We start from the raw sequence: 141,708 nt of genomic DNA on the forward strand, positions 1-141,708 counted from the left end.
GCTAAACAACTAATCCCCCAGGGTATGTTTCTAATGACACTTCTAGGACAAACTTCCCAGGACCATCTTTGTTTCAAGACCCTGAGATTGTTCTGGGAACTTCTGAAACTTCCCTGGGGCCCCCTTTGCTTGGGAGAGAACACAGGCAAAGGAGTTAAGTGAGCAAAAGAAACTGTCAAAGTTTAAGCAAAGGTAAAGTGTAAAGGTAGTTATTTCTTGCACATGAGAATCTGATTTCTGTATCAATGAAAGATTTTAATTCCGAGAAAAATAGCATAAGTCTGGCTTGCTGGGAATATGGAAAGGAAGGGCTCAGATTAAGGGATGTGGCACGTTCATCACGAGAGAGGTCTCCACAGTCTCCTGCCCTCCTGGCCTGGCCTTGCACTGTGGTGTCCGGCCTCTGGGAAGAACTTCTATGGGACACTATTTCCACTTGGGCTGTCACTAGGTGACCAGGTATGGGACAGAGGAGCATCCAGTGACCCCCAACTCTCCTCCTTCCCTTCGACCTGTGGAAAAAGTGAAGATGACTGGGCACATACTCCAGTGTTGCCTGGTACAGCTCAACCTCGGTGGTCAGCCAGAAGCACCGGCTGTATGACAGAGGCCTGGCTAGAGACGTCACGAGCAGCTTTCTTCGTGTCCCTGGTCCCTGGCGTAGGTGATGTTAGCACTTGTGCCTGTGTCCCAGAAGGAGCTCAGTTCTGCCCATATCAATCGATGCTTCTCACCGGTTTCAGATAAAACTTCCACCTAATAAATTGTATGTTAGCACTGAAGCCTGGATAAGCTCCTTGGGGTCTGGGAACCATTAGATGAAATATTCCTCCTTCTCCCTGCCCTTGGCTGAGTTGCTCTCCATCTGGAGGACGGCGCCGGGCTCGCCTTCTGCAGGTTCGTAGGTGACGTAGCTGCCTTTGTTCTTGTACAGGTAAAAGAAGATCAAGATCACGACTGAGAGCAGGGTGAGGAAGACCACTGTGATAACAACTTGGAAAGGAGAGGGAAAATGCAGAGATGTTTCAGGATTGAGGACGTCTCAGTAACTCACAAGGTCCCCTGCATTAGACGATTCCCTCACTCCTGGTGAGGGTCCTCCTGCTGAAGTTAACTAGCGTCCACTTCCAAATCCATATTCTCCCACCAAGCCCGACTTCCTTGGTACATGACATCTGGAGTCTCTTTGTGCTTAGGGACACAAGGCTTTTGGTTTCTGACAAAACTGAATTCCCTCTCAACTAGTTCCTGATGATTATGATAGAAACAGGAAGGAGGGAAACAGGAAATCGCTTATCCCAACAGGAAGGGTTTTAAAATTCATAGCCTCGGGCTTCCCTGGTGGCGCAGTGGTTGAGAGTCCGCCTGCCGATGCAGGGGACGCGGGTTCGTGCCCTGGTTCGGGAGGATCCCACATGCCGCAGAGCGGCTGGGCCCGTGAGCCATGGCCGCTGAGCCTGCACGTCCGGAGCCTGTGCTCCGCAACGGGAGAGGCCACAACAGTGAGCGGCCCGTGTACCGCAAAAAAAAAATTCATAGCCTCCTGTAGGGGTTTCTGATCCCTCCCATCCTCTTTCTCACCCACTCAACAAGCTGCACACATCCTTATCCCTACCCCCATACTCAACTGTAGTGCCCATATGCACTGCAGCTGTTTGTCGCCACCTCCCAACCGGTCATTTACTGGCAGTACCTCTACACGAAGCCTCTGAGAGTCTTTTATAACCTTGTGTGTGTGTGTGTGTGTAATATAACTTGCATGCCCAAACGAGCCCATTAATGGATTTGGTCTCTAATCTGTGGTGCTTTCCCATGTAGGGAAAATCCTGGTCTATCACATTGTCTCTGGAGCAACAGAGCCCCTGAGCTCAGAAGGTCCCTTGATTTGGCTCAGAGCCTGTTACCTGCAATGAGTGCTGTGCTGGCTTCAGCTTCTGGGGACAGGGCCTCAGTGGCCTGTAGGATTGGGGTGGCCATCAGTTCTTCTGGAAAATTTAGCAAAGTGGAAAAGGAAATGGGGTGAATTCTTTTGTTCTAAAACACATGTTTGTCCTTCAATTTCACTACCCCACCTTCTTCCCTATTCAGACTTTTGTCATTTAACTCCTATAGGACATCTGTATAGAAAAACCGGGAGAATAGAGGAGAAAACAAACCACCACCAAAGACGATAAACATTTTGATGGATTTCTCTCTAACATAGTGGTTAAAGTATGGGCTCTAGAGCTGACTGACGAGGTTCCAATCTGAGCTCTTTTACTAGCTGTGTGATCTTCAGAAAATTACCTAACCCCTCTGTGCATCAGCATCCTCATCTGGAAAACAGAGATAATAGTACCTACTTTATAGGGTCGTTGCGACATGTATTAAGTAATTCAATAAGGGTAAGCTATTATTAGGAATACATTTTTGCATAAATGAGATCAAATGATAAATGTATATACATGTATATATCAATATATTTATATTATATGCCACATGCATTTCTTCACTGTTTTTACAAACTCTTTGTAAACATTATTTTTTAATAATGAAATAACGCTCCTTCCCTTATGAAACCCTTTTCTACGCTTCCAGAGTAAGCCCTGCAATTTGAAAGGTTCTGAAATAAGGCCTCTCCTACCCTAAAATATATCCCATATCTCGTTCTGCTATTGGTCTATCTGTCCTTCAGAGCCTGAAAGTCCCACTCCTAAAGTCACTACCCAGACTCCTAAGTGTTTCCAAAAGAAGTCAGGAAGCCTTCCATTCTCTCCTAGTTAGCATTTTAGTGTAGGGGTTTGAAAAGGTTAGTTACTGCAGGACAGAGGTATCCTGGGGAAAGCAGTCTGACTGACCCTAAAATCACCCACAGGAGGCATCTCAGTATTCATTCAATAAATAACAATAGCAGCACTCATTAACTCTCTACTCTCTTCCAGGTGTGTTCCAGGCACAGTGGGGGCAAGCAGAACAGACATGGTCTACCTTCCCCGAGCTCAGCCTCCACCACAGCAAGTTCACAGTTAAGAACTATGATACGTATGGCAAAGGCAACATCTGGGAGCTTAGGAGGGCATGTGGCAGAGGGGCCTGAGCTAGTCTTCCAGCACAAACAGCCTCCCCAGGAAGCAGGATTTGAGCTGGGGGCCGAAGCAGGGGTAGGAGTTTACAGAGTGAAAGGGGCGGGAGGTGGGGCACATTCTAGGCAGAGGGAAGAGCCTGGATCAAAGCTCCGAGATGAGAGGACCCAAAGGCCAGTGTGGCTGGAGCACAGGGCGTGAGCCTGATTCCTGTCTCTCGCCTGACACCTTCAGGATGCCATCCAGGACAAGGGAAATTCAGTCACTAGCGGTGGTCTGGTGAGCCTGGGAGCAGTGCCAAGAGGGGTCAGCGGTGTTGAAAGACCTTCTCACACAGGCCAGGGGAGGCCTGTTGAACCGTCCTGGTCTTGCCACAGGAAAAGCAGATGTGGGCTGCCTGGATCACCACCCCGCTCCCAGGGCCAGGCCAAACCCTTCTCCACTCTTTCTTTAGGAGCAGTGATACAGTCAGCTACTTTGTGGCTTCGGGCAAATGGTTACATCTCCCGATTCATCCATCCATTCTCATCTGTAACCAGTAGGAACTATATTAACCAACTCTGCAGGGCTATTGCAAAGGCTAAATGAGAAACGCACAGGTAAGCATCATTAAAAGGGAAAGCCGCTCTAGGTTTGAATCCTGCCCCAGCATAGTCCTAGGTAACCTTGAGGAAGTTACCAAACCTCTCCGAGCCTCAGTTTCTCTCCCATGCGTAAAACAGGAGTGTGGTAGGCAGCTTCTAAGATGAATCCCAATGGTTCCCACCTCCTGGTGTTTACATCCTTGTGTAAGCCCCTCTCCCCGTGTGTCGGCTGGACCCAGTGACTAGGTTCTAACAAACAGAATACAGCCAAAGGGATGGGCTGTCACTTCTGAGATTATACTGTGACTTCCATCAAAGACAAGGCCTGAAGTTTATCCACCTGATCACTGCTTCAGACTGCTGCCCCTCACCACGCATGCTTTCCTCCCCCAAATGTCCTGGGGCTGCACACCGTCTTCCCACCATTGATCTAGAGTTCTACACAGCTGCTCTCAGTTTTGTCTTTCTTAAACATTTGAGAACTTACGATACACAAAGCACCGAGAAGAATAATGTATGTACAGAAGCTTCAATAGAAAGATGAGTAAGATTCAATCGATCAACAAGAATTTAGTTTGCACCTACCACGTGCCAGGGGCACTGTCATAGATGCTGGGCAAGCAGCAGTGATGAGGCTCACCAAGGACCCAACCATGGAGCTGAATTTTAGTGAGGCTTCAGAGAACAGATATGTATGAGTCCTCGGAAAGGGAATCCAGGAGGGTAGATGATTCCTAGTTGGGAAATTCTGCAAATAATCCCAATTATAACAGCTGCCATTGGCTAAGTCCCTGCTTTGTGCTGGGCATTTCGTATACATAATTATTAATCCTTAGAATTCCAATCACTTCACAGCAGGTGTTCTTATTTGCCCATGTGGACCCTGAGGCCCGGGAAGAGTTAAGTGACATCCCTCGTATTACACATGAAGGAACAGTGGATGCAGCCAAGATCTGAATCCAGGACTAGCCCCTCCAAAGCCCAAGGTATTTATACTAAGCCTTCCTACCACTGTCCTTTTCTTTTTTTTCCAATAGGGAAAACGAGGAAAAGGTAACAAAAGATAACTATGAGGCAGCACAACGAGCTTTCCAAAAGTGCGAGGTTTTACAAGATACGGACAGTTGCGGAAGAAACACCAGAGGAGCACAATCGAATACAGACCGTTGCATTACAAAGAGCTCTCCTTTAATGTGAACTTGCTCACAGGCGACTGGGCAGCAGGGAATGATATCAGTCACGTTGGTTCATATGCAACCTCAAGCTTTCTACAACTCAAGAGTACATTTCATCAATAAGGACCTTAAGAAACATAAAATGCACTAGAAGTACCTTCCTTGGACGCAGTTATCAGTTGGTTTCCACTTATACTAAGCCATCTGGTGATGCAGTAAGTACAAATGAAGGAGGTACCAAAAAAAATTACTTCTATACAAAAACATTAGAAGAAGGCAGAGCCATGGAAGAAATTTACCTCTATATGAAATCTACCTCTATGAGAAAACACTAGAAGAAGGCAGATCCTACATCAGATTTTTATTTTTGATGAAAATAATCTCTGTTGAAAGTTAAGTCTCTCTGGAACCAACTTCTAAAAGGAGGAAGCACACTCCCAGGGCACAGGGGGTCTAGGACAGACAGGGATTCAAGGTTCAATGTTGGTGGAGATTTAACTGCCAGTATTTTAATTCAGACTGTTGTATTTTTAGGGTTCTCATTACAAAGTTTCATAAGTTTTGAGTGTTCTGTCCCAATTCTGTCTTTCCTGTAAGACCATTTCCAGTAATGTGATTTCAGAATGTGAATCTTTTCGAAAATGCACATAAAGGTTAAAGGCAGAAACTTAGAAGAATAGTGTCAGGAAGCTCTGTACAGCTCAAGGTGGCAAACACATTGGAAGGACAATTTAAAAAGTGTTATATTTGGAGCAAAAACAAGGAAACGGGCCAGGCTTGCTGCCTGGGCCCGAAGCTAAGAGGTAGGAGGTAACAGAGAAACTAGAACTCTCCCAGCCCGTTTTGCCTCTGTCTCCTATCAAAGAGAATGATTTCTGCACTGAAGGAGAGCAGGAGCCTTGGTGATGTGGGGAAGTGAGCTCAAGAGAAGGGACACAACCCAGAAAGCACCAAGCTAATCTAAAAGGGATCCAGGCAAGTGACAGCCAAGGGCACCGAAAGAACATGTCAATGGGATCGCTCTTGGTGATACAGGAGCTTCTGAGAAAGACAGAGGGGTCAGGAGCCTGAAGGGCCACAGAAAGAGGTGGATTCTGTAAACAACTGGTGAAATTGATACAGTTCCTCAGCAAAATTCTAGAACGAGTTATAAGGAACTGCTTTGGGGGTCCTGAACTTGAAACCACAAGCATTAAGAGTTAATGTGAGACCGCTAGGAGCAAGCTGGGTCAGACAAGTCACACGGCCTTTTTTTTTTTTTTTTTTCACACAGCCTTTTTAGACTGAGGTTCCAGTTTCACAGACAGAGAAATTAAAAGGCTAATTCAACAAGTATTTACAGAGTGCGTACTTTGTGCCAGGGTCCGTTCAAGGTCCTGGGCATAGATTAGTGAACACAACAAGCAAAAACTCATGCCTTCACAGTTCCTTAAACTACACAGAATTATCATAGGATCCAGGAATTTTACTTCTTAGCATCTATCCAAAAGAAATGAAAGCAGGAACTCAAAACAGATATTTGTACACCAATATTCACAGCAGCATTATTCACAATAACTAAAAAGTGAAACAACTCAAATGTCCATCAACAGATGAACAGATAGACAAAATATGGTATATATATATACACACACAATGGAATATTATTCAGTCTTAAAAAGGAAGGACGTTCTGACACGTGCTACTATGTGGATGAACTTTGAAGACATCGTGCTAACTGAAATAAGTCAGTCACAAAAGGACAAATATCGTAGGGTTCCACTTGTCTGAGGTACCTAGAATAGTCAAATTCATAGAGACAGACAGTGGTTATCAAGAGCTGGGAAGAGGGGAGAATGAGGAGTCATTGTTTAATGGCTACCAAGTTTCAGTTTGGGATGATGAGAAAGTTCTAGAGAGGGATGATGGTGATGGTTGCACAACAATGTGAATGTACACGATGCCACTGAACTGTATCCTTTAAAATGGTAAATTTTAGGATTGGGTCAAGATGGTGGAGTAGAAGGATGTGTGCTCACTCCCTCTTGTGAGAGCACCGGAATCACAATTAACTGCTGAACAATCATCGACAGGAAGACACTGGAACTCACCAAAAAAGATACCCCACATCCAAAGACAAAGGAGAAGTCGCAGTGAGATGGTAGGAGGGGCTCAATCACAATAAAATCAAATCCCATAACCGCTGGGTGGATGACTCACAAACTGGAGAACACATACCACAGAAGTCCACCCACTGGAGTGAAGGTTCTGAGCCCCACATCAGGCTTCCTAACCTGGGGGTCCGGCAACAGGAGGAGGAATTCCCAGAGAATAAGACTTTGAAGGCCAGCAGGATTTGATTGCAGGACTTTGACAAGACTGGGGAAAACAGAGACTCCATTCCTGCGGGGCACACACAAAGTAGTGTGCGCACCAGGACCCAGGGGGAAGGAGCAGTGACCCCATAGAAGACTGAACCAGACTTACCTGCTAGTGTTGGAGGGTCTCCTGCAGAGGTGGGGGGTGGCTGTGGCTCACTGAGGGGACAAGGACACTGGCAGCAGAAGTTCTGGGAAGTACTCCTTGGCAAGAGCCATCCCGGAGTCTGCCATTAACCCCACCAAAGAGCCTGCAGCCTCCAGTGGTGAGTCACCTCAGGCCAAACTACCAACAGGGAGGGAACCCAGCCCCACCCATCAGCAGACAAGCAGATTAAAGTTTTACTGAGCTCTGCCCATCAGAGCAATACCCAGCTCTACCAACCACCAGTACCTCCCATCAGGAAGCTTGCACAAGCCTCTTAGATACCCTCATCCACCAGAGGGCAGACAGCAGAAGCAAGAAGAACTACAGTCCTGCAGCCTGTGGAACAAAAACCACATTCACAGAAAGATAGACAAAATGAAAAGGCACAGGACTATGCACCAGATGAAGGAACAAGATAAAACCCCAGAAAAACAACTGAATGAAGTGGAGATAGGTAACCTTCCAGATAAAGAATTCAGAATCATGATAGTGAAGATGATCCATGATCCAGGACCTTGGAAAAAGAATGGAGGCAAAGATCTAGAAGATGCAAGAAATGTTTAACACAGACCTAGAAGAATTAAAGAACAAACAAACAAAGATGAAAAATACAATAACTGAAATGAAAAATACACTAGAGGAATCAATAGCAGAAAAACGGAGGGAGAAGAACGGATAAGTGATGTGGAAGACAGAATGGTGGAATTCACTGCCATGGAACAGATTGAAGAAAAAAGAATGAAAAGAAATGAAGACAGCCTAAGAGACCTCTGGGACAGTATTAAACGCACCAACATTCTTATTATAGGGGTCCCAGAAGGAGAAGATGGAGAGAAAGGACCCGAGAAAATATCTGAAGAGATTATAGTCGAAAACTTCCCTAACATGGGAAAGGAAATAGCCACCCAAGTCCGGGAGGCACAGAGAGTCCCAGGCAGGATAACCCCAAGGAGAAACATGCCAAGACACATTTTTTTTTTTTTTTTTTTTGCGGTACGCGGGCCTCTCAGTGTTGTGGCCTCTCCCGTTGTGGAGCACAGGCTCTGGACGCGCAGGCTCAGTGGCCATGGCTCATGGGCACAGCTGCTCCGTGGCATGTGGGACCTTCCCGGACCGGGGCATGAACCCGCGTCCCCTGCATCAGCAGGCGGACTCCCAACCACTGCGCCACCAGGGAAGCCCGCCAAGACACATATTAATCAAACTGACAAGAATTAAAGACAAAGAAAAATTATTAAAAGCAACAAGGGAAAAACGACAAATAACATACAAGGGAACTCCCTTAAGGTTAACAGCTGATTTCTCAGCAGAAACTCTACAAGCCAGAAGGGAGTGGCACAATATGTTTAAAGTGATGAAAGGGAAGAAGCTACAACCAAGATTATTCTAGGATCTCATTCTGATTCAAAAGAGAAATCAAAAGCTTTACAGACAAGCAAAAGCTAAGAGAATTCAGCACCACTAAAGCAGCTCTATAACAATGCTAAAGGAACTTCTCTAAGTGGGAAACACAAGAGAAGAAAAGGACTTACCGAAACAAAAGCATAACAATTAAGAAAATGGTAATAGGGGCTTCCCTGGTGGCGCAGTGGTTGAGAGTCTGCCTGCCGATGCAGGGGACACGGGTTTGTGCCCCAGTCCGGGAGGATCCCACATGCCGCGGAGCTGCTGGGCCCGTGAGCCATGGCTGCTGAGCCTGTGCATCCGGAGCCTGTGCTCTGCAGCGGGAGAGGCCACAGCAGTGACAGGCCGGCATACCGCAAAAAAAAAAAAAAAAAAGAAAAAAGAAAATGGTAATAGGAACATACATATCAATAATTACCTTAAACGTGAATGGATTAAATGCTCCAACCAAAAGACACAGGCTCACTGAATGGATACAAAAACAAGACCCATATATATGCTGTCTACAAGAGACCCACCTCAGACATAGGGACACATACAGACTGAAAGTGAGGGAATGGAAAAAGATATTCCATGCAAATGGAAATCAAAAGAAAGCTGGAGTAGCAATACTCATATCAGATAAAATGACTTTAAAATAAAGACTGTTACAAGAGACAAGGAAGGACACTACATAATGATCAAGGGATCAATCCAAGAAGAAGATACAACAATTATAAATATATATGCACTCAACATAGGAGCACCTCAATACATAAGGCAACTGCTAACAGCTATAAAAGAGGAAATCGACAGTAACACAATAATAGTGGGGGACTTTAACACCCCACTTATACCAATGGACAGATAATCCAGACAGAAAATTAACAAGGAAACATAAGCTTTGAATGACACAATAGACCAGAAAGATTTAATTGACATTTACAGGACATTCCATCCGAAAACAGCAGATTACACTTTCTTCTCAAGTGCACATGGAACATTCTCCAGAATAGATCACATCTTGGGTTGCAAATCAAGCCTCAGTAAATTTAAGAAAATTGAAATCATTATCAATCAGCTTTTCCGACCACAACGCTATGAGATAGAAATAAATTACAGGGAAAAAAACGTAAAAAACTCAAACAAATGGAGGCTAAACAATATGTTACTAAATAACCAAGAGATCACTGAAGAAATCAGAGGAAATAAAAAAATACCTAGAGACAAATGACAATGAAAACACGACGATCCAAAACCTATGGGATGCAGCAAAAGCAGTTCTAAGAGGGAAGTTTATAGCAATACAATGCTACCTCAAGAAACACAAAAGGGCTTCCCTGGTGGTGCAGTGGTTGAGAGTCTGCCTGCTGATGCAGGGGACACGGGTTTGTGCCCCGGTCCAGGAAGATCCCACATGCCACGGAGCGGCTGGGCCCATGAGCCATGGCCGCTGAGCCTGCGAGTCCGGAGCCTGTGCTCCACAACAGGAGAGGCCACAACAGTGAGAGGCCCGTGTACTGCTAAAAAAAAAAAAAACAAAACATGAAAAAACTCAAATAAACAGTCTAACTTTACACCTAAAGGAACTGGAGAAAGAAGAACAAACAAAACCCAAACTTAGTAGAAGGAAAATCATAAAGATCAGAGCAGAAATAAATGAAATAGAAACAAAGAAAACAATAGCATAGATCAATAAAACTAAAAGGTGGTTCTTTGAGAAGATTAACAAAATTGATAACCTTTAGCAAGACTCATCAAGAAAAAGAGGGAGAGACTCATATCAATAAAATTAGAAATGAAAAAGGAGAAGTTACAATGGACACTGCAGAAATACAAAGTATCCGAAGAGACTACTACAAGCAACTCTATGCCCATAAAATGGACAATCTGGAAGAAACAGACAAATCCTTAGAAAGGTATAACCTTCCAAGACTGAACCAGGAAGAAATAGAAAATATGAACAGACCAATCACGAGTAATGAAATTGAAACTGTGATTAAAAATCTTCCAACAAACAAAAGTCCAGGACCAGATGGCTTCACAGGTGAATTCTATCAAACATTTAGAGAAGAGCTAACACCCTTCCTTCTTAAACTCTTCCAAAAAATTGCAGTGGAAGGAACACTCCCAAACTCATTCTATGAGGCCACCATCACCCTGATACCAAAACCAGAAAAAGATACTACAAAAAAAGAAAATTACAGACCAATATCACTGATGAATATAGATGCAAAAATCCTCAACAAAATACTAGTAAACAGAATCCAGCAACACATTAAAAGGATCATATACTATGACCAAGTGGGATTTATCCCAGGGATCCAAGGATTCTTCAATATAAGCAATCCAATCAGTGTGATACACCATATTAACAAATTGAAGAATAAAAACCATATGATCATCTCAATAGATGCAGAAAAAGCTTCTGACAAAATTCACCACCCATTTATGATAAAAACTCTCCAGAAAGTGGGCACAGAGGGAACCTACCTCAACATAATAAAGGCCATATATGACAAACCCACAGCAAACATCATTCTCAATGGTGAAAAGCTGAAAGCATTTCCTCTAAGTTCAGGAACAAGACAAGGATGTCCACTCTCACCACTATTATTCAACATAGGTTCGGAAGTTCTAGCCATGGCAATCAGAGAAGAAAAAGAAATAAAAGGAATACAAATTGGAAAAGAAGTAAAGCTGTCACTGTTTGCAGATGACATGATGCTATACATAGACAATCCTAAAGATGCTACCAGAAAACTACTAGAGCTAATCAATAAATTTAGTACAGTTGCAGGATACAAAATTACTGCACAGAAATCTCTGGCATTCCTATACATCAACAACAAAAAATCAGAAAGAGAAATTAATGAAACACTCACATTTACCATCACAACAAAAAGAATAAAATACCTAGGACTAAACCTGCCTAAGGAGTTGAAAAACTTGTACTCCGAAAACTATAAGACACTGATGAAAGAAATCAAAGATGACACAAACAGATGGAGAAATACACCATGTTCTTGGATTGGAAGAATCAATATTGTGAAAATGACTACACTACGCAAAGCAATATACAGATTCAGTGCAATCCCTATCAAATTACCAATGGCATGTTTTACAGAACTAGAACAAAAAATCTTAAAATTTGTGTGGCGACACAAAAGACCCCGAATAGCCAAAGCAATCTTAGGGAAAAAAAACAGAGCTGGAGGAATCAGACTCCCTGACTTCACACTCTACTACAAAGCTACAGTCATCAAGACAATATGGCACTGGCACAAAAACAGAAATATAGTTGTTTGGAACAGGATAGAAAGCCCAGAGATAGACCCACACACCTATGGTCAACTAATCTATGACAAAGGAGGCAAGGATATACAATGGAGAAAAGAGAGTCTCTTCAATAAGTGGTACTGGGAAAACTGGACAGCTACTTGTAAAAGAATGAAATTAGAACTCTCCCTAACACCATACACAAAAATCGACTCAAAATGGATTAAAGACTTAAATGTAAGACTGGACACCATAAAACTCTTAGAGGAAAATATAGGAAGAACACTCTTTGACATAAATCACAGCAAGATCTTTTTTGACCCACCTCCCGGAGTAATGGAAATAAAAGCAAAAATAAACAAATGGGACCTGATGAAATTTAAAAGCTTTTGCACAGCAAAGGAAACTATAAACAAGACGAAAAGACAATCCTCAGAATGGGAGAAAATATTTGCAAACTAATCAGTGGACAAAGGATTAATCTCCAAAATATATAAAAGCTCATGCAGCTCAGTATTAAAAAAACAAACAACCCAATCAAAAAATGAGCAGAAGACCTAAATAGACATTTCTCCAAAGAAGACATACAGATGACCAAGAAGCACATGAAAAGCTGCTCAACATCACTAATTATTAGAGAAATGCAAATCAAAACTACAATGAGGTATCACCTCACACCAGTTAGAATGGGCATCATCAGAAAATCTACAAACAACAAATGCTGAAGAGGGTGTGGAGAAAAGGGAACCCTCTTGCACTGTTGGTGGGAATGTAAATTGATACGGCCACTATGGAGAACAGTATGGAGGTTCCTTAAAAAACTAAAAATAGAATTACCATATGACCCAGCAATCCCACTACTGGGCATATACCCAGAGAAAACCGTAAATCAAAAAGAAACATGCAGGGGGTCTTCCCTGGTGGCGCTGTGGTTGACAGTCCGCCTGCCGATGCAGGGGACACAGGTTCGTGCCCTGGTCTGGGAAGATCCCACATGCCGGGAGCAGCTAGGCCCGTGAGCCATGGCCGCTGAGCCTGCGCGTCCAGAGCCTGTGCTCCACAACGGGAGAGGCCACAACAGTGAGAGGCCCATGTACTGCAAAAAAAAAAAAAAAAGACACATGCACCACAACGTTCATTGCAGCGGTATTTACAATAGCCAGGTCATGGAAGCAACCTAAATGCCCATCGACAGACAAATGGATAAAGAAGATGTGGTACATATATACAATGGAATATTAGCCATAAAAAGGAACGAAATTGGGTCATATAGAGACGTGGATGGACTTAGAGACTGTCATACAGAGTGAAGTAAGCCAGAAAGAGAAAATCAAATATCATACATTAATGCATATATGTGCAATCTAGAAAAACGGTACAGATGAACAGGTTTGCAGGGCAGAAATTGAGACACAGATGTAGAGAACAAACGGATGGACACCAAGGTGGGAAAGCAGGGGGGCGGGGATGTGGTGGTGTGATGAATTGGGAGATTGGGATTGACATGTATACACTGATATGTATAAAATAGATAACTAATAAGAACCTGCTGTATAAAAAAATAAAAAATAAAATTCAAAAAAAAATAAAATGCAATAAAAAAAGGTAAAATTTTATTTTTTAAGGTGTTGGGGGTAGGATTTTATTAATTAATTAATTTATTTTTGCTGTGTTGGGTCTTCGTTTCTGTGCGAGGGCTTTCTCTAGTTGTGGCAAGCGGGGGCTACTCTTCATCGCGGTGCGTGGGCCTCTCACTATTGCGGCCTCTCTTTTTGCGGAGCACAGGCTCCAGACGCGCAGGCTCAGTAGTTGTGGCTCACGGGCCTAGTTGCTCCGCGGGATGTGGGATCCTCCCAGACCAGGGCTTGAACCCGTATCCCCTGCATTAGCAGGCAGATTCTCAACCACTGAGCCACCAGGGAAGCCCCAAAAAAGGTAAATTTTATGTTATGTATAATTTTACCACAACTTAAAGAAAAAACATTTTGTCATACAATTTACATTGTGAGGGGGGAAGATGGACAATGGACAGGTTAAAGAAGTAAAAGATATACTATATTAGATGTTGGTTAGTACCATACAGAAAATAAAATCAGGAAGGGGGATAAGGAGTTGGGATGTGGATAGGGGTGGTCAGGGAGTGTCCCTGACGAGGTGACTTGAGTAAAATAAACACCTATAGAAGGAGAGGGAGGCAGCCATGAGGAGACATGGGAGAGGAACATTCCAGGCAGAGGGAACAGTAAGTTCAAGGTAGGGCCATCAAATAATATTGGAAAGCACCTGGGGCCGTCACAGGCTCAGCATGTTAAAGGTACATCATGGAGGTCACTTGGAAGGAGCAAGGGGGAGCGGAGGAGCAGGTGAAGTCGAGGGGGCTGTATAAGAGGGGTGTTGAAGGTCATGGAAGGCCTTTGGCTTTTTCAGTGAGTGAGATGCAACCATTTTAGAGGTTTTTGAGCAGAGACTGATTTACATTTCAAAGGGGTATTTCTCAAACTCTGCAGTGCATAAGAACCTCCTAGGGAGCTTGTTAAAATGCAGACTATAGGGGCTTCCCTGGTGGCGCAGTGGTTAAGAATCTGCCTGCCAATGAAGGGGACACGGGTTCGAGCCCTGGCCCGGGAAGATCCCACATGCCGCAGAGCAACTAAGCCCGTGCGCCATGACTACTGAGCCTGCGCTCTAGAGCCCATGAGCTACAACTACTGAGCCTATGTGCCACAACTACTGAAGCCCGCACGCCTAGAGCCCATGCTCTGTAACAAGGGAAGCCACCGCAATGAGAAGCCTGCGCACCACAACAAAGAGTAGCCCCCACTCACTGCAACTAGAGAAAGCCCGCACGCAGCAACAAAGACCCAACGCAGCCAAAAATAAAAAAATATAATAAAAATAAAATAAAATAGTGAAAAAAAAATACATACTATGGTTCATTAAGTCTAGGGTGGGGCCTGAAATTCCAAAGACTGTCCTTTTGAAACACGGAGACCACTATGTTGTAAGGAAGACCAGTCTGGCTCACTGGAGGATAACAGGCCACATGGAGGAAAACTGAGGCATCCCCAGCTCAGCCGACAGCCAGTACCAACTGGTAGACATGTGATGGAGGTCATTTTGGACCTTCTAGCCCAGTGGACCTTCCAGCAGATTGCAGCTGCATGAGTGAGCAGGGGTGAAAACAGCAGAGGAGTGCCCAGCCAACTCCCAGAACGGTAAGAAATAATAAATTGCTGTTGTTTTAATTCACTAAGTGTTGACATGGTTTGTTACACAGCAATAGGTAATTGAAACAGAAACAGAGTTTTAAAGGATCTCTTTGCGTGTGGACAACGGGCTGTGGGAAGGTAGAGACAGGAGAAGCAGATTATACCCAGCACGTGGGCACAGCTGAATCCACCCATAGGGGGGAGTCTTTTTCTAGTTTGCACAAAGGCACTGGCTGGGTCTAGCAGCAGTCCCGTGAGAAAGCGGTGGGATTCTGGAGACTTCTCGGGTGGTCCAGTGGTTGAGAATCCACCTTCCAATGCAGGGGATGTGGGTTCGATCCCTGGTCGGGGAACTAAGACCCCACATGCTGCGGGGCAATTACTGAGCCTGCGTGCTGCAATAAAAGATCCCACACGTGTTGACGAAGATCCCACATGCTGCGACGAAGATCCCACGTGCCGCAACTGAGACCCGATGCAGCCAAATAAATGAATAATTTTTTTTTTTTTTTTTAGAATAAAGTGGTGGGATTCTGGATACATTCTGAAGTTAAGGCTGAGGATGTGGGGTGAAGTCACGGATAACACCAAGGTTTGGGGCCTGAGTAACTGGAGGGAGAGAAGGCCTGCTGTTACCTGAGATGCAAAGCCTGCAGGTGGAACAGGTTTAGAGGGGAAGATCCAGAGTTCAATTTTGGACATGACTGCAGACATCAAGACTGGAATTTGGGGGAATTCAGTGGTGGTCCAGTGGTTAGGACCACGCTGTCACTGCTGAGGGCGTGGGTTCAATCCCTGGTCAGGGAACTAGGATCCCATGAGCTGTGTGGTGTGGAAAAAAAAAAAAAAGACTGGAATTTGGGGAAGAGGTCTGGATTGGAGATTTTAAAAGTCAGCATCTTTACAACCATGAGACTGAATGAGATCACCAAGGGAGTAAGTACAGATAAAGAGGACCAAGGACTGAGCCCAGGGAGGAAACAGCAAAGGAAGCTGAGGAGTAGCAGCCAAAGAGACCAAGTACAAGGACCACCAGGTTTTCCCACAGAGGTCATGAGTGACCTTGACAAGAAAAGCTTGGTGAAGTGCTAAGTATAAACCCCTGGTTTAGAGTGGGTTCAAGAAAAAAAGAAAGCAACCTAAGTGTCAATTGACAGATGAATGTATAAAGAAGATGTGGTATACACACACACACACACACACACACACACACACACACACACACACAAACACACACAATGGAATATTACTCAGCCATAAAAAAGAATGAAATAATGCCACTTGCAGCAACATAGATGGACCTAGAGATTATCATACTAAGTGAAGTAAGCCAGACAAAGACAAATATGATATGATATCGCTTATATGTGGAATCTAAAAAAACAAATGAACTTATTTATAAAACAGAAATAGACAGACAGACATAGAAAACAAATTTATGGTTACCAAAGGGGAAAGGGGGGGAGGGGTAAATTAGGAGCTTGGGATTAACAAATACACACTACTATCTATAAAATAGATAACCAACAAGGACCTACCATATAGCACAGGACACTAAACTCAGTATTTTGTAATAACCTATAAGGGAAAAGAACCTGAAAAAGAATAGATATATATGTATATGTATAATTGAATCATTTTGCTGTACACCTGAAACTAACACAACAGGTAAATCAATTATACTTCAATAAAAAAAAGAAAGAAAGAAAAAAAGGGAAGGAAAGGCACTGAAGGCAGAATATAAACTTTTTTTTTTTCTGTAAAGTTGAACAGGGAAATAGGGCTATAGCTGGAGGTGGAAGAGAGTTCAAGCTTTTTGTTTATTTTTGCTTTTTTTAGATGGGAGAAATGACAGCCTGTTTATGTACGGACAGGAATGACTCAGATGAGAGGGAACAATTGACAGCTGGAGCCATGTCGTTGAAGGGATGGGACCCAGTGCACGGATGAAGGGATTGGCTGCAGACAGCAGAGATCGTTCATGACTAATGTGCACATGGGCAGTAGGTACATGGGGGCAGTGGGAGCCTTTGGCAGTTCTCTTCTGAGAACTTTAACTTGCTCCAGAAAATAGAAGGCCGTGTCATCAACTGAGAGTAAGCATGGGGAGGGGGTTAGATGAATTGAAGCTGCTGCCTGAATAGCCAACGTCTCATCCAAGAACCGTGATAGAGTGTTTCCAATATCCCTGTGGAGTAACACAGCCTGGCTTTATTAAGGACTAAGTTGGATAGGGATTTCCCCAGTGGTCCAGTGGTTAAGATTCCACCTTCCAATACAGGGGGTGCGGGTTCTATCCCTGGTCGGGGAACTAAGATCCTGCATGCTGTGCAGCGCAGCCAAAAATTTTAAAAAAAGAAAAAAAGGACTAAGTGGCGGGGAGTAACTGGCCATCAGGAAATGGAGTGATGCCAGTCTAAACAGAGCTGCTTCTTCCACTGGGATTTGACCTTCTTTTTTTTTTTTTTTTTTTTGCGGTACGCGGGCCTCTCACTGCTGTGGCCTCTCCCATTGCGGAGCACAGGCTCCGGACGCGCAGGCTCAGCAGCCACGGCTCACGGGTCCAGCCGCTCCGCGGCATGTGGGATCTTCCCGGACCGGGGCACGAACCCGCGTCCCCTGCATTGGCAGGCGGACTCTCAACCACTGTGCCACCAGGGAAGCCCCTGACTTTAATTCTTATTGAATTGATATTATGATGTCAGACCATGCCAGGGCCAAATTAAGGCCTTTGTGTAATTCAAAATAAAAATACGGACTTCCCTGGTGGCACAGTGGTTAAGACTCCGTCTGCCAATGCAGGGGACATGGGTTCGAGCCCTGGTCTGGGAAGATTCCCACATGCCGCGGAGCAACTAAGCCCGTGGGCCACAACTACTGAGCCTGTGCTCTAGAGCCCGTGAGCCACAACTACTGGGCCCACGTGCCACAACTACTGAAGCTTGTGCACCTAGAGCCCATGCTCCGCAGCGGGAGAAGCCACCGCAATGAGAAGCCTGTGCACCGCAGTGAAGAGTAGCCCCCGCCCGTCTCAACTAGAGAAAGCCCGCGCGCAGCAACGAAAACTCAACACAGCCATAAATAAATAATAAAAATAAATAAATTTTTTTTTTAAAAATAAATAAATAGGGCTTCCCTGGTGGCGCAGTGGTTGAGAGTCCGCCTGCCAATGCAGGGGACACGGGTTCGTGCCCCGGTCTGGGAAGATCCCACATGCCGCGGAGCGGCTGGGCCCCTGAGCCATGGCCACTGGGCCTGCGCGTCCGGAGCCTGTGCTCCGCAACAGGAGAGGCCACAACAGTGAGACGCCCGCGTACCGCAAAAAAATAAATAAAAATAAATAAATAAAATAAAATATTTTAAATAGATAAATAAAAATACTAAATCACAAGACAGATATAAGAAAGTCCAATAATACATTTTCCCTTTATGGTAACAACTCGGCTTTTTTGCTTGTTTTTATAATATAGTGATGGAATTCCCTGGCTGTCCAGTCGTTAGGACTCTGTGCTCTCACTGCCGAGGGCCCGGGTTCAATCCCTGGCCGGGGAATCAAGATCCCACAAGCCAGGCAGCACAGCCGAAAAAAAAAAAAAAAAAAAAGTGAATATTAAATCCTTTGTGAGAGCTTTTGTTTGGTGTTCTGCGTTATTGGTGCCTTCCACACAGGCTTAGTGTGGAAGGGTTTAGTGACCTTTGGGTAGACCCAGGGAAGCTTCAACAAATCTGTGAAGGACTCCAAGTTAGAGGGGCAACTAGTAAGCTGATAAAGAGATTTAAAATGACTGGAGAAACTGGCCAAACTGAACAAGATGAGAATTCAACATACACCTTGCTCTTAGGTCCGGGAAATCAACTACTCACAAATAATGGGGAAGCCACAGCTTAGCAGCACCTATAAAAGACTTACAGTGGGATCACTAGAAATTCACCGACACTGGAAGGATAGAACCCAAAAGAGCAGCAAGAGTGAGAGGAAGGTCGTAGAATTTTGGATGCTTTGTATTTTCTTTTCCTTTACCTTCCAAATTTCTTATGATGATAATGACTTTTATAATCATAAAATATTTATAACTTGCTGCTATTTTAGGCACCATGAACATAAATGTGGTCTCTACAATGGCATCAACAGTGCAGCCCTACTCTGCACTATTCCTAGACCGCTGAGTTGCATCTGGGTGCCAGTTTGGAGCTGAGCAGCCAACACACTGAATGGCTTGGAAACCATATCAGATCAGGAAAGCCTGTAAGAGAAAGCTGAGTGAAAACTTAGTTGGGGATGGAGGGTTAGGACTTGAATGCTGTCTTTGAATATACCAACGATGACCCGTACAAGAGGACTAATGGCAGAAACTAATGGGAGATGGATGTCTTCCCCAGAGAACGGAGAGCAAAACTGGGCAGATGCTTCATGGGGAACTGGAAAGAGAGTTCCAGCACAGAATGGGTAGTTGAACTGTCTGACCCTCAGGACCTTTCTCAGCCTTAATGTTAGAATTTTTATAAATTGAAAATGTTCTATCAGAATTCACTACAAAATCAAATTTTCAAACTGGTGAACTCTCAATGAAGTCTGTAGTTTAGTTAACAGTATCGTACCAATGTTGGGACTTCCCTGGTGGTCCAGTGGGTAAGAAGACTCTGCACTCCCAATGCAGAGGTCCCGGGTTTGATCCCTGGTCGGGGAACTAGATCCCACATGCATGCCGCAACTAAGAGTCCTCATGCTGAAACTAAACATGCCACAATGAAGATCTCGCATGCCGCAACTAAGACCCAGTACAGCCAAAATAAATAAATAAATATTTTAAAAATAAATAAAAATAAAAAGAATAATGCATTAAAAAAACCCAGTATCATACCAATGTTAATTTCCTGGTCTTCACAAATGTATTGTGGCCATCTCTATCGACGTCAAATGTACCAAATGACATTTGAGGAAACATGGCTGAAGGGTATACAAACTCTCTGTACTATTTTTGCAACTTTTCTATAAATCTAAAATTATTCCAAAATAAAATGTCTATTAAAAAATCAAAAATTTAAAAGAATCTAAAAAAGAGTGGATATGTGTATATGTATAACTGATTCGCTCTACTGTACAGCATAGACTAATACAACATTGTAAATCAACTATAGTCCAATAAAAACTTTTAATAAATCAGGGGGGCTTCCCTGGTGGCAGAGTGGTTGAGAGTCTGCCTGCCGATGCAGGGGACACGGGTTCGTGCCCCGGTTCGGGAAGATCCCACATGCTGCAGAGCGGCTAGGCCTGTGAGCCATGGCCGCTGAGCCTGCACGTCCAGAGCCTGTGCTCCACAACGGGAGAGGCCACAACAGTGAGAGGCCCTCGTACCGCCAAAAAAAAAAATCAGGGACTTCCCTGGTGGTCCAGTGTGTAAGACTCCGTGCTTCCATTGCAGGGGGCATGGGTTCGATCCCTGGTCGGGGAACTAAGATCCTGCATGCCACGCAGCAAGGCCAAAAAAAAAAAAAAAAAAAAAAATCAAGAATTTGAATTCTACTCCACCCAGAAGAGCTTTTCTCAGACTAAAAGTCACAGGGTGTCCGAGCTAAGGAGCTGGAGCCTTCGGGCTTTAAGTATCAGAACGATAATCTATATTTGTGACTTACAGTTTGCAAAACATACATTATTTTATCTCTACCCCAAGAATGTGATGTAAGTAGGGTTGGTATTATCATTATGTACAAGCCAGAAAATTGAGGTAGCTCAGCAAGCTTCGTCAACCAGCCCACCGTCACTCAGTGGTTGGCCCAGCCGGGCTTTAAATCTATCTCCTCACTTCAAGGTTCTTTGCAACTTCTGGAACCATCCCTGCTCTGCCTCCAGCTAAACATTTTGTTGATGTGTCCACTGGGTTTGGTTCTCAGAGTTTTATTGCAGGATGGGTGTTCACTAAAGCACTGTTTGCAAGAGTGACACATATCTGAATGTCTATCAGCAGAGGAATGATTAAATAAATGACAGGTCATTCATTCTGGAAATAGTACACAGTTGTTAAAAAGAATGTGGTAGATCTGCAATTACTGGGACAGAATATATGGTTAGACGAAAAAAGCAAATTGCTAGGGCAGTATGTGTTATATGATTACATGTTTGTAAAAAAAAGTGAAGTAGGGCTTCCCTGGTGGCGCAGTGGTTAAGAATCCACCTGCCAATGCCAGGGACACGGGTTCGAGCCCTGGTCCAGGAAGATCCCACATGCTGTGGAGTAACTAAGCCCGTGTGTCACAACTATTGAGCCTGCGCTCTAGAGCCCGTGAACCACAACTACTGAAGCCTGCATGCCTAGAGAAAGCCCACGCGCAGCAATGAAGACCCAACGCAGCCAAAAATAAATAAATAAATTTTTTAAAAAGTAAAATAAAATAGAACTATAAACATATATATATATATACACACACACATCGAAAAAGTCTAGAAGGTTATTCCCTGAGAGGCATGTAATGGCTTTGTAATGAAAGAACAACAACAGCGAAGTAAACTAAGTTCAGGAAACATGGCATACAAGAGGGGAAATGGTTTACAGCTTTCCCATTATCTCCTGTTCCTACCCCATTTCTCTCCTGTCTCCTCTTCCAAACAAAGGAGTAAGAATGTTACTTTGGGGACTTCCCTGGAAGTCCAGAGAGTAAGACTCCGTGTTCCCAATGCAGGGGGCCTGGGTTCGATCCCTGGTCAGGGAACTAGATCCCGCATGCATGCCTCAACTATGAGTCTGCATGCCGCAACTAATAAGTCTGCCCACCGCAACTAAAAGGTCCTGCATGCCTCAATGAAGATCCCGTGTGCCACAACCAAGACCCAGCGCAGCCTAAATAAATAAATAAATAAATAAGAAAGGCAATATACTAAGGAAAGAAGAAATATTAAAAAAAAAAAAAGAATGTTACTTTGCTCCTTCCCTTCTCAGGCTTAGAAAGACTGTAGCACGCATTTTCTTTAAGGAGGGAGGCCTGGGGCTGAGGACCACAAGATTTGAGATTTGAGGCTCCACCCAAACCCTAACCTACAGCAAATGAACTTCAAGATCTATCTGGCTCACTCACCTTTTTTTTTTTTGTTAACCTAGATACCTGTTGGTTTGTTTGTGGCCCTTGTTCCTGGGCTAAATCTCTTATCACTGAGGCATCAGATCCTTTGCCACCTGAGTCTGACAACCTATTTATTTGCTCTAGCCCTGCCCAGAAAAGGGCGGCTCCCCCAATTCTCCTTTCCATGGGAACCCGCCCTGGAATTCTGCTCCCTTTCTCCTTCCTTCTCTTTCATGTGCCCCTGCCATGGGGTAGAGTGGCTGAGAGCAGTATACCATGACGGAAAGAATACAGGACTTGGCACAATACCCTGCCTCTGCCATTAGTAGCTGCGTGACCCTGCGAGAATTTCCTAACCTCTGAAAATTTCTTAACTTCCCTGAACTTCAGTTTTTGCTTCTGTAAAATGAGAATGAAACGTGCTCACAGGGTTGTGATGAGGAATAAGCGAGATGAACAACACTGAGCGTCTAACCTAGAGTGAGGACAACCTAGGATGTAGCTAGTGTGACTACATGGCAAGGGATGGGCTTTACCCAGTGGGGTGGGCAGAGCGGACAATGCCTATTCCACCCCACTCTCCTTCCAAGAGGGCAACTTATGCACTAGGCACAGCAGGCAACGCGCCTAGGGTCCACCATACTTCCAGGGGCCCATGAAAATGTTTTTTAGTGATCTTAATTTCTTTTAAAATCAGAAGAAAAAAATTGAATGTTTATGTCAAAGAAATTATAATATTGTTATATCAATCAATTATAAATATAACCATTAATGATTTTATTGTATATTAATATTGTATTCTTCCTTATACCAACATAGTTGTAAAATACAATTTTTAACACATTACCTTTTTAAATGGAGGAATGGGCCCACAAAGGCAAAAGTGCCAAGGGCCCCTGAAAGTTCTAATGTGGCCCTCACTTTCAGCCCTCTTGAAGGATATCTCCTTTAGGAGATCTTTATAGATTGGGGCAAAGGGATGTGAGAGGGAGGTGGGGAAGAGACATGCAAGACCTTCAATGATCCCATTCTTCAAAGTACAAGTCCTCACCCTGTCTGTAATTTCTCCATTTCTGTCCCTGAACTTACATTTGCTTGGACCCAGTGGGTAGGGGACTATACGATATGTCCTAAAATACCACTCCACTCATGTCGTTTGTTGGGTTGAAAATGTAAATACATGACTCAACAACAACAAAACCAGACAATTGAAAAATGGGCAAGGACTTGAATAGACATTTCTCCAAAAGATATACAGTTGCCAATAAACACATGAAAAGATGTTCAACGTCACTCATCATTAGGGAAATGTAAATCTAAACCACAATGAGACACCATTCACACCCATTAGGATGGCCACTATTAAAAATCAGAAAATAGGGCTTCCCTGGTGGCGCAGTGGTTGGGAGTCCGCCTGCCGATGCAGGGGACACGGGTTCGTGCCCCGGTCCGGGAAGATCCCACATGCCGCGGAGCGGCTGGGCCCGTGCGCCATGGCCGCTCTGCCTGCGCGTCTGGAGCCTGTGCTATGCAACGGGAGAGGCCACAACAGTGAGAGGCCCACGTACCGCAAAAAAAAAAAAAAAAATCAGAAAATAACAAGTGTTGTCAAGGATGTGGAGAAATTGGAACCCTATGCATTGCTGGTAAGAATGTAAAATGGTATAGTTACCCTGGGAAACAGTATGGCAGTGCCTCAAAAACTTAAACAGAATTACCACACTTCTGGGTATATACCCAAAAGAATTGAAAGCAGGGACTCGAAGAGATATTTGTACACCAACGTTCAAGCAGCAGTATTCACAACAGCCAAAAGGTGGAAGCAACCCAAGTATCTATTGATGTATGAGTGGATGAACAAAATGATATACATTATATATATATAATATTATTCAGCCTTAAAAAGGAAGGAAATTCTGACACATGCTACAAAATGGATGAGCCTCGGAAATGCTATGCTAGTGAAATAAGCCAGACACAAAAGGACAAATTTTGTATGATTACACTTATACTAGGTACCTAGTCAAATTTATACAGATAGAAAGTATAATGGTGGTAGCCAGGGGCTGTGGGGAACGGGGAATGAGGAGTTATTATTTAATGGATACAGAGTTTCAGTTTGGGAAGATGAAAAAGTTCTGGAGATGGATGATGGTAACAGTTGCACAGCAATGTGAATATCACTCAAAATTTAATACCACTGAACTGTACACCAAAAAATAATCAAAATGGTAACATTTATATTATGTTTATCTTACCACAAAATTTAAAAAAGAACGTATACAGTTCTGCTTTTGTCCAAGTCCTAATTTCTCAGCTGCCCAAGCAAGCATCACTTCTCTTCCCTACAGGCAGGTTTATTCTGTAGGTCCTCTGCCCTGTCCCCCAGAATACCCTCCAAGGTAAGCACAGTCTCTGTAGTTTCAGAAGTGGCGGCGCTACCTTTATGTGGAATCCCTGCTGCACCCCTCTTTGCCTGTATAAACCTTACCCATCCTTCAAGAGTAAGGGCTCCATCCCTTCCCCACTCATGAAGCCTGTACTAACTAATCTAGACGGCTGCCCATTTCTCCCTTTTCTTATCTCCAGCAGACAACTAAGGATCTGAATTGCTACATCACCAGTCACAGAGGACACTGCCTTTGACTTCCCCTGGGGTTCTCACTCACCTGTTTCCACATCAGTAAAGCAGAGAATGTCTGTCCTAATGACAAATGAGACCGCACATGGAAACAAAGGTGTATAGACCAACCAAGGTTTTGTTCCTCCCTTACCCTAATTAACATGTAATGAAAACCACCAATGTGTATCTGATGGTTTGTCCAGCTCAGCTTGGTTATGAAATGAAAGGGAGGAATCCATACTCATTCTCTTTTTTTGGGGGGGAATCCATTCTTAACGTGAAGGGGAAAGAGGGGGATCCCTGACTAAGGAACAAGGGTAACAAACAAGGGATTTTTGATGCTGGAGTGAATCATCAGAGGAGTGGAATTAGAAAGCAGGCAGAGGGACTTTCCTGGCAGTCCAGGGGTGAAGACTCTGCACTTCCAAAGCAGGGGGCACCGTGGGTTCGATCCCTGGTGGGGGAACTAAGATCCCACGTGCCGCAGAATTCCTTTCTAGGAATAGGTGGGCTTTTCTAACAAGCACCCAGTAATAATAACCAATGTTACTGAGTGCTTGCTAGATATGAGATACTGTGCTAGGTGTTTTACAGGGATTATCTTATTTAATCCTCACAAATAAGGTACTATTTCCCCCGTTTTACAAATGAGACTGGAGCTTAGAGGGTAGGTCACAAGGTCACAAAGCTCTAAGTAGTAGTACCAGGAATTGGTCCAGGTCCATGAAACTTCAGATTCAAACTGCACTAAAGTGTGCATGCTGGTTCCCTTCTGCTTCCTCCCAGGACCTTTCCTGGTATGAGGCAGGTGGAGAGTAGTGGGAGTCTTCCCACCTGGGCAGAGGGCTCAGGGAATTCCAGGACTGGGCTGGGGGGGGGGGGGCAGTTTAAGTGGGAAAGGCCTTCACCTACCTCCTGGAGAAGGCGTGGTTGGGAGGCTAGTCATCTCGGCAGGTGGACGGGCACCTGCAGGGAGGTGCAGATCTGTAGGAAGAGGGACAAAGAGCGGGATGAGGTGGATGGGCCCATGCCTGGGGCAGAAGACGACTGGAAATCCCAGGAAAGCCTTTGGTGCCAGGTTTTCCTGAGTCCCTTCCCCAACTCTCCCCCCACCCCCACCCCCGCCCTATTGAACGTCTATCTGGGGATCCTTTCACTGGGCCACCACATTTACCTAGGAGGTTTCTCAAGGCCTGAGAAAGTTAGGTAAATGTACGCAAATTAGCAGCGGACCCAGTTTCACCCAGGCGCGGTAACAGGTCCCCAGTTCTCTCCCAGCCCGCAGTCTGTGGGGAGCCGTCCACTAGGTGTCAGGAGAGCGCAGGGAGGTCAGGCCCCCGGCCCAGGCTCGGGGCCGGCGCGGGGGCAGCGGCGGGGCCGGGCCGGGGAGCCAGGCGCCGGGCACCGGAGGGAGGGTCGTCAGGCGCCCTCAGGCCCGTCCGAGACGGCCGGTTGTCAGGGCTCAGCCCTCCGCCCGCAGTGCCCCCTCGGGCGTCCGCTGCAACGTCCGCGCGGTCCACCGAGCCCCGCTGGCCGGGCCCCCACGGCCGCCCACCACCGGCCCGGCCGAGACTCTGGCACCCTGGGGCCCTCGCCGCGTCCGCGGACGTCGGGGCTCGAGCCCGCGGCACCGCCCCCCGCGCCCCGACCCCGGTCCAGAGCCCTCCTGCGTTACCCGCGCCAGGCAGGGCTAGCTGCGCTCCGAGGGCGGCCCGTCCCGGTCACCGGTTCCGAGGCGCCGCGACGGGAGGCTCCAGCCGAGGCCCGAGCTCGGCCGCTCTCGGTTTCAGTTGTTGACGCGGCCGCGGCGGCTGCAGCGTGAGTGTGGGTGACCGGGCTCGCCTGGCCCTTCGGCCCTGCCCGGGTCCCCACCTCCGCGTGCTCACCTTACCAGTCGGACGGGCTTCAGGGGAAGGGCAGGCGCCGCGCGTCCGGCTCAACTCGACGGGGGCGGGAACCGCAGACACCGCGAGGACCCGCCGGGGACCCAGACCTGAGGAAGCAGCGCAAAGACGCTCAGAGTTAGCTGCCGAGGCCGGCCGGGGGCGGGGTGGGGGGGGGGGCGGCCGACTGGGTGGGACAGGAAAAGAGGAGAGAAACCGCCCAATGCAGGTTCCCTCTGCCCGCCGGGCCGCCTCAGCTCCCCCGGGAGGAAAGGCTGCTTTTCCTTCTCCGATTGTCACTTTACTCTCCATCCGGAGCCGCTTCCTCCCCCGCCTGCCTCGAGGCACCGGAGGGCACGGGATCAGAGTGAGCCCGGAGCTAATGGGATCTGTCCGCTTTCCCCGCCATCGACGTTATTTGAATTTTCAGCAAATGTGGAAAATTACATTTACTTGCGTTTGCATATCACTTACGTAAATAGGTCTGTATCCAGAAGCTTGGAACATAAGCTAACTTAGTGGGCACACCCCGGGCCAGGGAGCGGGGTGTGAGGTGGGGAGAGGAACGTTGCCCCATTCGGATCTTCCTTGCCCGAATTCATCTGAGGCAGTGTAGTGTAGAGGTTAAGAGCGTTGTGGACTTTGGACTCAAACAGTCCCAGCCCCGCCGCTTCTTAGCTGTGTGACTTTGGGCAAATTACTTAACATCTCTAAAAGCCGTTCCCTCATCCCTGAAATGGGGGACTGAAAAATCATGCCATTTCATAGCGTGGTTCTAGCACCTGGGAAGCACATCAGTTTAACTACTAATTAATGCCATACTTTAGTCACCTCCTGACTCGCTTCTTTCTGGCAGGAAACGTTCCCAAATTAATGAGGAACTCAATGAGTAAGGATGTAAAGTATAAACACAGGTTCTGGAACCTGCTCTGCTGTGTGATCTTAGTTTTGTTTCATTTATCTGGGGCAGTATCTACTGTGGGGATGGAATGAGTTAATATTGATACATTTAAAGCATTAGAAACTTACCTGGCACACAGTAAGTGCTCAGTAAATGTTATCTTGGCTTCCTGTTTAGGGTTAGAACTCTTGTGGTTATTCTGTCTTCCCTCCCAGTGATACAGACTTCCCTGCTTCTTATTCCTGGGAGGCAGTCTCTAGGTTTGGGAATCAATATTTATATAGATCGATAGAGACAGGAATTGTGCATGTTCATTTGGGAGACAAAGACAAAGAGTCTCAGAGAATGGGGGCACAGGGTGAGAAAAAAAGCAAAGAAAGAAAGCTAGAAAAGAAGGGAGGGAGGGAGGAAGGGAGGAAGGAAGGAAGGAAAGAAAGAAAAGAAAGAAAGCATAGTTGCTTTCATTCCTAAAGATGTTATGTGGTTGGAAAAAAAATAACAGAAAAAACAGAGTAAATTAACTAAATTCATTTACTTGAATATATTTTTAAAGGCATAGCAGTTATCAGTGAGGAAGAAGAAAGCCCACGTGTGGGAAAACTACCAATCCAACCAAGAAAGGCAAAGAAAGTAACACGTAGGCAAGGTGGATGTAAGTTAATAAAAAGGTAAGGCTGGCCAGTCCTCAGATAAAAGAATACCCAAGAGAAAAGGGAATTCAAATCCTAACGGTTAAGTTGCAAAGGTGGACCACTGCTTGCATTTATTGACAAGCTGCCCATGAATTCCAAGAAAAGTTGAGATTTTTCTTGTTATCTGGGTCAGTCTCCCGCGTGGCATATTCCTTTATGTCTGAAGATTGTTAAGAACCACAGACTCTCGTAGGCCATCCAGCCCAACTGAATACTGATTTGCTGTGTTACTTTTACAATTTAATTTGACGGCTAATAGTCTCTCCCAAGCATCTTTTTTGTTTAAAATGTAACCTTAAAAGTTTTGCTGGTACATGATTTTAACCCTGTAGGCACATGCTACTGATTTTTAAAGTGTGAACATGCAGAAAAACAGGATCCAATACGTACATGCTCAGCACCCAACTTAGCATAAAATAAGCAAAACTGTAAGCAGCATGTACTCGCTCTTTGGAGCGTCCCATATATCCTGGATGTGCGCTGTTCCTAGTACTCTCTGGATATCTTACCTAGTCGGTCAGTACTGTCCTTCACATTGCTGGAAGGCAGGGACTGGGTGATGTTCCTGCAATTAATTCTAGATTGAGATGCATACAGGGAGATGATGGATGAAGCCTCAAGTGGTGGTGAGCTACCAGTGTTCTCCAAAGACTAAATGCTAAACTTCAGAAACTGGAACAGCCATCCTTGTGTTAACAGACCTCCAGGGGCCTCAGGGCAGGGGATAAGAGATATTCATCTCTGCCCAATTTTATCATCTTTCAGCCCAGTCTTGCACTGCTGCCAGGATGGCAGTCTTCTAAGTCCTAGTCTAATAAGTTCTGTTAATGCACTACCATTGGACCAACCACAACTTTACTATTTTGTAAATTAAACAATCTGGTCCCTAGCTGGGACTATCTACCCTAGATAAGCAAAATTATTACTCATGCCCAGTTTACTGGCCCTTTTCCCTATCTTCCTGGAGCCTCCAGTAGGGCCATATGCAAATGAAGTGTCAGTCTCACAGTTTAGTCAAATTTTCCACTTCATTTGTGCCTCTTTTGTAGCAGTTACCTTGAGTGCTTATCTCCGCACCACCAGACCATAAGTCCCCAGAAGTACTCTCTGATACACTCTCCAAAGAGGATCAGTTTCCTAGGAGATGAGGGCCAGGGAAAGCCTGGTAAAGAAAAGGCCTGAACTGGGTTTTGCCTTGGGAGGGGTACTCTAAGCAGGTCCTGGAGGACCTTGGACAGCCAGGAGCCTGCATCCCTAGCATATCCCCGACCCTTCCATTAGCTCTGAGTATCACTGCCAGCAGTAACTGAGTGCCACGGGAGTGGGATGCCTTCTAGGAGAGGAATTAAAATACAGGCAGTAGGGCTTTTATAGGGGGATATGCAACCTCCTCTCCATTACAGCAGTAGAGATCCTTTGAAAGTTTTTAAATGGAAGAGTAATAGGATTAGATCTTAGAAAAATGACTCCTAAATACAAATATGCATTACCAGCTCCCTAAGGGACATGTCTACTGAAAAGTCATGCAAGTTCTCAAGCTCTTCGTGTCAATGTTTGTATGGGACATCCAGTAAACTGCCCATAAAGGGTACAATTTGATCAGTTTTGACACAGGTATACACATTAAACTATCACCATAATCAAAATTAGGAACATTTCTATCACCCCAAAAGCTTCCTTGTGCTTCTTCGTAATCCCCCCTCCCTACTCCCACCCCATATCACCACCACCACCACTGGTCTTCCTGTCACTGTAGACCCTAACATGCCTCCCCCCAAACTGGGCCAGTCAGATTCTTTCTCCAGGGAATCTGCATCTGGAAAGGACACAGTGGCAGGAGGCAGCTGAAGCTGAGTCTTCCAATGACAGCTGCCTGGAGGGGCAGTCCACATGTTCCTGCTACAGACATCCGAGGGTTCTTTCTGCAGCCTGGTTGTTTTCAGTTCTATGAGCTGCGTAGTATCCTTCGAACGTATCCTTTACTGCTTAACTGTGTCAGTTTGGTGGTTGCAACGAGAAAACTCACATATAATGCACTTCCTCCTACAGTCACCACTTCAGGAAATGGCACCAAATTCTAGTCTCTCTCGCCTAACCTAGAATAATTCCTTAAAACTTCAGTCTTCATCACGTCTCCTCTCACTCATTGCTAAATCCAGCCTGTCTGCTCCCTGCTCAGTATTCTGTCTCTATAACGTTCTTTTTCTCCTCATCATTATTTCTCTAGTACCTAGTACAGTGCTTGGCAGAGCGCTCAATACATTCTTGCTGAATGACTGAATCAACAGTGACATCATCCATCACCCCCAGAAACAAAAGCAAAGATGGATGAGTGAGTGCTTGCATATGTGTGCATGTTTATCAGGGTGGCAGGACTTCAAAGTTAGTTTTTAATCTTTTCACAGAAGCACACGATAGGACTTGAATCCAAGACTTCTGACTCGAACTTCCATACCATTTCCATTATACTTTGTATCTATACCATATATCCTTTCCCTTCACTTGGAGTTCTCTTTCTTCTTCCATCCTGCTCAGATCCTTATTTACACTGAGTACCAAACTGTAGGCACTAGATACAGCTCTAAAATATAAACCCTTTCCAAGAATATTTGCTTATTAACCAAAGGGCGGGGGCGGGGTCAGGCAATAAAGCATCTAGATTGAGGAGAGGAGCCTGTGGCCCCTGGCATCATCAAAGAGTTCTAGCCAGGAGGCAGGGTGAGCTGGGGGTCAGGGATGTGACTAAAGCTTTCTGAACCTGGGGTAGAGTCAGTAACCTTGCCTAAGTGAAGAATAGTTTGCTGGGCTGGAACAACTTCCTGTGTCAAACAAAAAATCCATACATCATCAGAATAATACTTTATTTAACAATCTGAAAATATGTTCTTTTGGTTTTAAGTCTTGCAAAATGAGTGGTAAATCAAAGATCTGTTCACGGGCTTCCCTGATGGCGCAGTGGTTGAGAGTCCGCCTGCCGATGCAGGGGCACGGGTTCGTGCCCCAGTCCGGGAAGATCCCATGTGCCGCGGAGCGGCTGGGCCAGTGAGCCATGGCCGCTGAGCCTGCGCGTCCGGAGCCTGTGCTCCGCAACGGGAGAGGCTACAACAGTGAGAGGCCCGCGTACCGCAAAAAAAAAAAAAAAAAAAGATCTGTTCACTATTCTCTGAGTATGTGTGGTTATATGCCTGTGGGTGGACAAATGTCTATGTCTACAGATGCTTTTGCTTTTTATAGTCATTTTAGCCCCACTTCATTAGTATATAAAGTCTTATTATTCTAACAATGCTAAAACCTGAGTTAAATATTCCAAGTCTAACAGTCTCTTCTCCCAAGACTGCCTCCCTGCCTCCCCTAAGTCTGCTCCTCAGCTTCCATTAATGCTAGGTCTTTAGAGACCGCCAACATTCATAGTTTGAGAAACCAGAAATGAATGCCTCTGACTTATATCCTCTAGCTGAGGGGCCTTTCTGGGGAGGTGTGTGTGGGGAGGTCTTGGCAGTTCCTCTTCAGAGTTGTGCATTTTGAATGGTAGACACCTAGAAAGGAAACATGATTGCATTAGATGCTGACCTACCCTCCCACTAACCAATTAATAAGGGGGGTGTGTGTGTGAAAACTCCATTTTCTTGTCCTGAATTATATTTCATGTCATGCACTGGCCTGTATGGAGGTGGGGGCAATGTGAAACTGGTTGTTAGGATTATTGTAAAGACTTGTTGCAGATACTGTTCATTCTGTCATTCACCATCTCTTTATGAGGATTCGCAGAAGAGATTTCCTTTTCATCTTAGTAGCAGTTGTTGTTCTCCTAAGGAATGGGCATCATAAATTGTGTGAACTGATCAGGTTTTTCCTCTTCTTCTTGGATGTTAGTCTGGAGCCAATTTTGTGGTCCATCCTTAGGAAGTCTATTTTATAGAATGCACATTTGTACTTGCCTAGGTCATGGCTCCATTTTATTTAGTCATTTATTAGTCACTCTCACTAATACACTTCTGAGTTACTTTACTACATTTCATGTGGGTGCCTGTATGTATTTACTTTTTGTATGCCTTTTGTAGCTCTTAACTCCTTTTTGAAGTAAATTCAGGTATAACTAAATAAATTCTTAGGAGATAGGGCTATGGGAAGAGGTCAGGAGGTTCAAAGCCAGTTGGGAAATGGGCACAAAGGAGCCACAAAGTGCGGTCACTCTTGGTTCTTCTGGCTCCCACCTGCTTGACTTTTCCCTAAGGATACTGTTCACTGCTGGGTTCCCCTCACAGCCCACAGCGAGGATGCCAGCCTGTAGCCAAGCATCTGTCCATCCGCAATCCCAGTCTCACCACCCCTCCTGTTGTCTGCATATCTGGGCTCCTTACCTCTTCTTGAGGCTCGGGTGCTATGACGCTGCTCTCTTCTGGAACCGCAGAGACATGAAGCTGAAGACCTTGGTTCTACAAAAAGAAGAGTTCTGCCAGTGAGACGTGTCTCAACCTCCCAGCCTCTCAGCTTAGAAGGGTCTTTTGTGCCTTACACTTCATAAGGGTCATAGATAATACTAAAGGCAATCATACAATGTTGTTTCACTACAGCCTGAAAGTAACAGGGAAGGCTTTACTGCCATCCTCCCTCATATCAGTAAACCAAGATTTGAAGGGTGAAATGACTTGCTGGGACAGGAAGCCAGGTCTTCAGATTCCAGAGTTGTTTCCATGATTTGTGTGACATGGCATCTATACATATAGCTAGGTGAGACTCTGTAAGTGTATAAATATAGGTCTTAAAACCACGACCTATCACTTTTAGGCTAATCCTCCTCAATAATACATGGCAGTTCTCACACTCAGATGATCCTAACCCAGAGCAGTTAGGAGAGGCAAGTGGGAGGATGGTTTCCTTGGGAAAAGGTCTAGGTTCTGAGATGGGAGCCCAAGGTGTGGAAAAAGCCGTGTTTAGTAACTACTAAGCCAGGGGAAGACCTTGGCACTCTAAGGTTTAGAATGAACTTTTTAAAAAAGACATTTATTTAACACACTATAAAATTCACCCTTTTAAAGTAGAACCGATTTCTAACAGTATGACAGCCACTTGAAATTCTGTGATTTCTCCTTTCAGGAAAATTTCCTTCTTCGTACTCCCTCTGCTGATTCTAGGCCATGAACTACCTCAAAGGTAATACTATTAATACCTCCAAGAAGGTTATCAAAATCTTCATTTTCTCTCAGGTGAGTCAAATGCTGAGCAAGAACAGATTTTTTCACAGTTATCTTTTTTTTTTGCCGTACGCGGGCCTCTCACTGTTGTGGCCTCTCCCATTGCGGAGCACAGGCTCCGGATGCACAGGCTCAGCGGCCATGGCTCACGGGCCCAGCTGCTCCGCGGCATGTGGGATCTTCCCAGACCGGGGCACGAACCCGTGTCCCCTGCATCGGCAGGCAGACTCTCAACCACTGCGCCACCAGGGAAGCCCCAACATTTTTTTTTATTTTTTGTCACAGTTATCTTTTTATTTACCCGTTTTTATATGTGGTATGTCCATAATTCTGCTTGACAGAAAATATGATTTATGATGCATCTGTGAGGGAGATGAACAAATCTTATAGGAAACAGGCTTCAGAGGATTGATAATACTGATACACTAGGATCTAAGATGCTCTATTGCTTAATTCCATAGGAAAAAGATGTCTCCTTAGCCAGTGACCAACGCAATCCCACAGGAGAGGCTGCGAGTAAATCTCAAATATAAGGAGGTAGGGCTTCCCTGGTGGCGCAGTGGTTGAGAGTCCGCCTGCCGATGCAGGGGACACGGGTTCGTGCCCTGGTCCGGGAGGATCCCACATGCCGTGGAGCGGCTGGGCCCGTGAGCCATGGCCGCTGAGCCTGCGCGTCCGGAGCCTGTGCTCCGCAACGGGAGAGGCCACAACAGTGAGACGACCACGTAACGCAAAAAAAATAATAAAAAAATAAGGAGGTAACCTCAGGGGAAGGAAGTTGTGTCCTGTACCTCATTTCCAAGGAGGACAGTGTTACTAGCCTGTTCCTCCAAATAGACAGCATCTTGGTTCCCATAATCCCTTCAGTAAAATTACTCCAAGAATGCAAACTTGTTTTATTTTTCACCTGAGCCTAACATGTCATTCGATTGTTGTCTCTATACTAAAATCATATAACATATTACAGTCAAATTTAAATTAATTTTGGATTTTCCATAGAGTTGAGTTGCTCTTTTCAGTGGAGAAGTGGCTATACTCTTCATCTACGCAAAGTCCCACATTTATCTTGGGCTTATTCACTACCCACATGCCCTGCATATCTCTCACTCAGTGTAGCTACCTCAGACCGGAAACCAGACAAGGGAAGGTTTTATATTATGCTCTGTTAGGACCTTCAGTACCTCACGTGAATCAAGACTGGGGGCATAATACTGTTGATGACTCAGATTTTAGTATCTCAGGGGAGTCAACTGAGATAAGTCTATTGTCCTCTTGTCTTCTACCTTCCTTGCCTTGCAAGACATCACACCCTTGTTCCCTCTGTCCATGTTAATTCCTCTCAGACAGCAGGAGGCTCCCGAGACAGCCTGGTCAACCTTCAGGTAGGCATATTCAGTAGTAGGGTGGTATGATCTGAGGGGTAACCAGACATCTCACACTCCCAGATATCCACATGGTTCATGCCCTGGCCTCCTTCATTGCCCAGATGTCACCTTCTCTGACCGCTCTGTTTAAAGCTGCAATTCAGCCCCCACTCCCTATGCCTCGCCCTGCTTAATTTTTCTCCCTAACTCATATCACCACTAAACTGTAATTTTACTTACTTATTCTGTTTCTTGTCTATCTCCCCCTCCACTAGAATGTAAGCAGCTGGAAGGCAGAGAATTTTGTGTTTTGTTCACTGTAATACCCCACTTCCTAGAAAAGTGCCTGGCACATAGTAGGGGTTTAATGAGTGATTGTGGAATGAATGAATGAATCTGGGTGCCACCTAGTCAGATGCTGCCCCATAATCCTCTCTATAATGCACCTGACAGGGAACCATATAGCCTTAGCTTTTAACATCAAGGAAGGGGAACTAGTTTTCAAGGTGGCCCAGCCCATTTTGGTTTTTGGATGCCCCTTGTGCCCCCTTTCCTCTGTATTAAAAAAAATGTTTTCCCATACCACTTCTTCGAGCTAATTGCTGAAAGTTCCTCTTATATTGATCCAAAATGTACTTAAAAAAACAAAAACACTTTACACGCAGGGCCTTTTTCTGTCCTCAGGAGTCTTACAGAACAAGTCAGATCTCTCCTCTATATGACAGACTTCCATGTAATCTGAATAGAATATGACTTGATTTCCAGATCCTTCACGGAATTGGTTGCTCTCCAGAGGGTCTGTGTCTCTATTTTAACAGAATCCTTTTCTCATCCATATTTTCACCTTTCAAAAGACCATCCCTTTTGCTTTACCTTCCCTTTGTGAGTTCCTTCTTCTAGGCTTCTCTCATCAAACAAGATATACCTTGGAAATTTGCTGATGCCATTTTGCTTGGGGTCTATTCACCATAATCACAAGTATGACAAAGTGAAGTGAGACCTTCCTCCCTCTCCCACATTAAAAAAGGAAAGATCAGGATCCAGTTGGGAACTCCCAGAAATTGGAGCAAAAGAAATAAATTAGTAAAAATCTTCTTATATTAGAGATAAGCCCTTTGCAGCAGTCAATTACCCTGGGAGTACAGGTCGCTAAATTAGTTGCTATGAAGATGTGCAATCCCCAGAACCAAAAAAGGTGTCCAAGAGTATCCTTGAAACTGTAATATAATGACATAAAGTCTTATCTACTGTGGGGCAACCTGACCATAGTAAAAATAATCCACATGGAGGTTATAAAAGGGAATAAAGACTCAGCCAGATCCATTCTCACCTGACAGATCATCAAGGCTGGGGCAGTACGAAGCTCTTCTGGGTTCAGATTATCGGTGTTTTCCTTCTCTCCGACCTCAGGAGTTCTTGCCGGCTTCTCTGGTGGCTGTGGATCAGGAGAGGCCTCGAAGGAGGCCCTAGGACTTGGAGTCTCAGCCCCCAAGGAGGCCCTAGGGCTGGTGGGTGAACTCGGTTCAGAGGCTGGAGGGCTGGAGGGCATGTTCCCTAAGGAGGACCTGGGGCTGGGAGTGGCTGTGGGTGGAGGAGGCCTACCGGGCGGTGCTGAGGCCCTCTGCACAGAGGCTCTCTTTGGCTGTTCAGATCCTTCGCTTGAGGTGCGGGTTCGGAGGACTACTTCTGGGAAAGGTGCGGCCTGCTCTGAAGGGATCAGAGCTCTGCCTGGTGATGGAGCTGGGGAGCAAGGGAGAATTTCCTCCTGGGACTCTCCACCCTCAGCGGTGGGTGAGGGCTGGGGCTGGGAGGGGCCGTTGAAAGCTAGCAGAGGCTCTTCCTCCTTAGAGGAGCTTGCTTCAGCCTCCTCCTCTATTTCCTTGTCTGTTAAGGGCTCTTTTTTAATCTCGGAGTTGTCTTCTCCCTGGGCTGGATCAGATGCCAGCTCTTCCTCACTTGCTGAGGTGGAGTCCTTCTCACTCTTCAAGGAAAGCGCAGAGGGACTGGTAGGTGAGGTCAGAGGGCTGGAGACTGTAGATGTTCGAACTGGGGGAGAGATGACTAGAGAGCGTCTGCTGCTGCTAAAAAAGGAAGGGCATTTAGATTCAGAAGAGCTAAAAACTGGAAGTAACCTAAATCCCCAAATAAATAATGATACATTCACATAATAATAAAACAGAATAAAGCAATTTAAAATGGTATTGGAAAGTCTGTATAATTTGTAGTAATGCTTATATTACAAAGTGAATTGGAAAAAGGCTATAAAATTTTATCCATATCATGATCTTGATTATCTAAAAATATATAAAGAAAAAGAAACTGGAAAAAAACTCAGCAATATATTAACAAAGTATTTTGGGGAAAAGATTCACAAGTGATATACCGTTGATCCTCATGGATTCTGTATTTGCAAATGCACTTACCCCCTGAAATTTATTTATAACCTCAAAATCAACACTCATGGTTCTTTTGCGGTCATTCACAGACATGTGCCAGCTGTGAAGAATGAGTGCCTGACCAGTACTTTCCCAGCTGAGGTCTAACAAGGCGAGCCTCTGCCTTCCTGTTTTAGCTCTCTTACTGTAAATATGTCCTGTTTGCCAGGTTTTTTGTTGTGCTTTTTGTTGGTGATTTTGCTGCTTAAAATGGCCTCCAAGTATAGTGCTAAAGTGCTGTTTGAGAGGAGAAAGTCTGTGATGTGCCTTACAGAGAAAATACATGTTAGATAAGCGTCATTCAGGCATAGTGCTGGTGGCTGTGAGTTCAACAGGAATGAATCAACAATATGTACTAAATGAGGTGTATTTAAACAAAAACACACACAAGAAAGGTTATGTATTGATCGACTGATGACAATGTTAGGACCAGGGGCTCACAGGAAACTAACCCTGTGTTTCCCCTAGGAGCAATGGTTCAGTATTCACTAAATCAGTGCTCATGGTGACTTAGAACAAAACTACCATGAACGTGGCTTCCCTGGTGGTGCAGTGGTTGAGAGTCTGCCTGCTGATGCAGGGGACACGGGGTTCGTGCCCCGGTCTGGGAAGATCCCACATGCCGCGGAGCGGCTGGGCCCGTGAGCCATGGCCGCTGAGCCTGCGCGTCCCGAGCCTGTGCTCCGCAACGGGAGAGGCCACAACAGTGAGAGGCCCGCGTACCGCAAAAAAAAAAAAAAAAAAAAAAAAACTACCACGAACAATGAAAACTGACTATAACATTTATCGAGTATGCTGGATACTGTGCTGAGTGCTCCTACAGCAACATGAGCTTGACTCCTGCTCATCTCCTTAAGGGCCTCCCATGTACCATCCACTAACTGATTAAGCAACTCACAAATATTTACTTGACATATACCAACTATGTGCTGTGTCCTGGGTTCAAGAATGGGAGACGGTGACAGGAAGAGAAAGAGAAAAACTTAGTCCCAGCCCTGTGGGAGTTTCTGACATAAGCTAAGCTAAGTGCTATAAGGTTCTTTCTAGCACTAGCATTCTATGGGTCAGCAGGTTTAGAAGGCCCAGGATGTAGCAAGAAAAGACCAGATTTCCCTAAAAGGTTCTGGGACATCTTGGTGTAAATGATGGTAAGTTTCAGATGAATGGACACTTAGAGAGAACTCTGGTTTTCAATGCAGGGAAGAGGAGAAAAAGAGTTTTGGGAGTAAAAGGGAAGTCTATATTGGCCTGTTAGTGATTCTTTTTAACAGTCTGTAACTAACTGCTAAATGAGGAATAGAAACAACAAACTGAGACTCCCATTCTTCCTGCAAATCTCAAGCTCAGTTTCACCACCTCCTCAAAGCCTTCCCTGACCATCTATCTGCACACTGCAATTACTTAACTCTTTGAATTCCTACTGGTTTCCTCAGGCCCTTAGTATGTGCAATCTTATATTGTTCTTTGTTTCCTTAGGCACATTTTATGTCCTTCCAACTTTTTTTTTAAATTTTATTTATTTATTTTTGGCTGCGTTGGGTCTTTGTTGCTGAGCACAGGCTTTCTTTAGCTGCGGCAAGTGGGGGCCACTCTTCATTGCAGTGCACGGGCTTCTCAATGCGGTGGCTTCTCTTGCTGCAGAGCACGGGCTCTAGGCGCACGGGCTTCAGTAGTTGCAGCACGTGGGCTTCAGTAGTTGTGGCTCGCAGGCTTAGTTGCTCCATGGCACGTGGGAAGTTCCTGGACCTGGGATCGAACCCGTGTCCCCTGCATTGGCAGGCGGATTCTTAACCACTGCACCACCAGGGAAGTCCCCCTTCCAACTTTTGTAAATCACTTCAGGAGAAAGACAAGTCACCTATGTCCTTAGATGCCTAACTCTCAGCATAAAACCTTGTGTATAGAAGGAACTTAATAAAACTTCTTAAACAAAGGCATCAGAATAAGAAAATGATCACATTCTGAGGGACCAGTGAATTGCTTACATTTACCAGTATAAAGAATGCATGAAGGCAACAGACACACCACATACACACACACAGAAAAGCAAGCCATAACAGGTTAAGAAAAGATATTTGCGGGATTTCCCTGGTGGTCCAGTGGGTAGGACTCCACGCTCCCAGTGCAGGGGACCCGGGTTCGATCCCTGGTTGGGGAATTAGATCCCACATGCATGCCACAACTAAGAAGTCCACATGCAGCAACTAAGAGCCCGCATGCCGCAACTAAAAGCCCTCATGCTGCAATGAAGATCCCACATGCCGCAACTAAGACCCGGAGCAGCTGAAATAAATAAATATTTTAAAAAAAAAAAAGAAGAAAGAAAAGATATTTGCAGGATATACCATTAAAGGATTAATATTCAGAATATACAAAAAACCCCATCTCACGTAAATCAGTTTTTTAAAAAGGGTAAACAATCCAAATGAAAAATGTGAAGGATAAACATGAAAGTCACACAAAAGGAACCTTAAAAGGCCACTAACACGAAAAGATGTTCAAGCTAACCAGCCATTGTGGAGACGTAATTAAAACTGCAAAAATTCCATTTCATACCCATTACCTTAGAAAAATTAAGAAGTCTGACAATGTCGCATGTAGCAAGAATATGGAGCAATGAGGGCTTTTATTCACTTCCGGTGAGTTGTAAATTGGAACAATCACTGTGGAGAGCAATCTGGCAATGGTAATATCTAGTAAGGCTGAAGAAACCCAAATGCACAGACCCTATGACTCAGCAATTCGACTCCCAGTATGCATCCTAAAGAAACTCTTGATAATATTCACAAGGAGAAATGTGAAACGCGTTCACTGCATTATTTGTAACAGCATAAAACTATAAGACAACCCAAATGTCCACTAGCAGTTCAGAGAAATAAACTGTGAACTAGCCATACAACAGCATCCATAACAATTAAGAAAAGGAAAGATCAGAGCTGGCAACATGTAGCAACAAGGATAAGTTATCTCACAAACAATACTAAGAAAACAAAAGTAGTTGCAAAAGAACACATACAGTATAATTCTATTTAAATAAATTTTTAAACCATGCAAAATAATATTTTCTATGTGTGCATATATATGTATATAATAAAAGTAAAAAGACATGCATGGTAATGATAAATACTAAATTTAAAATAGTGGTTACACTTGGTGGGGGACAGGAAGAGAAAGTGAGTGGGGAAGGGACACTGGGAGATTTAATTATATATATATAATAGTTGATTTCTTTTCTTTTTTTTGGCTGTACCACATGGCATACAGGATCTTAGTTCCCCGACCAGGGATCGAACCCGTGCCCCCTGCATTGGGAGTGCAGAGTCTTAACCACTGGACCGCCAGGGAAGTCCCAATAGTTGATTTCTTAAATTTGGTGGTGGGTATATGACTCTTTGTTGCATTATTCTTTATACATTTAGTTACCACTAAAATATTTTGTAAAAATACTTTATATAGGGGTGTAGCACCAACAAAAAACAATATTATGTACATGAACAGAAAGGAAAGGTCAGGATTTGGGATTGGAGGTGAGAGTGTTGAATGTGTTCACACACAGGACAAACCAAGCAGAAATGAGTGTCAGAAGTGGCTCACCTTGAGAGTCCCTTCACCACAAAGACTTTGTCGGAATGTTGCTTCTCCAGTTTGCTCATCACCTCGTATAGATTGTGGTTCAGCTGGAGTAAGCAAGAGAGAAGGAGATGCTAGCCACGTGGGAACCTGAGACTGGCATATCCCTTCTCTCCCCAAAATAAAACCTTCCTACCCTTGATAAAATTCCTTATCCCTTTGCACTAGTGTCCAGGGTCCTGTCCCACTACCCCTTCTTCCTTTACTATGTCTAAAGTTCTGCCTCTTCCATCAGACTGGCAGCTCTCTCAAGGCTGGGTCCCTGGTATTTGATGTTGATTTGAGGTTCTAGCGTCTCTCAGGTGATCCAGGGAATGAAAACTCATTGTAATATTAACTAGGCAAATCATTATTTAGCCAAAGAAACTGTGGAGAGGAACGTGTGTGAATGTGGATGTGAATATAATTAATATTTTAACAGCAAAGAGTCTTGGAATCGCAGGACTAGAAGTGACCCTGTGAGGTCATGTTCTGTGGCTGCCCGTCATTGAATAGGATTGGCCCTATTCAAGACGAACTACCTGAGAAACTGACCTGTGCCTGAACACTGCCCTCTCTGCTCCCCAGCAACAGAAGATGGAGATTTAACTTGGTTCCCCACTTCAGCTGTTCCTTCCATAAGTCTAATCTCTTTTATGCATCTAAAGCCCATTTGGATGCCATTATTCAGTTGTTAATGGAGATGGACAGGGCCCTCTGACATTACATAAACATGTGGGGTTTTTTTTCATTTTCTTCAGTGTATTCAAAACAAACAAAAACTCAGTACACTAGAAATAGGGAAGAATTTCTGTTAACTTATGAAGGGTATTTACAAACATTCTAAAGCAAACAGCATACCTAGAAATGAAACACTGAAAATTTTCCCCTGAAACTGGAAACAAGACAAGAACGTCCACTATCACCACTTCATTCTGCGTTTTTTGTTATTTATATTTGTGGGGGTTTTCCCATATAATTATTGATCATTTAGGTTTCTAGCTCTTACCTCACTCTGCTAGTTTGTCAGTAATTTGGTTTCCCTTTGCTAAAATCTCCTATGAAGATTTATCAATTTCTCCTTATAGGACCTTTCAGCTTTCTATACTATGTATTTTTTAACATCTTTATTGAGATATAATTCACATTTAAAATATACAATTCATCCTTTTTAAGTTAAAGTTGTGCTTTAATACGTTCAACACAGTCCATCAAGTGCTATTATTTCATCATGAGAAAGAAGTAAAAATTTGTGATGCCCATATGGATATCTAATGAGGTTATGTAAATTAGAGCGACCTTCATATTTATTAGAAAAACCCTCCTAGATGTCTAAATTGGCCGGATGTTTCTCACCTTGCTCATTTCCCTGTAGAACACGTCTCTCAAGTTGGAAATGTTTTGGAAGATGGTCACATAACAGCCAATACGACTATCAAGAGGCAAAACAACAAACACGTGAAGGTAAGTGTTGGTAAAGGAAGTCTTTGAAGTACAAGGTAGGAGCGTAAGCCAAAGCCACTGCCGGCTCCGCACAGAAAAGCACCCCACGGCCTAGGCTCAGGACGTTCTGGGATCTGCATCCGTCAGAGCCAGGCCAGGGGTACAACTGACTCTCAGGAGCGGGAAGGCCAGAGGAGACACGACCAGCCTAGGCTGACACCAAAGTACAACAGATCTCTATGAAAGAAGTTATCTGATTCAGGCTCTTTAGGTTCTGAAGTAGATATGAGAGTGCTTTGAAGAATTTTTAAAGTGCCGTATAAATATAAGGCCATACAATTATAATTATTATAGTAAGTATTCTTTCTCAGTATCAATACTTGGACTTCTATGAAGCTGTATGTACATTAATGGAATTCTACCGTAAATGAATGGGGGAAGTTTACATTTAAAGAAACTCTTAAATTTCAATCCTGTTTAAATTAGGAATCACATAATTAATGTTTTAGAATACATGTAGTCATTAAAAAGGCTCCCTCATTCATAGACTAATATAAAGTGACAATACAAAATACTCTGACTACAATTGCTTTAAAGCATATCTTTTTTCTTTTTTCTTTTTTTTTTTTGGCTGCGTTGGGCCCTCGTTGCTGTGCGCGGGCTTTCTCTAGTTGCAGTGAGCAGGAGCTACTCTTCTTTGCGGTGCGCGGGCTTCTCATTCCGGTGGTTTCTCTTGTCGTGGAGCACAGGCTGTAGGGCATGTGGACTTCAGTAGTTGTGGCACACGGGCTCAGTAGCTGTGGTTCGCAGGCTCAGTAGTTGTGGCACACGGGCTTAGTTGCTCCACGGCATGTGGGATCTTCCCGGACCAGGGCTTGAACCCGCGTACCCTGCATCGGCAGGCGGATTCTTAACCACTGCGCCACCAGGAAGTCCCTTAAAGCATATCTTGTACAATGAAAAGCAAATAGGATACAAATAGAGCTTCTGTTCAGATTCCTCTTCCAATGTGGAAAATTTACATCTAAAACATTTTTACCTACTGTGAAGCAGAGACATCTTCATTAATGGAAATACTCATGCCATGGTGTATCTTCTACATGAATCCGGATGTTCACTAACCAAACTTGTTTAAAACAATACACGCTCAAGCAGAAAACCAGATACTCCTAGTATGCATGATGACAGCACTTTACTTGCCAAGATCTCTCCTATCCAAGAAGCATCTTATCTTTAAACCTGGAAAAGCTGGTAGGGCAGGGATGGTTATCTCTGTATTGCAGACAAAGAAACCAGGGTCGAGAGAGAAAGGTGGCTTGCCTAATATCACACAGCAAGTTACGAGCAGGGCTGAGGCTACATCCCACTCTTGGACCAGGGCTCTTTTCATGAGGACATGTTTGGGCTGCCAGGTGGCCTGGGACTCCACTGGCCCGAGGGTCCAGCCCTTTCCTGAATCTCAATCATTACCTATTATAAAGAACAGGCAGCTCCTCTAGTAGTTCCTGGTTCAGATCTTCAAATACAACCTGGGCTTTGTTGAACTCTTCCTCTGCCTAGGTGGTAAAAGAGACAGGACAATTCCCCTCATTCCTGAACCCAAAGCTAGAGGCTGCTTCCTTTATTCTCTGCATGTTTTCAGGGACGGGGCTTACTTGGAACCATGCCTCCCCTTCCCCAGACCTATGTCCTCCCCAGCCTCAAGTCTCTGCCCATCCTTAGAGCATCAGTGTCAGAGGAGACAGGATTTCCTTCAGGACACCGGAGGCTGAATTTATCGTTTCCTAAACCCAGCTTGGCCCAGCCACTTGCCACCATTATGGGGAGAGGGAGGGCAGGGAGTTTTTACCAGGCTCTTCTTTACCTTGGCAGTCTTGGCCTCATCTTTCTTCTTGGCATTCTGTACTGCCTCCAGGTGGTGTCGGGCACTGTCATAGTCCACGAGTTTCCGGCCCCGTTTGGCAATTCTTTCCTAACCCAGAGTCAAGAGAGAGGGCCTTGATACTCACTTTTCGGTGGCCAGGATGTGGGTAACAGAGTATCAAACAGAGAAGCCAGACTCCTGTCCTAGTATCAAATTTTACTCTCTGACAGGGTTTTGTGCCAAAGGGATCTCCCTCATTATCTGGAAAGAATGGGAATTCTCAGGAGGAGAGAGAGTAGAAGGCAATTCTCCAGAGCACCTGGAAGCCTGCACTGAATTTTAATACATCCTGGGAACCCACTAGAAACTGGTTCAGCATCTGGAAGAAACGGCCTTGAGAATCCTACTAAACTGAAAGTCAGGAGTTTTGGGTTTTACTCCCAATGCTGCCATTTATTAGCCTTGTCACCTAGGGCAAGGCACACCTCTTCTGGAGCCTCAGTAGCCTCATCTGCCCTATAGTGTTATTTTAAAGATCAAATGCTGAATATAAAGGGCTTTGAAAAGCCTAAAGCATAATACAAATAGTAAATTATTATGAGCACTGAGAGAACATTTACTCAATCAACTACAAATTATACCAGGGAGAGGCAAACAATGTTAATGGCTTTGTCTTGTTCTCTCAACCACAGAATTTGAAAGAATCTTGGTGATTATCTAATCCAACTTCCTATTCAATACACAAAGCTTCTCTACAATATCCAAGATAAGAAGCAGTTCGACTTCTTCTTGAACAGAGAATAGAGAACTCACTATCTCACAGTATATTTCATTTCTTTTTTGGAAAGCTTTAGCTATGAGAAATTTAAGTGAGGCTTCCTTTAATTTCTTCCTATATTAATCCAAAACCAGCACAGTGCCCAACAGAGTAGACGTTTAATAAATATGAGTTGAATGAATTAATGAATTCTAATTCTACTTTTCTGGAACAGTTTAGAACAGGTTGGATTCCTCTTGTATCTAATAGACTTTAAAGTATTTGAAGATAATTATTATAACTCCTCCAAGTTCCCTCTTCTCTACAATAAACATCTATAGTCCCACCAACTGTTTCTCACAACGAAATGGGATGCCCTGACCTGGATCTAATTCAAAGCCAGCCCAAATCTAGTTCACTGAAATCTAAGTCTAAATGTAACCTTCACACTACCTCTGACCCTCCTCCCTAACCTCTTGTCTAACCCTCAACTTTCAATCTTTTTCCTAACCTATCCAACTTCATTCCTAGCCATGGGGTCTAACTCTGCTTATACTTTTAACCCAACATGTTTTCTAACTTATATGGGCCACCCATAACCCATCCTTGATTCTGTAAATCCATTACCTTAATCTCGCTGAATTGGGCTACATAGTTTTCCATGGTCCTCAAAGCCTGGTCAGCTAGTTTCTCTTCATAGTCTTCCCAAAGGAGATCATTATTCTGTGGGATAGAGGCAGAGGGGAGAGGTGAGGGCTCCACTTCTCAACAGCAACTGCATTCCAGGGAAATACCCAAATTCTTCCTGCAACAAACTTCCTTTTTGGAGCACTGATATTTTTAGAATATCATTTCGGATTCTGGGGAAGAGTCAGATGAAGAAACAGCCCTTCCCCAAGGAACTGCTGTATAAGAGACTGGACATGCATTCAAGGGATTAAGAACAGGAACCGATGGTCGAGAGTCTTGGACTCTAGAGCTTGAAGGATAGGGAAGTTTGGGAGCAAATAACTGCATGAAATTGGTTTTCAAAAACAACCCATTGGTTTTGTGTGGGTAAAACTTCCTAAGTTTTTAAAGAGAGGAAGAGGGTAAAAAACAGAGGAATCCACAGATTACGGAAAACTTGTTTTTAACTTCATATAATATTTTCCTGTTACAGCTTTTTCCTACCACCTGTGATCACAGCTATACAAATGAACAGTGTGAACTGGCTCTTTGTTTTCCTATTTGCTTGGACAGACAAGCTGGGGTGAGGTTGAGATGAGGGTAGAGTGAGTGTTGAAGAGCTGTAAAGCCCAGAATACTCTTACCGCTACGATGGCCTTCAGCTCCTCATGACCATCCCACTTGCTGCTGTAGATCTCCTGCAGGGTTTCTGACACTCTCTTTGAACTTTCATGCATCACTGAAAGGAGAGAACTCAGTCCTACCATCAAGTAGTTTGGTATAATCATATGGGTGACAGACAAGTCAGTGGTTCCAATCCAAAAGGACAAACTCAAAAGGTTTGGGTTATCAGTCAGAGAAGCTGGATGGGGCTGGCATAGGAAAAGTTACTCTTCCTCGGCCCACAAATATCCAGCAGTCAGGCACAGGCAAGTGATGAAAAGCCTGAGTACGGTTGTTTTTTTTCCCCATCCCCCAGACCCCTTAGTAGCTGCATAAACGCCCTCTGGATCCCCCTGTGCTCCCTGATACCCACCTTTGACTGCACTGAGGAAGTTCTTCAGGTCCTTGTATAGCTTGTGGCCTTCCGCCTGAAAGGGAGAAATGCCTTTGATGACTAAAGAGATATATTTGGAAAGATGCTCCAGAAGTCAAAGCTGAAAAGTAGGTTAAAAGCGAAATCAATCCTGGAATTTCTTCAAATATTTGCAATTCTTATATATTAGCCTCTACTCTCTTTACCAAGAAGTCGTTGGTTATCTCTTTTGGGGCAAATTTTAAGTTGGGAAATTGCTCCCATTGCACTGGCATGTCTTCTTTCCGCTGTTTGTTCTCCCTTCCAGTGAACTAGAACCTATAGTTCCTCTGTTGGAACTTGAGTCCTATGTGACACTATATACGTGATCCTTTGACTTACACCTTCCTCTCTGGGTAGAAAAACTGCTACCATTTTCTATAGACACCAGGCCCTCTTCTTCTCTGCAGCCTCACACAGGCCATTCCTCTTCTCCCATGCACTTCATTTTTTTATTTTTCCTGTATTATATGTTTTAATCAATAACACTCTTTACCAGGCCTAATTATAGGCAGGTCTTAGGAAAATTTAGGTTCACCATCATGAAACTAAATTGTGTCATCTCTAGGAAGATTTTGACCAATGTATAGGTTTTTTTTTTTTTTAATTAACTTTTATCAGAGTATACTTGATCTACAATGTTCTATTAGTTTGCACTTCATTTTTTAATAGCTCTATTAGAACTTCTGCCCACTGGTCTTAGGTTGGCCTTCTGTATTTGGAGCAGGCTAATTTCTCTTGCACACAGGTTTGAAGATGTCTTTCACATGGCTTGCACCGAGTCCTCTTTTTCAGAGGCTTCCTCAATTGTTCCTCATGGTGTTGTCTAAAGCACATTCCCATTCTGGTCTCTCTCCTCTATGTGAACTCTAGTTTCCAGTTGGGTGAGAAGGAATTTTGAGGCCAGGCTGTTGACATTGGAGCTTGACTACAGGAGCGTGAGACTGGATTGAAAGGTGCAGCCCACATCAAGGGTATCGTACAGGGCCAGTGATCCTCAGTTCAGATGATTTGAGCTAAGATCCATTTTGCAGTACATGATAAAAATACTTGTGAACTTGTTTTATTTGCTTATGCTCATTATAGGTAGGCTATTGAGCATACCAGAAGTATAAAAAATTTATGAGAGAAAAGCTGAAAATTCTAATAACTTAATTTTTTAATCTGTGCAATTCTTTGAGGGAAAAATCATTATTATTTAATTTTAGCAGCAGAAAACCCAGGTCTACTTGGTCAAGTAAACAAAGGAAACTGGATTAATTATTTTATCCATCTTCTTGCCTCCACAGCTCACCTCTGAGCCAGTCCAAACTCTTGACCATATGTCAGGTTAAAAGTCCTTTTCAAGAGGCTGAATGCCAGGGCTTAAGGGACACGAAGACACAGTCTCAAGGGAATCTAAGGCGCTGTCAAAGGGGTAGGAGAAGAACTGGGATCATAAGGTGTGTTATAGCAAATGAGGATCAAGACAGCATCCTCTGATGACTGAAGAAGGACCAGATACTTCAGAGAGGTTAGAATGCATGAAGAATCAGTAAATCACTGAACTTGGTAATTGGAGGTCACTGGTGACCTTGAGAAAGTGCTTTCAACAGCATGATAGAGACAGATTCAGTCAGTTAACAAAATTCAGAAACACTTAGCATTCACCAGGAAAGATGTCTCACTTCCTCTTTGCTTTTCATTCACAAAAAAGGTTAAACAGTCTAACATGTTAAATGGACATAACAGCTTTTAAACATGGATATGGTAGGTAGGTATAACTGAGAGTTTTGAAAATGTGATAACCATGGTTTGAAAGAGTTTTGGGGATTATAAAAGTTAACAAGGATTTTAACTTCTTTCTTGAAAGAAAACAACATGGATCCAACTTTTTACTTCACCATGAAGATTTGGTCTCCAAAATACATGTTTGAATAACAAAAGCTGTTAAACGATCTTGCATAATTTCTTTTTCTTTTTTTTTTTTTTTTTTTGCAGTACGCAGGCCTCTCACTGTTGTGACCTCTCCTCTCCCGTTGCGGAGCACAGGCTCCGGACACGCAGGCTCAGCGCACGGGCCCAGCTGCTCCGCAGCATGTGGGATCTTCCCGGGCCGGGGCACGAACCCGAGTCCCCTACATCAGCAGGCGGACTCTCAACCACTGTGCCACCAGGGAAGCCCAATCTTGCATAATTTCTACAAATGAAATTCTTAATTTTTTTATCCCACTAGATATTATATGGCCTGAAAAATCAGATCAGTGATCAAGGCTACCACGTATGGTGGTACAGGTTGTATGTACACTGTTCAAAACTAAGGGTACTATTTATACCACAGTCCGTGTTTTAGAATCAAGTCTTTTGGTCAAAGTTCTTCTTTTCTGCTCCTACTGTTTCCTTTGAGAGGAGGGAGAGAGAGAGAAGAGAGAGAAGAGAGGGAGGGAGAGAGAGAGAGATGGTGGTGGTGGTAGTGGTAGTAGAGGGTGGGGTGGTGGGATAGCACCTGTGTCATTTTATTCCTTTGACCTGAAATGTCTCCAGGCTGAATAATCCCAGCATCTTTCTTCTCTCCTGACAGATGTGACTCTCACAGTCTTAGCTTTCCACTGGTCTGGGAGTCAAAAACTTGTTTCTACTACCAACTAGCAAGTGATTCCACTTTTCTGGCTTTAATTCCCTCATCTGTAAATACCAAGTAAGACTAGCTCTAAGTGTTAATTCTAGCTCTAAATGTTACGATTTTATCACTTCTGCTCTCTAAGTCCTTGCAAAATTCTTGGCAGTACCATAAGGAGTCTGTGTTAGTCCTCTCCATCCCTTATATTGATACAAAGTCCCAGCCCTCAGTTAATGAATCACTCACTCTGGAAGTGTGTCCTAAGCACTCAGGTAGCAGAGCTACCTCCTAAGAGACTGGGGTTCTGAGGATGGAGAAGAAGTGCCTGTCCTGGGGTTCCCAACTTGCTAGAGAAAAATGGACTCAGAATCCCAAACACTCAGCAAAATAAGGGCATGACCAACCCTGAGCAAGTGCTGACAGTTCTTGATCTAATCGAGGTCCAGAAGGGAAAGATGAAGCTCGATTGTTAGATGTGATTTTAAAGGCAATGAACTGGAAGCAGCTGTCACTACCAGAAATAAGAGATTAAAGTGTTGCTTTACGAAAATAATTCTTTCCCATTGGCCAAAAAGTTTGCTCGGGTTTTTCCGTAAGATGTTATGGAAAAATCAACCCAATATGTGTTTTGAGGAAAGGGAAAGGGGGAAGCAAGCAGAGCCCTCAAAGAAAAATTACTTATGGAAATTTGATTAAGAACCTAGGCAAGTGTCAAGGCCTTGAAATCTGACTGGGATGTTTGGAAGTGTTATTTATTTATTAATAAAAAGTTTACCTACAGGTGCTACCTGGTGGCACAGTGGTTAAGAATCCGCCTGCCAATGCAGGGGACATGCGTTCGATCCCTGATCCAGGAAGACCCCACATGCCGCGGAGCAACTAAGCCCGTGCGCCACAACTACTGAGCCTGTGCTCGAGAGCCCGCAAGCCACAACTACTGAACCCGTGTGCCACAACTACTGAAGCCCACGCACCTAGAGCCCACGCACCTAGAGCTCCACAAGAGAAGCCACCACAGTGAGAAGCCCGCACACCGCAATGAAGAGTAGCCCCCACTCGCCACGACTAGAGAAAACCCGTGTGCAGAAAGGAAGACCCAATGCAGCCAAAAATAAATAAATTGAAAAAAAAAAAGTTTACCTACAAACTGGTTGCAGGTGAAAGGTAGGGCACATGACCAACTGGTCCAACTTCTGGAATTCTTCACTTTCAATTTCCTTGACCTTGTCCTTTTTCCTCCTGTTCATCTCAGACACCTAGGTCCAGCTTCAGACCTGACTTTTTTCGCTGTCTTTCTCCTTAAACTGTGAGAGCCTTGAGAACAGGCATGTTGTCTTATTCAAGTTGAAGTCCCGGCATCTAGCACAGTGCCTGGCGTACAGCAGGTACTTATAAAATGTCTGTTAAATAAACTTCCCAAGCATGTTCAAACACCAGTTACTATGTGTATCATTTTCTCAGGAGAAAAGTTTTTCCTTATTCCTAGCCTAACTCCATTTCATTTCTCAAATTATTTCCCTGCCCAAGTGGTGTTTAGTTGGTAGGCTCACATAGGGAATTCTGAGGGGGTTGTCCCATCTAATCCTCTTATTCTCCTTCTTGTTTTTTTTCAAATTTTTATTTTTGGCTGTGTTGGGTCTTTGCTGCTGTGCGCGGGCTTTTCTCCAGTTGCGGTGAGTGCGGGCTTCTCATTGAGGTGGCTTCTCTTGTTGAGGGACGTGGGCTCCAGTAGTTGCGGCACACGGGCTCAGTAGTTGTGGCCTGTGGGCTCTAGAGCGCAGGCTCAGTAGTTGTGGAGCACAGGCTTAGTGGCTCCACGGCATGAGGAATCTTCCCGGACCAGGGCTCGAACCCATGTCCCCTGCATTGGCAGGCGGATTCTTTTTTTTTTTGCGGTACACGGGCCTCCCACTGCTGTGGCCTCTCCCACCGCGGAGCACAGGCTCCGGACGCGCAGGCCCAGCGGCCACGGCTCACGGGCCCAGCCGCTCCACGGCATGTGGGATCTTCCTGGACCGGGGCACGAACCCGCATCCCCTGCATCGGCAGGCGGACTCTCAACCACTGCGCCACCAGGGAAGCCCCCTCTTCTTGATGGCCCTTCCTTCATCTCCTACCCTTTCTACCCACACATCTGCCGTTGTAGGTCTATCCTATAAGGTAGAGAAAGGACTGAGGGACAGAATGGGCCAAGCGTCAGAAACCTTTCAAAGCAGGTGTCAACTTACTGATTCCTATCCTGGAGTTGGAAGTAGAACAGTAACTGGAGTTGTGAAGAGGCCCAGGGTGGCCTCCTTGTGAGGTAGAGGGGAAAAAGCACAGGGCTTAAGTTAGAATCCTAGCTCTGCAACTCTTATGGCATATTACCTTGATTATATTACTTCCCTCTCAATCAGATCCTATTTCCCTTTGATGGAGTTAGACTAGATCAGCGGTTGTTGCCAAATGCTGTTCTCAGACTAGCTGCTACATAATAAACATAGAAAGCTTAATGTAAAACACAGATTCTCTGGTTAATGATCACCTATGGTTAATACCACACAAAAAAGGAGATGACCAGATATTATGTGCCTCCAGATGGAAGACTATAATACCTATAATAGCAAGTATTCTTGCCTCCAAAACAAGCAAAAACAAAAATCTGAATCTCATCAAGCCTCTAAATCTGTTAATTTACAGAAAATACGAGACAGAGTAACATGTTAAACAATACCATGGAGATGCAACCAGCAAAATTTAGAGACTGCAGGAAACTGCAGGAAAACAGCCCAGTAACATCAATAAATAAACTGCAAAAAGGAGGGATTAGAAACCTACAGATGAAGAGATTTATTAAACATGGCAACAAATTGCTGATTTAAACAAATTGTTAAAAAAATGACACAATTAGAGGAGTGTGAACACTGAATATTTTATGATATTAAAAAATTATTGCTGATTTTTAAGATATTACTAAAATTTATGTTTTAGCTGGATAGTTAATCTGAAATATCTGAAAAGATATTTGTATTAAATTAAGTAAAAACGTCAAGTTACAGGCCTTCCCTGGTGGCGCAGAAGTTGAGAGTCTGCCTGCCGATGCAGGGGACACAGGTTCGTGCCCCGGTCTGGGAAGATCCCACACGCCACGGAGCGGCTGGGCCCGTGAGCCATGGCCGCGGAGCCTGTGCTCCACAACGGGAGAGGCCACAACAGTGAGAGGCCCACGTACCACCAAAAAAAAAAAAAAAAAAAAAGTCAAGCTACAAAACCATAAGAATGGAACAGTCTCACTTGTAAACCTATTTATTTGTTGTGGATATATTTAGAGATCATACACATACATAGCAAAGTAATTGTAAGCATAAAAAAACAACAGTAGTTGTAGCATGGGAGGTGTGAAATCATTATTTTTAATTCACTTTTTTCTTGATATACTTTTTTTTGTTTTTGGCCATGCGGCTTGTGGGATTTTAGTTCCCCAACCAGGGACTGAACCCAGGCCCTGGGCTGTGAGAGCACAGCATCCTAACCACTAGATCACCAGGGAATTCCCTCTTGATATACCTTCTGATTTGTTGTAATGATTAAATGTTTCATAGAAAAATATTTTTAGGTGTGATAATGATTTTGTGGTTATAGTTTAAGTCCTTATCTTTAGAGACTGATAATGAAATTTTTATAGATAAAATGATACCTAGAATCTGCTTCATAATGATCAAGGATGGGGAAAGTGGGTAGAGACATAGATGAAACAAGATTCCCAAGAGTTGATAAATTATTGAAGTTGGGTAATGGGTACCTGTGGATTCATTATACAGGTTTTTCTATCTTAGTATACACATTTGAAATCTTCCATTAAAACAAGTTTAAGATATAGATTCCCAAGCCCTACTACCAGAGATGTTGCATTATTTCTCAAATGATCCTGATACAGTCAACTACTGAATTAGATTATAGCTAATATCCTTTTAATATAATTTTTTAAAAATAAATTTATTTATTTTTTGGCTGCATTGGGTCTTCGTTGCTGCACACGGGCTTTCTCTAGTTGTGGCGAGCAGGGGCTACTCTTTGTTGCATGCACAGGCTTCTCAATGCAGTGTCTTCTCTTATTGCAAAACATGGACCCTAGGCGCACAGGCTTCAGCAGTTGCAGCATGCGGGCTCAGTTGCTGTGGCACACGGGCTCAGTAGTTGTGGCTCGCGGGCTCTAGAAAGCAGCCTCGGTGGTTGTGGCACATGGGCTTAGCTGCTCCGCAGCATGTGGGATCTTCCCGGACCAGGGCTCGAACCCATGTCCCCCACATCAGCAGGTGGATTCTTAACCACTGCACCACCAGGGAAGTCCCTAATATAATTTTAAAGAATTATTTTCCATATAATTCTTACATCATACCGTAAAGAATCTGACTGGTCTTTGGCCCTGGTTTCTGAGAAGTAACTTATAAATCCTTGGCATTTTGTTATTCATGGTGGGCCTCTCAGATCATACCTGTGTCTATGCTAAACAAATGACTCAGGAATGGTGGCTGGTCAGGTGGGAAAGGTGAACCAAGTGATTAGAGGGTTGGGGCTTTCATACAGGTGATATCAGTATGACCTCCAGAAAGGAGGGAAGTTAGAGATTAAGTTCAATCACACGGCCTATGAATGATTCACTATGTAATGAAATCACAATAAAAACTCTAGACACCTGAAGTTCAGGTGAGCTTCCCTGATTGGTAATCCTACATCAACGTGCTGGGAAGGTGACGTGTCTTGAGAACACAGAAGCTTCATGGTTGGGATCCTCCCAGACCTCCCCTTGCGTGTCTCTTCACTTGGCTGGTCCTGGTTTGTACCCTTTATAATAAGACTGTGATTAAGTAGAGCACTTTGCTGAGTTCTGAGAGTCATTCTAGTGAATTACGGAAGATGAGTGGTCTGTAGGAACCCCCACATTTGTAGCCAGTTTGTCAAAAGCGCAGGTGGCCTGGGAACTTTGGAGGTTTACAGACGGTGTCTGAAGTGAGGTAGTCTAGTGGCGGACTACGCCCTCAACCTGTGAAATTTGAACTAACTCTGGGTATTTAGTGTCAGAGTTGCGTTGCAACTGGATATTCATTTAAGTTAATAACTAACTCCCTTCTGTTATAAAGAGGGGATCCAATTTCCAGGACTCATGTCAGAATTAAATGAGATAAATGGGATGCCTGGCACACAGAGGTGGAAAGTCAATATCCTAAACCTCTGTAATCCACTTCTTTGCCCCCCTTTTTAAAAAATGAGCCACAAGTTTATTCTATAATTTTTCTGTAACAGGTAATGAATTCTGCAGAAAAATGCAAACATCACCTTTATTGTTAATATTTACATTTGGTTCTGTAAACAAACTTGGCAAAAAAAAAAGAAGAATTTTTATACAAATTTTAAAAATTTCAAGAATATGATCTTCATCACTTCTGAAAGCTATTTATTTTAAGTCAAAAGCCAGTAAATATACAGGTTGAAAGGGAAGAGAAAAACATTGACAACAGATTATTTGAATTTCCCTCTTCCCAAGTATCTAAAGTATCACATATACCACTGTTTTCAGCATAGCCTGTGAAATCTAAAAATTCTGACTTCACTAGTCTGAAATAAGTTCAGTAGAGATTGTAGTGGTGAACCACAGATTGTTTTCTTCTTGCGTAGTAAGAAGTTCAGTTCTCTTCTTATCAAACTCCACATTTGGTTCCAGATTTTATTTTTCTTCCTTATAATATTTTCACTCTCCAGTGGATTTTACCAGAAGGTAAACTACCTGTATTCTTGATGTCACATTCACTAGGTTCCTAGGAGGACTCTGGAATGGAGTCTTTGCCTGAATTGTTAGATGTTCCTGTAAACTGTTTATTGCTAACAGACTAGAATCATGACCAAATACTGAATGAAGGTCCTTTTCCTTCAGATCCTGTGCTGGGAAATGCACAGCATCTGACTTTCGTTTTGGTTGAGATGCTCTTATCCATATTGAAATTAGAAATGTATATACATGTCTGTGGCCGACATGGATAGTGATCTACCCTTACTTCTAAGTCATTTTCATGTATAATTAATTTCTGTTCAGAAATGTCAGGAATGCATTCCTGCTCATTTTTATGTGGAGGTAGATGTGTAAAATTTTCTTTTATGTCATTTTCGGCTGGATTTAAAATGGAACATTTATTAGATGTTGTCTCATCAAGCCCTCTCAATTCACTGGAAAAGTAGGGAATATGTTCTGAAATAAACACATTTTGTTCGGGTTCCTGGGTTTCTTTATACAGGAAACTCTGCTCAATCACTTGTACGTTATTTTCCCTGAAGTCTGAGATGTATGTTGCGATTCTAGCTTTTCTTTATATTCAGGCTTTTTCAGGACAGTTGCAGTAATAGGAGAAATGGATCTAATACTGTATTTTATTCTTTCAGGCATGTCCCTTTCATATTCCACAAAATCAAAAACTAACTTAGATACAATACCATCAACAACTTGATAGTGATTACTCTGTGCAAAGTTTCTGTGCTGCTCACTTAGAATATGTGGCTCATATCTTCTACCTTTACAAAAGGCTTTTTGAGTCTACTTGTTCTTGCTTTTTGTGGACCAATACCTATTCTTTTCCCCACATCGTTTACAGAAGTGCTTGATTTCTTGAGTAAATACTTTCTTTTGTTCAATGTAGCATCTAATGTCATCAATTGAAGAATTTTTACTCCCCATGACAAGGCATTTGATAATATACTATTTGAAGGAAAAAAATCATGGTCATTTCTAGCTTTTTCGACCACTAATTTTCCTCTGATCAAACACACTGAATCTGGAGACTCAAATGAACTTCCATCATGGCTAGAATAAGGTGAAGTGGTTTCTGCACTATACGCAAATTCAGGGCTTGGTACATGAGAAATTTGTCCTTTTTATTTGAAATAAGATAACTGATATCTTTACTGAGAAATTCTTGAACTCGCCGTCCCAGATCCTTAATGTCCTTTGGCAGTTTTTCAGATACAGTGACAGAAGGTAAGTCAATGTAAAATACTTTTCCCCAAAGTGGCTTACTTTTGGATCTTTCTGGTTTGTTATCAGTTTTCAGAGTTTAAAGATGGCTATTTTTTTCATTTTTGACATGAACTCCACCCTGGAAATGTCCTTTGCTGTAGATCCTCATGGCTCCGTAGTTCATGGCAGCCACCTGGCATTCACATGCTGGGTCTGGAGAGGGTGTCACGTCCAGCAGCTCTGGAAACACGGCTCTCCAAGGCCCGCTGACTGGCCAGCTGCCTCTCCCCTTTTGCAGGCCACCAACTGTTGTCCACTTCTTTTTTTTTTAATGTTACTATATATGAGTTATATATTTTTTCTTGTTCCAATTGCATGTGTACTATAGAATTTTCAGAGTTGGCTGCAGTGACCTGTTATCCACTTCTTAAAGTAAGTTTTCTACATAAAATTACCCATAACGTCCAGTGAAGACAGAAGGAACAGTGAGAACAGGAGGTTTGGGTGAGAATGACAGGTAAAAGATGGAGATATTGTTTTAGAATAAATGGCTTTGGTGAGGTAGATGCAGTGGACAAAGAGGCAACAAAACATGGGGCCACTGAGATGAGAAGACCCTTAGGGTGGGAGAGAGGCAGCCTAGGGAAGACAGTAAGCCAGAAACTAAGGTGACAGGGACTTGTTTTGATTTTGTCTAAGGACCTGGTGATGTCACTGTACCCTGGGGGAACCACCAAGAGAAAAGAAGAACACTCGTCTGTCCCCCTAAACCCAGAGTGAGCAGGAACAGGAAAGGTAATTTTCTGTGGTTCCCAGGAGAAGGATAAGCAGCAGGTCACCTTGTGGCCCTTACTCCTGGGGGGAGGATGGGTTACTAGGGATGCTTGCTGATTTGCAGAACCTGCTGTTCTTCTGCCAATCGGCCCTCATATCTTCTTTCTTCCTCCAAGCTTCCCTTTCCCACCCTCCAGATTACCTGTTGTTGGTAGAAGTTATTGGCATTTTGTTCAAACCGTTCATCTTTGGTTTCCACAGTTTTCCCCAACTTCTGCAGTACCTGGGGATATAAATCAGAGAGGTCCACACTGTTATACTCAAGTCTCTCTTGACTGTTGGCCTCATTTGACCCTGGCTTCTCTCAGAGTCTCAGGTGCAACTTAAGGGAGGTACTCATATCAGCCCAACAGAATTAGAAATATAGCATGTTGCTGAAAAATCAATCATGTTTTATGGTTCTTCTCAAATTGGGGTACTCCTGGGGATATGCAGCAGTGTACTAGGGGGTATATATAAAGACCAGAATAAATAAGGTATATGTTCCTGGAATGAAATTGTTATTTACAGTGGTTTTCGGCATGGGGGAGAGTATTATATTAAAACAAGAATTAATTAGAAGAATGTAAAATGTGCATGGCTTTTAAAGATAAAACATGAGGCTTGAAGACATTTTTTTACTTGAGAGACCCTCTTCCAGCCATAGCAGCAGATTCCTTTAGATAGATGAGGTCAGAGAGGCGAGCAGGAGACTCTCTTCTTCTGAAGGCCCTTGTGGAAAACTTTGAGAAGCCCTGATATAATGCATTTGAAACTCAGCTAGAAGTGAGGGCTGTCCATATTGATCTCCTCTCCCCTGGGACCGGGAGAGCCAACCATCATACTGATCTGAGTGCTCATGCAAAGGACATGGAAATGAGAAAGGCACAGCTCCTGTTCTCATAGGGGACACCCACTTCTAACAAGGAAGACCCTGACTCTTGTATCTGTAACCCCATTTTGGAAGGAGGCACCACCATCCCCCAGACCCAAGTCAGAATCAGGAGCTGCCCTCAACTACTTCTCTCACTTCCTTCATGGAATCCCTCACCATCTGGAAACCATCCCATGATTTCCCGTCTCACTGCCACAGCTTTAGTCCAGGCCTTCACTGTTTTCCACCTGGCCTGGTCTATCATGCTGCTGCTTAAAGCCTTCTGATGATTCTCCATTCATCTGCTCAACAGATTTTTATTAAATGCCCAATATGGGACTTCCCTGTTGGCACAGGGGTTAAGAATCCACCTGCCAACGCAGGGGACACGGGTTTGATCCCTGGTCCGGGAAGATCCCACATGTCGCAGAGCAACTAAAGCCCGCGCCCTAGAGCCCATGCTCCGCAACAAGAGAAGCCACCGCAATGAGAATCTGCACGCTGCGATGAAGAGTAGCCCCCGCTCGCCGCAACTAGGGAAAGCCCATGCGTAGCAACGAAGACTCAACGCAGCCAAAAAAAAGTATCTACAAGTTATAGTTCTAACTCTAGCATACATATGGGTCTCAATGATCTGACCCTTCATTGAGCCTCAGCTCTCAGCATTCCTTCTTCCTACCAGTCTCTCTCTCTCACACTTCTTTAGTTTTCTAATAAGCCATACTGTTGCTTGCTGTAGATGCTGTTATTTACAGTGGTTTTCAGCACGGGGGAGAGTATTATATTAAATAAACCCATAACCCAATGCCCTCTTTCCAGAATGCTCTTCCTCACCGTATCGTCAGCCAACTATCTAAAAAGACCTAATTCATACTCTATATCCTTTGTGACACTTAATCACATCTACTTTATCCCATTAATCAAGCTAAATGGCTCCCTCCTAAGCAGTTACAACTTCTGTACCTGTATACACTTTTGTTACTGGTTTTTGTTTTTGTTTTTTTGTTTCTTTTGGCCATGTTGCACTGCTTGCTGTGTATTTTAGTTCCCCAACCAGGGACTGAACTCGGGCCCCAACAGTGAAAGCGCTGAGTCCTAACCACTGGACCACCAGAGAATTCCCCTATTACTATTTTATTATTTGCATTTATCTATGTCTCCTTCTAAACTGTGAGCTCCTTGAGGATTGGGCACTTGCCTTATCTGTATTTCTCAGTATCCAGCAAATAGATACTTAATACTTACAACAGGAAGGAGAGTGAGACTGATACAGGAGGGAACCAATGGACTGGGCCTTGAATTAAGATTTTGCTAGGGACTTACCCGGTGGTGCAGTGGATAAGACTGCGCTCCCAATGCAGGGGGCCAGGGTTTGATCCCTGTTCAGGGAACTAGATCCCACATGCATGCCGCAACTAAGAGTTTGCATGCCACAACTAAGGAACCTGTGTGCCACAACTAAGGGGCCTGCAATGCTGCAACTAAGGAGCAGGCAAGCCGCAATCAAGGAGCCCGTCTGCTGCAACTAAGAGCTGGTGCAACCAAATAAATAAATAAATATTAAAAAAAAAAGATTTTGCTAGACTGAAATAAAGTAAAAAGGGTGAGGATAGAAAGAGGATTTCAGGCAAAGATAACATCAGCAAAGTCACAGGAGTATGCAAATTCATGGCAGTTTCATGAGATGGTTCAGCATGACTGGTTTAGGGTGTGTTATGGGGAGTGATGGGTAAGGAAACTAGAAAGGGAGATCTTGCCTTCAATAACTTCCCAAGACTCAAAAACTCTGGCAGGCTGAGCTGAGCTCGTTCTCCCAAACCTAGGCCATTCCCATTCTATCCAGGCAACATCCACTACCCCTAGGGTGCCAGCGGTACAGCTCGAAGTTCAATGTCTGCCTTTGTGTCTAAGTCTGGGTTCAGAGTATCTCTTTGTTTTCTGCAACAACCTGGGAGTTCCTCAGGGCAGATTTGAGTTTGCTCCTCTCTCTGCCTTCTCAGGGTTCAGACTAGGAAGAAAGAACAGGGTGTACCTGGGCAGCTGGTTCTCTTTTTGGGAAATACTTGACTCTGAGGTTTGAGGCGCCCTCTCCCCTTCTCACTTTGGTGTCCTCACCAAACTGAGTTTCCAAATCACTGAACATCAATTCTCATTGCGAAGGACTCTGAATCTTATGGAAAAGCGCCCAGGTCTTGGGCGTGAGACCGGCTCTATGTAGACTCTGACTAAGGTGTCTCCATTCTTAATCCTGGAGCTAACATCTCTCACTTCTGGAGCTCTCTCTATGGTGGTTAAGCTCAAGGTTGCTGGAGTGAGACAGATATATGGCTTTTCCACTTACTGGCTATAAGCCTTTGGGCAAATCACTTCAACTCTAGAGCCTCAGTTTACAGAACTCCCTTTCCCCCACTAAGATAATAATATCTCCTGGAGTTGTTGGGAGAATTAAATATTATACACATAAATTGCTTTCACAGTGCTGCCCTATGGTGAGCACTTAATACAAATATTATCATTGTGTCTAGTTCCACTCCCTTCCCTATAAATACCTGTCTTTATTTCCTTTTCAGTTTAGCCATATGTGTTTGTCTGTGTCTCTCTACTCCACCTCACTTGACAGCCGGCCCTGGGTGTGCAGAGTCGCTCATCTTCCCAGGCTCCACCCTCTGCCCCCAACCAAACACTGTCCTCTACCAGAAAGTTGCAACACCACCTTGTTTAGTGGTAATGGCAGCTCTCACTTCCTTCCTGCCACCCCTCCCTTCCTTTGACTGGGGCTTGGTTCTTCTGCTGGGGGTGCGGGGAGGGGTGCTGAAAGGAGAGAGGTGTCAATTCAGTCTAGAGTCAATGTGGCACACCCTGGAGCAGACCAATATCCCCAAACCCCAAAAGGCTCAAGGCAAAAAGGCTTGGAGGGTGTGGGAGTGTGTGTGTTGAGGGAACACTCCCACCTTCAACTCTGAAACTGAAAAGATGAGTATGATCTCCCTGAAAACATAACCCAATGCCCTGGGCCCAAAGTATTTGTTGCCTTAAGCAAGAGGGCCATGTGTCAGGGCACCTACACTATGTTGTAGATGTTCCTCCTCAACTAGAGTTCCTTGAGGAAGGAGGATGTAGGGATGCTCTACAGATGTCTGTTGAAAGACTTAATAATTCTACCTTTGGATTATTTACTAATGAAAGCTCATATAATGCCAATCCTTAAAGTCCTGCACTGAGAATTTCACCCCAGTTTGCCTGGCCTAGCAGATGAGAAGTTAGAATACAGATTATTTAAAGAGAAAGAGCAGGGACAAGAGAGAAAGTAAATGTGGCAAAATGTTAACACTTGGTGAAACAGGTGAAGAATATTCCAGTGTTCATTGACCTATTTTAATTTTTGTGTAGGTTGGGGTGGAAGTATAGAGCTTAAAAAAGAAATCACTGCAGACATGTTTTATATTTTAGTTAATTCTGTCAATTGGAGTAATTTGAAGAGGGGTTGGATATTAGACATTATGGAATTTTGTTAGAAAATTTTTTCTTAGATGTGATAATACTGTAGTTATGTAAAAAACCCTTATTTTCAAAAAAAAAAAAAAAAAAAAAAAAAAACCCTTATTTTCAAGATATATTCTAAAGTAGGCTCTCCTTAATATGGCCCTAATATATTTTCCAGCCTTTTCTCCCACCACTCCCTGAGCTCCAGCTCAGCTGCATTTTTCCCTATTCCGCCTAAAAGGATTTCCAGATTCCACGCCTTGCTCATGCTGGCATTCCCCAGCTGGACTGCTCTCTCACCACTTGCCTGAGGAACTACTAATCAGCCGTAATTCCTATCTCAAATTCAGCCTTCACTACAAAACCTTCCTCTATTCTCAATTCTTCTGCCCTCTCAATTTCCCACAGACAAGCAGATCTCTCAGGTCACTTATTTTACTTTAAACAAACAAACAAACAACAACAAAGAAAACCCCAACTAGACTGTAAGCTTCTAGCAGGCAAGAATGCCTCTTGCTTATCTCTAAATTCCCTCCCGGGGTCCAGCCCAGTATCTCGGACAGAGGAGTTTTTCTGTAAATATTGCTGATTGAACCCTCTGGGATACAAGCTGAGTAAAAGTCAACAGATGAAAAGACCAACAAAGGAGTGGTAAACAATGAATGCCCTTTCTTGGGGGAGATCTGAGAAGTCTGCCACAGAGAAATCACAAACAGATGGTGAAAGTATTAGTTTGAAACGTGAAGATGTATCATACTGTAAAAACACAATAAAGCCAGACTCCTGTTGAGTCTGAGTAGGAACTGGAAAATAAAACAAGAATGCTTCATCTCCATTGTGTTTAACAGTCCCCAGACCTTCACTCCTAGGTTTGCTCCTTCGAGATCAGCAGGAAGTGGGCAGGCACAGGAGGAAGTGGGGAGACACAGATGTTAGAGTGGTTTTTCAGGAAACTTGTAAAGAGAGCAGCCTGCGATTGGGATCCTAAGGCAGGACACCTGAGTTTCAGTGATAATTCTGCCACTTGCCAATCTCTTTTGAGACTCATTTCCTCATTTCTAAAGTGGGGATACTAATAGCATGCTTAAAGAGTTGAAAAGATGAAGTGAGATCATATCACAAGAATGTGGGCTCCATAAAGGGAGATATCACGTCCTTCTTATATTCCTGTGCTTTGTCCATAGCAGGCACTTGATATTTGACACATTAGTTGTTACATATTACTCAGATGATTACAGTCAACTGCCTATAGTAAAACTGCAGTGTCCCAGTGAGTCCTTTCTTTTGACGATAACATTCTCCCTCTTTATCTTGCCTTCAATAACTTCCCAAGACTCAAAAACTGGCAGGCTGAGCTGAGCTCGTTCTCCCAAACCTAGGCCATTCCCATTCTATCCAGGCAACATCCACTACCCCTAGGGTGCCAGCGGTACAGCTCGAAGTTCAATGTCTGCCTTTGTGTCTAAGTCTGGGTTCAGAGTATCTCTTTGTTTTCTGCAACAACCTGGGAGTTCCTCAGGGCAGATTTGAGTTTGCTCCTCTCTCTGCCTTCTCAGGGTTCAGACTAGGAAGAAAGAACAGGGTGTACCTGGGCAGCTGGTTCTCTTTTTGGGAAATACTTGACTCTGAGGTTTGAGGCGCCCTCTCCCCTTCTCACTTTGGTGTCCTCACCAAACTGAGTTTCCAAATCACTGAACATCAATTCTCATTTTACAGAGGCAGAATCTGAAGCTCAGAGCAGGGATGTTATTTACCTGAGGCTTCGGAGCCCATGCTAAAAAAGGAAAGAAATCTTAAAGCAAGGGCGTAGTGTTGATAGGCTAGATGAGGACAGGTGAAAGCGTGAGGTAAAATCAATTGCTGTGTCTTTTAAACATAACTATTATCCACGAGTTTTTGGTCTTCGGCGATTTCTTTTTGTTTTTCCAACCCATAGAGTAGCTGGCCTTCTCTTCTCTAGTACCTCCTTTTCCTCCACAAACCACTTCTAACTACACCTTCCCACAGGCTCTGATCACTATCAGATTTGTAACTAGACAGCCTTTGGAGAGACTGAAACCATGATCAAGGTGAAGTTAGGGTAAAGTAACAAAGTCTAGCCACACAAAAATCTTTTCCTTTTCCTCTGCTCTTTCACATGACCCCAGCTTCCTCAGACAAAGACCGGGGGAAAAAACACACACATTCCCCCTACCCTTCCACTGTGAGTCTCTTAAACATAGGCACTACATCTATATTCCATCAATTCTCTGTTGATAATCCCACTTGGGAGAGCTGGCTGCCTTTAATCCTTCCCAGCACTCAAGCTAGTGCTCCTCTTTTGGAAGATGATACAAATATTTAAATTCTTAAGCATATGGTGTTCATTCAAATGCTTCTAAGACCACAAAGTCTTAGAAAACCAAAATTCTCTCCCAGGTCCTTATCGCTCTCTCCCTCTGGTTTTTCTTCTAGCCTATTCATTTACCCCTACCATCTCACCTACCAGAGTGTTGGTGGGTGGAGAGCAGGGGTTCAGGCTAGAAGCAAAGAAAATACTCTGAACGGGTAGAAACAGTAATGCCACTGAAGTGTGTGGAGCAGCGTCCACACCGTCTCTGTAGGTGGGCAAGTTATAGACGGACGTACAGACAGCCTACCTAGATGGAGCAAGGCCACCCACCGCTACCCGAGGATACAATGCAAAAAGAAGTGCTCTTTCCCCACCCTGAACAGGGTACTCTCCAACGCCAAAGCGAGGCCCAGGAAGCAGATACGGGCTTCTGCTTGCATCAGCTTAAGCAACACCCCGCGGCCAGGCCGGGTCAGGTACAGAGCGAATTGGGCAGAATTCCTCTAGTCCTCCTGGCCTCCCGGTCCCAGCTAACGGGTGATGCTCGCTGGCAGGCCAGCTGGTCAGTACTGTCTTATGACTCTGGGAAATGACCCTCTTTGAACCTTCAATTTCATCATCTGTAAAAAATACCACCTTCGCTGGGTTGCGAGGCCAAAATTTGCTACACAGCAGTCACCAACGTTAGTTCCTTTCTTTCCCCTTTTCTGGGTCAGCTTGGGCGTTGTTTAAGGTTCCTGAGAGAGGCCGTGGGAAGCGTCTCCCAGCTTCCCCCATCCCTGCCCAAGACCAGGCAAGGCTCTGCTTTCTCTCAAATCTGCCTGTTTCAATGGAAACCCAGTCCCCGCTCGCGTTTCCCGAGGTCAATCGGATACCCCTGAGGGCGGCCCAGCTTCCCGGCCCCGAGCGCCCTGCACGCCCTGGTCGCCCCGTGGAGCCTCGGCCTCGGCTCCCGGCTGCCTACCTTCTCCTGGGCTCTGCTGAACTTCTTCTGCACCTGCTTGGCGAAGAGGCCGGCGGCGCCGCTCGCCCTGCCCTCGGCCATCCTGCCAGCTCCCCAGGGGCAGCAGGCCCTGGCCCGGAGCCCTGTGGTTTTCTCTGGGCCCCTGAGGAGGAAGCGAGGTTCCCGGCATGCCTCGCATCCGGTCGGGCGGGCGGGCCTCGCGACGCACACCCCGCCCCGCCGCCGCCGCCTCGGGCTCACCCTGGGCTGCCCGAGGCTGCCTGAGGCCCAGGGCGCCCGGCCCTCACGGAGACCCTTGCAAGGCCCACTCGAGGCCCAGCCGGTGGCGCCCCGGGGCCCTACCCCGAAGCCCGTCCGGCTCCCGGGTGCGGCCCGGGGAGGGGCCAATGGGGCACCTGTGGGGCTCAGGCGGGGGCTGGGCCTGCGCCTGTTCCCAGGAGGCGGGAAAGGCGGGCCTGCCCTCAGGCGGCGCTCCAAACCCTCCGGCCCTGAGGTAGAGGAACACCAGCCCCGTTGAAGAGCTTGCAAACGTGCGCCAAGACTCAGTGTTCCCCGAGAGCCAAATTAGCTGTAACCGATTAGCGGCAGTGTGTGTGTGGGGGGGGATAACTGAAACAAGGGGGTAGAAAATACTGCGATTTCCACTCAGCAAGAGGGTTGTATAAGGGACTTCTCTGGTGGCGCAGTGGTTGAGAGTCCGCCTGCCAAAGCAGGGGACACGGGTTCGAGCCCGTGTTTGAGCCCTGGACCGGGAAGATCCCACATGCTGCGGAGCAACTAAACCCGTGCGCCACAACTACTGAGCCTGCTCTCTAGAGCTGGTGAGCCACAACTACTGAGCCCCATGTGCCACAACTACTGAAGCCCGTGCGCCACATCAAGAGAAGGCACCGCAATGAGAAGCCCATGCACCGCAAGGAAGAGCAGACCCCGCTCAATGCTCTAGAGAAAGCCTGAGCGCAGCAATGAAGACCCAACACAGCCAAAAATAAATAAATAAATAAAAAGAATGTTGTATGGGAAAACGGGTTTGACTTACATGGGTGTGTGTACTGGGTCACCAAGTAAAGTTTCTTACTCCGGGGTGCAGTTTTTAAAGATGGAAACCCTCTACCAGAGAGGAGGTTGGCGCTGTCAACTGAAAAAAAAAAAAAAAAAAAAGCACAATCTCAAAGTTGAGAATTACGTTTTATTTGGCGGACAAAACCGAGGACTTAAGCGTGGGACACGGTCTCTCAAGTAGCTCTGAGAGACTGCCGGGAAGAGGTAAGGGAGGAGCCAGGGTATATAGGAGTTCTTGCAACAAAGACCGGGTTGTCAGAACATCAAAAGATTATGGTTAATTAAAGAAAACCAGATATCTCAAGTTAAGGAATTTGGCACTTTTCTATTTGTGGGAAGATGCAAGAGTCTGGGCTCACTGAAATCACTCCTTTGATATGCACCTCAGCTATCTGGGGCCAGTACCTGTGTTTTCTCATCCTGAGTCTCCTCAGGGTAAACTGTTGGGGCTGGGGTGGCTTCAGTGGCTGATGGCTTGATGGTCAGCATCCTGTTTCTATCCTGAGTTCCCTCAGGGCTCACCACTGGGGGAGGGGGTGCTGTAGTGTGATGGCTTGATGGCTGCAACATCCTTTGTTTACCGATACGGCAGGCAACATTCTTTCACTCGCAGCTCTAAACCTAGATCTGGTAGGGGTAGGCTGAGCAAAGGGGACAGAACTCCACATCTGGACCTGAAAGGGAGGAACAACTGGGCTAGAAGTAGAAACAAGGATGCTTAGGAAAGGAGAGGACCTTTATTGAAAAAAGGCTGAGGATGAAGGTATGGAAGCCTGTGCTGGGGGTGGGGAGCAGATTTTTCTAGCTGGAGGAACTAGTACAGTGTACTAGATGGAGAGAGGATATCAATTGTGTAACTTGGGATGGGACTGCTCAGATTATAACAGTTTCTTCTCTAGGTAGTAGGTCTCCAAATGAGTTACTCCCTGGGACTTCCCTGGTGGCACAGTGGTTAAGAATCCCACTGCCAACGCAGGGGACGGGTTCGAGCCCTGATCCGGGAAGATCCCACGCGCCGCGGAGCAAGTAAGCCCATACGCCACAACCACTGAGCCCATGCCACAACTACTGAAGCCCACACGCCACAACAAGAGAAGCCACTGCAATGAGAAGCCTGCGCGCCGCAACGAAGAGTAGCCCCTGCTTGCTGCAACTAGAGAAAGCCTGCACGCAGCAACGAAGACCCAAAGCAGCCAAAAATAAATTAATTAATTAATTAAAATAAAACTCAACTTAATTTCTAATGCAGAGAGGACCACATTTTAAAAAAAAAAAAAGAAAGAAAAGAAAAGAAAGTAACTCCCTGACATGTTTGAGGGGATAGCTGGGAATTAGGACTCTGGGTTTGGAGGAGCTGCTCACTCAAGGATTTTATAGTACAAGTAAAATGCCCCGAAAGAAAGGAAGAGGGACAAAATACACTTCCTAAGGACTGGCGAGGGAAGCTGGAGGTCTGAGACAAAATTGAAGGGCCTTCTCTGCTATTGTTTTTCAGGTCATTCCCCCAAAAAGGCATATTGCACTCAGGGTCAACCATGTGACAGGCATTGCTGAGTGTTGGGGAAGCCAAGAATAAATTTTAAAAATGTGATCCCTGGGCTTTCCTGGTGGCGCAGTGGTTGGGAGTCTGCCTGCCAATGCAGGGGTCACGGGTTCATGCCCTGGTCTGGGAAGATCCCACATGCCGCGGAGCGGCTGGGCCCGTGAGCCATGGCCGCTGAGCCTGCGCGTCCGGAGCCTGTGCTCTGCAACGGGGGAGGCCACAACAGTGAGAAGCCCGCGTACCGCAAATAACTAAATAAATAAATAAAATGTGATCCCTGACTTCAAGATGCTTAATGTCTGGAAGTTGAGGTAGGTTGTTAATCAGATGTTTATAATGTTATGTGCTTAATTCATTTCTAGAAATGGATACAAAAATTTCAGGTAATAGGTCATTAGGGTTTATTCTGTTATAACGCTAGCTGTGGGGATGGTCTAGAAGAGGCAAAGTGAAGAAAATGGAAGGACTTCACGGTGGGTGGGGAGAAGTGGGGGCAAGTGGGAGGACTGTGGTGCTGTGGGAACACTGAGGAGAGATGGCGATGACAACAGGTGTGTCACTAGCAGAAGGAGGCTGATACCTGGGGCACTGTCAGGAATCCTCAGCAGTGCAGCCCAGCCACTGCTTCCTAAGAAACCGTCTTCAGTGCCAATCCCTTGGGAACTGAAATTGGTCGTCACCAAATCATATAGTATTATTAGAGCAGGAAACATCTTTAGAAGTTAACTAGGTAGGGAAACTGAGTAACAGAAAGGGCTGGTGACTTGCCCAAGGTTACCCAGTTCCTCAGTGGCAGTGAATTGTGAGTTGGGAATAAAGGTGTCCTGTCTAGCCCAGCTTCTTTTGGTGTATACACCGTTCTAGAGGCCTCTGCTGACACAGCAGCCTATAAATTGCAAGACTGGTCTTAGCCAGTTTCTCCTGCTGTAATGTTAACTCTCCCGGTACCTCTTGTCTGGTCCTCAGCGATCACTATGAAAAGCTACTTGTCACCCTCTTAGCCTTCTCCTTTCAGTTCCTTCTTCACTCTATCACAGGCCACTCTAACAGACTGAGCCCTGGCCAGGATAGGACAGAATTATCAGCTTCCCAGTTCTCTGTGGTTTATAGAACCCCGGATCTGTTGCTTATTTTTGTCCAGCCTTGAAGTGCTGACTCATACTTAGTTTGAGACCACATATTATTTTCCCCTCAACCCTTTCCTTTCTTTGTTCCTTATCTTCTTTTCTCCTTTTTTCTATTCTTTCCTCTCTGTCTCCTTTCTAATTTGTCACTTACGTTGTCTGCTGGCATCTGACCTACCACCTAATCCTGTATTCCTATCTTTAGTGTATCCTTGTAGTTGCCATGACTCAGAACCTTGGGGTGAACACTGTTCTAGGCACTGAAGGGAGAAACAAAAGAAGGACAAGCCTACAGTCTACTTGGGAGAGTCAGGGCACATTTCGTCACTCAGGAACATTTTAAAGCCCTCTGTGCCTTTGACTATAGCAAATATGTTTGGGAGGAGGGACAGATGGGCAGATTAATGGATGAGTAGGTCCTAACATAATCCAAAAAGGACAATGTAAGACCACTCTCACTTGGCTTAGTTTGTGAACTGATAGAGATGGCAGCAAATGGAAGAACGAGCCCAGAAATGTGGTGAAATCCAACTCAGGCCCTGTAACTGCATTTCCACTAGAGGGCTTAATTACAAATAAAAAGACACAGGGGGCTTCCCTGATGGCGCAGTGGTTGGGAGTCCGCCTGCTGATGCAGCGGACATGGGTTCGTGCCCCGGTCCGGGAGGATCCCACATGCCGTGGGGCGGCTGGGCCCGTGAGCCATGGCCGCTGAGCCTGTGCATCCGGAGCCTGTGCTCCGCAACGGGAGAGGCCACAACAGTGAGAGGCCCGCGTACTGCAAAAAAAAAAAAAAGACACAGGATAATATATATATTCAATTTTATTTGCATTTCTGCATCTGGCTCAGTAGTCTGTTAGAATGGTTTTTCCTGGATGGCCTCAAGACCTGCTGTGGATCTAAGAATCATCTTGGGAAGGCCGTTGGACCCAAGAAAATGTTCAGTTGTTGGCAGTGACCTGAACGAAAAACCGGTTATATCCAGTCAGTAACTTCTGCCCACCTCCTTTCTTTTCCCTTCAGGGCTCCCAGTTGAGCATGGCCCTGTACTGGGTTTATGGGGGGGGCGTCAGGAAGTAGTTCTCAGCTGTGTCAGGGCAATTCAGTGTTATAGGCACGCACTCAAGACTTAGTGTCAAGGGCAGACCTTGAATCGGTTGTGAGTCAAGGTTCATACCACAAGACTCCAGAATGTGTTTGAAGACTGGAGGGTATAGGTGTGAGGCTCTACCACCAGGTCAGTGTAGGTATAGTCTCACCTAACCCTCAAGCATTGTTTAAGGTGGTAACACCTCTTGGCAAAGGGTAGAGCAAATTCCCATGATGCCCTTAGAAAGAACTGGTGGAGGAGAAGGTTAGTGCCTCTTCCCTCGCCCAGGAGAGGGAAGCCATTTTCCCCTTGGCTTTCACTTTGGACAGCACTGATATGTACCTGGTTCAGATCTGCTGTTGCCACCACCCACCCTACCCTAAGCAGTAAACAATACAGTGAAGCATTCTTAGTGGGTATGTGAAGTGGAACTCAGGACGGCAACGTTATCGAGCGAAAGTACACAATGGAGGAAGGGAAAGGAGTAAACATTTGAATGCGGTGAGGAAGAGGATGGCTTCCCCTGCTTAACTTTTGCTCCCCAACCCAGCCAGTGCTTGGGTCTCCAGGTAACCCTATTTCAAACCATCATTTGAGAGGACTCACGTTATTTATCCAAGAGATGTAAGCAGAGACCCGAGTGAAGACTGTGGGCTTCCTGGAGACATTACAGCCCAGGCTGGACACGAAGCTGGTCACACCGTGGACAGTGTACTGGCCATTCACCAAGCAATGAAGGGGACCCCCAGAATCACCCTGTGGAGAGGAGAAGCAGTGTCCTAAAACTCCACATCTTTTGATCTTTGGGCCTTTGTTTCTGCTTACACCCACCCACCCCCATCTCTGTTTGTACAATCCTGTACTGTTTAAAAGCTCCAATTAAGATCCCCACTTCCGGGCTTCCCTGGTGGCGCAGTGGTTGAGAGTCCGCCTGCCGATGCAGGGGACACGGGTTCGTGCCCTGGTCTGGGAAGATCCCACATGCCGCAGAGCGGCTGGGCCCGTGAGCCATGGCCGCTGAGCCTGCGCGTCCGGAGCCTGTGCTCCGCAATGGGAGAGGCCGCAACAGTGAGAGGCCCGCATGCCGCAAAAAAAAAAAAAAAAAAAGATCCCCACTTCCTTCATATCCCCTCAATCAAGATGAACCTCCTCTTCCTTTCTAAACAACCATAGCACTTCTTCCTTTCTTTTGTAGCACTCATGTCATGTTCTGCCTTGTGTTTTGGTTTCATAATTTGTTTCTATCTCCCACGCTTATCTGTGAGCTTCTTGAGACAGGAACTGCATCTTACTGATATTTTCCTCTCCACGATGCTAGCATAGAACTTTGAACATCTTAGGCTCAATAGCTGTTACTGACTTAAATTGAACCTGGGGTGAGGGGAATAAGTTGTTCTAATGATTTATTTATCTCCAGCATTCAGACCAACGGGTCTAATTAGACTTAGCCTTTAGACACAGGGTAGGTAGTCAAAACATGTTAAACTAAACCGGCATAAAGACAAGAGAAAGTGATGTATTGGGTAGTGGTTACGTGCTCGGACTTAGAATCAGACAAACCGGAGTTTACAGACTTTGACCTTGACACTCATTTCCTTACTCAGTTCCCAGAATGTCAGTTCTGTGATTCCAGACATAAAATTGGAAGATATTTCTTTGGAGAATCTGACCAGCACAAGAGGGAAGATCTACAGATACTAACATTGGAAGTCCCCCAATGAAATGGCCTAGCCAGATCCCCTGACAAAGCAGTTCACTATAGATGAACACCACCTAAGGCTCAGAGCTACCTATCAGCTCTTCACTGTCCGACTCTGAAATAAGAGCATATGGTCAAGGATGACCAAACATCTGAAGAAAGCCTCAATTATAAAGATCAAGGGGTTTCCCTGGTGGCGCAGTGGTTAAGGATCGCCTGCCAATGCAGGGGACACATGTTCGAGCCCTGGTCCAGGAAGATCCCACATGCTGCAGTGCAACTAAGCCCGTGTACCACAACTACTCAGCCTGCGCTCTAGAGCCCCTGAGCCACAACTACCGAAGCCCGCACGCCTAGAGCCCGTGCTCCGCAGTAAAAGAAGCCACTGCAATGAGTAGCCCGCGCACTGCAACAAAGAGCAGCCCCCGCTCACGGCAACTAGAGAAAGCCCACGCGCAGCAACAGAGACCCAATGCAGGCAAAAATAAAATAAATTAAAAAATAAAATAAAAATTTAAAACCTCCTTATTTAAAAAAATAAATAAAGATCAAAACAAAGAGAAAGAAATAAAAAATGAAGGCAACCAAGATTATGCAGGGAGAAGAATATAAACAACAAAACTATGATTAATATTGCATCCATGATACAAGAACAGCAAGCTATTAGAGCATTCAGAAACAAAAAGAGCCTTTGGAAATTATGATAGTAGAAATGAAAGACTGGGTTAGGAGATAAAGCGGACAAAATATATAGAGAGAAAATATGAAAATAAGAGGACCAATTTAGGAGGTAGATGTGTGAATAATGGAAATTCTAGAAAGAGAAAATAAAAATGGAGGGGAGGAAATGATCAATAAATAAACATTTTCAGAAGCAAAGATCTGGAGTTTCCAGAATGAAGAAACCCACTAAATGTCCCTCAAAATGAATGCAGATAGACCCATACCAAGATACAGAACAAGAGAAGATAAAATAGGTCACTTATAAATTAGTGGAGAGTTTGGGGCTGAACTGGTGATAAATTGAGTATACATTATGCAAATTTAAAAGGACAATTATCAACCCCAGGGAAAACAAAATTATGCAGGGAATAGCATTTTACATAATCATAATAAATACTAAATGTTAATTTAACCAAAATTATTTGGGGAGGTTGTGGGTGCAGATAGAAAAGTTCATGCTGGGGGCAAGTATATATGTGTAAAAGGAAGAGAGGTTGCACACCTTGCATAATGCCTGAGCTGAAAAATTAAGTGGCAGTATAAGTATATGCTTTTAGAGAGGTGGAAGGAGACACTGAAAGAAATCAGCTGAAGAGTTGACAGTGGTCCCCTCTAGGGAGGGAGAGCTTGAGGTGGTAGAAAGAACACTATGACTGTTCTTTCCCACTATTAGGCCTCATAGTTTTACTGGCCACCTTAAGCAGTTTAATACACATAGCTTCAATAAAAATTAAAACTTAAAAAAAGAAGAACTAGGGAAAGAGACCAAAAGTTCAAATTGCGGATAACTCTTTTAAAAAGGAAATAGCTGTACCCCATCCCAACTATGTTTAGGAAAAGAAGATGCTTCCTTTAGACTATTGTACTCAACACAAAACAAAACAGTTTAAATATCTTCCACTCAAATTCTAATAGGGGTTTGATAGTATTTCTAAGCTAGAGGAATGGAAGGTAATTGAATTGTATATCATACGATTTTCTTATGCTAATTGACCTGAAAAGAAACAAAGACTGTAGCGATGGGGGTGTGGCTGAGGATATCGGGGCAGAAGGAAGAGCTGGGAAAGAGCTCGGTGGGAGACGGTGGATTGAGGTGAGAGGGGCTTAGTGAATCCACTCTGAGGAAAAGGGCTGGGACCCAGAAATCTGAAAGCCCAGAAAACAAAGACACAATATTTGGGAAATTCCAGTGGGAAGAGACCTGGTGACACAATCGCTTCAGAGAATTGCCTATCTGGAGTGGCAGCAAGAAGAAAAGTACTCTTGTTTTTCAGAGTTCAAGGCCTTGAGAGAGAGCAAAGTGAATTAAACTCAGAAAGGTTAAACCTTAAGAGGTTGTAGGTGAAGGTGGCTGGTGAGGACCTGTAAGAGCTTGACTTATGTGTTCATCTTTTTTTTTTTTTTTTTTTGCCCCAAGTTGCAGGTAGGGTTCCCAGGATATAGGACTTCTAAGTTTTGACACTGGTGTGGACAAAAAATGTTGCCTGCCATGTCAGTAAACAAAGAATTTTGCCTTCCATTCTGGGAAACAAGGAATGTTGCCTGTCATCAAGCCACCAGCCACTGCAGCCACCTTCCATATCCTGAGGGGATTTCAGGATGGAGAAAAATGATACTGGCCCTAGATAGTTGCGATGCATATCAAAGGAATGATTTCTATAAGCCCAGAGTCTTGCATCTTCCCATACACAGAAAAACACTAAAATCATTCACTTGAAATGTCTGTTTCTTGTTATTAGCAGTAATCTTTGATGGTTGTCTCCATGTTTTTTTTTCAGCAAAAACTCTAATATACCCTGGCTCCTTCCCTTACCTCTTTGGAACAGTTGCTCAGAGCTGTCTGAGAGGCTGTCTCCCGGGCTATAGTCCTTAGTAAGATCACTGAATAAAACATAACTCTCAACTTTTAGGCTGTGCGGTTTTGTTTTGTTTTCATTTGACACTGGGGAAGTCCTGGGAAAATTGGGATGAGTTGCTCACCTTACTTCCGTAGTTCTAAATGCTTACAAAAAAAAAACCCTTTAGGGACTTTCCTGGCGGTCCAGTGGTTGGGACTTAGCCTTCCAGTGGTTGGGACTTAGCCTTCCAGTGCGGGCGCAGGGGTGTGGGTTCGATCCCTGGTTGGGGAGCCAGGACCTCACATGCCCTGCGGCCAAAGGGCCAAAACATAAAACAAAAGCAATATTGTAGCAAACTCAGTGACGACTTTAAAAATGGTCCACATCAAAAAAAAAAAAAAAAAATCTTTAAAACAAACACATAAAAAATCCTTTAATCTTTGATTCTACTATTTCAGCCAGCCTACCAGCCTCCTTCTCCACCTAGCTTGGAGCTTGCATTTGATCTGCGATCTTGTCTTTATGTCCCAATAATGCATGAAAACCCAGCCCTGGATTAATCCATTCCCTACAACTAGATCTTCGAATGGAGTGAATCATATATCCATTATGATTATTGCATGGTCTCCAACCTCAGCCTATACAGTAACATCATGGGCCAGTCTTTCTAAACCCATTCATCTTAATCAGTCCAGACACAAACAACCCTTGTCCCTTCATTTTCAGCATTTAATCTGACTCCTAGTTCATGAGTAAATAGAAGCAAGATTGCAGAACACCTGCCAACTTCCAGCTACCCAGCCTGCACTCTCTTTCACGTCCATGCACATTTTTGTATCCCTCTTCTGTTCAAGGCCAGCTCCACCTGTGCTCTTGGTTCATCTCTTCCTTCTCCTCCGGGATCTTGTGTCATCCATTTTTTCCCTCTCTCCAGCTCTACAGGATCCTTTCCTCTCTGCCCAGAAACACACTTAATTTTCTTCCCTCTTAAAAGATCCACCCCCTCCATGACTGTCATCCTCCTTAAAGCTACCAGACTTGTAAAATTCCTCACTTTCATCCAAGATTCTTGAAAGAGTATTCTACGTTCTTTGCTATGTTTCTTTCTTTCTTTCTTTTAAATTGGAGTATAATTGCTTTACAATGATGAGTTAGTTTCTGCTGTACAACGAAGTGAATCAGCTATATGTATACATATATCCCTCCCTCTTGGACCTCCCCCCCCATCCCACCCATCTAGGTCATCACAGAGCACTGGGTTGAGCTCCCTGTGCCATATAGCACGTTCCCACTAGCTATCTATTTTACACATGGTAGTGCATTTATGTCAAACCTAATCTACCAATTCATCTCCCCCGCCCCTTCCCTGCCCCCTGCCCCATGTCCACATGTCTATGTCTCTATTCCTCCTCTGCAAATAGGTTCATCTGTACCATTTTTCTAGATTCCACATATATGTGTTAATATACGATATTTGTTTTTCTCTTTCTGACTTACTTCACCCTGTATGACAGACTCTAGGTCCATCCACATCTCTACAAATGACCCAGTGTTGCCTCTTCATTCCTTACCCTTCAATCAAGCTTCTGCCCTCACCACTCCACTGAAACTGTTCTAGCTGTAGTTACCAGTGACCCACCAACTGTGGAAGTAGCCACTTTCAGTTATCAGCCGGGGCTCCTGGATGCCAGGCATACTATGTGATGATCTATCAGTATTTCCTGAGATTTTGTGAAACCTTTATTTACTATGCTTTTCTCTTATCTCTTTTTTAGATCCTTACGGGTCCTTTGTCTTCCAACTATCTCTGAAGAACTCAAATATTTATGTTATCACAGTTCTTCCCCCCAGCTCACTTTTTTTTTTTTTTTCCTCATTCTACCACTTTTCCCTGGGGGAGGTGGGGATGGGGGGTGGGGGACTTTGAGGGATCTCATTTCCCGTTAAGCTTATCTCTAACCTAGCTTTCTCCTTCAGGCTCCACTCTCTTTATATATAGTTTCTTACCAGTTAACTATAACTGAATGTCCCACTGGGATCTCAGACTCAACTTGTCAGACTCAACCTTCCCTCCAAAATCCTATGAATATTGTCTCATAGAGGCAACAAACACCTCCCCCAAATCACTTAAATCAGATGCCTGGAAGTCATTCTTGATCCTCCTTCCTCCTCTCCACTGCCCTAATTCAGGCCCTCAGATGTCTTGCCTAGATAATTGCAAGAGGCTCCTAAGCAGTCTCCCTGCTAATTTTGCTCTCTTCAAAAACACGCTTAGGGTTTCCCTGGTGGCGTGGTGGTTGGGGGTCCGCCTGCCGATGCAGGGGACACGAGTTCGTGCCCCGGTCCGGGAAGATCCCACATGCCGCAGAGCGGCTGGGCCCGTGAGCCATGGCCGCTGAGCCTGCGTGTCCGGAGCCTGTGCTCCGCAATGGGAGAGGCCACAACAGTGAGAGGCCCGCGTACCGCAAAAAAACAAAAAAAACATGCTTACCTTGTCATCAGAGAGTGCTTCTAAAAGGCAAATCTGATCATGCTGTTCTCCGGTTTAGAACTCTTCAGTGGTTTCCCAGTGCCTAAGATAAAGGTTCATGTCCCCAAGCATGACATTTGAAGGCCTAAGTCATGTGGCTCCTACCTGTCTCCAGTGTCATCTCCTGACATTCCCTAGTATGGTAATAGTTTATGTTCTAGCCCAGAGGTCAGCAAACTTTTTCTGTAAAGAGCCAAAGAGTAAATATCTCAGGCTTTGCAGGCCAGTCTCTCTTGCAACTGTTCAACTCCGTGAAAGCAGCCATAAACAACATGTAATGAAGAAGTAAGGCTGTATTCCAATAAAAGTTTTTTTTAACGAACACTGAAATTTTATATTTTTCATGTGACATATTATTGATGTCACAATAATATTGACATATTATTCCTTTCTTAATTTGTTCCCAACCATTAAAAAATGTGAAAAACATTCTTAGCTCATGGACCACGTAAACACAGGCAGCAAGCTGGGCTTGGAGGCTGTGGGCCCTGACCTCTGCTCTAACGGTAGGGAATGCCCTATAATTCTCCATGTGTTCTAGGTTCTTGGGCCATGCCTTTCTTCATGTTCCCTCTCTCTGAATATCTTTTCCTCTTTTTTTGCCTGGCTTTCTCCTATTTAAGCTTTATGACTCAGTACAGACTCTAGTTTCGCAGGGAAGGCAAGTCTTTTCCGACACCAACAGGCAGAGATAAGTACCTATCTTTTGAACTCCCATATCACTCTATGCATATTTTTGTTATAACACTTAACCACATTGTATTACAATGTTCTGTTCTATGTCTGCTCTTCCCATTCTTCCACTAGACACTGTGTTTATATTTATCTTTGTATCTTTCGTACCTTTCATACAAAGATGAATCAAACACAGTGCCTAGTATTTAGCAGATGATCAAGAATATTTGTTGAACTGCATTAAGAAATCTGCAAACTTATGGTCACCAGAGGATAAGGGTGGGGGAGGGATAAATTGGGAGATTGGGATTGACATATACACACTACTATATATAAAATAGATAACTAGGGCTTCCCTGGTGGCGCAGTGGTTGAGAGTCCGCCTGCCGATGCAGGGGATGCGGGTTCGTGCCCCGGTCTGGGAAGATCCCACATGCCGCGGAGCGGCTGGGCCCGTGAGCCATGGCCGCTGAGCCTGCGCGTCCGGAGCCTGTACTCCGCAGTGAGAGGTCCGCGTACAGCAAAAAAAAAAAAAAAAAAAAAAAAAAAAAAAATATATATATATATAGATAGATAACTAATAAGAACTTGCTGTATAGCACAGGGAACTCTACTCAGTACCCTGTAATGGCTTATATGGGAAAAGAAGCTAAAAAAAAAAAAAAGAGTGGATAAATGTATATGTATAACTGATTCACTTTGCTGTACACCTGAAACTAACACATTGTAAATCAACTATACACCAATAAAAATTAAAAAAAAAAGAAATCTGTAAGATGGTGCATTGGTGATTGATCTTGTCTAAATAGAAGATAATTTATATATATACTATTATAAAACTATTTTGTGCACTTTCCCCTACCATATTCACCTGTATACATTCTGCTAACAATAATATTGGGTCAAAAGGGTGGTGGTGGAGGAGCTATAAGAAAAATTGGGGTTGATGGGAGGGGAGCTAACTTATACACAGTTACAACCACCACTCCAGGCCTAGCCCCATGGCAGCCATTAAAAATCTAGGGCACAGGGGCTTCCCTGGTGGCGCAGTGGTTAACAATCTGCCTGCCAATGCAGGGGACACAGGTTCGAGCCCTGGTCCGGGAAGATCCCACATGCCGCAGAGCAACTAAGCCCGTGAGCCACAACTACTGAGCCTGCGCTCTAGAGCCCGTGAGCCACAACTACTGAAGCTCGCGCACCTAGAGCCTGTGTTCCGCAACAAGAGGAGCCACTGCACTACAAGAAGAGTAGCCTCCACTCGCTGCAACTAGAGAAAGGCCACACATAGCAACAAGACCCAACGCAGCCAAAAAAAAAAAAAAAAAATTTATTAAAAAAAAAAAATCTAGGGCACAAATGACTTCTAAAGAACACTCACATATACCAACACACAAATGTTGGGCCACACACAAACTTTTGAGGTGGGGGAGGGCAACAGGCAAGATGAATTTTAAGGTTCCTTTAAACTTGGAGATTCTGTGAATATAGACCTAGTAGCACAGAATCATTCTCCTTCAGATGCTAGAATACAAAGGTTAGTCTGTACATAGGGGTGGGAGTAGGTGTGAAATAGGTGAGTAAAAGGTGGGGGATGGGAAACAGAGAGGGGAGGGACCTGGGGTGAGACTTCTGACACTTCCCGCCTGTGTTCACCTGGCATCCAGAGTGAACTCCGTCTCCTCCAGCGCACACCATGGTATTCTTCACGGTGGAGCCCCAGTAAGAGGAGCTGGAGCAGGTGGCGTAGTCCACGGTGGGCAGGTAAGCCTGCTGCAGGGTCTGGGCCAGCTGCCCATTGGCTGAACAGGACACACAGCACTGGAGGTCAGCCCCAGCTGCTATCCAGGGAAAAAAAACCTTCCACACCCGGCTAAACCTTGCCAAGTTCTGATGAAAGCTGAGGTCAGGGCAAGTTCCTTGTCTCTGCCCATTGCATGTCATAGATCCTCCTTTTGTCTCTCCTTATATAAAAGCTACAGGCATCTTCCTTTAAGGAGTCATCCTTGACTACTGTTCCCAGGTTCCAGACCACTAATCCTATGCCTGCTTTTTTTTTTTTTTAATCTCATGAATACCTTAATTATGTAACTAGAATGGTCTTATTTGTTAATAACTTATCTGTCCTGCTTCCTCCTTACACTGTAAACCCTGTGAAGCAGAACTGGGACTATGCACCCTTGTTTCCATTTCTTAAGAGCTTTCCTTTATCTGCAATTTTTTTTTTTTTTTTTGCGTACGCGGGCCTCTCACTGTTGTGGCCTCTCCCATTACGGAGCACAGGCTCCGGACGCGCAGGCTCATTGGCCATGGCTCACGGGCCCAGCCGCTCTGTGGCATGTGGGATCTTCCCAGACCAGGGCACGAACCCGTGTACCCTGCATCGGCAGGCGGACTCTCACCCACTGCGCCACCAGGAAAGCCCTATCTGCATTTTTTGACTTTTCAAAGGCTTTGCACATGAATTATTCTTTGGATACTTACAACAATCCTTTCATGTTATACATAGATCAGGAAACTGAACTACAATGACATTGAGTGAACTGGGAGCAGAGCTGGATTACAAGCATGTGTCTCTCTCAGCCCCAGGTTTCTCCAGTAAGACTGGCTGCTCCCAGCAAGGCCTTGCCTCCCCTCCAGAGCTCAGATCCTGTCTGATGGCTGACAGCCTTCTGTGCCAGGCCTGCTGTCTCTACCCTTGTTAACTATCTCTGCTCATAGCCTCTCCCACCTTTCCATGTCATCTAATGACTTTTCCTTCCAGAAATCTTCCCATGATTGACCGGAAGAAGCTGAGGCCTCCTCTGCCTCGACTCCTCTGGACCTGCAGCCACCCCTGGCTCATTCACTCCAGCCCACAGCCTATAGACTGTCTATGAAGGCAGCGCGATGGTGTCGTGACCACCAAGGCGGAAGCCAGGATACCTGCCTTCTGGCCCCAGCTAACTAGTTACTAACTAGTCATGTGATTTTTTTTTTTTTAATATTTATTTATTGTGCTTCCCTGGTGGCGCAGTGGCTGAGAGTCTGCCTGCCGATACAGGGGACACGGGTTCGTGCCCCGGTCCGGGAAGATCCCACATGCCGCAGAGCGGCTGGGCCCGTGAGCCATGGCCGCTGAGCCTGCGCGTCCGGGGCCTGTGCTCCGCAACGGGAGAGGCCACAACAGTGAGAGGCCCGCGTACCAGAAAAAAAAAAAAATCATTTATTTGGCTGTGCTGGGTCTCACTTGCAGCACATGGGATCTTTGTTGTCGTGTGAGAGATCTTTGCGGCATGAGGCATCTTTTAGTTGCAGCATACAGGCTCTTAGTTGTGCCGTGCCCGATCTATGTTCCCTGACCAGGGATCGAACCTGGCCCCCTGCAATGGGAGCGCAGAGTCTTAACTGCTGAACCACCAGGGAATTCCCTGGTCATGTGATCTTGAACAAGGTCTTTAATTTCTTTCTTTTTTTTTTTTTTTTTAAGGTCTTTAATTTCTTTGGGCCTCAGTTTCCTTATGTGTAAAATGAGAGGCTGGTAACAAAATACTCTCTGAGGTAAGGTGTCTATCATTTTTTTTTTTTTTTTTTGGTTATAAGAATCTAAGAATTTCTGACTTGACTATTCCATGGCCTGTTCTTAGCTTGATTTCATGAACCAGTTATTTTATCTCTGGTTCCTGGTCTTTGGCTCTGAACACCTAGGACCACAGAAAAAGTGCCCCAGAAGCTCAGCTACCTAATCAAGATCCATGTGGTGGATGGTGCCAATGTAGGCGACTTACTCATGGTCCTGCCCCAACCTGTGATGTAGCAGGGGCTGTTGTTAGCCGGGATGGTTCCCTCCTTTGGCAGAACACCCAGCTGGACATAGCTGTTGAGGGTAACGTTCTGGGCCAGGCGCAGCAGGGCGATGTCATAGCTGCGGGAGGAAAGGAGACGGCTCGCTTGCAGGACCAGGCCTTCCTTTAAGTCAGCACAGGGACAAGCCCTCCCTAAGCCTTGTGTGCCCACGGAATTGGAAACCAATGACTTCGAAGAAGGAGGGGACTGACTCGCCAAGACTCAAATTCGAGGAACTACGCACTTGGATTGTAGGATATTCTACGTTTAACAGCGGCCCCTGCTGGTGACGTCTCAGCATTGTCGCCTAGCTCTGGTCTGCAACCCAGGGGGGAGTGGAGCTCGCTTCTTTCGTTGTGAATGGGGACTCGGAAAGGAGCAGAGTGCTTTGATCTTCGTAGCAGAGAAGAGTTCTCAGAGGAGAAAGATGTCAAATGCTCTGCAGAAATATCCGAATTACTTGAACCCACGCTATAGAATTGGCTACCATCTTAACTAGTTCCTTTCCAAAAGTTTACAGCTCAGTCTTGCAGGACTTTTCTCATTGTGAGATTCATTTTAAGAAATCTACTTTTGCTGATGGAGTCTATTCCATAAAATGAATAATAACTAACAATAAAAACAGGAACATTAAACTCTGCAGAGGAGATTCAGGGGATCCAATCATGCAAACCAGCGTAGATCAAACAAATCCCCAAAGATCTTCAAACATTCTCAAGTCCTCCAACATCTTAATTCTCAGAGTCCTCCTGGATGAATGTGAAGGAAGCCAAGACCCCATGGCTGGCCAGTCAGCCCTCCACCTCCCAGCCCCAGGTCAGCCCCACCTTGCCCCTACCCTGCAGCCACATTATTGCTGTTCCAGTGGGGATGCACCTCGATCCTCTGCACTCTCACGTACTGCTCGGTGCCATCGTTCTGGCTCAGGTTGTGGTCTCCAACCACCACACGGAAGCTCATTTGTCTGGAGGGAGAGAGGGGAGCCCTGAGTGATCGTTCTTTTTCCCCTCTTAGAGAAAAGTTGGGAAGCCATCTTACATCTCATCTTTAGGACAGGAATCCCTCTTATCTGGCCCAGGCAGTGGAAGGATGGAAGACCCTGGAAGATGAGGAAGTAACCAACCCTCCCATCCCCAATTTGCTAACCTGTGGAAGTGACAAAAACTACCATCAACTTCATGTTCCCAATTTACTAAGCTAAACATCAGAGGCTGAATATCTCATAACTTGGGAGAGGTGGGCTGAGCATAAATGAAATAATGGCTCTCGGCCCATAGAGGGGTTTCGAGGGACATATAAACTTCTAGACCAGTAGTTCTTTTGTTTTTAAAATTTTTTGTCCACACCACATGGCATGCGGGATCTTAGTACCCCCCGACCAGGGATTGAACCCGTGGCCCCTGCACTGGAAGCATGGCGCCTTAACCACTGGAAGTCCTAGACCAGTAGTTCTTAAAGCATGGTCCCTGTACCAGCAGCATCAATATAACCTGGAAACTTGTTAGAAATGCAGATTCTCAGGCCTCAACCTGGACCTTCCTATCAGAAACTCTACTGGGCTGGGCCCAGCAATCTGTGCCCTGCAGGTGATTCTGATCTACGCTCAAATTTAAGAACCACTGCTCACGATAAACATGAAAAAATGGTTACCAGTCAGGCGTTGACTAGGCACTTAAATATTTACCTACCTAATTCTCACAATAATTCTACCAAGTAGGTAGAGATAAGGGAGGGAGAGCTTGGAGAGCTAAGTAAGCCATCCAAGTTCACATAGCTAGAAGAAGCTGGGACAGGAGGTGAACCTGAGTTTGCCTGACATTATAGTTTGTACTTTCCATTATATCCTACTACCTCCCCGCAGGCCCCCCAACACCTCCTTAAAGTCTTGCCCTGAGCGGTCAAACATACATATTCCTCCAGAAGGACCAGACTCTTCCCCTCCCAGGGGCTCAGAAAAGCTGGTCTTTGTTTTTCTCACTTGTCCACACAGTGAGCAGCTGTCATCACCCAGTTCCGTCTGATGAGGGTCCCTCCACAGATGTGAAACCAGGAACCTCCAGACTGGTACTGGAGGGAAATCTAGATGGGGAGAGAAGAAAAGAGGGATAGGTTGGTGATTCTTGAAAGGCATTGATCCCAGCCATGTGTTACCTCCTTAAACTCCTGCCATACCTCAAAACATTCTCCAACTTTCTGGGCTAGAGATGGCGAATTGTTTTCATTTGACCTTTTGCTGTTGAGGCTACCTGGAGTAGTGGTGAGAAGGGGCGTGTAGATGCTCCTGGGACCAGCAGAAAAGAGTGTTCCGTCATTTGGTGATGTTTGCTGTGTACATGGAAGGGGGAGTAAAGACATACACACACAGTGCATTCAGCATCGTTACCCTATATTATTGCAAAGGGCCAGGAACCCAGGTCCTTCTACCTCCATTCCCTCTTGGGAAGGAAATGTAGCCATGGAATTGCTCCATCACCTAAGCCACAAACTTAGGTCCCCAGAACTCCCCTCCGAAGTTTTGAAGATACACCCTGTCCCCTCACCCCAGCAGATACTTAGAAACACCACCGGAGTATTCATTTTTATCAGTTCATTCCTCCTCCTTCATTGCCTCATATCACACAATAGCTCTACCCCTGAAAATTGGGGCACAAACTTCTGTAAATTGAATTTAATTCTAATCGCAGTGATTTCTCTCAAAGTATGGCTATTCACCAGTGAATTTGCCAGTTTTACACTTTTAGAATTGCTTAAATCACAGCCTAGCTGCCCTATTTTGAAAGTGGAAACTCTTTAAATAGCCAAACGAGCAACGTGCTCCATTTGGAGGCAGAGGTATGTTTGCATGTGTGACACGAATTGCGTGGAGTGGGATGTGTGTGTGTGTGTGTGTGTGTGTGTGTGTGTGAAGGTGTGTAGAGTCCGAGGTGTGGGTCTGGCACACAGTCTTGCTAGTGTGGCACAAGAGGTATTGCTGGGAGTGTAAATGTGGTTTGTGTTTGGGTGTGTGCCTGGGAGAGTGAGTGTGGTTGGTGTTTAAATCCTTTCCTCCAAGCCTTTTGCACTTAGAAAAAAATTCCTAAGCCTCGTCCCATTCATCTTTTAAAGCTAGAATCCAGGCGGCTGGAGAGCTTCCTGTTGATAAGGATATACACAAACATACATAATATTGCATATCAGGACACGGGCAACTCTTATTTCATTGGCAGTCTGGGGCTGTGAAGGAACACCCACCTGAGAGGGCCAAGAATGCCTCCGGGCCTCAGTCCCTCCAACTACCCGGGCGTTGGTTTCTGGAAAGTCCTGGGCACTATGTCCTTTGTGGGGCAGAAGAAAAGTGAGTGATGACTAAGCATGGGGTCAGCTCAGGGTGGGAGGGCGGGTGGCAGTTGTGCTTTGTCTGCAAACTCACAGTTCCTCCCTAGCAAATGAGGGGCCCGGCTGTGAGTTCTCTGAGCCCCTTTTGAAAGCAGATAATTCTAAGTGCCTTCTGCTTTTCTGCTTCCCCTACGTGTCCCCAGAACCTTGGCATGTTACAAGGACCCATCTCACACTGCCGTGCCAGGCCCCAGAGGTTCCTCATGGTCTCAGCCTTGCTTAGGGCCACCCTTGGCCTGAGGTGACTCCCCGCTCCCTACCCTCCACCCCTGACCCCCCCTCCCCCTCCCACACACAGTGCTTTGGCGGGATTCTCCAGGGGGCAGGGACAGCAGTGCACATGCCACCAGATGCCCGCTGAGGACGTCTTCCTGTCAGTGGGGTTGGTGGGGGAGCCCAGGGCTCTGGAAGAGGCTTCTCTCTGCTTCATGGCTCAGGGGACTTTCAAGCAGAGGCCCCCGACCTTTTCTATCATGGGCTCCAGGAGAATAAAGTTTTCGCTAGACTCACAGGCAGGGTCTCCTTCCCATCCTGGGATAGAGAGGAGACCTGGGCTTAAGGAACGCTTTCCAACCCTCCTGCTCAATCTCCCTCCCTACAGAACTCCAGCCAGATGACCCACTTACCGTGAAGGACCAGCGTGGTGAACACCAGCAAGCGCAGCATGTTGCCAGCAAGTAGACCACTGCCCCCTTGCCACGAGCCAAGCCCTCTTTAATCTCCGCTTATCAGCAGCTTTGCTGACCTTCCTGTCAACTGGCAGGGCCAGTTGGAAGGCAGGGAAAATCACAGGTGATAATGGAAACACAAATGAAAAGGTTTCTTTTTAAGTAAAAGAATTTATCTATGAACAAAGACAGAACAAGGTCAGGGCTGAATTAATCATCTCTTTCAGCTGAAAAGCATCCAACTAAGTCTTTTTCAGCAATAAGATGGAACAGCACAGCGACATCAGCTCGGTGCTTTGTGACCGCCTGGAGGGGTGGGATAGGGAGGGTGGGAGGGAGGGAGGGAGGGAGACGCAAGAGGGAGGAGATATGGGAACATATGTATATGTATAACTGATTCACTTTGTTATACAGCAGAAACTAACACACCATTGTAAAGCAATTATACTCCAATAAAGATGTTAAAAATATATATATAAAAAAAGAAATTAGATGGAGAGCCAGGACTGGCATTTCCCTTGGGATGCTCCGCTTGCTGGTAGCCTGCCACCGTCTCACTGCCCTCGGGGGCACTGTCAGTGCAGAGACCTACCCTGTGCACCAGGGGCTGGAGGCATGGGGGGCTGGAGGAGAGAAGTGTGCAAGGAGAGCAAGAAGAAAGAGGAGACAGCAAAGAGGGAAATGGCACGCGCCCCCAGGACGCAGACAGTGGTGTAGATGCAAGGAGACAAAAGCAGCATAGCTGCAGTGGAGAGAATTCTGATGGAAGAAACCGTGCACCACGGGTTGGGACTTGAACCCACGCGGCTGGGCCTCGAACCCGGCCAAAACCCACGGTCTTCCAACTGAGATCACACACCTGGTTTCAGGACTTAATGAAGCTCAGGTTCTCGATGTCTTATTGCAGAAAGGATTCAGTGAGAGATAAAGTGATAGGTAAGAAGTGGATTTATTTAGAGAGAAACACACTCCACAGACAGAGCGTGGGCCTTCTCAGAAGGCGAGAAAGGCCCCAGAGTATGGGGTTGTCAGTTTTTATAGGAGTGGGTAATTTCATAGGCTAATGAGTGGGAGGAGTATTCCAACGATTTTAGGAAGGGGCGGGGATTTCCAGGAATTGGGCCACCGCCCACTTTTTGAATCTTACGGTTGGTCTTGGAACTGTCATGGCACCTGTGGGTGTGTCATTTAGCTTGATGTGTTACAATGAACGTATCCTGAGGCTCGAGGTCTAGTGGAAGTCGACTTGTCTGCCGTCTTGGACCCATTTGGTTCTAATAAGTTTATGTCGTGTCCTCTGGGCTATGTCATTCTTTCAAAGGTTGTGCTCTGCCCCCTTCCCTCTTGCTTCACTAGGAAACAGGTTTGGGGAGACTCATCTGGAGAGCAGATAAAAGAGAGCTCCCAGAGAAGGAGAGTGTCGGTGAGAAGAGGAAGCCCTCAGGATAGGGAGCTAGTCTGCGTGCTATGAGGGTGGAGAGCAGGGCAGGAGTGTCCTGCAGATGAGAGGCTCTGGCCATCGGAGTCGGGAGAGGGGGACAGAGGGAGGTGCCGCGGACCCTGCGGTGGGCAGAGAACTTTGGGTTGGGAGGTCCCAGAGCAAGGACTCTGGGTGGACTTAGGCTGAGAGAAGCCAGAAGCCCAGGGGGAGGCAGGCAGGAAAGTATGCCAGTTCACCTGGGGGCTTTTGTTGCCTAGACACTCCAGAATTCAAGTTCAAGCCTGCAGGTGTGGGAGAGGCCTGGAAAAGGCTGAGGAAGGAGTTCTGTACAGACGATCACCTTTTCAGGTCCTTGAGCTGGGGGGGGGGGGAGTGTGGGGGGTGATGGGTGGGAATTGCACTAAGGGCTCCCTCTCCAGCCCCACCCCCAACATTCTAACCCAAAGGAGACCCCGGGGGAGGGGGGGGAAGGGTTGAGCTGGCTGGGGAATCCGGGCCTCCTTTGTCATTCTCCACCCGCCCCCCCACCCCCACCCCCCGTGGCCTCCTCTGGAGAATAGGGAGACAGCTCTAGCCCCCAGGATCAGGAGTCCAAGGGGAGGTTCAAGGGCCTCTTAAAGGTTACCCCTCCACATCACAGACTCCAAAGTGAGCCCTTGAGCGCAGGGTCAATGTCACATCCATTGCTGCACCCTTGGTGAAGCCTTATCTGTATTTGCTTAAAAACCAAACTGTTTAGGATTGCACTCAATGCTCCCAAGCCATTGAGTAATCTACACACCCAGCCTCATCTCCCACGCTGGTCAGACTCTTTTCCTCCTCTTAGGGTGAGGTGTAGAGGAGGGCTTTGGCTTTCATTCTGAGGCACTGCGTATTTTCCAAGAGGAATGTATCCTTTTGAAATAAACACGGGCACAAAAATAAATGTACAACGATGTGGGTTCTAGTGTAGTCTGTCACCAAACTTTGTGTAGTTTGTCATAAAGTTTGTCGCAAAATTGGGAAAAACTCAAGTATTCATCAATAGGGGAAGGTTAGAGAAATTGGGTTTAATCATATTAAGGAATACTACCCAGCTTTAAAAAAAAATAAATTTATTTATTTATTTGGTTTTAATTTTGGCTGCATTGGGTCTTCGTTGCTGCGTGTGGGCTTTCTCTAGTTGCGGTGAGCGAGGTCTACTCTTCGTTGCAGTACGCGGGCTTCTCATTGCGGTGGCTTCTCTTGTTGTGGAGCATGTGCTCTAGGAGCACGGCCTTCAGTAGTTGTGGCTCGTGGGCTCTAGAACACAGGCTCAGTAGTTGTGGCGCACAGGATTTGTTGCTGCATGGCATGTGGGATCTTCCCGGACCAGGGATCGAACCACCAGGGCTTCACCACCAAGGAATCCCAATACTATCCAGCTTTTAAAAAGAATGAGTTAGACTTAAATGACCTGACATGAAAAGATGTCCTTGGTATATTAAATGAAGACATCAAGTTTCAAACAATAGGGTACTCTGTGTGTGTGTCTTTATATATTATGTATATTCATAGAAAAAGGGTATAGAAGGTTTATACCTGGAAATTATTACTTTTCTAGAAGTTACTACTTCTAGAGAATGAATCAATAGGTATGGCAGTGTCGTGAGGATCAATTTCACTTTTTCTTTTTTCGTAATTTTTCGGCCATATCGCATGGCTTGCAGGATCTCAGCTCCCCGACCAGGGATCGAACCCGTGTCCCCTGCATTGGAGGTGAGGAGTCTTAACCGCTGGACTGCCAGGGAAGTCCCTTATTTTTGTAATTAAAACTAAGAATATATTCTGGGACATTTATCCATTTTGGGCAATGGCGCCAATACTCTTCAAGTGGGAAATGGATCCCCAGAGGAGATGAGCCACACAGGGCTAAGGGGAGAGAGGTTCCTGGAGCCAGGAGATAGTAACACAGGGCTAGTTAGCATCAAGATTTTAAACAAGACTTGGGCGCCCCTGGTGGCGCAGTGGTTAAAAATCCACCTGCCAATGCAGGGGACACGGGTTCGAGCCCTGGTCTGGGAAGATCCCACATGCTGCCGAGCAACTAAGCCTGTGAGTCACAACTACTGAGCCCGTGAACCACAACTCCTGAAGCCTGCACGCCTAGAGCCCATGCTCTGCAACGAGAAGCCACTGCAACGAGAAGCCCGCGCACCGCAACGAAGAGTAGCCCCCGCTCGCCGCAACTAGAGAAAGTCCGCACGCAGCAACGAAGACCCGACGCGACCAAAAATAAATAAATAAATAAATAAATAAGATTTTAAGCAGGACTTAAGGTTTTAGGTTAGCCTGAGAACGGTCAGAGGGGTGGATTTTAATAGTGCAGATGTGGGGTTAGGGCAAGGCCATCCTCGGCTAAAGGGAGGCCAAGAAGCTGGTTTCTTGAGTCCTCCCATCTCCCTGTTCGTGCCTTCTCCCTCTTCTTGAGCACCTCTCTTCCCTAGTCCTCCCTTCACCCCCAAACCTGCTGCATCTCTCAGTCCCCGTGGGTTACCCTTAGCTGACCACCCTTGCGAGATGCTCTGCTGCTGTGTGGTCGGGGTGAGGAAACTGAGCACCACAGCAGGGCTCCTCAGTTGGGCATGCGTCGTGAGATCGGGCTGGAGAGCTCTTGAGTGATGCTATAGAGAGTATGAGCGATATTAGGATAAATAGCAAACAAACAGTGCCTGGTAAATGTTTGGATGTTGAATGCAACCAAGAGTAGGGCTAAGATTGGAGTTAAGGACTAAGGCTCCCTAGGATTTACTGGACTTATTAGCATGGCATTCAAAGCCTTTTCAGTTGGGCCCCAAGCCACTGTTCTACAGGGCCGACTAACCCAGTAAGCACAGCAGGTACAGTGCCTGAGGCCCACAATACTTTTTTTTTTTTGCCGTATGCGGACCTATCACTGTCGTGGCCTCTCCTGTTGCGGAGCACAGGCTCCAGACGCACAGGCTCAGCGGCCATGGCTCACGGGCCCAGCCGCTCCGCGGCATGTGGGATCTTCCCAGACTGGGGCACGAACCCGTGTCCCTTGCATCGGTAGGCGGACTCTCAACCACTGCACCACCAGGGAAGCTCCCACAATACTTTTTAGGCCCACAAAAATGTTTCAGTTTCTTTTAAAATCAGAATACTATCATCCTGGATTATATTCGTTGTTATATCAATGCAGTTGTAAAACATACTCTTTACCACTTTTTTAATGAAGGCACAAGTGCCTAGGGCTCATGAAAGCCATAGCGTGGTCCTGACCTTCTAGCTTCTACATTCACTGCGCCCCCACCCTTCAGTCCTCCTGGTTCCCTGCATCCACATGTACTGTTGACCCTCTGCGACTTTTCTCACACTTGAGACCTTTGCTTACTGAGCTCTTCCTACCTGAGGATCCATCCTTTGAGGTCTAAGGTCAAATGTCACCAACTTTGTGAGGCTTCCCTAAGAATTGTTCTAAGTCATGTAGCACATCTCTGAACATCTCCTTGGCATGACTTGCTTACCTCTCTGTTTTCCCAGCTGAAGTGTGAGTTCCATGGGGGGAAGAGCCTTATTATCTCCTCATGTCTACATGTGCTTGACACAGCGTGGAGGCTAAATTGGGGGGCCAGAGGATATTTGGAGACGAGACAGTGGCTGTGACAGAACTTTTCAGACGTGTGTGATTCTTCACAGCTTGAATCAACTGATCCTCCAAACGGATCAGCTAAGGGGCATAGCAGGGGAGGAGGAACCCAGTGCAAACTTCCTTTACCAATGCCATAAAACCTTTATTTCCAGTGGGATCTCATGTGCAATTCTCTTCTCCTTCTGGGAAAGAACTTTTCCCTTTCCCCACTCCAGGACACGTCCTGGCCACTCTCTCCTCTCCCTTTGGCTGGGCTATCCCATGGGACCTAGGAGACTTACTGCGGCGGGGAGTTGCGTGGGAAGCAGAGGCAGCTGTGGTCCCACGGCACCCTCATGTGGTGCTGTCCAAGAAGACAGCCTGCTACTCAAGTAGGAAGCCCTCCAAGAAGGAATGAGTCCTCTGGGCAGCTGGGCTCTCTACTTCAGGGAAAGCAGCCATGCGTGGTGGGGTCCAACTTGCTTGGGGAAGAGCTGACACGCACGGCAGGTCTGCTCTGTGCGGGGAGTTCACGCGAGAACCGCAGACGAGGCGTCACGCAGTCGTGCTCCACACTACCTGCTGTCCCGGCTTCTTCAGACTTCCCGGGGCTCTTGTTAGCCTTATCTGGGTCCTAGCCTCAGGGCTGCCGATATGTGGTTGTGTGGCCTGGGGCAAATAACTTCACTTATCTGGCCTTGGTTTCGTAATATGAAAACGATAGGGCTGGACTAAAACGATGATTTTCAAATTGTGCTTGCAGACTTTTAGAAAAGTTCAGGGGCTGGTGGGCAATGCCCTCACCCACCCTCATTTTCATCCGTGGCTATTTTGCTTCTGAACAACATTATACATGGAGCACTGAAAAAAGGTTCTGGGACTTAAACCTGAGAATCACTGGCTCCACAAGTTTTCTTTCAAAACGAACATCTCAGGATTCCTAAATATGGTCTCCCTCACAGCTACCTGGCTGCACTGCTCTAGGCTTTATGGAGACCAGCCAGCCAGAAATGATCAGACTGGAGGGAAGAGAGAGTGGGGAGCTGATGGCTAGTTGCCTAGTGTTCTTGTGGTGTGGTGGGAGGAGCCCAGGTTCAGGATACAGACCAGCTCCTTTACTTCTCTCTGCCTCAGCGTTCTTGTCTATAAAATGGGCACGGTGGTTCCCGTCTTTTTCACGGGACTATCGTGCAGATGAAATAAGATAAAGGATTCCTGTCAAGAAGCTTCAGGTAATGTTAGCAAGGGAGACTCTTAGACCTCTAATTCCTCTGGTAGAATATACCGTTTCACTGGATTCTGTGGGTGTTCTAGATGATGAGGGATTCAGGACGTGGCTGCAGAGGTACTTTTCTTGAAATCAGCATTGCTGCCCTGGGCTCTAGCCCAGCTGCCTCCTCTGCTTTGCAAATCTGTTTCTAGGGCAGAAGGAGAGCTCTAGGTAACGTATTATGTGTTCTAACGGTCTCTTCCACCAACATGGAGGAAACAAAATGGGCCCAGTGTTGTTGCAAGGAGTAGGAAGGTCCTGCCTTGATTTGCATCGAGTTTGAAATCCATCTCTAAGGCCGACAGGGAACTGATGATCAGGTTCTCAAACATCAGGTTCCCCCAAATCTTGTTTCCTAAGAGGCTTGTGGGATCTCCCACAGGGGGGTGATCCAGGGCCTAGATGAAGAGCCAGTGCTGGTAGGGATCACTGGGATTGCAGGTGGCCATGGCTGGCTTTCCGTCCTTGGATGTCAGGCAGGTACCAGATCCTGAGTTCCTGATGAGTTGATCCTAAAAAGATGACATGGCAAACGGTCAGCCTGGGCCTCAGACCTCTGACAGTGCTACTAGGGGGCAATGAAATAGGGGTCAGTAGACAAAAGGCAACCCAATGAGGCACAGAGAGGGCACTTCCAAATTCCTTTCCTTGGATGCCAGATACTCTGATGGGATGCCTTCCTGAGTTTCCACCTGTGCGTGGTATCAATTCTTCACCCCCAGCTTTAGCATGAATGGCTGGAACAGAGGAAGGCAGGACCATGGGCTAACTGAAAAAGGCTTTCAGGACCACCCCCCACTCCAGATGGCCAGTCTCAAAGACCTGGGCCACTGCTGCCCACCCGCACCTTCTGCCTTTGATCATGTTCAGACTCCTCCCTTCCCTGTAGCTCCAAGGTTAGGCTCCTGTTTCCCCAAGCCAAGGACTGGGGATTGGGGTGGAGTGGGGTGTGGAGGCTCACTGGGGGCTGCTGGTTTGGGCCCAATCCTGTAGAAGTTACATCGTTTATCCCGAGGCAGTGTGGTGTAATGGAAAGAACCCATGCTTTCGAGTCAGATTTATCTAGATCAGAACCCCAGGCCTACCATTTACTAGTGAAGGGTCTTGGGCCAGTCACAAACTTGCTGAGCTTCGGCTGGCCCATCTCTAGTGGTGGGGACACCACCTACTTGGAAGATTAACCAAACCAATGTATGTGAGTGCATAGCCTTGTGCCCGGCACACAGAGGCCAGGCAGGAACCACAAGTGACTCTTCAACTTCATCTACTTGTGTTCAGCCTATAAATACGTGAGCTATGACACAGCTGGTCCTGGACCATAACCCCGACCCCATCTTTATATCAAGCAGAACCAGCCATCACCAAACCTTACTTAGGCCCTGAGAACCCTGCCTGTGACCAAGCCCACATTCTCCATACTTCCTATTGTACACTGTCCGGATCCACCCCGTAGTGTCTCAGGCAGAAGATGCAGAAGGAAGGGAGGGGGCAGTTGTGGTCTCAGGCTCTTGATTCTGAGCTTTCTGGGCCGCTGACTCACCTGGGTGAATTTCCATTCCTCATCCTCGGGCACCTGGCTATTCTTGCCCGTGAAGTGGCAGCCCCTAAGGCCCAGAGTGTCAGCACCAGCATAGAGACACAGCTGCTTCGCAATGTTGTGGCGAAGGTCCCTCTGGGTCGTGTATTCAAAGTACTAGAACACAAGATAAGAGGAGGTCCTGAGGGGCAGGCAGAGAGTTTGCCCACCATCTTCCAAAGCCAACTGCCTTGAGATGCCAACCACAGATGGCCTCCTGGGGAGGAAAGTGAGTAGGTGCCAAGACTTCAGTAATTCATGTGCCACCGCATCTGGGTGATACTGGAATGATAGATAATAGTTACTAAAGGTTTTTTCTTTAGTTAAAAACTTAACTTAGGGACTTTCCTGGCGGTCCAGTGGTCAGGACTCCAAAAAAAAAAAAGCCTCATTTAAAGCATTATTGGTGAAATCATGTGCTAGTTCTTTTTTGCTAATAGATTACTATTGAAAAAATGTTCATCAGTGTACCACCTAAAATCACCACGTGGGCCAGCGGTACAGGAAATTGCTCCAGTGACTTAGTCTTCATTTGAACATCCTGTTGGCATCCTGTTCAGTGGCCCATGCAACTCCTTTCCTTGTTTCAGCTGTTTTTTTTTTTTTTTTTTTTTTTTGCGGTACGCGGGCCTCTCACTGCCGCGGCCTCTCCCGTTGCGGAGCACAGGCTCCGGACACGCAGGCTCAGCGACCATGGCTCACGGGTCCAGCCGCTCCGCGGCATCTGGGATCTTCCTGGACCAGGGCATGAACCCATGTCCCCTGCATTGGCAGGTGGACTCTCAACCACTGCGCCACCAGGGAAGCCCTCAACTCTGTTTAAGTGCCTCTTACTTACCAAATGCTGGGCATTCAGGGTAGATTGAGGGGCTGGGTCCAGGGAGGTTATTAGTTATTCCTCAGGGAAGAGCTGGGCATTGTAGGGCATGGGGGAAATTCCCAGGATGCCAGGTAGCTGTGAGATGTCAGTAGGTTGTTGTTTTGGGGTCACTGATGGGTGCTAGGATCATAGTGGTACCTTCTGGGTAGGGAAGGCATTGAAGATAGAAGTTGAGTGTAGCCGAGGGGCTCAAAAATTTTCCACAGTCACCCTAAAACACCATTCAGCAGCTGGCATCCTCCAGGAAGCCTCCTCTGATGAAGAATCCTCCCCTGCCAGGGTGGGGAGTGTGGGAAAACAAAACCCCAACCAAAAACCAATCCTCCCCCCCAGCCCCTCTCTAGCAGCCAGCACTGCTGCCCACTCCTCTCTGGATGCCCCGGTCCACGCTTAAGACCTTGTCTGTCGGTATCATGCATTCCCCCTCAGACTGGGGGCAGGGCTGGTATCTCCCCCTCTCTCTGGATCTCCCCTACCCTAGTCCTCAGGAAAGGACGATTATGAGCTGAGGAAGGGGGCCTGTGAAGAGAGAAGAGGCCCCAGAGACAGGCTCGCCTTGGGCTGGGCTCTGTACCTGGTTGCCGCCAAGGCCATGGCAGGTGTACATGATGAGGGGTTTTCCTCCATTGTTATTCTCTCCCACATCCAGGCAGTGATCCATGCCGAGGTTCTTGAGCTGCAGAATGTTGAGCAGAGAGGGGAAGCAGGGGAGCACAGTTAGGAATTTTTCGGTTTGTGGTGTGGGATCCACCTGGAATAAGTGTGCACGGCTGGATTTCTCCTCTGTGACTTTCCTCCTCTGCTCATTCAGGCAGACGCCTGAAGTGAATAGTAAAGTGAGGTGCAGAGCCCAGGGGTTGGGCAAGGTCAGGGTGGGCAACCTGCCAGGTCCCTGGGAGAAGCCCTCAGCATATGGGAATGTCCTTCAGAGCAGTGGTTCTCAAAGTGTGATCCCCAGACCGTCAGCATCACCTGAAGGCTTGTTAGAAGCGCAAATTTTCAGGCCCCAACCCAGTCCTCCTGAGTCAACAGCCTGCGTCTTAACAGACCTTCCTGGTGATTCTGAGGCCTGTGAGTATTTGAGAACCGCTGCTTAGGGGTTGTTTCCTCCTTACAAGGTTTTTAGCTAGCTCTAGAAGCCCAGGGTGGCCTCTCGGTCCTCCTCCCGGATAAGGGAGCGTGGAGAGTAAAAATCAGTTGTTTGTCGTCCAGCTGCGGGGTCAGTGGTCCTGAGCTTTTCTCCCGGGGGTTCTGTGATGATGGGCGGGCACATTGGTTCTCAGGACTCACAGCTCCGTAGAAGATGGGCTTCAGGTCAGGAACAAACATCTCTGGGTAGATGTTGTGCAGGAACCAGGAAAAGTTGCGACAGTTCAGTCGTTCCCTCAGCTGCAGTCGCTCCGAAATGTCCCCGAAGGATTTCTGTCAACCGAGCCAGCCCCCTCAGGGTCAGTTCCACAAGCCTTGACCTTCTTTTCTGGGTGGAAGCAGCCCAGAGTTTCTGGGACTACTTCCTCCCAGAGCGGGTCTCCTGTTCATTCCTGCTCAGGACCAGTTGGGCCCCACATCTAATCCCAACCCCCCTGCCTCGGCTTTGGGACCCGCACCCACAGCACCACCTGCATCTCCTGTGAACTCCCACTTTTCTCCCAGTCCTCAATTCCTAGTTTCTCAGAGTAAAGCCATTCTTCCCGTAAGAGGTTCTTCCTCCAAATCTTTTCTCCCTCCCCTCCTAAAAGATACTGGGGCTCTCCAGGCAGGGACAACAAAGTCTCCTCTCTTCATGCTCTAGCCTCCAAAATACAGCCTGGGCTCTAGCTCCCAAGGTCTGAGGGGTAAAGGCACCAGGTGGTGGAGATGCGTGGGTCTCTGTCATCATTAAGCTCCTGACCAGGGGCTGGGATTCTGCCCTTCTATTCATCTAAACACCTCCTGAGCACCCTCCCCGCTCACCTCTTGGGCCATCTTTGCTGCCTGCAGATTCCTCCTGTAGAAAATCTCCTTGTAGCTATCCATCCAGACCTCAGCCAGGCGCACTTGGTTGCGAGCAATGACACTGATGCCCTTGGGGAAGGTGTGAGGGCTCTTGGTACGGAACACGTGGCCGACCACAGAGCAGGGGATGATCTCCAGTTGGCCCCCGCACTGCCACACCTGCCGTAAGAGGATATGGGATGGGGATTTCAGGGGGTGGGTGGGAAAACCTCCCCGGCAAGCAGCTCTGTTCCATTCCCAGGGTGCCAGACCCCAGGTCCACGGACTCAGGGAAATGCTGCGCTGCGCTCTCTCGCTGGAAAAAAAGACACTGACCAGGCTTCTTCCCAGGCCATAACTACACAGTCTCTGGCTCTCTGATGTTGGTTCACTCTGATTAAAGCAAACAGAAATGTGCAGGGTCCTGAGGGTTACCAGGGCCCACTTGGGAGAAAAGCCACTTGGTGAATTTTATGTGCATCTACCTACTGTGAGCTCTGGACACCTGGCTATTTTTTTTTTTTTTTTTTGCGGTACGCGGGCCTCTCACTGTTGTGGCCTCTCCCGTTGCGGAGCACAGGCTCCGGACGCGCAGGCCCAGCGGCCATGGCTCACGGACCCAGCCGCTCCGCGGCATGTGGGATCCTCCCGGACCGGGGCACGAACCCGCACCCCCTGCATCGGCAGGCGGACTCTCAACCACTGCGCCACCAGGGAAGCCCCACCCGGCTTTTTGACCTGGAAATGTGATTTTATCAGCTCACGCAGGTGTTACTGGAAACTCAAGCTCCTCCAAATCGAGATCAACTTGTGACCTAATCAAAGCATCAATTCATTAATTCATAGCTACCATCAGGTGGCTTGTGGTCACCTGGACCTTCGGCACACTAGCTTCCTTGCAGAGAGACTGAACAGGGGTCAGAGGCTCATGGACGAGCCTAGGATCAGAACCATGGGAGTTATGGTGACTGAGCTGGTGACCCTCCTCTGTCAGAGGGCTGGTTTACAACATCCCTTCCACCTGTGTCTTCTCCTTTTTTCAGGTTTTAGATTGGGAGGTATGTTGTCATTCATTTTAGTATAGCAGCAACAGAAATACATAATCATAGCCATAGTAACAGCAGGTATCAATGATGTGCTTCTATGTGCCAAGCACTGTGAGGGGTGACTTCATAAACAAGCTCATTCGCTTGTTAATTACTCTCCACTGGATGGGGATCTGTGTAGATTTCATGGAGAGGCAAGCTCTTCTTCCAACCTAATCCTGATTTTCCTTATTCCTGAAATCTCTCGGTTCTGGGGCCCACCAGAATTTGGCCATCATCTTCTCCTATGGTTATGAAGGGCTTGCTGAACAGAGGGGGAGGGAAACTCCTAAGGCTACCAAGGCGTGAGGTCTCTGACCTGGAAAGCAGAGCCTGATTTTTCCAGAAAAAGGATAGTGACTGCTTACTGACCTGTTCCACCTTCACCCTAACCCTTTTCCAACAGACATCATGAAAGATGTCACCAGTCCCCAGATGTCTGGTTCCTAGTACCTCTATTACCCCTTCCCTCTGAGGAGTTCTGCCCAGTAATTTGTTCTCAAGTTGTCCAATCCGACTCCCAAGCCCCTACTGCCATGGACAGGGAGGGGGCAGAGGGAAGGTGGGGCCATGACGGGAAACAGCCACCCGTCCAAGTTCAGCTGAAGAACTGATATCCCTGGCACTGCCTACGAGACAGGTTCTCAGGCCGTCCCCTGGCCGTTGTGGTTCCCCCGCGAAGCCCTCTTCACTCTCACCCGGAAGGACATTTCCACGTTCTCCCCTCCCCAGATCTCCATCTGATTATCATAGGTACCGATGTGCTCAAAGTAGGACTTGGAGATGGAGAAGAGGCCACCAGCAAACGTCGGGGATCTGGAGAGACAGAGGGAGAAGCATGTGCATCTTCTGGGGGGAAGAGGGGCCAGAACCTGGCGTGGAAAGCTGTGACCTCACCGATGACGCCTCCTAAACTCCCTCCCTCCTCCTTTCCTCTCACCTGGGATATGCAGCCCCTCTTCCACTAGCTTATGCACTTAGCAAATGTTTATTGAGCTTTTATTATGTTCTCTTCACCTTCTAAGATCAGGTTGAGGAGAGATGTAATTATCATTACTCTCTTCTAAAAGGCATCCATTCACTCATTCATTCAACCAAGGATGTGTTACACACGGGCTTCCAGGGCCTGTGCTACGTGCTAGTCGTGCAGAGTAAAGAGAGACAGATCTTGTCCTCTGAGAGCTCAGTGTAGTAGCTGAGGGAAAAGCCACAATCGTTTGCTTTTTGGCAGCAAAGTTCCTAAAGCACAGTAGATACTCGGTTATCAGAAGCTATGTGAAATTGTTTTTGGACATCGGTGCTCCCAGAAACAGAGTAGGAAGCGAGGTGAAATTAAGCTCAACTTGAACTACAGGGAGCATTTGGGGGCTACAACAAGATTCTGGCTTTCAGACAAAGGCAGGGAGGCACAGACCCATGTTTAGATTAATTGACAAAAACATCTAGAACTTAGATACCATGTTGCTCATGAGAGGGGCTGGGCTAAGGGCTGGAGGCGGGGGTGGCAGACAGGGCAGGAGTGCACAGAGATCATTAGCTGTTGGCCTCTGTGCCACGCCAGGCTGGCTTGGATGGGGCTTTGCTGCCCTCGGTGGGTGGCTCCATGTGGCACAACCATGCAGAAACCTTCTCTGTCAGCCCAGAACCGGTCAAGGTGCTTCACACACAGCAGGGGCTCAATCAGTGTTCACTGGACTGACTGGTCAAGGCTATTACCCAGGACCTTGGCGTTACCCTATGGCTGTTGTCGTCACCCTGAAGTTGGCTCCTGCAGCCACTTTCTGGAAGGAATTTCGGTTGGGAAACCCTCAAGCTCAGGCAAGCTTTCTGTCACTGGTTGTGGCCTCTCCCAGGGGTTCTAAGCCAGCCCAAGTAAGGCCAGGAAAGCCTCAGAGAGTCCTGGGATTCTAGATGAGCATTCTGGAACTAACCTGCTGCTTCCTTTTTTAAAAAATAATTTTATTTATTTATTTGTTTTTGGCTGCATTGGGTCTTCGTTGCTGTGTGCGGGCTTTCTCTAGTTGTGACGAGCGGGGGCTACTCTTTGTGGCGGTGCGTGGGGCTTCTCATTGCGGTGGCTTCTTTTGTTTCAGAGCACGGGCTCTAGGTGCACAGGCTTCAGCAGTTGTGGCACATGGGCTCAGTGGTTGTGGCTCGTGGGCTCTAGAGCACAGGCTCAGTAGTTGTGGCGCACAGGCTTAGTTGCTCCGCGGCATGTGGGATCTTCCTGGACCAGGGATCGAACCCGTGTCCCCTGCATTGGCAGGTGGATTCTTAACCACTGTGCCACCGGGGAAGTCCCTAACCTGCTACTTCTTCAGGGTTCCCCCAACCTGGGCCTGTCTCTTGGCTTTGAGAGGTCCCTCTGACCAAGAAGCCACTGACAAATTATCTCTGAGGATAAACTCTACACGGGGAACTTCGCTGCAGACCCACAACCAACAGGCAACCTCTGGAAACACTCTGCATTTCCTGGCCTGCTTCTCAGGGTCCCCTGGGCCCTCACCTCTCCTCCTGGCCTCCCGTTGACTTTGGGAATGGAGGAAGGGAGGGTGCTGCCTGCAGGCCTCCTGGTGGGTCCTATGCAAGTGCCTCAGGCAAGCCCTGCACACCACCAGGGCATTTGGACCAGGGAGCAAATTAATTCCTCAAACACTGGAGCTTTGTCTTCCAGCTGTATGGTCCTCGGACATCAGAGCGGGGGACGTCAGTGATGGGTGGGGGCCAGGTGCCCTGTCCCTGACTGTGCCACTGTGTGCCTGGCCCCCAGCTTGGGGGAAGGGGGTTTTGTTGATGTACATCTCAAACAAAAGACATCTATGAATCAAGCAGAGGGTCTATAGGGAGTTCTAATTTCTTTTCTCTCTCCTGCCTTCTCCTTTCCCCTCTGCCCCTTCTAAAGGACACAGAGCGGCTGGCTGTTCAGGACCGTGGGATTCCTTCCCGCGGCCCACCCGAGCCCTCCCTACTGAGGCTCTGGGCAGCATTTCTTAGGATTTGGGCATGTGCATGGGTAGAAAGCCTTCCCTTTTATCTCTGCTCACCGTATCCCCAAACTCTGCTTCCCTCTATCCCTGGTATATATATTTTGTTGACCCTTCAGTTTCCTGACCAGTATAGGAAAGCAATGGCACAGATGATCCGGAAGCAGAGGGTAGCTGAGACAGTTTAGCTGAGACGTCTGTGGTCTCTAACAACACCAACAGGCAATCTGGAGAGGGAGGGGCAGGGTGGGTGCGTGAGGGGAAGGCAAACCCAGCTGGGCAGCAAACAATGGATACACTTTCAAGCATCTGCCCTCTAGCTCAGGGGCTGGCAGACTGTGGCCTGTGGGCCAAAGCTGGCCTGGCTTTCTAAGGTTCTGGCAAAGAATGGTTTTTACATTTTGAAAGGGTTATTTTTTGTAGCTGGCAAAACCTAAAATATCTGCTATCTAGCCCTCTGCCCGAAAAAGTTCAGGGCAACTGCAACACACTGTAAACGGCAGGACATTTGTCTATTTTCCTTTAATACGTTCTCAGTCTCTTCAAAGACGGTGACCTGGGTGCACACACCACCCCCTCTTATTATAATGGCTATTTTACAGTGGCCTCTACCCTCCATCTCTCTGAAAGCAGCAGTCACACCCTTCTACATGTAGGGAGGAATAAATGGGATAAGGTGTGGAAAGCCCTTAGCCCAGGGCCTGGCACACAGAAGGTGGTGAGTGAGAGCCAGCTGCTATGGTGAGAGGTAGGACAGAGCCATGATGGGGACACGGGCTTGGGGCCAGATTGGCGGGATGGGCATCCTGGGTCCACCGCTTTCTAGTGTATAGTCTGAGGCCAGCTGTCCATCACCAGGAGCCTCAGTTCTCACCTGCAAAGCAGGCTGATCACAGTACCTACCGCATAGGGGATGACGATTAAAGGCTAATCACAGTACCTACCGCATAGGGGATGACGATTAAAGGCTAATCACAGTACCTACCGCATAGGGGATGATGATTCAATATGTCAAGTGCTTCACAGAGCACCTCATAAATGCTGACCTGAGATGGCCCAGGTCCCCGGGACCATGGAGACCAGGATGTGGGCCCACCAGGCTTCAGTACTTACTTGATGGGGTAGGTCTCATCCTTGCGCCTCTGCTTCTCATGTGAAGGTATGGTCTCCCAGCCGAAAGTCAAGCTCCAGTCAAAGTTGCCACGACTCTGGACTCGGCCCCTCTGGACAGGCTTGGAGAACTCAAAAGTGTTCAGGTCGATAGTGACAATGTTGGGGCTCACTACCACCGTCTCGTCCTCGGCGATGCGAGCCAGGAGGGGCTCCAGCCAGCCATGGAAGCACTCACCTGCAGGTCGGCACCAGGAGACGTCAGTCAGGGTCCTGCCCACAGCTGAGCCCGTGCCCCCCACCAGCGGGGAGCCCCAGGATGACAAGCGCTCACTCCCTAGCTGTGGACAGGGAAGCACGTGCAAGCTCCACGGCCACAGAGAGTGGACAGAGATCTCCCAGGACCCTCCTACACCTGCCCTCTCCCCCCAAAAGAGGCAGAGGTGGCTTTGGAGGGGAGAATGGAGGTCTCAGGGGAGTAACATGGTGGACCCAAAGGCACAGGGAAGGCCCTGGAGGGGTGTCTTCAGGGTCTGTAGCCTATCCACTCAGTCGGCCCTCCCCACCCAAGTGTGGGTTTCACAGGGGGGTGTCCCCTCTCCCAGGGATCTCTGCACCTCACGCTTCAGCTCCAGTTGGAGAATAATCATCCCTTGGGGATTTTCGAGGAACTGCATGTATGACTTGATTTAGCCTTCATTTTGTTGGTGAGTAAGGTTGGCATCCTCACCCCACTTAACAGAAGAGAAAACTGAGGCCTGGTTAGTGGCAGGGCCAGGACGCAAATCTAGGCCTTCTGACTCCAAGGCTATAGCTTCTCAGAATTTGTATCACTGCTTTTAGGGAACATTTCTTTCCCTGACAATGGTGGGGAAGTGTTTTGCTTTGGGGCAAGAAGCAGGCCTTCCTGGCCCCATGTGGCCCTGCAGGAAAGTGACACGCCAACCAGTGCCCAGTGGCGACAGGAGGCGTCTCCGGGGGCTGGGCTCAGAGTGAGGTTCAGATGGTGGCGGGAGAGAGGAACGTCTGGGGCTCCAGAACACACTCCCAGCAACTGTGGGGTTGCCAGTTGTTTTTGGGGCTGTGGGTGCCTCCTGATAACCATCCTTGGCACTGGGGTGAGAAAGGGGTAGAAGCAGCTAGGGGAGTCCCAAGCCTGCTTCGATCCTGGGACAGCAGAGCTGAAGGTGCTCTGCTGAGGCCATGGTCCCAGCTCTTCCTTCTGCCAGGGAGGGAAGGGGGACAGAGCCAGGCCGGCCCTCTTCTACTCACAGTGGGCATCCAGGAAGGTGAGCACCTCCGCCTGGGCCACGCTGGCTCCCAGCAGCCGGGCGGTGATCAGCCCCTTCCGTTCCTCCTGCCGCACCACCTTCACCACCTGCAGCTGCTTCACGTACTGTTCCAGCTGCTCCTTCAAGTACTCTGGAAGGGACAGGGTCATTGTCGCCAGCTCACCAGTTTGTTGCAAACCTAATCCCCCATGTGCACCAAGTCTGGGCGTTCTCAGGCCTCCAGCAGGCCTGCATTTTAACCCTCCCGCCCACACTGCATTGAGCAACTCCACAGAAGCCCAAGGTCGGGGGTGGTGGTGGAAGGACGAGGTCCCCTGTGTGGTCCCACTGCATGTGGTCGCCTTGCCAGGACATTCCACCGGCTCTGTTGGGACCATCCTGTGTCTGCGTACTGGGGCGCCTTCTCTAATGTCTGAGACAGGACCTCAGAGTTGTTTCTTTGGTCTCAAATCAAGTATCAACTTCTGACAAAGGCTCTCAGATGCCCCTCTTGGTCTCTGCACCCTCTCAGCCCCCATCTTTTCAGAGCTAGGCCTTGGGCCTCCCCTCCTTTCCACACCTGCAGGTTGTGGCAGTCATTTCTCCCTGTCTGAGTCCCTGTCTCCCAGGCTCTTCAGAGTAAGTCTGACAGGTAGAGCGGACACAAGTATTGATTTCCGGCTTCTGGGGCAGCAGCAAGAAGTCTTACTCTAATCCTCTTTTTTAAAACATAAATTTATTTATTTATTTTTGGCTGCATTGGATCTTCGTTGCTGCGCGTGGGGTTTCTCTAGTTGTGGCGAGTGGGGGCTGCTGTTCATTGCGGCGCGTGGGCTTCTCATTGTGGTGGCTTCTCTCGTTGCGGAGCACAGGCTCTAGGTGCGCGGGCTTCAGTAGTTGTGGTTCGTGGGCTCAGCAGTTGTGGCTCGCAGGCTCTAGAGCTCAGGCTTCAGTAGTTGCGGTGCACGGGCTTAGTTGCTCCGCGGCATGTGGGATCTTCCCGGACCAGGGCTCGAACCTGTGTCCCCTGCATTGGCAGGCGGATTTTTAACCACTGCGCCACCAGGGAAGTCCCTCTTCTAATCCTCTTTATTACCTCCTCTGCACATGGAATTCTTTAGGAAGATGAAAAGATGCTGAGCGGCTTTTTAATTACATTTAAAAACCATGTACCCAGCACCTCCATGAGCTAGGCACAGTGGTGTGCCTGGCCACCCAGGGAACGGGCCACGGCAGGGTAGGTGATGAGTGACCTGCTAGAGGTGGTGCAGGGCTGGGGGAGTCTCCAGGAGGGGCAACCATCCTGAATTGGAGGGGGTGGGGAAAGCGCTTTGAAGGGAAGGGTATCTGCTGAGATCTCCAGCCCCTTCTGAGAGAGGGCTCACTTCATGACTCTTGTTATTAGTCGGAAATCCTCAGAGCATTAAATATAGCCCTATTCTGAAGCAATGCACCTTGGAACGTAGTCCAGATCTTAGTGATGTTTCAGTACCTGCTGTTTTGGTTTATCTGTGCCACTGTTCTGTTCCCCGCTGTGCAGAATGGAGTTGCCTGTGGTTTCAGAAGTGGCGGGGCGGGGCGGGTGTGGCAGCTGACTGTGTCCTTTCTCTTGAGGGCTGTGGAATCGGCCCAGAGCTTAGGCCTCGCTCTCAATGCAGTGTCACACAAACTGGGGTCCGAAGTCAGTTTTGTGGAGGCGTGACTGATCTCTCGCTCTACTCGTTTTGTTTTTCTTTTTGGCCACACCGCGTAGAATGCGGGATCTTAGTTCCCCCACCAGGGATGGAACCCGGGCCCCCTGCAGTGGAAACTCGGACTCTTAAGCACTGGACCGCCAGGGAAGTCACTCTCTCTCTACTTTGACACACTCACACACACACACACACACACACACACAGCCCAAATACCTGAGCACTACTATGTGCCACTCATGGAACTAGGTGCTTCCATGTTGACTTTTTTTTGCTGTACACGGGCCTCTCACTGTTGTGGCCTCTCCCGTTGCGGGGCACAGGCTCTGGACGCGCAGGCTCAGCGGCCATGGCTCACGGGCCCAGCTGCTCCGTGGCATGTGGGATCTTCCTGGACCGGGGCACGAACCCGCGTCCCCTGCATCGGCAGGTGGACTCTCAACCGCTGCGCCACCAGGGAAGCCCTTAACTTTCTTGTTTAATCTTCTCTGTGAAGATTAACGCGCTATGAAATAGGCAGTACTGTCCCCCGTGTTGATGAATCAAAATTAGCCTCATTTGGCCGCTTCAGCCCAGCACTCCCTTAGCAAACACCTGTGAACACGCTGCCAGGTGCCAGCCACCATCCTGGGCAGGGAGGCCGGGGTCTGGGTCCTGCCTTCACGGAGCTCCTAGGCTCATTCTCCAAGTACAGCCCCGAGTGCTGGCTCTAACAGGGAGGTGGGAGGATCCCCGTGCGCGAGTCCTACCTTCTCGGCGCGGCTGCCGGCGGACATTTCCCCTGAGAACATAACTGTGCTTACAGGAAGTTCATGGTGGTGGAGATAACCCAGGGACAAAACATCATAGGAAGTGGGTTTTGTGGTAAGAGCACGTCAAGCATTGAGCTGTGAATGTCAGGGCAGCCTGAGCTCTACAGAGCCCTTCCCCCACGCCTTCCCTCCAATCTCGGGGGGCTGGGTGGGACCTGGGAGTTCTGCGCGTGAGCCTCAGGCCCTTTGATGGGGGTGCGATAGCTCTCCTAAGTCAGGCCCCTCCCTGCACCCACTGGACATAAACCCAAGAGCGGAGTGTAGCAGAGCCGAGTGTGGAAACACAGACGGTCCCAACCGTTTTCCCTTATGTCCCCCAGACGAGACCCTCCTCGTTTAGGTTCAACACCACCCCACCCCAGCCCGGCTTCATTCCTCACGGCTGGAGTCTATGAGACTCCTGTGACCACCCCCCCCACACATGCCATACTCAGTGCCATGTCTGAAATACCATCTATATGCAGACGCTCCTGGGCCTCTTTTCCTGGCCTTGCCATCTTCACTTGGATGTCTAACAAAACCACAAACCTAACACGCCTGAAATGGTGCCGCAGATTTCTTCCCTACCTGCCCTCCCAGCCTCCCCCCATGTAAATACATGGTACCAGCATCCCTCCAGCTGCTCTAAACTAGGAATCGTGCTGGATTCTCCCCCTCACCCCCTCCACAAACAGTCCTTCAGCAAATATGGCCAGTTCTCTCTCTCCATCCCCACCGTCACTGCAGCAATCATGTCTTGAGTGGTCTCCCGGCCTCTACTCGACACTCCTCTTCCCAATCTATTCGTGACATTGCAGCCACAGTGAGTTCTCTCTTAAAAGTACAAATCACATCATGTCACCACGGTGGTTTAAAATTGCACTTAAAAAACGAATCCAAACAGTATGATGGTTCCTCAAAAAATTAAACAAAGAACTACCATATGATCCAGTAATTCCACTTCTGGGTATACAGCCAAAATAATTGAAAGCAGGGACTCAAAAAAATATTTGTACAGCCATGTTGATAGCAGCATTATTCACAATAGTCAAAAATGTGGAAACGATCCAAATGTCCATGGGTGGATGAATGAATAAACAAATGTGGTCTACACAAACAATGGGGCACTCAGCCTCAAAAAGGAAGCAAATTCTGACATGTGACAACATGGATGAACCTTGAAGACGTTATGCTAAGTGAAATAAGCCAGACACAAAAGGTCACATACTGTACGATACCACCTATACAAGGTACCTCCAGTAGTCACATTCATAGACAGAAAGTGGAATGGGGGCTGCCAGGGGTTGGGGGGCTAGGGAATGGGGAGTTATTGTTTAATGGGCATAGAGTTTCGATTTGGGAAGAGGAAAGAGTTCTGGTGATGGTTTCACCACAATGAGAATGTATTTAATGCCACTGATAGTACACTTAAAACCGGTTAAGATGGTAAATTTTATGTGTCTTTCACCACACACATTCAAAAATCCAAACACTACACTACTGCTTAAAAAGGTCTCGTGATTCAGTTCTGCTCACCTTTGTAAACTCACTTTGTATCAGTGCTGTTTCTGCTTCCTTGCTCACTTCCCTGCAGCCATGCTGACCTTATTTCTGCCCCATGAACACATTAAGCCTCAGGGCCTTTGCACTGGCTGTTCCCTTTGTGGGGAGCATTCGGAGTAGCCTTTCTTGGCTACTCTGACTAAAAAAGCTGCCTAATTCCTGAGTAGCCCATCACCTGCATTCTTATTTTTCTTCTAATTTAATTTCTTCATAGCACTTATTATTATCTGCGATTATTTATTTTCTGTCTTTCCCATTAAAAAAGTAAGCTCTAGAAAGACAGACACCTTGTTCAACTGTTCACTGTTATACCCCTGGAGCCTGCCCAGGGTCTGGTGCTCAGTAGGTACTGATAAATACTTATTAAGCACATCAGTGAACCGCCTTTATTTATGCTTCTCTTGTGGACTCTCCCTCTCTACTTTGGCTGCTGAAAAATCTAGAAAAGAGAAACAAAACAGAAAGCCCTTCTTGTAGGGAGGACTTCCTCTCTTAACTTTTCCTCTCTCGTTTTATGCTGTTTTCATTTCATGCCCATCTATACTCTAGCCTGCCTCAAATCGAACTGCAATGCGGAAATTTTTCTTGACTAATCCTTTTGCAAGGAGAACAGGAGAAAGGAACGAGTGTAACACCCTTTGGGCATATTCTACAATCCTCCTGCCCAGATGGAACATTTAGACACTGGGCTATATTTTCGAACCCAAATCAGGACTCATTATCGGCCTCTTTCCATCTCCAAGAGTGAGGATTAAACTGGCAGGTGAAACTGACATGCGGGAATAGAATTTCTTTATGGCGAAGAAAATATTGAATGGAAACTTTCCTAGAAAATCCAGGACATAGAGTTACTACAGAGACATCTTCCTATATTATAAAACAAGGAAAGAGGTAAGAGATAGCAGTAATAAAGCAACTTTACTTGTTAGAATAGACACTGGAAGTTGTAATTCAACTAGAATTGGAGGCTTTGAATAATTCCTAACTTGCATTACTGGTGTCTCTTAGGAGTTCAGGGGGCCACGAGAGGAACTGCCACTCACTTCAGTCCTGACTGGCCAGGGGAGATGGCAGTGGGGGAAATCGTGGGCTAACCCAAAGTGCTCCCAATGTCTCCTCCCCTGCGTTTCTCACAGTGTGTTTCCTGACTTCAGGAAACACACACCTCCTCTCCTTTCCTCTCCCTGCTGATTCCTCTTCCCTTCCTACAGCCCCTCTCCCAGGCCAACCCCGTCTCCCCACTCCTCCTCTCTCCTTGGGGAACTTGCTCACAGAGGATCCTATTCGTATCTCGGCTCTCTGGGTCCTTGGTAAGTGTCTGATTTCCTCCCAACCATCTAGCGAATTCCCACAGGAGGGAGGCATATGTTCTCCTACTCAGCCTCCCTGCCAAGGGCAGGGAAGGGCTTTGGACAAGGGGTTGCCGTGTCTGGGGCATGGTAGACGGACAGGCTGTGGGGGGGGGCCAGGTTTTAGGAGCTTGTGGAATGTGCCAGACCAAGAGTGGCCCTCGGCTGCTGACCTGGCCATGCAGGAGGGAAGTCTGTGCCTGGGGACGGACTGTGAAGTGGGAAAGAAAAAGTTCCCCAGCCTGGCACAGGGCCTCTTTCTGATACCCGCCCCCCAGTATCACATGCCCGTACACTTGTGGTCAAACCGTGCTGCCGGGCACCTGGATAGGAGGACAGAGAGCAAAGACATTGAATTTCAGCAGAGACACGGCCATTGTTTGTGTGTGTGCATAATGAGAGCCAGGTGATCTGATCAAATGGTCAAACGTGTGGGAAATTTTATCCCACCGTGGACTGCAGAGACTTCTGACCATGGATCTGAGGGTTTTTTCTTTCTTTGCTGAACTGAACATTGCTGAAAGTACCTCTAGAGTCCCAAAGCCCTCAAGGTAGGGTGGTTCATCCCGGGGTCCACAAATTCCCTGGAATTACAGGCACAAATGTGGGTCTGTGCACACTTGTGGCAGCTGTGCACGGTTCTAGAAAGAGGGGCATAGATTTTAACAGGTTGTCAAAGGAGGCCAGGACCCAGGAAACTAAGAATGGCTGGTTTCGGTTTTTCAGGCAGGTGATTCCGAGATGCTGGAGTTGACTGTATGAGAGAGTCCAGGGCAACAAGGGAGAGGCCACCAGAAGGAACCGGAACAGGTCGGGTGGCCCGAAAGGGGCAGGCTCTTTGCCAAGCCCATCTTACTAGGCACAGGCCACTCTGCCCTTTCAAAGCTGTCCGTGGCGGCCTGGCACTACGTCACTGGCTGGCCTCGTCAGAGGAACTGCCCAGCTGTGCCTTAGGGATGTACGCAATTCTGAGTGACAAGCTGAAACTGTTTAGAGCTTCCACCACATGGGACTCAAGGGAAGAAGCTTCTGAGGGATGGGCCGCTCAGGGTTGTGGGGAGAAGGGTTATGAGAGAGCCCAGTTTGAGAGGAAGGGCAGCTGATACGTTGGTTTCCACTCCTCACAAACAACCTGCTGCTACTGAGATTCCTCAAAGGCCATTCTCAAGCCCCAACCCTCTCCGCCAAACTCCCTGCCCTCCCTTTCCAGAAGCTAATCTCTCTGCTCCTTATCTACCAGACCCTTTCACTGCATCCCTCATACTTGCCTGCTTTTGTTTTCTAAGTGCTGCCAGGTGTCTGTCCTTCCCAGGGAAATGTGAGCTCCCTGAACAAATGGACCAACAGTGCCCATACTCAGCTTCTCCTCGCACTGCCCTCCGCGGCCCTAGTCCTCTTACCCAGAGGGCAGGAGGGGGCTGGGGGAGAGGAGGGGGCGTCAGCAGCTCCACTGGAGGGGCCGCACATTTCCTGCCCTCGATACGGGAGCATGGGCACAGGAAGCCAACCCGGGAGAGCCCCAGCCCCCACGCGCCACCTGGGAGGAGGGCTCAGCTCCTGGAGGACCCCAGTCTACCGATGCATGGATCCCGCAGTCCCTTTCCTAGTTCTGGCCTCGGCATCCCATGCTCAAGTGATTTATGAACTTCCTCTCTGGACTCGGGGTCCTCTTCCTCTCTTCCTGACAATTACCCTCCCCAAAGCTGCCATCCTTCTGAGATAAGGTCACCCTCCAGCTTAAGCACCTTCAATGATACCTCGTTTTATTTTCCCCCCCAGATAAATACTTTTAGCACGACATGGATTTCATTCACAAACACACAGCACAAACACACTGATGTTTTTTTCCGGAATTTCTCTCTTCCGGGACTGCCCTTCAATACCTCTTCTCTCCCTAAACACTCGGGCTTTCAGGCGCCGCTCTAACCTGGCCTCCATGGTGGACGGCCCCAGCCATGCCACACAGAAATAACACCTCCCATAGCGCCTTGCTCCCATACAAAGAATAAAATGAAACTAATGCACACGGAGCTCTTATGCAAGACTAAGTACTCTGTAGCGCATGAATGATCTAATTTACCACCTATCTCTGAGCCCTCGGCCACCACTGTCTTCATTTTTAGAGGAGGGGACTGAGGTTCAGAGAGGCTAAGTGTCTCGCCCAAGGTCACAGAGCTAGGAAGAGTCAGAGCTGGGACTTGAGTTCCTGGGTGTCAGACTCTCAAGTCCATGCCCTTTCACGTCTGTTGGGGTGTGTTACAGGCCACACCATTGTGGTTGGTGCTGTTAGCAGTCATCTGACTACGGGAGCTGTTAGCCTACTCAGGACAAGAGGTCTCATTTGTCATTTGTCTTTTCTTTTGGCCACATGGCACGTGGGATCTTAGTTCCCCGACCAGGGATCGAACCTGGGCCCCCTGCATTGGAAGCGTGGAGTCTTACCCACTGGACCGCCAGGGAAGTCCCTCACTTGTCATTTTTCATACTATCCCCTATGCCTACGTCAGTGCCAGGCACAAAGTACTCCGTAGATGTTTCTGGAATTGCTTTGAATGGTGGAAGTTTGGCAAGCAACCTCACTTGTCTATTACCAACTATAGCAAAGGGCTTCTGAGGTGGAATCTTCAAGAGCAAGGGAATGGTCCGTCAGGTAGGAAACAGAGGGAAGGCCGTCCCCACCCTCTGCCCTGCCCTGACCTCTCCTGGCATTTCTAACTTGGGGTTGGGCTTGGTAGCTCTAAGGGAGTCCTTGAAGCCAGAACTGCTAAGCTTTTGGAGCTCTTGGGGTAAAATGTGAACGAAGCTTGGGCTCTAGAAATGCGGTCTACCTGCCCCCTGGCCCCCATCTGCCTTCTTCCTGCTCCCAGCCTCTATGATGAGCTGTGATGCCAGACAACAGGCCATGAGGCAGTGCCTGCTCCCTCAGGAGCACCTGCCCGCTTTCACAGAATACCAGGGGAGACCCCAGGCCTCTCCTTGGGGGGCCCCCTAGCCTCACCTTCTGTGCTGGCGTCATCCACCAGAATGATCTCCTTCAGCAGGACGGCTGGGGTGGTGTGCAGGACACTGTACACCGTCCGCAGCAGCGTGGACCAGGCCTCGTTGTGGAACACAATGATGACGCTGGTGGCAGGCAGTGGGGGGCAGCGCCGGAACTTCTGGTTGACACATCTGCAAGGATGAACGTGTAGATACAGCTCTCCAGGTCCCTGGGAGTTCCGGGGGCAGGGAGGGCTCGGTCCACAGATTCCTATAACCATCCTTTGCTCCTTGGATCCCCCAGCCTCCATTCCCCATTGGAGCTGGTAATAGCTGCTCCCTGTTTCCAGCTTTCCCACCATTTGCCACCTACTCTGAGCCTCTGCACAGGTCCTAACCAAGCCACTCCAAAACCTGTCTTCCCCAGAGCTGGCTCGGTGCCCCGGCGGTGACGCCGAGGGCATCCCCCTCACTTCTCTCATCTGCTCTAGGAGTTCCCAGGGCTGACTCTCTCTTCCTCAGTGATATGTGTGATGCATAAAGTGTAATCCTATCCAGAGGTCCCAGAGAGGAAGTAATAAAAGGCAACTCTGACATCTGAGAAAAGTGACTACAATTTCCATACTCAATAAGAGGAAAAGGCTTTTCTCTTTATAATGTACAGTTTCTCTCTAATCCATTTCCTCATGAATTCCCTGGAATCTGATACTATTATCACAAACAATTTCCTGTGACCTCTTCTCTATCCTCATCCACTCCAGCCACTCTGTGGCACTTGGCCACACTGCCACCATCTCTGACACGCCATCTCGGCTGGGGGCAGGAATGTGTGAATGCTGGATCTCAAGGAGTCATGTGGCCTAATGACGTTTTTTTTTTTAATCATTATAGTTTTTAAAAATATATATTTATTTTATTCATTTATTTTGTTGCGACAGGTCTTAGTTGCGGCTTGTGGGCTCCTTAGTTGTGGCACATGGGCTCCTTGGTTGCAGTAGGTGGGCTCCTTAGTGGTGGCATGCGAACTCTTAGTTCTTAGAGAGAAACTGTACATTGTGTGGCATACATTTGGGATCTAGTTCTTAGTGTGGCGTGCATGTGGGATCTAGTTCCCTGACCAGGGATCAAACCCAGGCCCCCTGCATTGGGAGCATGGAGTCTTAACCACTGTGCCACCAGGGAAGTCCCTTGATGCCCTTTCTTAACCCCCTCTGCTGATCAGAGAGGTTTCTCAGCAGCCTTCCGGAGGAGACTCCCAGACTTCCTCCACTGGCTGCCCTCACGCCCACTGCCCTTCCTTGCTAGGAGCCCTAATAACTTGGGGTGGTTCCATGTTCTAGGCCTCCAATACTAGGTCCTAGTCTGAGGAACCCCAGGTTCGAAGTCCTAAAGAATCATGAACTCGAGGACGGGAACTGCCATGTGAGAAAAGGCCAAAAAGGGTATTACTCTTGAGTTGGGAATGACAAAGTGTACCTGAGAAAGACACAGAATCTTTGATGTGAGGACAGTATGAACACAGACTGAAGTGGCTACGGCTCAAAGATCTAAGAACTGGTTCACTGCCTGGGATTGAAAGTACAAACAGCTTCGAATAAAGCTTGGAATGAATTCTTGGCCCTGTGAGTCTTCACTGAAAGAAACCAGGAGGTGTGGGGATAATCCTGACCACCAGGGCTGCTGTTGGGAAATGCCCTTGGCCAAGAGCTCAGCAGCGGAGTCCTGCAGTCTCTGGGGCAGGCCTCAGCATGGGGCAAGGCCACCGAATACGTGGCCTGCAGTCAGGCCTTCCCAGTTACCCCTAGGCCACGTCTGGTCCCAGCCTGGACAGAGGTCCTTTTTCTGTACCCTGTCACCTTCACAATTGTGTTTCACTCTCACAGGTCTCCCTGAGCCTCTGGCCTGACCATAATACGAACCCCACACAAAATCTCTGACGTGAGGATACAAAATCTTTTTGTATCAAAAGATACAAAATCTTTTGTGCCCTGGGATAAGGGCAATTGATTAGGAAAAGTGAAGGCTTAGAGAAAATCCTTGCCCATACTCAAAAATCCCTGTCAGCCCTTTACCTGGTACTCAGCCCGTGGCCATGGCCACACCAGCCACGCCTTTGGCAGAGCCCTGGCCTCACCCCAGGACACGGCGCTACTTACTCAGGGGGTCGGGTGTCCGGGCCCAGGGCCCTCTGCAGGGAGATGCGGTCGCTGGCGAAGGCATTGAAGCAGTGCTTCTTATAGCCCTCTTTCTTTTCCTGGGTCTCCTGGGGCGTCCACTGTTTCTTCTGAAATGCTTTCCCATCTGCCCCAGGGCCATTGGGGTCCTGTGGTGGCCGTTCCCAGAGGGGCTTCAGCTCAGCTGGGGCATAGAACTCGGGGAGGCAGGTCCGGTTTGTGGAGGCCAGTGTCTGCTGGGGCTCCGGAGCCCTGATCTGGAACCTGGGCATCGAATCCCTAAGGTTGTGCACGGCCCCCAGCATGAGGTCCAGGACATGATCCTTCCGGCTCACCAAGGATTTCAGCCATGGTTTCTCTGTGGCCTGCTCCCTGCCGCTTACATCCCTCTGCAGGATGAAGAGGAAGAGCACGAAGGCGCTGCCCACCATGGCCAGGCGCACGGCCATGTGGCGTCTGCGGAGCAGCCTCATCCTCTGGAACCAGTGGAAACCCTGGCTGGGTCAGCTCCAAGCGCTGGCCCGGCCCTGTAAATAGCCTGATGGGTTGTGGTGGCCACACCCTGGGGCCTCGGCCTGAGAAGGGGGGGATGAGAGAGAGAAATGACCCAAGGCAGTGGTGGGGAGGGAGTCGGGGGATTCGGGGTTCGCGTCCAGGCTCTGCTGCTGAATGGTGACATCACCTTAGCCCAGCCACGTCACTTTCCTGCACCTAAATTTCCTCCACCCAGAAAATGAGGAAAATGGACTCTGTTTCTTTTCTGCCCTAAGATTCTGACATTCATGGATCTAGAGTAATTGGAACACTGAAACTCTACAAGAAGAGATTTAATCAACTTAACCACTTTGAGAAACAATTTGGCATTCTCTAGAAAAATTTAAAACGTACATACCCTATGACCCCACAATTCCTCTCCTGGTTTTATATCCCAGATAAACTCTGGCGCGCGTATGCCAGGAGGCATGCACAAGAACGTTTCTAGCAGCACTGACGAAAAAGGCAAAAATCAGAAACAATCCAAATGTCTGTCAGCATTATAATGAATAAATAGCGCGAAACATCCACGGCACAGAGGACTGCACAGCAGTGACAAAGAATGAGCCACTTCTACATGCCACAACTTGGATGCAATGTTGAGTGAAAAAAATCACGTTGCAGAAAGATACATCCAGTGCTCGGTTCTGCAGCACATAGACTAAAATTGGAACAATACAGAGAAGATTAGCATAGCCCCTGTGCAAGGATGACACACAAATTTGTGAAACGTTCCATATTTTTTGCAGCACTATTTACAACAGCCAGGACATGGAAGCAACCTAAGTGTCCATCGACAGATGAATGGATAAAGAAGATGTGGCACATTTATACAATGGAATATTACTCAGTCATAAAAAGAAATGAAACTGAGTTATTTGTAGTGAGGTGGATGGACCTAGAGTCTGTCATACAGAGTGAAGCAAGTCAGAAAGAGAAAAACAAATACCGTACGCTAACACATGTATATGGAATCTAAACAAACAAATAAAAAAGGTTCTGAAGAACCTAGGGGCAGGCCAGAAATAAAGATGCAGATGTAGAGAATGGACTTGAGGACACAGGGAGGGGGAAGGGTAAGCTGGGATGAAGTGAGAGAGTGGCACTGACATATATATATTACCAAACGTAAAATAGATAGCTAGTGGGAAGCAGCTGCATAGCACAGGGAGATCAGCTCAGTGCTTTGTGACCACCTAGAAGGGTGGGATAGGGAGGATGGGAGGGAGATGCAAGAGGGAGGGGATATGGGGATATATGTATATGTACAGCTGATTCACTTTGTTACGCAGCGGAAACTAACACACCACTGTAAAGCAATTATACTCCAATAAAGATGTTAAAAAAAAAGATACATCCAGTATGATTCCATTTATAGAAAATTTAAAAACACATAAAACTAAGCAACGTATGTTTTACGAATACAAAAATGAATATGTGTGGGACTTCCCTGGCGGTCCAGTGGTTAGGACTCTGCGATTTCACTGCCATGGGCCCAGGTTCAATTCCTAGTCGGGGAACTAACGATTCCCGCAAGCCGAGAGGACTGGCCAAAAAAAAAAAAAAAAAAAAGAATATGTGGTAGAGCTACATATAAAGAAAACTAAAGAAACAGTGAAACCAAAGTTTCTGAAGAGGAAGGAAAGATATGGGAATAAAGGCATACAGGCGACTTCAAAGTGAAGTGATTTTTTTTTAAAGCGGATGGTGGCGGGACTTCCCTGGTGATCCAGTGGGTAAGACTCCTCGCTCCCAATGTAGGGGGCCCAGGTTTGATCGCTGGTCAGGGAACTAGATGCCGCATACATGCTGCAACTAAGAAGTCTGCATCCATAACTAAAGATCCCTCATGCCGCAACTAAACAAGTTCCTGCATGCTGCGACTAAAAAAGATCCCGAGTGCCTCAACTAAGACCCTGAGCAGCTTAAATAAATGTTAAAAAAAAACAGTGTATGGTGGTTGCTGGTGGCACTGCTCTTCTTTGTACCCTACACATATTTTATAAATATTCTGTATCTGCTCATATTTAATAAAAAAAATCTTTTTAAAAATCTAAGATTCTAATGATAGCACCTTCTGGCAGGAACATGGCTTCCAGCATGTACCCCCACGTACGTGGTCCCAGACCTCAGAGGAAGAGTGATTGTAAAACTTTCTGTACACAGCTCTGCAAGTATAAGGCTCAGGGGTTAAGGACTAGACATCGGTGGCAACAAACCTGGGCACAAATTCTGGATCTGCCGCTTCTAATAATAACAACCTACTTCCTAGGGTTGTTTGTTGTAAGCGCTAAGTTCAACGAAATAATTCATGGAAAAAGCTTAGCAGTCTCTGCACCCAGTAAGTGCTCTAAAAGTGTTAGTTTCTATCAGTAGCAGCTGTGTGACCCTTGGGCAAATGAGTTAATCTAAGCCTCAACTTCCTCATCTGTAAAGTGGGGGTAACTAATACCTAACCCACAGGGTGGTGGGAAGGATTAAATCAAGAATAATGTATGTAAAGCACTGGGCAGAGCGTCTGGCACAGACTCAGCCTTCAATTAGTTCTATTATTATCATTAATAAATCCCTGCTCAGTTTCCCAGGAATTATCCTTAAACACCTGGTCCTTGGCCAAAGCCACACTCCTCACTCTGTCGTACTTAAAAGTAACTCCAGCTGAGCTGCGCTGTTATTTAAACATACAAGCTGCTGCCTGTGGAGAAGCCTGGTGTTCGGAGTCACTTGGATCCACTTGGGGCGCACGTGGCTGTCACGATATCAAGGGGGAACGGGGTCACTTTGGGTGGGGGGGAGACAGGTCATTTTCTTTTAAAACGTCAGATGCAGCAGCAGAAGCAGCAGCAAAGATGAAATCAAATCAAATCTCTTTGAGTGTCTATTTTATATTAGGCGTTGTCTGGGAGACAGAAGAGATTTGTTCATTGTACCAGTATTGACTGAGCTCCTGCTTCATGCCAGGTGCTCCGTCAGATGGAGGAGATACAGAGACGCGCAAGCCCAGCCTTCAGGGAGCGTACGGTCAACCGGGGGAGTCAAATTTTAAACAGAGATCACCCAGTGAGAAGACAGCATGACAGAGGCACCCTCGGGGGCTGAAGGAGAGAGGATGAGGTCATGTCAGCCCGTGGGGGAGGGGGATGTTTGTGAAGCCCCTCAGGGGAGAAGCTTGGGCTGAGCACTAACACACAAGTAGGGGTTGGCCAGTGAGGTGAGCACATTTCAGGCAGAGGGAACAGCACACAGAAAGCCCTAGAGGCAGGAGACAGTGTGGCCCATCAGAGAATTCCAAGTAGTTTGGTTTGGTGGGAGTGTGAAGCCTGATGGGAGTAGCAAATGATGGGTCTGGAGCGGTGGCTGAGACCAAGCCATCGTGGCAAGGAGTCTGCCCTTGACCTGAGGTATGGGGAGCGGTAAAGGATTAGTGGGAACCCAGCATGACAGGAAGTGTAGTAGGACAGCTGGTGGAACGTGTCCAGGAGATGGACCTAACTGGCAGCTGGAGGGCCAGTTAAGAGGAGCTTGGGGGTCTGACCCATGAGAGCAGCAATACAGATGAGGAGGGAAGATATGGTGTTAGGAAAACTCCCGTGGGTGATGGGGTGGGACAATTCATCCCAGCTGGGACACAGACGGACAGAGAGAGGTGTGAGACCATCCCTCTCCCCATGGGATTTTAAAATCTAGTTAGAGAACAAGAACCGGTAGCACCAGGTTCAGGTGGCACCCGTCCAGGGAGGGAACAGGAGTAGGAAAAAGATCTTTCACTGAATACCCTTTTGCACTTTGAACCCTGACTACATTACCTATTCAAAAATCAATAAAATTAGAACTGAAGAATAGCACAGACAAGTTGACAACGGTAGAGTTCCCTGTGGGCTTGAAGAAGGCTTCAAGGGGGAAATGGAGATTCAGTGTAGAGGTGGTGTCCTGTCCCAGGGGTTACTGGGCCGGCACAAAGGGTTCTGCCCGACATGGACACCTCATCAGTTCTGCAACTGCCCCAGCTAAGCAAAGACTGAGGGCCGCAGAATGGGGAAGTGTTCGCCATGACACTGTTGAACCATCCTGCAGGCTGCATCTTCCCTGATACTTTGTCTACCTTCCACTCCAGCAAGAAAGAGGGAGCACAGTTAGAAACAAAGGCGTGGTACAGGCATATCTCGGAGATATTGTGGGTTCAGTTTCAGACCACTGCAAGAAAGTGAGTCACACAATTTTTTGATTTCCCAGTACATATAATAGTTACGTTTATACTATACTGTAGTCTATTAAGTGTGCAATAGCATTACGTCAAAGAAAAAGGAAAAAACCTTAATTTAAAAATAACGCTGTTGGGAAAACGGCAGTGACAGACTTGCTCAACACAGGGTTGCCACAAACCTTCAATTTACAAAAAAACCCTGCAGTATCTGTGAAGCAAAATAAAGCAAAGCACAATAAAACGAGGTATGCCTGTAAAGCTTAGTTACCAGCTGTTGCCAAGTGCTTAAGACTCACCTCTTCCAGGAAGGCCTCCCTGACTGACTCACACAGAATCACCCAGGTCACTCCAACTCCCTCATCCTGGCATTGCCTTGTAGTCCCTTGCAGTGTGGTTTCCCTTTGTTCCTTTTTTTTCCCTCCTGGAGAGAGACTTGGGGTTAAGTTGAGCGCTTCCCAGGCATCTGCTCTCTCGATCCAACCTGGCTGTCTAAGGCTTTCTCTCTGGTGCCTGCAGTTCCTCAAGGTACTAACCAAATCCTAAAATGAAACAAGACACCTGTGATTAGCCTTGGCAGTAAGGGACTCGGTCTCTGGTTTGTTTGCTCAGCATGCGAGAGATGGGAGAGTCCCTTAGAATGGACACATAATCTGATTCCGATGGAAGTCAGAAGACTTTGGGTTTAAGGATTCCTGCTCTCTGAGTAAGAAACGATTCCCAGAAGTGTGGCCGGCAAGGTCGGGGAGGTCACCAGCCTTGGGGAAGAAACAGCCCCTATTGTACACAGTCCTTTGTCAAGAGCAGGGCTTCACATGGTCCACCCCGCAGTGTAGCTCCCTCACCTTCAGGCTGGCCACCAGATCCACTGGCAAGTATGCCCATTGGCCCTCACCCACTCATTCCCCACCTGCTGCTGCTGGGTGTTCATTCCTAACTCTTTTTCCTCCAACCGCCCTTGGGATTGCAACACATCAGACCATCTCGGTTTTAGTAGTGAGATGACACCAGAAATCCTCTTATTCTAGGAAGACTTCCTAGGCTGAACAAATTGGACCTGTTTTCCTGGCCTCACCAGTCAGAACACAAATTTACCTTCTGTCCCTGGTATAAGGGAACTAAGGCTTCACCCGGTGCATTGTCTATCAAACTGTTGATTGCAACTCATTATAGGATTGTTAAATAAATTTAAAGTGTTGCAAGTCAGCATGAAAAAAAAATTCTTTAAAAGATCAGACTAGGGCTTCCCCAGTGGCGCAGTGGTTAAGAATCTACCTGCCAATGCAGGGGTCATGGGTTTAAGCCCTGGTCTGGGAAGATCCCACATGCCATGGAGCAACTAGGCCTGTGCGTTACAACTACTGAGCCTGTGCTCGAGAGCCCGTGAGCCACAACTACTGAGCCTGCGGGCCAGAACTACTGAAGCCCACATGCCTAGAGCCCATGCTCCGCAACAGAAGCCACCACAATGAGAAGCCTGTGCACTGCAACGAAGAGTAGCCCCCGCTCGCTGCAAAGCCTGGGCGTTGCAACGAAGACCCTACGCAGCCAAAAGTAAAAAAATTAAAAAAATAAATAAATGTATTAAAAAAAGAAAAAGATTAGACTAGAATAGAACAAAAAAGAAAATACCAACAGCCATTACATCACATGTAACATGGGTAAGTATTGTTTCGTTCAAATTTCATTTCAGTTATTATAAATATGTATATAGAGTGTACTGAAAGTTCAGGTAGCACCCGAACTTTCAGTACCAGAAACCAGGTAGTATGGTTTTAAGCTTCAATAACTTCAGAAGTATAAATGCTACGGACTTACAAAGAACATCATTTGAAAGTTTTATTTAAATTTCTTTCACCTTATTTTTATGAATTTTGAATAATAAATTTTTATTTTAATGTTTGTCTCTGTCCACTGAAGATGATAAACATTTCCTGATACAAAACTAAAATGAAAAATCTGTTATTCAAAATTCACATAGGTAAAAGAAATTTAAATTATTACATTTTCAAATGATGTTTTTTGTTAGTTTGTAGAATTCATACCTCTTATGCGATTAAAGTGTAGAACTTTTCTAAGGATATTCCCTGGCGGTCCAGTGGTTAGGACTCGGCACTTTCACTGCTGGGGCCTGGGTTTATACTTCTACTTTGGCCTTATCACAGTCTGTCCTCTCTCACACCTTTGTGAACTCCTGGACCAGAGAGGACAGGTTATTTTCACCTTTTTAATCACTTGCAAAGTCTAGCACAAGGTTCGTATGTAGCAGGTATTCCATAAACCCTTGTTAAATGAGATGAGGCCGGTGGGGTTAACATGACCCCTTTAAAGCTACAAGGGTGAGGGCTGGCTTCACTAAATGATGTTTTGAATGCACTTATGCCAACAAGCATGTGAGTTACATGATCTGCTGTTACACACCAGCTGTGGCACTTAGACTAGGTCTGAGTCCACTACTCTCATTTGACAGTGAGGCCAGAGTGGTTAGGTGACTTCTCTTGTGTCACACAGCTCACAGCTCTCCCAACTCCCAGGCCACTGCTCTGTTCCCACCCTCTTATCTCCCCCTTGGAGGTCACCTGGGGAGTTTGGGGACCAGGTTTGGCTCTCCTGAGCCTGGGGCAGGGCAATTTTCCAGAACCTCCCAATTCCACTCATAGACACCCCCCCCCCCCCCCCCCCGCCTCTACCCCTCCCTCTTCCCCTCCCCCCTCCTCCCACCACCCGCCAGGGCTTGCCCTCCTCCAACTCCCACCTAGGACTACAAATGCTTTAAAGATGCTGCAAATCAAAGTCCCAGGTAAAGTTTCGCCTTTTGTGAAAGCCGGGGTGGGGGTGGGGGGGTGTTAGTTACCAAGAACGTGCTCTTGAAGGCCAGGTGGCCTCTTGTAACAAAGTTTCTTTCTGTTTATCAGTGGAGCTGCTGACCTCCTGGAGACGTGGGGACCAGGAAGTTAGCAGTGGCAACACCACCAACAGGGATGTTTGCTTAGGTTGGTCAGACTACCGTTCAATTACAGGTTTATTCTTTGAAAAGTGATGACTGTTGCCGCTCTCACTGGGAGCATGTGTGTGGAGGAGCTAACACCACGCTGGGGGTGGGGGGACGACAGGTCAATTTCAAGCTACTGGTTGGGGGGAGGGAGCCAAGAGGCTGTTTTGGACAAACGATTCTCCGTTTCTTCCCTGCCAGCACTTTCTGGACATCAAACCCTGCCTACATTTCACTTCCTCTGTTCTCATGCTGTGAACAAAGTAGCAAACTATCTGGTCCGAACTCCTCCTCCCACCTCTGACCCTTTGAATTACAGAATGCTGGGAGGTTTTCACTTTTCTCCATAATTACACTTTGAAGACACTTCAGCTTTCCCCCAAGACTAAAGCTGCAGTACGTGGTTATTTTCCCAGAAAGATGCACTGAAAGTTATTTCAGTAGCTGGTCTGTCAGGTTTTCTCCCTGGTAGATGCAGGTTTATGTTTTGTTTGCATAGCATTTTAAGCTTTAGTTACCCAAACAGATTTTTCCATTGAAAAACCCAACCCAACTTTACTCACACTGTACACCTAGAATATCCTTGGCATATAGTAGGTGCTCAGTAAATATTTCTTGATTTATTCCAAGTTTGTAAAAGTCACTGAAAATCAAAATAATATGTGACCAAGCAGGAAGTTCAACAGCTCACAGGTTTTTGTTACTGGATGGAGGACCTCCAGGCCCTGCCAGGTGAGGCAGGGATGTACAACTATCTCAAACTGAGCCTTGAGACTCCTTGGAATCCAGGGATAAAGGAGGACCCCAGGTGGGTATGAGCTGGGATTCCCTAATTATCTAGGAACCCTGGTGACAATCAGGCTGGGTTTGAGAGAAGGCAAAAAAAAGAACTTGGATTGAGTCTTATCATCCTTTGATTGTCAGAGGAAGGGGAACAGGTGGGGGAGTTTAACAGGAGGGGTATTCCTGCAGGCTTGCGCTGGTCTCCAGATTGGGGGGCAGGTGATGGTGAGGACAGAACGGAAGTTTTCCCTTCTGTCCTCACCGCACGGGGTGCTCCTGGCAGTAGGACTTCTGCCTAGGGCCACTGGATACTCAACGTGCCACACCCTGAACTCAGTGTCTGTGCCCTGCCCCTAAGCTAGCCAGCCTTCCCAGTTTCCCCACTGCTGCCAGTAGTGTCGAGATCCTGGAAACAACTCTTGGCCCTGCTCTACTCCCAGGCACGGAGTTTCTAAACAGTTTTCAACATCAGGTTCACTCAATGCCCATGCCCAAGTCCTGCTGATTCATTCTCTGCCTCCTAGATCCTTCTCTTCCTCTCCACTTTTCAAAACCGTCATCTGAGACTGTGCTCTTATCGCCCAATATCTGGAGAATCAGCAGACGCTGCCTGCCAGCGTCCTCTGCCTCAGGCCTCTCTTTCACAATCAGAAGAGCCATATTCATATTGCTTTAGTGCCATTTGATTGTAGCAGAAACATGGCCTGGGCAGTCTGCTTCCTGTTTGCTACTCACCCTCACCGTCTATCTTTTCCTCTTCAAAGTGTTTCCCTTATATTCTTGCTAAGCTAGCCATGTTCCCTTTCTCTCAATTCTTACCTGAAACTCCCCTCCTCCGAGGAGCCTTCTTAGACTAAGGTGCATCTTACTGCCCTCAGTATCCGGGTGTATTTGTTTCCAAGTTTCACTGCCCATGTTTCCCCACGTGGGACTTCCTCACTAGATTTTTAGTGGGGAGGGAGAACCAACAAGTCTAGACGTTGCGCCACATAGATTCTGTTTTCTTTCTTCTTCCCAATCCTTAACTCCTCGCCCCCAATCTTTTGCCTCTTGTACGCTTTTCCCTACCAGTTCACCCAGCTTTCTAATCCCTGCAGCATCCCTCTGTCCTGAGGTATTTGGTTGTTAATTCCACTGCCCTGATCTGTCTGTTCTTTGTTTTCTATCGTATGCAGAGCTGAGGGTGAGGATTGGGTTTCCTCCTTTCTTCAAATCTCTACCTAGGGCTCAGGACCAGGTTGCACAGGGCACAGGAGAATAACCTGACCTCCCAGGGCTCTCAGGTGCCACAAACGAGTCTTATAACAGTCCTTTTTCTCCCCAGACTGAGCCCATCCTTGTTCACTGGGCAAGCCTTTTACACAGCACAATTACAGCTTTGAGCTCAACACAGTGACAGGCAGTGCCCTGCACTTGACCTCCCATTTATTCAAACCCTCACTCTCATTCCCGTCAAAAGAAAGGACATTTTGGGCCTTCCCAGAGAGGGGCAGAGGGGTGTAGGAGGAGCCAGGTTCGCCCAAATCTTTGGCACAGTCACTGGGTCCCTCTGGTACACAGAAAGCCACTTTGGCCTTCAGCTTCACTTCTAGGGCTGGAGATGTCAGAACACATCCATGGAGCCAGAGGAGGTTCAGGACAATACCACCGCCATTTTTAATATTACTACTTACCATATCAACAAACAGTTGTCTTTCCCATTTTACACATAAGGAAACTGAAGCACAGGGAGGTTTAGTAACCTCACCAAGGTCACAGAGCTAGGAAGTGGCAGAGGCAGAATTTGCTTCCAAGCACATGTCTTTCCAAAGCCCACTGTCTTAACCATGACACCAAGTGCTGCGTTGCACTTGGAGCGTTGCCAAAGCATTTTCATCTACTCCTTGTCATTTGCTCCCACCCAGGGAGTGTTTATGTGATCTGGCCAAGGCTAGACAGCTAAATTGGTGACACAGCTGAGCCAGCTCTCTGCCTCCATTATACCCACTGCCTCTGCCCTAGGGTGAGCTGCCCCTCTGATTCCTAATTTCTGTTCTAGACAATGGCTACATGGGCTAAGCCCATGGTCACATCTCCTGTTCAGTTTTCTCCCAACTGAATTTGGACTAAGATGTTTTTGATCTCAGAGGGCATTTGACATTCCTCAGGACTTCCCCTTTTCAGGTGCGAGTTCTTCCGTTCTGCTGTGGGTAGGAATCAGCTGTTCTGCTAACTGTGGTTAGTGATTACCAAGGATGAGGCCATCTCAGGCAGCCCAGTATCCTTCATGGTTCCTTTGACAGACCTGCCCTGCTTACTGCCCTGGTGCCCCTGAAAGTAGTTTTCTCTTGTTACCTCTGGGTGCCGAAAGTGAATGTCATTGTTGAGAAACAGGAGCTAGGGAAGCACCTGCAATGATACTGGCTTCTGCTGGATAATTTGAACTAAAGTATATTTCAAACCCCTCACATTAGCTTGTATTATCACACGCATTTGCCTGTCTAATCTTTTCACCCTTCCTGTGATGGGCAGAGACACAGCTCATCGTAGGAGAGGAGAATGAGGTGGGGGTAGTGCACACACATCTCTGGCAAAATGAGCCCCAGGTTCCTTGGTGTGTCCAGAGTTGTTAACTTCATGCAGTGTCTGTAAACTGCATTTGTGGGTCTGGCAGTGCACTGAGAGGGCAGCATTAAAATCCTCCCTGTGAATGTTGCAATGGGTGGTTGGCTAATAGCGGGGTCTGTTCTGCACTTTGCTGGCAAATTGACACCCTCCCTCCACCCCCATACACACAGGAGAGCCCTGTCCTACCCGCTGCCAAGGTTGGGGTCTGGGATGACACGGTCTGGGATGACTGGCTCTGGGGGCAAGTAACAAACTATTTCTCCTTTCGGTTAGCCTGGGGTTTGGAACAAGTGACAGGGAATCAGGAAGTTGGTGACAGTCACAATCATGAACACCCATCAGACTCCCTCCCCACAATACCGTGTACACAGCTCCCGCCCCGCCCCGCAAAGGCCCAAGCCTCCAGAGGAAGAACATCTGAGGCCCTACGCCCACCGGGAGGCTTCTCACCGCTAGCCCCTTCTGCTCAGGAGCAGCGTGGCACCGGCAGGAGGAAACCTCTCTGAAAGATTTTCTGTAGCGGAGAACAGGGGGTGGCCCAACGTGGGGAGATGGGGCACAGAAGGGGTGCGGGGGGATGGGTGGGTGAAGGGCAGAGGCCACAGGGTCCCGAGAGAGTGCGCTGTCTAGTCCCTCTTCATCCTACCCCTCCAGGTCCCAGAGACCTGAGCTTTTCTTTCGTCCTTTCAGGAAGGCGCAAAGGTAGAGGGGGTCCTACCGAGGGAGGAGCTAGAGGCCACCACGACAGATGGACCAGCCCGGTCCTGCCCCTTCATTTTACTGTCGGGGGGTGGCGAAGAAGAACAGGAGGAGTAGAAGGTGGGCGGAGGGGGGAGGTGGTGAGCAAGGACTTGGCAGAAGCGAGCTCGACTGGCGGGAAGTCGCGAGAAGCAGGAGAGCTCTGGGTTCCAAGTCCAGGGGAGGGTCGCGGGCTGCTTCTGCCGCTTACCTGTCGCGCCCAGGAAGAGCCACAGCCGCGCGGCCGTGCAGGTCGCGGGTTTCCCGACGGGAAGTCCTGGAGGGCGGGGCCGGGGCGGGCCCTGCACTGCCGCTGGGGCGCGTCCTCCCCGCCTCTCCCGGGCCAGGTGCAGGCGGCCATCCGCCGCGCCCCCGAGCGCTGCAGCGCGCCGCGGAACGCCCGGCTGCCCCGAGGTCGCCCCCGGCCTTCTGCACCCAGCCCGCCGCCGCCGCCGCTGCTGGGAGCCCGGCTGCTCCAGCTTCTCCGGATCTCAGCAGACCCCGGGGGGCAGCCTCCGTGGCCAGGTTCTCAGCGCCGGTAAAGATTGGAGTGTCCTAGCCACCCCAGAGACGACAGGCATTAGCCGAGCCGCCGGCGGCGGAAGCAGCTTGTTTATGGAACCGCAGCGTGTGGCGCGCGGGCTGAGGGGCTGCGCTGGCTGAGGGGCTGCGCTGCCGGAGCGCTCAGAGCCGGGCAGAGAGGCGCCCCTGGGCTCCGTCCCAGGTTTGCTTCTCATCGCCGGGGTGGTCCCTAGCAAATGACTCCTCCCCTCCATCCAACAGTGAGAGCAGGGAATTTGCTGTGTGCCCCGAACAATGCTAAAAAAAGCTTTCATGTGCCAGGTCTCAGGTAAATCCCAGCCCTAGCAAATACCTACGATTATTGTGGAATATACATGGGAGGCGGCTGATAACACAGCTAGCAAGTGCTCCTCAAAAGTGTGGTTCCTTGACCAGCAGCGTCAGCGTCATCGGATAATTTGTGAGAAATGAAGATTCTTGGGCCCTACCCCAGACCTAAATAATCCGAAACTCTGGGGATGGGGCCCAGCAATTTTATCTTTAAAAGCCCTCCGGGTGATTCTGGTGCATACTCGACTTTGAGAACCACTGAACGAGTAGAGACAGAATCCAAATAAGTAAGTTCAGTTCCTACAGCCACGCTCTGAATCATCCGCCTCGGGCTGCTCACCGGTTCAATCCAGCTCTAAGGTTCTGTGATGTAACCTTTTGGGTCCTTGTCTCAGTAATAGAGAAGGACCACTCCAAATGGCCGATAATTTGGAAATTTTCTGGCGTAGAAAGTTCGACCACCAATTCTGGTTTTCTTCTGTTTTGATATTTAAACGCGTTTGTGTTTCTAAGTCTGTAAGACCTGGGAGCAGGGGCGTGGGTGGGTAGATCTGAGCAAGAAGGCAGTTGTGACATGAACTGGGAAGGGCAGGGGAAGCTACTGGGGATTAACAGTTGGATGGAGAGAAGTAACCTTGTTTTCTAATCTGGGACCCCAGGGTAGAATTGAGCTATTCAGAAGGAGGCCAGCGTTATTCCAGCGATGGATTCTGGAGAGAGGATGCCAGTGGGGCATGGAGAAGAAGATCTTGCCTAGCCACACTAGATCAGGAAGCAGGTGAAGGATGGACATTCCCAAAGGGGTAGAAAATGGAGGCATCCACTCACTCTCAGCCTGGTCACCTATCTCCTCCCCTAACACCAAGCATCTGAGTAATCCCACCTCCCCCCCCCCCCCAACTCCCTTCCTTTCACATTAGAGACTCTGTCTGGGGTTTAATCCCTAAACAGAGACTTTCTACAGAGTTTGCCTTGATCATCCGTTTTGGTTCCTTTACAGACCCTCAGGGTTCATTCTCGTTCCCACTGCTCCAGCTGCCACCCTTGTCACTTGCCTGATTCCACAGCTATTTTTCTCAGAATAAGGGCATTTCCTGTTGAAGACTGTGGGATGCTGCCCTTCATTTCTCTCTTTCCGGGGACTTGACACTCCTGTGCGCGTCTGACCCTATAGTCTTTGCACCACCCTTCCTCTTGATCCTGATCTGACCCTTGAGCCTTAGTCAGGACCCAGCCTGACCTGAGGGTGATGGGCTCGTCTGGACTCACAGCCTCAGTTTTTCCCCAGGACAGAGTCATGACTGCTAACCCCATCCCGGAGTCCCTGAGAGGCTGATGCCCAAGGAAGCAGCATTGGTCTGTGTTGCGTGTTCCACATTCTGGAAGCAAATTACTCATTCAGTTTTACTTTACCTGACTCTGATTTTAAACATGACTTTGAGTCCTCAGAACAATGAGCTGCCTGATTTGGAGGTGCATGTAGTCCACAGGATGTGTGACCACACTGACTGAGCTGTTCTTTCTTAAAACAATTAATTAATTAATTTTTGGCTGCGTTGGGTCCTTGTTGTTGCACACAGGCTTTCTCTAGTTGTGGTGAGCAGGGTCCAGTCTTGATTGTGGTGCACGGGCTTCTCATTGAGGTGGCTTGTCTTTGTTGTGGAGCATGGGCTTTAGGTGCACGGGCTTCAGTAGTTGTAACACGTGGGCTCAGTAGTTGTGGCGCACAGCCTTAGTTGTTCCGCAGCCTGTGGGATCTTCCTGGACCAGAGCTCGAACCCGTGTCCCCTGCTTTGGTAGGCAGATTCTTAACCACTGCGCCACCAGGGAAGTCCCATGACTGAGCTGTTCTGTCCTCACAGGAAGGACTGGAGGCGAGCCACACAGAATGACTGCATGGCAGGCCACTTAAAAAATAGTTTTCTGTAATTGAAAACATTATAAAGGCACCTGGTTAAAAAAAATTCAAGCACTAGCAAAAGGTATACAGTGAAAGATACATTTCATTCACTCCTCTCTGGAAATCATCTGTGCCTACTCATGACCGAAACTTTCCATCATTAAACTCTTCTGCAGGGCAGGCTTGGATTCCCCACTCCTCAAGAAGTCCTGTGAATTTCTTTCTTTCTTTCTTTCTTTTTCTTTTCTCAGAATCTTATTCTTATTTCTTGCCATTTTAGTTTCTGTTTTTGGGTGTTCTGAAGTTTCGCTTTTCACAGCAGTGTACTTCAGGGGTTTTCCCCCAGAAAGGCAGGAAGTGTGGTGGGGAGCAGATCGGTGGAAGCAAGCGAGACAAGAACAGCTCTGGGAGGCTATTGACATCAGCCTTGGCCTTTATTGAGTCTCTCCCTTATGCCTGTGGTCCCTGGCGAGGGGATGCCCACCTCCGGGTGGGGCAGAATGAAGGAGACCTGCCCACCAGGAGGAGGTGCTGGCTTCACTTGGGAGGGAAAGTTTGACCGAGAAGCTGCCACGAGCACCCCGGGGAGGTCAGGAGGGAGGGCAGGCCCACCCACCCTGCCCCAGACTGTACCCCTCCCCCACCCTCTGCAGGTGCCTGACCAGCGGAAGGAACCTAACACGTCCCTTGAACATCTTTAGTCTCAGTTTCTCATCTGTAAGGACTAATGATGCCTTAGGGGTGGTTGTGCAGGTGGAGCTGAGAACTGATGCGAAAATGGCATAGTTCAGGTCCTCTGTTACATCCGTTTATCTCTTTTCTCCCCCTATTTCCCCCTTCCTCTTTCTCATCTCATTCCCGTGCTCTGAAGAGAAACCATCAAAGCGAGAAATGTTTTAGGAGCCCAAGCAGAGCTGTTCCAAGTTCTGCCGTAATCACTCATGCATCACAGTTCACTCTGCTCTGCGGGCCTCAACTTCCTCATCCGTAAAAAGGTATAATATTATTTTTACTGTTGAGTTGTTACATTAAATAAGTAAAACGTTTAACCCAGTGCCTGGTATACAATAAGCACACAATAAATGTTAGGATGTCAGTCGTTATCACTAGCTGTTGTCCTTCTTCCCTTGCTACCTTCAACAATGCCATGTTAGCCCACCATGCTTTAGCTCTGTGCTAGGTATTGAGTAGGACCAGAGACACGGAAGTAAACAATCTACTTCCTTCTCCTCAGGACACCCTTAACCTGGGAAGGGAGGTTGATAAACGTAAAAAGGATTAGGACAGGGCAGAGCCAGGACTCTAAAGCGAGGCAAGTGCTTTGGGTTTAAAATTGAAGGGGGCACCAAAAACTCAGTAATCAAGTAGTATATAATGTAATATTTAAAAACATCAAAATTAGTGCAAAAGGTATCGATGATGAACAAAATATGAACAATTGAAAACAAAGAGTAGTGCTCTGCTGAGCCATATTGGAGCCTGAGGTAAAAGAAAAGATGTGGACCCCATGTCCATGCTTTTTTTCTATTAATGTTTTTTGGCCTCCCTGCACAGTTTGCGGGATCTTAGTTCCCCAACCAGGGATCGAACCCAGCCCCTCATCAGTGAAAGAACAGAGTGCTAACCACTGGACCACCAGGTAATTCCCCCATTTTTCTTTTATATAACTGAAGCCTCCTTATATCATACAATGAATAATTGTTTACTCTCTTGGGAAACGTGGGATAGGTGCATTATGACTAAGGACACTTCTACTTAAATTACACACGATTTTCTTCTTAAAAGCACTCAAGATACCCAGGATCTGTGTGTACTTTTTAAAAAAGAGAAATTTAATAATTGTGAAGAACATCTACATGCTTGCAAGGTTTTGCTATGAGAACTCTTTCTGCTGAAAATGATGATATATTATTTATTTAATTTTTGACGGTATGCGGGCCTCTCACTGTTGTGGCCTCTCCCGCTGCGGAGCACAGTCTCCGGACGCGCAGGCTCAGCGGCCATGGCTCACGGGCCCAGCCGCTCCGCGGCCTGTGGGATCTTCCCGGACCGGGGCACGAACCCGCGTCCCCTGCATCGGCAGGCGGACTCTCAACCACTGCGCCACCAGGGAAGCCCGATGATATATTATTGTTTAATAACTTTTTTAAAAAAAGAAAGAGATATGCACATTGAACCTTCTGAAACAAAGGTAATCGTATCTCAACCTGACAAAAATATAAGAATAAACTCTCCACCAGAGCAAACTCTCCCCCAGCTAACTGCAAAACCTCTGTTATCTATCCCTAAAAAATAAGAGAGGAGGTTCCTATCTTCTTAGGTATTTGAACAGACGATACATTTACTTACAGAAGGTTGAAATATATATGATGGCACTGGAGTGTTGTTTAATATTGTTTCAGATTGACAGTAAAGGAGAGGTGATGGAATAACTCAATGGCAAGTCTAATGTCCTGATTTTTAATGTCCCCTTAGTGTCCTGAAGTTTTTGCCTCACTGCTTCTTAATTCCCATGGAATCTTATTTATTTATTTTCAATAGGTAACGTGCGTATGGCACAATGATCAAAAGTTCATAAGTATAGTGAACTACTCCTATCCCTGGTCACCTAGTTTTCCTCCCCAGAAGCAGCCACTGTTAGCAATTTCTTTTGATTCTTTCTAGAAACATAGCCCAGAGAAGGAATCACCCTGATTTTAGCAAGTACCTTAAATAGTAGCTTTTTTCTTTTCTTTTTTTTTTTTTTTTTTTGCCACACCATGTGGCATGTGGAACTTCCCTGACCAGGGATTGAACCCGTGCCCCCTGCAGTGGAAGCCTGGAGTCTTAACCACTGGTCCAGCAGGGAAGTCCAACTTTTTTCATTATATTGTCTGAAGTGGTTAAAGTTATTTTAAAAGCAATTAACTTACTGAGCGCTCTTTGTGCCTCTGATAGATTTCCAGTGGACTCTCTTGGGTTTTCTAGGCAGACGGACCTATGAACAGCATAGGATTTTGGCAAAGTGAAAACGGTTTTGGAGTGAGACCTGGGTTGAATCTCTGTCTGGTTTTAAATCCAGCCTTTAAAAAATGTTGGCACTCTCAAAAAAAAACAAAAAATAAGTTGGCACCCTCCAAAGGCAGCATGTAAGTACAGAGTGGTCCTTCCCCACAGGTGTGGTGGGTAGAGTGGGCAGAGGCCACACAGAACCAAGGACGGCTCCTCTGCCCTCTCCTAGGTTTGTTTGACCTGGATCTGCATAGATTCAGAGGGCTTTGATCTTGGGGATTTCTAAACAGCCAGTGACCAGGAGGAGAGACTGAAGGTGAAGCCCTAAGCTACCTTTTCTTTCTCCACGAATGGAATGTGAGTTGTGTTTGCTGAGAGCAGATTAAGATAGATTCTATTGTTTGAAATCATGGATGTATGGCTCTCTAAAGAGCTGCTAATTATCAGCAAGACCTACAACCTCAGCCCACCCCCCATGTAGTAGTGGGAAAAAACAGTCCAGCACATGGGAATGGGTACAGGTCTTCTCACAGATGGGACCCACTGCCAGACAGGGAGTTGGTGGTATTGGGTGAGGAGTGGTACTAAGAAACACCTATAGTTGGTGAGGAAAAAACCCACATTCTTACTTACTCATGGAATTTTATCAATTTGAAGGGATGCCCCAGGACATCTCTGATCCCTTTATCCACTCCATGGAAAAGATGACTGGAGATGTGGATTATCTAGTTTATTTATATCACATAATTTTTTTCAACAGGACCTCAGAGGAGCATGAATGAACTCCTTTATATCTTACACTACCAGGAAAAGACAGACCTGAGGTGGTGCCTTGATATAAGTACAGTCCTCCAGGCTGCAGTAAGATGGGACAGCATTACATTGTCATAACGAGGGATGAGCTTAAACTTTGAAAAGGTAATTGGCCCCACTTACTAATTATCAAGACTTAAGATATCATGGGGTTCAGCAGTTACACGAGGTTTACGGAAAACTATACCAGGCTTGCCAAACTACCAAGTGACTTACCAGGTACAAAACAAGGATGCCTCGCGAATAGAAGGAGGAGCCCCACTGTGGGGAGCTGGAGACAGACTTAGGACACTGATGGGCTCTGTAATGTGTTATCCTGTCCTGGCGTTCAGTACCCTGAGGAGCCCACAGGTGCTGAATTTTTTTTTTAATTAATTAATTTTATTTATTTATTTTTGGCTGCATTGACTCTTTGTTGCGGTGCGCGGGCTTCTCGTTGCCGGGGCTTGTCTCGTCGCGGAGCACGGGCTCTAGGGGCGCGGGCCTCAGTAGTTGTGGCTCGTGGGCTCTAAAGCGCAGGCTCAGTAGTTGTGGCGCACGGGCTTAGTTGCTCCGCGGCATGTGGGATCTTCCCGGACCAGGGCTTGAACCCGTGTCCCCTGCGTTGACAGGCGGATTCTTAACCACTGTGCCACCAGGGAAGCCCCAGGTGCTGAATTTGAAGGCAGTAGTGGTCAGGGTATTTGACCTCCTGGCATTTTTGGTCCCTTGGCCATTAGCTCAATACGGTGATCTCCTTGCCAGTGATGGGCAAAGAAGTGTGTCTACTGGGGGCCTGCGGGAAAGCTTTCCATTCCTTTGAATGAAACAGATACAAGAATAAGACAGCCTCTTAAAAGCCTATCTGAGAACAAAGCCCACACAGTGACAAGGTGGAGCAAAGGGATGACAGAACCTGGGCCACCACTGACACTGGTTTTTTTTTTTTTTTTTTAATCTTTATTTATTTGGCTGCGCTGGGTCTTAGTTGCGGCACGTGGGATGTTTGTTGCCACGTGTGAGATCTTCATTGCCACGTGCAGGATCGTCATTGCTACATGTAGGATCTTTAGTTGCGATATGCGGATCGTTAGTTGTGGCATGCGAACTCTTAGTTGCGGCATGTGGGATCTAGTTCCCTGACTAGGGATCGAACCTGGCCCTCTGCATTGGAGCGCAGTCTTAGCCACTGGACCGCCACGGAAGTCCCCACCACTGAGCTGGAGCTTATACTGCTCATGGGGACCATCCTATCCTGGTATCTGTTATGTGAGATAACTCAGTGGGCTGTTCTGGAGCCAAGGGAAGGATAGGGGGCACCAGTCCAAAGCGACCCAGACCTCCTCTAAGGACATTCAGATTTTGCTTTGAGTGTACAAAACCTAGAATTTTCTATAGAACCTGGAGCACAACAGAGAACCTCAGAGCTGATATGACCCTCATCTTTTAACTCCCATGGCGAGGAAGCCACGTCTGAATGGGAGCCTTAGCCTGCTGCCCACGTGAGCAGCTCCTCTGAGCCCTCTCAGAGGAGGGAAGCACTGGAGCTGGGACTCATGCACCTCTTGCCTTCGGGACCAGAGAGTAGGAGCCCAGGGAACGTTCTGGAGGTGCCAGGTCACCTCGCCCATTCTTCACAGGGTTACCCCACAGTCAGATGCTATGGGGGAGGCACATCTCAGTATATGGGGTGGGAAGCCCTGATAGAACTCCCCCCAAGCAAAGGAAAGACTTGGAGAGTGACGGCATGGGGTCCCTCCGTTAGCTGGCAGTTCTGTAATCGTGGGCAAATTGTTCAACCTCAGTTTTCTCTTTTTAAAAAGAAGATATTGAGGTGGGTCTGTTGTGGAATTTGGTGAGATAATGTATGCAAATCACTTGTAATGTGCTCAGAATACAATGAATGGCTCTCCTGGTATGTGCCCATAACTCCTCCAGAAAGCCTCACCTGCTTGTTTTCAGTGTTTGGGCAGGAGCCACACAGCTTTTTGATGAGCTTGGCTGACTGTGGAGTTTGGTCTGGGTTTGAGGCTGGGCAAGGATGACCAGTTGGATCCAGTTCAGAGTTCTTTCGTGTTGGTTTATTCCCCAAGGAGCTGAAAGCAGTCCAAGGGATAGAAATGAGACCAGGGTACATCCAGGTGGCTCCCCATGGCCTCTTGTGTCAGTGCCCAGAGAAGCATCCCTCAGAGTTTGGTGACGTTGGCAGCCGGCGGGCAGGAAGACGTCTGCCAGAATGGAGGAGTGCAGAACTGCAGGTTGGCCGCCTTTGGACCCCGGGCACGGCACACCCAGAAACAACAAAAATACCTCATAAGGCAATCATTCTGTTACTCAAGCCAGGTGACCCGGGTCTAAACTGCAAGCCTTGAAATGCTTCCTGGATCAGCCTTGGGGCAGTCTGTCTCCCCTTATCTGTCCCTGTGCTGCAGGTAGGCAGCTGTTAGTCCGTAAAGAGCCTTATGAGTGGTGAGCAGGCGCCCCTTCCTCTGGGCAGGCGCAGACCTGTGTCAGGGCATAGCTTGGCAAGAGAAGCGTGAGCCGGGTGCAAGCTACACGGCCACCCGGAGCGGTCTCGGAGTTCCCATCTCTGTCCACAGCCTGCCTCAGTGATCTCTGCCTCAGAGGCAAGGGAAGGGGCTTCACTCAGGGTGAAACCAGACTCGGGGGCAAACTCTAGGAATCTGCCTGCTTCGCCACTGTTGCTGTTTGCTGTAAGAGTAGACGCAGATCTGACGTCAGGAGCTGCGTGGAGGAGACTGATGACTACTTAGGACCCGAACTGCCTACTGAGCATGAACTTGTCAGTCTGTGAGGCTGACTCCTGACCAAATGCAGGAGAGCCTGGGGAGCTTGACTATGTACGGGGACAGACGGAGACTGGGACAGGACCGGTCAAGGGCAAAGGACCTTCTTTCTTCTTTGTCTAGCATGTTTTCAGGGAACCACCTTTGATTCTTAGTCCATGGAGTTCAGATGAGGCCCACCTCACTCCCCAGTACCAAGGGTGGACCTACAGACGGAGGAGGGCCCTGCCTTGACCAAAGGAGCCTGCATCCTCGCCCCGCTCAGCGGACAGCAGCGTCTACCTGCGGACACCACTGCACGTGACGATTGCCTGTAATCATCCGGATGTGGTGTCTGTCATCCTGGGGCAAAAAGCTAATGCTCTTCATGCCACCAACAACCTGCAAATTATTCCAGCCTTCAGCCTCAAGGATTCCCGAGACCACACCGTGCTGGGCCTGGCATCAGGGACTGGCACGCACACAACCGCAGCCCAGCTGCTGGGCTCCGGGCCTTGCATCCACGACACCATGTCAGACGGGCAGACCTTGCTGCGCACGGCCATGCAGCGGCAGGACGGCAAGAGCGTGCTCTTTCTCCTGGAGCACCAGGCGGACATAAACGTCAGGACTCAGCCTGGGGAGACGGCTCTTCAGCTGGACGTCAGAAATCAGCTTCCCCTTGTCGTGGCTGCCACACGCACGCGAGGAGCTGGCACGTCTGGGCCAGATGAGAAGGGGAACGCCCCACCGTGGCTCGCACTGGCTCATAATCTGGAGGACGTCGCATCCACTCTGGTCAGGCGTGGTTGTGATGCCACGTGCTGGGGCCCAGGACCTAGTGGGTGCCTTCGGACACTGCTGCACAGAGCCGTTGATGAAAACAAACGAGTCCATCGTCTGCTTTCTTATTCGCAGTGGCTGCGATGTGAATAGTCCCAGACAGCGTGGTGCTGATGGAGAAGGAGAGGAAGAGGCCAGAGGTGGGCAGACCCCCTTGCATTTGGCAGCCTCCTGGGGGCTGGGAGAGACGATACAGTGTCTTCTGGAGTTTGGTGCCACTGTAAATGCACAGGATGCGGAAGGAAGAGCGCCTGTCCACGTGGCCATGAGCAACCAACGTGGCGTCGCCATTCAGCTGCTGATTTCCCACCCTGGCATCCGCCTGCATGTCCGACACAGGCAGGCCCTGACCCCCTTTGCCGGTGCCAAGACCTACAAGAACAACAAGGTGGCCGAGCCCATCCTGAAACGAGAGTCCGGGGCTGCTGAGCAGGTGGATAGCGAGGGCCGGAATTTTCTTCAGGTGGCAGTTCAGAAAGTGTGCTGTTCCCGATCAGTGTCTAGGCTAACGTGAATTCCAGAGTCCAGGATGCTGCCAAGTTGACCCCTTTGCACCTTGCTGTCCAAGCAGGCTCAGAAATTCATATAAATATGTATATTTATGTATATCATATGTATGTGCAAAGATCCTCTGGCCACCGTGATTAGTTTAGGGTTTAGAACATTACCCAAGCCAGGCTACTCAGAGCCTTTCCTGAGATATTTCCTGGAACTAGCAAAAAAGATGACCCCCTCCCCCCAGCCCCACACCTCTGATCCCCTACCCCACGTGACCACTGATGGAATCATTAGCTGGGAAGGTGACGTAAGTTCAGAGCAGCTAATGGCCATCTTTGCTATTACATGAGGAAGGAGAGTCAGCCTGAGCATGAAGACAACACTGAGAAAGCAAAGAATAAAGGTAAAGCACGAGAGGACCCTAACGTTATATTTTGTACTCCTGGATCCTGCTATACCTGAAGTCGTTTATTCCTAGATTTCTCCCTTCTTCCGCTTTCTCTTTTTCTCCTTTTCTTTTCCATTTTTTCCTTTCCTTTACTGTCTCGCCCTCCCTCCCTCCCTCTGTTCCTGTTCCCCCTCTCTTCCTTCCTTTCTTCTTTCTCGTTTTGGTTGAAATTTGTTTGAGTGTGTTTTTGTTACTTGCAACCCAAAGAATCTGACCAATGAACAATATGATGCACTGGATTAACTTACTGCTCTGGGAGAGAGGTAAAAGGGCTCTCTGTGTTCATTTAAAACCAGGCCTGGCAGAGAGACAGCAGAGAGAAACTCCTAATAAAAACTTAGGAAAGGACACTTCTGGCTCTCCAAGGAGCAGAGAGAGTTGAGTGGTAACTCGTAGTGTGGCAGGGTATGGGGACACTTACAGATTGGGAGGGATGGACCACCCATCCTTTTAGGCTTTAACCTGTGAGATATACTCGAACAAGACATTTCCCAGGTAGGACTTGGAGATAGCTGGGAGACCAGGGAACTGGAGGGCTTCTGCTTGGGAGACGTCCCCAAGTCTAGAGAGGCAAGAGGCTGTTGCAGGGTCTGGCCTATCCCTAAGCCCCTCAGGACATGGGGTGCCTCAGACCCTGTTAGTGCTGGGTGAGCAGAGAGTTCACCATTTCTCCACTGAAATGGAGGCCTGTTGACGTTCTGTGGCCAACCACGTCCCCCATGTTTGCTTTGGAGAGATTGTACCGAGTTCCCTAGTGAGGTCTTCCCTGTTGCATATAAAGAGTGCCTCTGTAACCTTCCTTTGTGCAAATCTTTGGCCATTTTCCTAGGGTTACCTGCTAGAAGTGGAACTTGCTGTGTCAAAGGCTATGAACATTAAGGTTTTTTTTTTTTTTTCTTGTGCTGTACGCGGGCCTCTCACTGCTGTGGCCTCTCCCGTTGCGGAGCACAGGCTCTGGACGCGCAGGCTCAGTGGCCATGCCTCACGGGCCCAGCCGCTCCGCGGCATGTGGGATCTTCCCAGACCGGGGCACGAACCTGCGTCCCCTGCATCGGCAGGCGGACTCTCAACCACTGCGCCACCAGGGAAGCCCTATTAAGGTTTTTGATTCTTATTCCAGGAGGCACTATTATCCATTACGAGAAAAGAGATGTAAAAAGTCCCCACCCTTGTTGGCTAGGAGAGGGCTGATGGCTAAATAACTAGAGTAAGAGGTGACCTGTTTTTCAGCCATATCACAATGTCTATAATAAATGGAATTAAGACCATAAAATGTGGTGTGGGTGCAGCAGATCACATAGCATTAAACAAATTGGACTGCCTGGTTCCCTGAAGATACATGGGTCAGAAAGCACCAGAAAGACCTAATGGGGTTATCAGGGTGCTTCCTTGAATATAGGAAGTGTCGGGACAGTAACAACTGAAGTTGCATTTACTGAAGGTGACTTTTGTGTAAACAGGGTTAGGACCGGAGGAGGGCAAAGAACTAGCATTTCTCTCTCAGGGAGCTCTTTGTTGAATGAGAGAGATCACCAGCTACAAATCAAATTATCCCAGGAGGGAAAGTCTGTCCTGGCGTAAGCAAGAGCATCCTAACATTCTATCCACAGTTGGAATGGTTAATGCACGTGGAAGCTCCGTGGAAGCCGTAGAGCATCGCTGGCGTGGGGTGCAGTGGTAGGCACTAGGGGATCAGAGATGAAAACTCAGTCCCTATCTGTGAGGAGATATCAGTCTACTGCACAAACCTTCTAGAATGAGATAAGACCCGTACTGTAATAGAGGGACGTTATGCAGGAGGTCCAGGATGGCACAAAGGAGGGAATGATTAACTTCCCTGCTGGAGGAAGAGGCGAGGTGACCTGGTTTGCGAAGAATGAGTAGAAGTTTGCCAGGTGGGCAAGTGGGGGAGACACAAATAGAGGGAGGGGCATACGTGTGACCTGGGTGGCCCCCGGAATTTGGAGTGCAAATAACATGCCCCAGCTTGTCCCCAGGATTTAGTGCTCTAGGCCCCTTGGCCTGCCAGAGCAGATCCAGAAGCTTAGCCTGGGGCCCTCTGAGGCTCCATTCTCTCCCCAGCATCCCTGTGGTCACTAGTGTTGAGTAGCGGCAGAGCTAGAGGGGTGCAGGGTAGGCGGGCTTGTTGCAGAAGGGGGCCAAAGTTAACGAGGAGGAGCCAGCCCAGCCAGCTGGTCCTCAGGGCAAAGTTGGAGGCATGTGAAAGGACGAGGGTGCTGCAGCTCTGTCTTGCCCTGAGAGGTCATTGCACTCCTGGCTGGACCGGTCAGAATTCCCTGTTTAAAACTCTTTTGGCTTTTCCACTAGGCCACTTCCAGCGGGTAAGCAGCCTCCTGCCCTAGGGGCGTGGAGTGCACAGATTCTAATTGTAGACGTCTGTATCTGTTTCTTATGACTGCTGTGACAAAGTACCACAAACTGGGTGGCTTAAAACAGAAATTTATCGTCTTACAATTCTGGAGAAATCTGCAGGGTCATGCTCCCTCTAAAACCTGTAGGGGGACCCTTCCTTGACTCCTCCTAGCTTCTGGTGGTTGGCCATCCATCTTTGTCATTCCCTGGACCGGCGACACATCGCTCCAATCCTCCATCTTCACATGGTGTTCTCCCTGTGTCTCTCCGTGTCTTCACATGGCTGTCCCTTTATAAGGACACCAGTCATATTGGATTCGGGACCTCTGCTACTCCAGTGTAACCTCATCTTAATTAATTCAACCTGCAGTGATCACCTATTTCCAAATAAAGTCCCATTCTGAGGTCCTGGGAGTTAGGACTTCAACACATCTTTTTGTTGCTGTTGGTTGGGTGGAGGCATAATTTAACCCATAGCAGCGTCTCTCAGACACACGGCAGAGCTTGCAGGTGGTAAGGAAAGTCTGGCAGCTCCCAGGGCTCTGAAGTGCAGCTCAGGGGTGACAGCCCGGGAACACAGTGTTTACGTTTTTTTGCTTGCAGACCCAAGGCTGCCTGCAGTTGTGGCTACAGGAAGGTGTGGGCTCCAGGGAGCTGGGGCTCTGCCACACCGCAATGATGCTGGGTCTGGAGGAGGTTGTAGAGTTGAGTCCCTGTCAAGGGAGCCATTTGGGGGCTTTTTCACAGCCATTCTTCAGGGAAAGAGGCCCCCAGTGTAATACTCACTCCAGAGAGTTTTCCTTCCAGAACAGGTAAGGCGTGAAAAGGGATCTAACTGGAGACCCAGGTTTGTTTGTTTTTTCCCCAGAGTTTTCCTAGATATTTTTGTTTGCCCATTAAAAAACTAAACCTTGTTGGTAATTTTATTGTGATGTCCTGTAATTTATAGATGAATAAGAAGAGGATTAACAGCTTTAATAAAATCGAGTTTTTCCTACCAGATGCAGCGTGTGCCTTTCAATTTACTCAAGACTTCTTTTGCGCCACTCAGTAATAGTTTTCATATTCTTGCATGTTACTTTTCTGCTTGATCTCTTCATCTCTTCGCTATGACTGTAATGGGAATCTTTTCTCTCATGCTATTACCTCATCAGTTGTGCTCTGTGTTATAGGGAAGCTATTGAGTTTTGCATAATAATCTTGCACCCAGCCACTTTTCTGATGCCTCTTGTTTGCAATAGTTTTCAGTCGATTCCCTTAGGTTTTCCAGGTTTACAATGATATAATTTAGTCTATTCCTTCCTGATCATTTATCTATTTTATTTTTTTCTGTCGTCGAGGTCTGTTGGCTAATTCCCGCCCTATCCATTAACACTGGTGACTGTGGTCATCTTTAACTAGTTTCTGACTTTACTGGGAATACTTCTATTGTTTCCCTGTTAAGAATGGTGCTGGATTTGATTGTTCCAGTCAGAGTCACCCACAAATGCATCTGCGCTTGGATTTATTAATCTTTTTTTCTTTTTTAAAATAAATTTATTTATTTATTTATTTAAGTTTGGCTGTGTTGGGTCTTCGTTGCTGCGCAGGCTTTTCTCTAGCTGTGGTGAGTGGGGGCTACTCTTCGTTGCGGTGCACAGGCTTCTCATTGCAGTGGCTTCACTTTGTTACGGAGCACGGGCTCTAGGTGCGCGGGCTTCAGTAGTTGTGGCTCGTGGGCTCTAGAGCACAGGCTCAGTAGTTGTGGCACACGGGCATAGTTGCTCCGTGGCATGTGGGATCTTCCCGGACCGGGGCTTGAACCCATGTCCCCTGCATCGGCAGGCGGATTCTTAACCACTGTGCCACCAGGGAAGTCCTATTCATCTTTTTTAATGGAGGGTATTTCTTTGAAACTTTCTTGTCTTTCCTTCCCCCATCCATGGTTTGGATTTTCTATGTCTTCTAACAATCTTTCTTTTTATAGAGCATTTGCCATTTAATTGAGTTTTTCCGTTACTTACACAGAATTGAGTACATATTCTTTGCATCAGTGAGGTTATTTATATCATCTCTTATTTTTCACACTTATGCTTTTTCACTTACCTGCCCCTCCTCACACTATGATTTGGTTAACTGATAGTTTATCTTTTTTTTTTTCTCTAAAGAATTAGTTTCGAATATACATTTTCCCAGATTTATTGAGATATATTATTATATTGACGTATAACATTGTGTAAGTTTAAGGTATACAACCTGATGATTTGATATATATGTATATTGTGAAATGATTACCACAATAAGGTAATCCATTACATCACACAGCTTTCAAGTATATAGTGCAATATTTTTAACTATAGTCATCAGCTGTACATTAGATCCCCAGAACTTATTCATCTTATGACTGGAAGTTTCCTTCTTTTTTGTGACTACGTAATATTCTTCTGTGTGTACACATCACTTTTTTTTTTAACTGAAGTATAGTTGATTTATAATGTTTCAGGGGTACAGCAAAGTGATTCAGTACTATATATATACATTTTTATATATATGTATATATATATATTTTTCAGATTCTTTTTCATGATAAGTTATTATATGATATTGAATACAGTTCCTTGTGCTATACAGTAGGTCCTTGTTTATTTTTTTATATACAGTAGTGTATATCTGTCAATCCCAAACTCCTAGTTTATCCCTTCCCCCTTTTTCCCCTTTGGTAACTATAAATTTGTTTTCTATGTCTGTGAGTCTATTTCTGTTTTGTAAATAAGTTCACTTGTATCATTTTTTAGATTCCACAGATAAGTGATATATGATATTTGTTTTTCTCTGTCTGACTTACTTCACTTAGTATGATAATCTCTAGGTCCATCCGTGTTGCTGCAAATGGCATTATTTCATTCTTTTTTATTGCTGAGTAATATTCCACTGTATTTATATTCCACATTTTCTTTATGCATTCATCTGTTGATGGACATTTAGGTTGCTTCCATGTCTTGGCTGTTGTAAATAGTGCGCTATGAACACTGGGTGCATGTATCTTTTCGAATTAGAGTTTTCATCTTTTCTGGATATATGTCCAGGAGTGGGATTACTGGATCATATGGTAACTTTATTTTTATTTTAAGGAAACTCCACACTGTTTTCCATAGCGGCTGCACCAATTTATTGTACATTCGCACCAACAGTGTAGGAAGTTTCCCTTTTCTCCACACCCTTGCCAGCATTTATTATTTGTAGACTTTTAGATGATGGCCATTCTGACCCCTGTGAGGCGATACCTTATTGTAGTTTTGATTTGCATTTCTCCAGTAATTAGAGATATTGAGCATTTTTACATGCCTGTTGGCCTGTCTCCTTTGGAGAAATGTCTATTTAAGTCTTCTGCCCAATTTTTGGTTGGGTTGTTTGGGTTTTTTTGATATTGAGATATATGAGCTGTTTGTATATTTTGGAAATTAATTCCTTGTTGGTCGCATTTTTTGCAAGTATTTTCTCCCATTCCGTAGGTTGTCTTTTCGTTTTGTTTATGGTTTCCATTGTTGTGCAAAAGCTTTTAAGTTTAATTAGGTCCCATTTGTTTATTTTTGCTTTTATTTCCATTACTCTAGGAGGTGGATCAAAAAAATATAGCTGCGGTTTATGTCAAAGAGTGTTCTGCCTATGTTTTCCTC

At 46.9% G+C, this 141,708-nt stretch overlaps 4 protein-coding genes, 1 non-coding gene and 3 pseudogenes across 8 annotated transcripts; 2 read left to right on the plus strand and 6 right to left on the minus strand.

The window, feature by feature from the left end:
* Window positions 1-238: 238 nt before the first annotated feature.
* On the minus strand, window positions 239-27,213 carry SMAGP (small cell adhesion glycoprotein). 2 transcript variants are annotated; one of them, XM_060024785.1, is made up of 4 exons: window positions 26,763-27,213; window positions 25,789-25,860; window positions 1,905-1,985; window positions 239-993 (listed from the first exon to the last, which is right to left on the minus strand). In XM_060024785.1, the coding sequence occupies exons 2-4, from the start codon at window positions 25,820-25,822 to the stop codon at window positions 815-817; spliced, it is 294 nt and encodes a 97-aa protein (XP_059880768.1). In that variant the 5' UTR covers window positions 25,823-25,860; window positions 26,763-27,213; the 3' UTR covers window positions 239-814. The 2 variants fall into 2 exon arrangements, with proteins under 2 accessions (XP_059880768.1, XP_059880767.1); XM_060024784.1 differs by lacking the exon at window positions 26,763-27,213 and adding an exon at window positions 26,552-26,737.
* Window positions 27,214-31,244: 4,031 nt separating this feature from the next.
* BIN2 (bridging integrator 2) lies at window positions 31,245-64,913 on the minus strand. 2 transcript variants are annotated; one of them, XM_060024787.1, is made up of 12 exons: window positions 64,814-64,913; window positions 57,324-57,404; window positions 46,725-46,779; window positions 46,333-46,427; window positions 45,647-45,742; window positions 44,263-44,370; window positions 43,869-43,954; window positions 42,312-42,387; window positions 40,941-41,023; window positions 36,242-36,989; window positions 32,714-32,788; window positions 31,245-31,888 (listed from the first exon to the last, which is right to left on the minus strand). In XM_060024787.1, exons 1-12 carry the CDS (start codon window positions 64,892-64,894, stop codon window positions 31,859-31,861), a joined length of 1,614 nt encoding a protein of 537 aa, XP_059880770.1. In that variant the 5' UTR covers window positions 64,895-64,913; the 3' UTR covers window positions 31,245-31,858. The 2 variants fall into 2 exon arrangements, with proteins under 2 accessions (XP_059880770.1, XP_059880769.1); XM_060024786.1 differs by having other exon boundaries at window positions 36,242-36,992.
* On the minus strand, window positions 54,807-55,375 carry LOC132434200 (protein DBF4 homolog A-like; annotated as a pseudogene).
* Window positions 55,362-56,531, minus strand: LOC132434537 (protein DBF4 homolog A pseudogene; annotated as a pseudogene).
* A 4,571-nt stretch (window positions 64,914-69,484) lies between the features above and the next one.
* CELA1 (chymotrypsin like elastase 1) lies at window positions 69,485-84,964 on the minus strand. Its single transcript, XM_060026222.1, has 9 exons — window positions 84,925-84,964; window positions 84,155-84,237; window positions 83,096-83,248; window positions 82,902-83,002; window positions 81,762-81,887; window positions 80,866-81,002; window positions 78,755-78,900; window positions 70,240-70,389; window positions 69,485-69,502 (listed from the first exon to the last, which is right to left on the minus strand). Exons 1-9 carry the CDS (start codon window positions 84,962-84,964, stop codon window positions 69,485-69,487), a joined length of 954 nt encoding a protein of 317 aa, XP_059882205.1.
* A 5,195-nt stretch (window positions 84,965-90,159) lies between these two features.
* On the minus strand, window positions 90,160-124,887 carry GALNT6 (polypeptide N-acetylgalactosaminyltransferase 6). 2 transcript variants are annotated; one of them, XM_060024788.1, is made up of 12 exons: window positions 124,781-124,887; window positions 117,749-117,991; window positions 112,697-113,289; window positions 110,560-110,732; window positions 102,169-102,318; window positions 100,900-101,134; window positions 97,501-97,618; window positions 95,697-95,897; window positions 95,034-95,165; window positions 94,318-94,419; window positions 92,828-92,980; window positions 90,160-91,799 (listed from the first exon to the last, which is right to left on the minus strand). In XM_060024788.1, exons 3-12 carry the CDS (start codon window positions 113,185-113,187, stop codon window positions 91,686-91,688), a joined length of 1,869 nt encoding a protein of 622 aa, XP_059880771.1. In that variant the 5' UTR covers window positions 113,188-113,289; window positions 117,749-117,991; window positions 124,781-124,887; the 3' UTR covers window positions 90,160-91,685. The 2 variants fall into 2 exon arrangements, with proteins under 2 accessions (XP_059880771.1, XP_059880772.1); XM_060024789.1 differs by lacking the exons at window positions 90,160-91,799; window positions 92,828-92,980 and adding an exon at window positions 93,739-94,015.
* On the plus strand, window positions 113,886-113,992 carry LOC132434662 (U6 spliceosomal RNA). The gene has a single exon (XR_009521378.1). It is a non-coding gene; the product is annotated as a U6 spliceosomal RNA (small nuclear RNA).
* Window positions 115,337-141,708, plus strand: part of LOC132434292 (rabankyrin-5-like) — a 33,965-nt pseudogene continuing 7,593 nt past the window's right edge.

This window comes from Delphinus delphis, chromosome 11, assembly GCF_949987515.2.
Source record: "Delphinus delphis chromosome 11, mDelDel1.2, whole genome shotgun sequence".
In the NCBI taxonomy this organism is placed as follows: domain Eukaryota; kingdom Metazoa; phylum Chordata; class Mammalia; order Artiodactyla; family Delphinidae; genus Delphinus; species Delphinus delphis.

What these genes read in the sequence shown, in the direction of transcription:
- SMAGP (XM_060024785.1), bottom strand. Translation starts at nt 25,822, where the DNA reads ATGACTAGCCTCCCAACCACGCCTTCTCCAGGAG. An exon ending in AACCACGCCTTCTCCAGGAG is followed by an intron (nt 1,986 to 25,788) that starts GTAGGTGAAGGC and finishes TAAATTTTCCAG; the next exon opens with AAGAACTGATGGCCACCCCA. An exon ending in CAGCACAGCACTCATTGCAG is followed by an intron (nt 994 to 1,904) that starts GTAACAGGCTCT and finishes CTCCTTTCCAAG; the next exon opens with TTGTTATCACAGTGGTCTTC.
- CELA1 (XM_060026222.1), bottom strand. Translation starts at nt 84,964, where the DNA reads ATGCTGCGCTTGCTGGTGTTCACCACGCTGGTCCTTCACG. An exon ending in CACCACGCTGGTCCTTCACG is followed by an intron (nt 84,238 to 84,924) that starts GTAAGTGGGTCA and finishes TGCCCCACAAAG; the next exon opens with GACATAGTGCCCAGGACTTT. An exon ending in AAGTTGGAGAATGTTTTGAG is followed by an intron (nt 83,003 to 83,095) that starts GTATGGCAGGAG and finishes CTCCCCATCTAG; the next exon opens with ATTTCCCTCCAGTACCAGTC.
- BIN2 (XM_060024786.1), bottom strand. Translation starts at nt 64,894, where the DNA reads ATGGCCGAGGGCAGGGCGAGCGGCGCCGCCGGCCTCTTCGCCAAGCAG. An exon ending in AGCTGAAGGCCATCGTAGCG is followed by an intron (nt 45,743 to 46,332) that starts GTAAGAGTATTC and finishes TCTATCCCACAG; the next exon opens with AATAATGATCTCCTTTGGGA. An exon ending in ATGAGGCCAAGACTGCCAAG is followed by an intron (nt 43,955 to 44,262) that starts GTAAAGAAGAGC and finishes TTTACCACCTAG; the next exon opens with GCAGAGGAAGAGTTCAACAA.
- GALNT6 (XM_060024788.1), bottom strand. Translation starts at nt 113,187, where the DNA reads ATGAGGCTGCTCCGCAGACGCCACATGGCCGTGCGCCTGGCCATGGTG. An exon ending in CAGCAAAGATGGCCCAAGAG is followed by an intron (nt 95,166 to 95,696) that starts GTGAGCGGGGAG and finishes CTCGGTTGACAG; the next exon opens with AAATCCTTCGGGGACATTTC. An exon ending in AGGAATGGAAATTCACCCAG is followed by an intron (nt 91,800 to 92,827) that starts GTGAGTCAGCGG and finishes TCATCTTTTTAG; the next exon opens with GATCAACTCATCAGGAACTC.